Here is a 144,179-nt window from a genome sequence, read left to right as displayed (position 1 = left end):
GCCTTGTAACAAATTATATACTCCATGTATGTGGAGTCTGTGAAACATATATACAGTAGACCAAATGTAAAATTATTATTATTTTTTGCATTGCAGTGAGGTATAGATATCATGTGTCCTTAATGATATCCATAATGTGATGTAAGCACATTATCCTGATCTGTGTCTTTCTGTCTTGTAGCACATCAACTACCTCTATCGTCCATCAGCCCATTCAGTGATCATGATCTGGTTTCAGATGTGTCTTAGCATGGTGTTATGGCCCCTGGCACACGGGACCATGATGTGTTGGGAGAGTCTGTCCAAAATGTTGACAGTGATGCTGCAGCTGTAGTCTCAGATGTAGAGATCAGATTGTCTAGCCATTGAAAGGATGATGGGATAATGGATGTTGAACAGGGTGAGGCTGTTGAATGACATACCTCAGCTGAGACCACTGCTGATGGTGGCTCCTCACAACCACATGAAACAGGGTTGTCATGGTAGAGGCATGTGAGCAGATGTTGTGCATGGCCAGGTGTCAGATGGTGTCTGCATCTTGCTGCAGGGAAATGAATTGTCACAGCAACTACATCAGTCAGACATCCATGCACCTGCATGTGTCATACACTGTATGGCACACCAGCTACATGTAATGCATGAAGGACAAGAGCACACATGTGGTGAAACAATGGCTGCATTGGCCACTCAAAATGAGAGTTTGCTAGCTGTGAAGCAGTCAGTAGAGCCCTGGCCTCTATGGTATTACAGCACTGTCATAGCACCAGCATGGTTCTGTGTTCCTGACTGTGCGCAGTAGATTGCAATATGGGAGAGGCACCTGTCCATAGAGCCAGTATTGGACATTGAGTATCAGTGTCTATAGTCTAACCTGCACAGACTTCAACTGCTGGCCTATCTGCTGTGGTCCTACCAGTCACAACAAGGCCTTTAACTACCAGTCATGCTTCTACACCTCAACATGGTATTGTCACCCCATCACTTTTCTCTGTGGATCAACTAAGGCATCATGTTTCTCTACTTAGTTGGGGCAGAGTGGACCATGGTGTGAGACATCAGCAAGGTCTCCCTAGACCAGTGGTGCACACCCTTTTTGTGGGGAAGGCCACTATATAAATTCTTAATGCATCTGTGGGCCACCTCAAAACATAGTAAGTTGTTATGAGTTAACAATAGGAACAGGTGACTGGCATTTTTACTTAAAACAACAGTCATGAAATTGCCTGTTTTCTACATCAACTTTGTATTTAACTTTATTCTGGCTTGCAGCCATGACTTATTACAAACTTTTGCAGAAAGTTACTACTGTTTATAGACTACAAGTTATAAACAACAAAGAATAGTTACTTCCACAGCTAAAATTAGAAGTGTGCGCAACTGCAGTCAATTAGGTAAATAAGCATGTGCTGGAAAGTTTGCATGACTGGAGTAAAGCATAGCATGTTTTCACTTTTTTAAAAAAATGTTGGTTACTCTCTGGGGGCTGGATGGTGTTGCATCGAGGGCCAGATTTGGCCCTGGGCCAGACATTCTGCACCACTGCCCTAGACTGAGAGTGTGTCCAACAGTGTCATAAACATAGCTGGTTCATATTATTGAACTACCATTTTAATATGACATATTTTTCTGCAGCTATTAAACATTCTACATTATGTCATGTGTGGTCTCTCTTTTTCATGTTATTATATTGTAGAGATAGAAATGTGTAGCAATGATGTGTATCCATTGTTTTCCATGCAGTGCTACAACAATTTGAGTGTGTATTCATACTTGTGTCACTTGTGCCGTGAGCTGATAATCCCTGTTGTAATACATTTGCATATGTTCATGTTATGATTATGTTGGTATGTCTGATGCTCAGTGTGAACATCTACTGGGTAGTTACCATTATGTACAATCTGTGCTGCTGTGGTGGAGCAACACCTGAACATCAAAGTTCAGTTGGTGTACTCAAGTACACCTGGTTTGTTATGACTCTAATATTTGGGTCACGTGCAGCTGTGTTGCCCAGGCCTGCCATTGTGGCCACACTCTACGTTGCCTATGCCTGTGTCTTTTGCCCACTGTGTCCTCCTGCTCCTCCTCTGATACCTGTGGGATTTTCTCTTCAAACATCTGGGGTTCTTGGGGTAGTTCACCATACTTGCAGCTGGACGAAGCAATGTGCTCTAGTTAACTTGTTATGTAGCATGGTACATACCATTATCATCTGTGCTGCCTTCTCATATGTGTGTTGCAGTTCACCCCTGGATGTGTCCAGACATCTGAACCTGGCTTTCATTACACATGCTCTATGGTATTTCTGGGTGTTGCATGTGTTCTATTGTAGGCCTCCTTTCCAGCGTTGGATGGTTCTCTATACAGGCCCTTTAGCCATGGCTCAAGTGAATTACCACAGGGACCTGTTAAGGAGAATCAAAGCACATTTTGTTAGAATGGATATTGTTGTCAAGGGTATTCTTGGCTTACATCTTAGCTGCATTGCTGTACTTACCTAGCAGTAGTAGTCCCTCAGGTATTTCATCTTGCTGGAATGCAGCTGTTAGTCAACTTTCCCTCCATATGGTAGCATCATGGAAACTTCCAGGGTGTGTTGCCATGATGCTTGTTATGCTGTTTGTTATGCTGATATCTGCTACACATGTAAGCTGGCAGTTGATGGATGGCCACCCCTTTTTGTTTATGTATCAGTTTGCTTCAGGATGTACTGATGTCTTGATAGGTATGTGTGTGCAATCTATTGTGCCAAGCACTTGGGTTACAGTTGTCCATTCTACGGGGGTGGATAGAATGTTCATGCAGCTGTCCACTTTGCTGCTCATTGTTTCCAAGAATTTTGTTAGGATATGGCTGACAGCTGACTGTGACACTCCCACAGCATGCCCTATGTGTCTCTGGAATATCCCAGATCCATGTACACCCTGACTGAGACACACTTTGGTTTCAAAGGGGATGGGGTTTCCTCACAGGGTCTGCACAAATGTGTGGAGCACACATGTTGCAGACAGCCTGCACCAGTTGTCTGTCTATCCAGTACTTGTTGATTAATTGCTGGTCTGACAACTGATTTAGTTGTGGCCTTGCTCTAACTCTAGCTGGTTACCGTTACCTTCTACGGTGCATAACCATGGCCTCATTTATGGATTATATCTCTGCACCTTGTTACAGTTCATTTACTGCAGGTTGCATTTTTGTGTATTTTTTTTTTGTTCTTTTGTATGGATTTTGGTGAAATCCATAGTATTAGCTTTAATTCCTTGGGGTCCATAAAGCATATACTGAGGATTTCAGAAACAGAGTTGGAGTGGCAGTTTATCGCATTTAGGTTGTGTCGTGTGCACACAATGTGTTTTGGAATCAGACCAGCTTGCACAGAATCCCTAATTATCCTATGCTGAATAGTTAAGTGCTAGGACTACCTTCAGTGTGTCTTCTGAAATCCCTTCTGCAGCAGTGGTGAAGTCTTCCTTTGGCATGCTGTGCTGTCTGCAAATAGCTTCTGCAAACTTATGGAATCTGGACCAATATTTAAAGTGCATAGGCTGGGCTGCATCTGGTGTTTCTTTCATGAGGCAGATGATTCCCTCAGGAAATAATGAATATACGCTTATGGTAGGCAAAGTATAATTCCTACATCAGTATTCATTTGCAAAGAAGATTGGTTAGCAGCATTAACAAATGGTAAGAATTTGTTTTTAGTTTGTCATGAGCAAACCATGCAATCAAAAACTGTGTTTAGCAGAGATATTGAACATTACACGGAACAAAAAAAGACAGAAACCATTTTTTTAACAGAAGCATTTTTTATGTTTTAAAATAATTTTTACTAGAACAAAATCATAGACAATAAATATATGAATATGCAATTCAAAAGATATGCCAACTGTGCTTTAACAGCATTCTAATAAAAGAATTGTAACTGCAGGACAAATTCAATAACTAAGATGAGCAAGTTTTGTCCCAAAAGGAAAAAAAAAAAAAAAACAATTTGTCTCCCCAAAGTCCCTCTGACCCCATTATGCTATACTTTGTAACCTAGAGTTATGCCTGAATGAGAACCTGTTCACTGATAGAGATGTGAGGCCTTATATTATTTATCCAAGGAAGACCCTTTCCATAATACACAGTGACCTGTTCTAGGCTCTGAGAATCAACCCCCTTAGAAGAGACCCCCCCCACCTTTTCCAACTACACAATGGATAGTGCTTATTAAGAGTTAACCCCCCCCAGAATTATAGCCACTATCTAAGCACATGCATTCCTGTTCCCTTATTTATCCCATCTGTCCTAACACTCTGTCATATCTTGATTTAGTGATATTCAAGTACCTTCCTCAATTCCATGCAACATTAGGAAGGTTAAATAATCCGTCACTCTCCTTTATATTCTGAAGAGTTATTACATTACCTTCAAGTCCTGTAGTCCCTCCGCCAAACCTTGGTTATTCATGTCATTAACACCAAGGAGAAGGCAAGTGTGAGTTTCATCTTGCAATTCTCACAGCTTTTCCTTGTTGCAGATATACCCTACCAACAAAATTCTGGGTCTGTATCATTTGAGCAAATGCTTAATTGAGAGAATCGCTATTTGTTAAACTGAATTAAGTGAAAGCTCAATTAAATGAACCCTCGGTTAAGCGAAACGTTTCCTGGGGAAAAGAAAACAGCTGCCCACCCACCTATTGGAACAAACAAAACTAAATTCAAAACTCTGCAAAGTGGGGGGCTTCACCCCCCACACCCCACCTAATTAAATATACCAACTCCAAGATCACACTACAGTGGGAAAAGGGCAAATACCCCATGATGACCAATCATGTCATTTCCCTGGGAAAAAAATTTGCTTAACCTAGCGCTTGCTTAATTGAGCTTTCGCTTAACTCAGTTCAACAAATAGCAATTCGCTCATTTAAGCATTCGCTCAAATGATATAGACCCCAAAATTTCCAAGAGAACACTATAAACTTGTGAAATATACTGCATCCCTTTGCATATCTTGTTCTACTGAGCTAGCATCCTCTTGCATGACTAAAACTTGTGCAGGATGTTTGCATTTTCATTTGCATACCACCAGACATCAAGCATTTACTGCTATTTCTCCTGCCCTTCTGTCACTGCTTGTTCAGGATTTTCATAGGCTACTATATACATTTTAGCAAAGTGGCTACATTTCCCATAAATCACTTTTCACTTTCTACAAGAATTCCTTTGTGTAAAATTGTTACATGATTTGTACTTTGTCTATGCAGGTATGCAATGTTCTTGGAAGGTGTCTTATACTTTATACTGGACAAGACATGTATTTTATAGCTGGAACTTATAGACAAGTGTTATGCAGCTGCATAGTGCAAATTATTCAAGGTGGTTAGTAGATGACACCCCCCCCCCCAACTCCACATTGGGTGGGGTTGTCATAATGGTTAAGGTCTTCACACCTTAGATACAAGGTCCAATGTTTGATCCTAACTTCAGGCTATTTTCTGAACTTAAAGTAGTCCTTTAGGGCAGGAAGCCTTGTATGAACCTAAGAGCTAATTAGCAATATTTTATACACTGAATAGTAGCGGCATGTTGGGTGAAGGATTGTATGCATGAAGACAGACATAACAGTAATGGGATAATCAATACCATACTGCTCTATGATAGCAGCAGTGCTACGGTGGTGAATGTCAAAGGTAAGACGTAGCAGCTGTGCTTCAGTGCTGCACATGATCAATGTGATTGTCAAAGGTAAGACATAGCAGCAGTGCTACGGTGGTGTACATGATCAAAGTGATGAATGTCAAAGGTAAGACATAGCAGCAGTGCTACGGTGGTGTACACGATCAAAGTGATGAATGTCAAAGGTAAGACATAGAGCTGTGGTTGAGCAGTATGCTCTCAGACACACAAAGCAGCACTACATTGTTGCATGTACCACCCACGTGGCAAAACAAGTGTAGCATAATGACCAACGGATAAAGCAATGTAAGTATGCATAGCAAAGTGGCATCTTTACTCAACTTATAAATGAGAATGCAATATGGTAGGTACATACCTCTCAACTGTCCAAATTTTTGCAAAATGTCCAGATGTTTGCCTCATAGTTTTGGTCTGTTCCTCATAATATTTGTGGTTTTCTGGCAAATCAGTGAGAATTGAATTCACTAAATAATGAAAACATTTGAGTTTCAGGTTTTATTTCCTTCCGAAAAAGCATGGTAACACAAACCTTTTCTATACTAGCAACTTTCTAAGTTTATAAGAGTAATACTTAAAATCTGTCCCTATTTTTGGGCCTTGCCTCCTTATTATTTTTGGCTTTATCCAGATTTCTTGTGCTAAGAGGTTGAAAGGTATGGAGAACCTAAGAAAAGGGAGAACAGCGAGCAGACCAAGCCACAAAAGGGTCAGACAGTTAGCAAAGAAGGCTAAAGCTTTGCTCTATTAAAAAGATGTTTCCTGTGCCCAGAGTACAGGATTTGATTCATTCAACTGCCTGCTGTGACTCCGATCAACTCATTTAACCAGGCAGTGTTCCCATAAATTAACTTTTTACTGGAATATGCAGTGTCTCTTTGGATATTTATGCTGGAGTTTGTTGTGAACTCTTGATTTCAAGTATTGTTCTGTGCATTTATCCAGAAAATATTCATGCTGAGCTGCTGATTTAGGTTATTTAAGATTTATTACACCAACATGCTACAGACACAGTCACTGTTGTATAGTGGATTGGCACACATGTCATATACACCCTGCTGACCGGAGAGGCGCACACCTTCTATAGCACTCAGCGATGTTCAGTTGATGCTGCTCTTGTTCTGTTTGTCCACGCAGGGGCTGCCCCAGACACAATGGGCTACAGGGCACAATCGACAAGGACCAGTAGTGCAGGACTGCAGCATCAGCATTCAGAAATGAGTCACAATAATTAATTTGTGAAGCACTGAAGCACTTTATCTTTGGTAATATAATAGTAACAAGCCACTTGTTACATTTGTAGCAGCTAATTTTGGTCCTTAACTATGAGAAGACCTAATTGTTTTTTCTTCTCCACTTAGAAAATATGTTTTTTGAATGATCTTCAAATTGCAGAAAATATTTTAATTCTCAACTTCCAGTCTTTTTTCCTCTTCACTCAGCTTTGAGTTGAGGGGGAGCATCAGTTTGAGGATTAGATAACCTTCCTACAGTTCTGTCTTTACTAGTAATCCTGGATATGTAGGCCGACGTGCTACTTGTTCAGGGCAGATGTGCCTTCACTAGTGGCTGCTATGACACTGCATATTACTTTGTAGTATACTACGTCTGCTGGTGCCTGCATCAGCGCTATAGCAAGCTCATCTACCATCCATTGGTCTTCCCTGATCTGGCAGCCCTTAAGTTTAAGAGCAAAAAAAGATCTTCTGATCTTTTCTACTTTTAAGAAATTTGTAACAAGTGCCTTGCTTCATTTTTTTTCCAATATCTTTCTTTATTTTCTTTTTTCCAGTCTTATATTCTTATTTACAGAAATCAAATATAACATATTCTCCGCAATGTTGTTACAATATGGATATTATTTGAGCATGTTTGTTACATCACATGTCAAGAGAGTTACATCACATATCAAGAAAGAGGCTTGCTTCATCTTAAGTTACACCACATACAAAGCACAACAGCAAGCACTCCACTTGAAGAGATCTGCATACTATGTTCCCTTGTGTGGAAAGAATCAGCTTCACTTGTGTGAACTCCTTCTGATATGTATGCTCCCATCATAGCTCAGACACAGGAGTAAATGGAATTATATCCCCCATGTAGGTCTATTGACTATCACATTACTGGTACTTGGATCTTGCTATACAATGCCAATATCAAACTAGTCAGGCCTAAATATTTCATTGAATCTACAAAGGATCCATTTTCCAAGCTATCACCTGCTTTGTGGAACTTTCTTCATGGCTACATGCTAGAACTGCAGGATGTCTTACTTAAAAAAGACTGAAAACAGGGTGTAGTCAGTAAATTCCATTTTGTACTCACAGATACTTACTGCTGCCCCCCCCCTCCAGCCTATCTGGCATTTAAAAAAATGATCATTTCATTCAAGCTGTTGCTCCCTCCCCCCTCAACTTAACATGTGCAACATTTTCAGCTGCTTGGTCAAAAACTATTAGAGGTATTGTTTATTGATTTGCAATCCTCTCTGTAAGCAAGCTATGTACAAGTTGTTAGAGGCATTAATCTAGATAGCTATAGACATAATGTAGCTTGATAAAGCCTCAATGTACTCTTTACAGTACAAAGAGTATTCCTGGCTACACCCATGACTGAAAACAAAGGCATATGCTTCAAAGATACAGGCTAATGTCTGTAGCTTTGATGCAGTTGCACACTCTGTGACTTGTTGCATCTGTGCACTTTTGGAACCACTATGTTGCTCACCAATTGTAAAATTGTATTAATACTACATATGTGATTCTTATTGTATTTACCTCAGGGCTTTAGTCAGAACTCCATTAATTTGTACTATGTCATTGGCCCACTTGCTGTAATACTTTAAGCTGTTACATTCTTTCTGTACTGCATTGTTTATGTGTTTTGTCTGACTGGATTGCTATGTGAGTAACTACGGGTACTGCATCTGTTGTGCAAATATTGTGTCCGTGTGGCTTGCCAGTTACCCCCAGTGGTGGCTGAGGAATGTCCTGTATCAGTTCAATAGCCCAGTAAAACAAATGTAAATAAAACAGACAGATAGGTAAATAGGTAGGTAGGTAGATTAGATAGATAGATAGATAGATAGATAGATAGATAGATAGATAGATAGATAGATAGATAGATAGGATGGTGCAGTGGTAGCTTTATTGCCTCCCAGCAAGAGGTTCTGTGGTTTGATTCTCAGCTGGGGTGTCTTCTGTGTGGAGTCTGCATGTCCCCCCTGCATGTGTGTGGGTTTCCTCCAGGTGCTCTGGTTTCCTTCCACATTACAAAGACATGCATCTAGAACATTTCTCCCTGGGCCTCTGCTGAAAATTGGCTTTGTTCCAAGTCGGACTTTCCTGGTTAACAAATATTAAATAAATAAGATAAATAGATAATAAACAACAGGCAGCACTAATAATTAGCCAACAGAATTACTGGGATGTTTTCCAGGCACAGCATACTGCTTTATAATCCATATTAGGCCTTGAAAATGTTTTGCATGGCATTTGAGAAATCTCCACCAAGCACTTCTGTCAGCTCTGTGCAAGCATGGAAGAAAGGCATCAGGAGATGTTCGATCAGTAAGGTGTTGAGTTGCACAGTCCTCTGAAGTGAGTGATCTCTGAAGAAGATTGCTACTGTTGCCAAGGCTGGGAACTATGGGAGGGGTTGCAACACTTAGCCTTAGGCATGTACACATGGTTTACATACAGGATCTTTGAAGGTGGAATATGTGACACTTTTGGCAAATTATATCAGACACCCTGTGACACTCTGACACAGATAAACAATAATAATCTGTATCCCAGGAATACCAGACAGAACAAAATCCTCCTCCTCAAGGAAGAGTAAACCTATCTGGTGGACATCTATAATAAATAAACTCTATAATAAAAGGAAAAAAATCTGTCCAGGACAAAGAAGGAGCAGGTGCCTAATTGGAAGCAATCTCTCCTTAGCCTGAACAAGCAAATAAGAGCACTAGTGAAATCTTCCAAAGCAAACTTTGAATCCAAACTGGCCACATCTACTAAAGACAATCATAAGGCTTTCTTCACATATGTCTGCAATCTCAAAGGAAACACCCAGATCTGCTCAGAACTGGTGGTCAAGGATCCCACATACACAAACCCTGTAGATATAGCCAACTTGCTGGCTGACAGGTTCAGTGAAAACTTCACTCTTCTGTCTCCCCCATCAGCAAAACAGGACATCCCCAGTACCTGACCCGCTCCCCTTATCTCTAGGGAGCAAGTCATCACTGCCCTCTGAAAGGCAAAAAATACAGCCTCCATGGGACCCGATAACATCCCAGGCTGCATCCTACATGAACCCATGCAGGAACTTGCAACTCCATTAGGCAGTCTATTCAACCAAAGCCTGAATACCGTCTTTGTCCCAGATGAGTGGAGGACAACTACTGTCATTCCTCTGCACAAAGGTGGAGTGTCCACCAATCCAGGAAATCATAGACCATTCAGCCTAACTAGCCTCATCTGCAAGGCCATAGAGCGGATTATCCTGCAAGCTGGGTGCTGCCATCAGTTCCCCTAGTGATATGGACATCCTCCAAGAGGTTCTCACCCAAACAAATGGCTGGTGCAAGAAACATGGCCTCAAACTGAATGCTAAAAAATCCTTTTTGGGGGAGTATGACATCCCCACAAATTATCACATTGATAATAAGGCACTAAGCATGCAATCAGTTGTGATGGACTTCCAAAGTTGATAGCAAACTGACTTTTGAGCACCATATTGCCTCCATTGTATGGAAAGCTTTCTACATGGCCCACCTCATTGGTAAGGGTACCTCATCCAGGAACAAGCTGGTTATAACATCCCTGTATTCTTGCCTTATAAGACCGATTATTGAATACAGTGCCCCTTTCGGCATGTACCTCACAAAACACATGCAGCAGCTGGAGAGGCCACAGAGATTCCTCACCTAGAGAATCCAGGGCCTAAAACACCTACCTTACACAGACAGGCTAAAAGCCCTGTCCCTGCACTCAGTCTCCTACAGACTCCTCAGAGGCGACCTCTGTCTGGCATACAAAGAAATCTCAGGCCTCACCCTGATGGGACTGCTGCATATCCACAAGTCAAGCTCCACACAAGTAACCAACACACGAGACCTCAGCCTGGTCTGTGACATCAATAGGAATTGTTGGTGTGACAGATTTGTGTCCCAGAGACTCCCACTTTTGTGAAATAGACTTCCTTTCACAGTACTTCATTAAACTTTTTTAAGTGCAACCCAGATAACTGGCTGGGGAACAGAAAATACACCCCTGAGATTCCATCTATGTTCATAGGTTCATAGGTAGGTACTAGGCTATCAGCCCAAGGGCCTAAGTAAGTCTAGCCAACAATGTTCCTTGGCTTACGCCACCCAAGAAAGTTATTTTTATGTGCCCCTGTCAAGCAGATCCACAGAAGTTATCCCCGGGATGTATTTCCTATTTCCCATCCACTCATCAAGATTTTTCTTGAAGAGTGCTAATGAGGAACTTTACGTGACATAGATGGGTAGCTGGTTCCAGAGTATGGGAAGTCTCTGGGACAGAAATCTATTTGTCCAGCATGTCCTGTTTATTGTGGTGACAAGGTTTAGGTCCCTAGAGCATGTAGCTCAGAGGGATTAGGATTTCTTTAGGTGTAGCATGTCCAACAGCTCTGGGTTTGACATAGCTTTATATGTTATGGAGAGATCATGTCAGAGTAGGCAATATGCTACAGAGTAAAGCTGGAGTTTTTTGAAATGGTCAGTTTAGGGCATCTGTTTGAGACCAGTAATCCTCTTTGTGAGATACTTTTGTGGCCTTTCCAGCTGCTGCAGATGTCTTGTGAGGTACATTCCAAAAGGGGCGTTGTACTCTATAATGGGTCTAATGAGTGTTGAGTAGAGGGGAACAATGATCGCTTTTTTCCCTGGATGAGAACCCTTTTGTGATGAGGTGTGCCACGTACAAGGATTTCCTGACTAAAGTGGTGATGTGATTATCAAAGGAGAGACTAGTGTCCACCTGGGTCCCAAGGCCTCTTATCAGACATTTGACATTAAGTAGACTGCCACCTATGTGGTAGTTCATGGGTACAGTGGCATAGGGTGCGGACTTGTTGGAACATGGGCTAAATTCTTGGTTAGGCTTGTAAGGGCCTCAGGACCAATAGCCTAGTAACATCCTATGATCCCAATTCTAGTCACATAGAGCCAGTCCATCACTTTCCCAGGATTGTACAAATCTTGTTGTCTCTTGACAAACTGTAACATCTGTATCCTGGTCCAGAGCTTGTCCCCTGCAAAAGATAAAGTTTAAGGGAGAAGAGTGATGTTCAAGATTCACTCTTCTCCTGAATTGTTGTCTTTTTCTTTTTTTTATGCATGTCGGCACTCATTTCAAGTGTCAGCATTTCAACAGGGAACCGAGCATTCTGTGTCCCACCCAGTCTTATGATATTGTACCTCATCAGTTTGTGCCAAAGATGACAACTGTGATCCAGTACATCATCTATCATGTGCTGTACTTACATGATATCTGGTACACAGTGCAGACAGACTATATGCTGACCAGAATAGCCTGACCATGTCTGTGGGCGATATATGACCGTAACACTGCATGCATCATTATTCCATGGAATACTGTTAACTTTTAATCATATGAAGCTATAGTTGTCAACCAGATATTGTTGTTTCAACAGTGCCATTTTATACTGCACCATCACTGCTATGAAGACTCGTTCTGCTTGTGTATCTTCATGTTCCATGTCTCTATTCACTCCTGCTATTATTGTTGCTGTGGCATCTGGGACACAGCCTTCACATTCCATTGCTCTCTCTAACTATCTGTTGAAGCCATTACCCAATATGCTTGACTTGTGTTTCACCAAACTGAGAAGTCTGCAGGCTCAACAGTAAGGACCTTTCCACAGGGCCCGGGCTTTTTTCTTACCCATTTGAAAGTTTGTTTAAACAAACAGTAAGAAACTTGTATCTTCTATTTCATCACTGCTGAAAGTTCTTTCCTTCTATGTTTGTTCTATGCTTCCCAGCTCCTTCCCCCTGCTGTTTAGTCATCCCTGGAAGTCTGAGGGCTCAACAACAGACTTTTCTTCATGACAAAAGACATGGCATAATGGTTGAGTTATTTACCTTATAAGCATAAGGGACATGGTGTGATTCTGACCTTGGGTTATTGACTAGGTTTAAAATGGCACTTCAGGGTTGTTAGCCTAGTATTCACCTATGAAGTTATTCCCTCTGCACCAAGGTGGGCCATCTACAGATCCATAAGTCTCATATGCAAAGCCATAGAGAGAATTATCATGGAAATGATTAATAATGATATAGTAAACCTCCAGACACTAGACTCAACCCAATATGGTTTCATCAAGGGCAGGTCATGCCTACTAAACCTGGTGGACTTCTTTGAGAAGGTCAGCAATGGATGAGGGCAAAATGATTCACACTGCCTACCTTGACCTGGCCAAGGGCATATGACAATTCCCCACTCAGACATTATTGACAAACTCAAGAGGTTAGGTACATATCACCAACTGGCTCACAGATAGGACCAAGGAAATTAGAATTGGGGATTCCACCTGGGGCCGCTCCTTTTTGACATGTACTTCTCTGCAGTCAAGGCCAATGTCAGTCATCTCTGGTTGACTAAATTTGGAGATGATTGCAAATTAGAAGCTATAATTGAATCCAACACAAACACATATGTTCTCCAGGAAGAGCTAGCACAGACAAACAACTGCTGTTAGAGTCATGGACTAAAATTAAACCCTATGAATTGCATACTAGTATCCTTGAGGAAGTCATCCACCCCTGTTTACTATTATATTGACAAAACATCTCTTAGAGTTGACACAGAGTTGTCAGAGACTTAAGGACACACATAGACAGTAATCTAGCCTTTGATCATCACGTGTCTACAGTAGCGAGGAAATCATTCTATGTTACGCAACTTATTAACAAAGGTATGGCATCTACATCCAAGGAAGTCATTGTTCCACTGTATTCAGCATTCATCAGACCTATCCTTGAGTACAGTGTCCCTTTGGTATGTAGCTAACCAGGCATATCCAACAACTGGAATGTCCACAGAGGTTCCTCACTAAAAGAATACAGAGCATAAGTAACATGTCCAATGCAGACCATCTCAGAGCTGTATCCCTGTATTCTGTTTCCTACAGGCTGTTGAGGGGAGATCTGTGCCTGGCATACAGGGCATTGTCACAGTCCACTCTGATGGACCCCTAGCATGAAGCAAAACAAACAGCACTAGAATTACTCATTCTAAAGACTTAAACATTGCATGTCATATAAATACGACCTGCTGGAGAGACAGGTATGTATCCCATAGAATACCCCATCTATGGAACAGGCTGTTCATTCATGTGAAGCAGAGTACCTCCCTATCCCAATTCAAGTGTAATTTGGACATGAACAGGAAATTCATCCTTGGTTTGGCATCTATGGCTCTAATGGACAAAGACAGCATGTAAATGGTTCAACTCCCAGGCCCCTGCTTGTAAATGTTTCATCGCCCAAGTCCCTGCTTACACTTATCAGTCGTACCAGAATTTATCAGAGATTTGGGAAGCATGGCTAGGCTTAAAAAGGCCCTTGTGGTCATTAGCCTACTGAACACTTATGAACCTATGAACAATATTGTTTGTTGTCCCATTTAAAAGGTTGCAGACAGAGAAAATTAGGAAACTCGCCTCTGATGTTTCTTCACTGCTGAAAACTCTTTCACTGTATGCTTTTCAGGTGGTCCTCAGACCTGGTCCCTTTCTGTTTCTCAAAACCAAGTAGTCTGTGGGCTTACCAATATGAAAGTATTCTCAGCTTTGATCACAGATTTAAAAGTCTGCAGAAATGCAGACAAGGGAAACTCACCTCCTTTATCTCTTCACTGCTGAAAGTAATGTCAACTTTCGTTTGTCTGGCTGGCTGACCATTAATGATAACCCTATAATTTAAAGGGAAAAAGGTCATAGGTAAATCAGACTAATACATGACTGGCTAATAACCAGGAAGTAACCAAAGGTGAGTCAGATTCAAGCCTTCTATCCATGAGGAAAACACCTTAATTATTATGCCAATCCCCAACTCCAGGGTACTCCTTGTGCATAGATAAACACTTTTCATTTTTTTTTTAAATATTGAAAAGTGTCGAATAGTTTCTAGCTTTAGCATTTTTGACTGCAGTGTAGTCTTCTGCTTGCATTCTTCATTGTTCTCAGATTTTGACAAGTCTGTTGCTCAGTTTTTACAATTGTGCTGACTCTCCTATCTCCATTTTTATTGATTCATGGAACCTATTATCTTCTGTCATTACAGTTTTACAGGGTGTGTACTATACGTTCTGTTTTATTTGTGTCTACCCTCAGGAGTATTGCGATCAGCATTTCCTAAAGCCAAATCACAAATGAACTGAGGCCACATTGCTCAGAAACACTTTAGCCCTGGAATTCAGGAAGAATCCCACTGCAGATACTAAAAGCTGTGGCCAAATGGAGCTGTTTCTGGTACCACAGAAGATGTGATTTGGAACATACTAGCTGCAAAGAAGAAAGATCTAATTACTGGTTAATATGCATGTCTCTGAATCACGTGGTGTTGTCACTAGAACTAATCTGCACTTTCCTGTGGTAATCACCCTGGTGACCCTTATATTATATTGGCATAGGAAGCCCCGCATTCATTTTCACACACACACACACACACACACACACACACACACACACACACACACACACACACGCACACGCACACACACACACACACACACACACACACACACACACACACACACACACATGCACCACCATACTCCTTACCTGTCCCTGAATTGACAGAACATTCCTGATGCAACCTGTTATTTTTCCCCATCCCTTGAAAATCACAATTGATTACAGTCAGTCAATAATGCCAGATATCAGAGTTTCACTGTTCTTACTGTTCAAAAACTACATTGTGGTGCTTGATCTATTGCTTCATTAACTTTTTTAAGTAACTAAGAGTAATATGTTAAAAATTCACCTTGGTGGCATTTAGTGTTGTTTGGAAGTCTACAGCACAGATTTTTAGAGGTGTAGCTGGGCACTCACAAGGACATACTCCTCTCCTTCTCAACTTTACTACTACCACTATCAAACACCAGTACTGAAGGCCAGAAACTAGCAATATAAATGGGAGAAGTGGATCCCAGCACTAATTTATGCATCTAGAAAGTGCTCCAAATATCACTACCTTATGCCTAATGACTGCTGACTAAGGAAGGGGGCACCACCAGCCCCTCAGCTAAAGACCTAATCAGATCTTGGTAGCTGCAAAGCTTTTTAAAAATGTTGACTAAAAAAAGAATATTAAGTCTGATCTCCTTATTGAATTCCAATGTAAGTACAAAATATTAAGCAGAAAACCCAAAAGTATGTTTTTTTTTCTTGTCAGTGTTTTGTTGACCTCCTTGCACAGATAGGCCATGTATTCTTGCTGTTCAGAGATTCCATCAAAATTCTAGTGCATGTTTCCCTGTATACCAAAAATATATGGGAGAAATTTAAATGTGATATATTTTTTGTCAGAAAATAATGGATTTACATACTTCACTTTAATTGCAGTCTGTTACAACAAGGGATTCTGAGTATGAGTTCCATTATAATGAGGTCCTTTGCAAGGTTACTACTCCGATTTACCTTCTGGAGTTCTGACCTGGAATCCATGATATGAAATTTATTTCATAATTACTCCTTCTTGTTAAGTTACAATTGGCAGCATTTTTATTAGATCCTTATGCTGACTGTTGGTAACTATTTCTTCTTTATGTACCTGAATGAATCACTCTCCCAAACAATTTAAATACTATTAGAAGAGCCGTTTTAATCTGGGGACATCTGAGTTATACCTTTTAATCCCACAAATAACAGAACGTGATGAATTAGCTAACAGATAGACTCCACAATTGCTGAATTGCAACTTTTTTTGGTCAATAAAAGAAATATCACAATATGTGAAAAAATGCCACCGTAGGTAGTTTCAATAAACACTGGTGTGGAAAGAAACCATGACACCCAATCCCATTTCTGGGTCACTTACATGACCTAAATAATGAAAATTGTGAGAGATAAACCCAATGGAATTGGTTTGGCTGACTTCCATTCTATCAATAGCCTATGATGGATGAATGCTGTTCCATGCACTGTAAATCTTACCAGCATGTGTTCAGACAGTATGCCTTATAGCGCACTGTCCCTCTTTCTGTCTCTCTGTCTCTTCTTTAGGGATCACACTAGGGAATGGCAGAAAACATTGATTTCAAAATTTTCAGATTCCAATTCATTTAACAAATAAATAATAACTGAAGACCAGAGGCACAGAGATTCAAAATCCTGAAGTTCAGAAATGTTGAAATAGTGCTTGGTGTGTTGTCAGAAATGAATGGATGAATGGAAGGGAGGGTGAGGTCAGGAAAGTATCTATGTTTATTGTGTGTAAGCTGGGGCTTGTGTGTGTGTGTGTGTGGTGTGTGTTGTGTGTGTGTGTGGGGGATGTGTGTGTGTGTGGTGGTGTTTCCGTGTGTTTGTCTGTGTAGTGCGACCTTGGAGTTAGAATATATAAGTAGGGGGTGTGTGGAGGACACAGCCACCATATGGGGGTGCAGGGGGGCTTGCCCCCCTGCTTATATGTAGTGTAGGTCTGCGTGTTTGTGTTGTGGGTGATGGTGTGTGTATGTGTATGTGTATGGTATATGTTTAGTGTAGTGTTTGGGATTTTAAAATTTGCGCTTCTGGTCTTTTGGTATTTAGGGGTTTCAGCTATATGGTCTCGAGATTTTGAAATTCGATATTTCAAAATTTTGAGATTATGTAGTGAACCCCACTGGCAGATGAGTAGAAGTATGCTCCATGTGGTTGAGTAAATGCCTGTGCTAAGTGTTATTAAATATAGGTACAGGCACTAAAAGGAGGTTATAGGCATAATATTTTACTTAACTCTCAGATAACACAGATTGTGAATGCTAGCCCTGTTTCCAGCCAGCCAACATGCTTGGATCATTAGGGATCTTAATGATTTATCTGACTTATGCTATATGAGCAGCCCAGGCAATTAGCAGGTTTCCTTTAAATGTATTAGAAAAAACATATTCATTACTGAATCTTCTATCAGATATGGTTATTAAATGTATGAGAAAGTCATATTTAAGGAGATTCAGGGCATTTTGTCTTCTCTTTTGGTGACAAAGATACTATTTCCAGGGTCCCATGACTTGGCCATCTCTCCCCAGCTGCCATGAACACTATTCAAAGCTATCAGGGTGCACATGCTATTTTCTTCTTTACTGTTCCAATAATTACACAGATTTGGATTTAATTTAAATCTTTTGCTTCAAATTTTATAGCCAAACACCAACAGCCATTTGCTAAACAAAACAAAACAGTCCCACACTGAAAACAGACTTAGCTTGAAAAACAGTAAGTTTCAGTTTCTTTGAATCTCACATTTATTGAAAACACATAGAATCTCATTTTCATTGAAATGCATCTAGTCAGTTGCAGATTAAGTGTACCTTGTGCAGTGGGTGGTTTTCAAACCATGGGCCCTGGCACACATTTTTAGGACTATACGTAAATGCATATGTTCTTTGATCCCCCTTCCTGATTGTTTTAAATCACATTTTTTATTTAATACAGCAACATTTATTAGAATATATTTTCAATTTTTAGTTTTGAAAATTTTTTCCAGTAAGCAGTGAAACCAAATGTATGAACCAATAATGACAAAAGTATGCATTTCAGACCATTTCAACCATAAAAGGCCACTCACACTGTTGTCATCATAATCCACCAATATCCATACTCAGCCGTTATGACCACTTTATTGACTGTATACAAATCACGTCTAATTTCGTCTGCCATTACTTAATTCTCCCTTTTAATATAAAACTGTTTTTATCTACTTCTTGCTCCAACTTTTGCTTTTTTAAATTCTAACATCATTTTAACTACTTAAATCCTCCACCTGCATTTCTCTTACTCCCTAACCACTTTCTCCTTCTTTCCTCCCTGCATCCATGTTCCTTCTGCTTCCTTCTCGTATATTTTTTCCCATATCATCTTCATTTCCCCTTTTCGTTTCCTCCCTCTTTCTCCCCTGTATATTTCAAATTATACCTCTTATCCCTTTCTCTCTCTATATATGCTTAGTTATTCTATATAATGGCATAATTTGCATGCATTCCATGGTGCTCATAACTATAAATTTTTTGCACTGTTTTGTTTTGTTTTGCCTAGTTTTATGTCATGTTATTATTGTCTGTATTATAAACATGTTTAACTTTACTGTTAGTATAATGTTATATCAACTCTATTTTCTACAACTTATTGTGTATATGTTCTTCCAATTTAATTTTTTCATTTTGTAATTCTCTTCATCTTTTATGGAAACTTCTTGAAACTTTATGTACGTATTATTGTTATCTTGCAGCTTTTCTCCCTGGGACTCCACTTAAAATGGACTTTTTTGGCCCAGTGGACTTTCCTGGTAAACAAATGTCAGTAAATAAATAATTGTAATAAAAATGGCCACAGCAAAGTATTCCAATTTGCTTTACATAAATGCACACTAGTCCTACAATGATAGACTAATGAGTTTTTAACTTTATCAGCCCAGCAGGGTCAGTCATTTTTTCCCATAGATATTACACAAACCCAGCAGTTATAACTACATCGACTGCATCCTTCTCAGTTGTAACTGTGTCAAAAAATGAAATAATAATAATAATAATGATGATAATAATGATAGTGACCAAAGTCACATATTTCAAATTTGTTTCAGACAAACATACAGTAGCCCAAGTATTCCGATTTAATTTACCCCCCACACACACAGTTGCACACTGATCCCATGAAGTCAGATTAAAGACTGTTTAAAAATGATCAAATGATAAGAGCATAAGTTACTTTCATCCACAGACAGCCCCCACCCTCATCAGTAATTATAGCCACTTTGTTGACCATGTGCACCCCTTATTGTTATAAGAAATAAATCATACGGACTTTCTTGGTAGCTTTGAATGAACTACACAAAACTGTATAAAAATCATTAGCATCAGACCATATAATCCTGCCATGTGTAGCACAATTTAAATAGAAGAGTATTTATGAGACCATAAGACATATTAACCACCTGATAACATATGCTAAGTCAATATGCGCAATCTCTGTAGAAGTAAAAGTTATCTGAATAATTCCACATTAAGGAGAACTACTACTAATGCAGAGGTTGCTGCTACTAACAACTTTAGATTTCAGTGCTTCATCCACAAATACAGTTCCAGCAGCCCTTGAATAATACATTATCTATGTTGCATTAAAGAAACTGATGTGCTGGTGATATCGCTATAACATATCCTGATATACATCAGCTATGCAATTGAAAATGACTGAAAAAGTAACAAGTTCATAGTTACTAGGCATACAATCCAGGTGAGCATTAAGGAGCCTAGCCCAAATTTCCAATTGCTCCACTGCACTGTTTGATTAAGTTACTTTCCCAAGGTCTTACTATAGGTAAATGAAAGTAGAAAGATTCAAATCCTGCACCATTGCCACAGGAAGCAGCTCATTAACAAATCAGAGCTTTAGATATCTGTACTAACTGCAAGAGTAATAGGTTTTAACCAAATGTCTGATCTTGCAGAGAAGCCTGTATTACAGTCATATGCTACAATGACTTTATAATGGATGTTGAAGATCAGATGGTCCTGCTCATCACTCCAAATAATACAGGCTATATGACCTGACAAATATCAACCCGTTTGCAGTTGTTGGTGACTCTAAAGAAGGTAATGCAAAACTATATTGCTAAAATGCAACATGTTTAGACTACTAAAATGCATTATGTTTAGGCTGTATTATACAATCTAGGGCTATTAATGAATTAACTAATTATTTGTTACAATGAATGAAACAAAACAAAACAATCCAAACAATTAAAGAACATACAAATACTACAGCAGCTTTTGTTCAACAAGCTACATGTCACAAAAAGTTTGAGATATTGCATACAACATAGTATATTTTGGAGGGCTTACATGCTTGCAAAGCACCAACATGTCATTTTTAACCTCCCTATATCTTCTCTATCATCAAAAATAGCTGTCCCTTCTGACATCACTTAGTAAAGGTCTGACCTTGAATGGCTAAAATGATGTACTGTTGCAGCATACACCTTCAGAGTCCACAGAGTCAGATTGTAGAGAAATGGGGCCCTGTGCAGGATAATGAACTGGGCCCCTACCAACCATCAATACTCTTATTACTTGATTATCTCTCCTCAATTATCATAAACACTGTTCAAACCTGTCTGTGTGCATACTATTCTATTTGCTTTTACAGCTGTCACAGAGATTTGGGTTTCATTATTTCAAATTCGACAGAAAAATACTTACAGCTATTTTCTAATCAAAACAAAAAACACTGTCACTGAAAAAGACAGCATGAGAAACAATAGCAGTCTCTTCCCTTGAAATTTGCATTTAATGAAAACAAAAATAAAAAGCATAAGAAACAGTAAAGTTCTCTTCCCTTGAAACTTGCATTTAATGAAAACAATTGAAAAAAGCATAAGAAACAGTAAAGTTCTCTTCCCTTGAAACTCACATTTAATGAAAATACATCTGGCAACCAATTAAACTACAAGAGGCATGTTGGCATTCATAGTGAAGTATTAATTGATGTCTATGTGGAGGGTGTAGGAATTCAAAAGGTAAATGTGTAACACAGTTGTTAACATCCTGAGTCAGCCTAAAAGTGTCCCTTTTCAAGAGCAGCCCAGGAATACTGTCTGGTGAAGAGCCACACCCACACAGATGACAAATGAAAGCTGAGGGAATCAAACTCTGTACTACAGGAAGCAGCTCTTTAATAGCTCAGAGCCTTACTCATCTGCACTAAGTGTTAAACAAACTGCTGCAACTCAAACAACAAAACTGTGTATCTCTGTGACTGACATTAAAGGAGTCCTGGGAGGTGGTGTGGAGGCTCAAGGCTCTTGCCTCTGAGACTTAAAGTTCAGGGTTTGACTCTGAGCAAGTCACTTAACTAGACACTGCTCCCCAAGTGGGCATTTTACATACACGCACACACACCCTTCTCTATGAAACAACCAGTATGACCACTCACTTTGATTCTGATGCTGAAATAAACTAGCACTGATTCTAAATCTGCTACAAAGTCCTGCACTTCATTACTGAACAGATCTGCACTCTGATGGAGGAATGAATGAAAGAAATAATAAAATCCTGCATTTCCTAGCAAACTGAAATCTTCCATGTCTTCCTCCTACTGAAATTAGGATGTATATCATACATGCTGATGCAAAGAGTGTGCTTCTAGACTTAACATTTGTTGGACTGTATGTAGACTGTGTTACACTCAGCAGCTTCCTTCCAAAGTGCTCTTTTAACAGTATTTTGGTCATTTTGGTGTTGAGTACTTCAATTCCCATTTTTTTTGGACTTAGACTTAACATTGATGAGACAGCATTTTTAAAGCAGATGAGATTTTTTTTTTAAAGGCCAGGCCCACCAGCCAACACCATGCCCTAAGAAGCTGCTTAGGCCACCTTGTACTGGATCATATTCAGGATGTCTCTGCACCATAGATTCATGACTTGAATTAATGTGCACACATTGCTCAAGGGCAACATTTCTTCCTGGTGATATGGACCTGCCCTTATGAATACAGGCATGGTGTGTCAGTCTGCATTTGTGGTAAACTCAGTTTCTATAGTATGTACACAATCTAACAGCCATCAGAACAAGGCCTTTAAAAGGAGCATGTACTGTGGTGCATTGCAGCTCAGTATAGGGTGATGTTATGGAATAACCCATGAAAAGCTCCTCAAACTGCACTTATGCTACAATCTATAGTTCTGCTTTTTCTCCTGAATCTCACCTCACATGACCAAGATACATTGCAGACCTTCTTCCTAAAAAGATGTGAAACCCAGTGCATTACATAAGGTACCAACAGTTTGGGGGAGGAGAAAAATGGTGAAACAGAGGAGGAAAAAGACTAAGAATTTAAGTGGTTTGACTTTGGGCTTGGTGAAATGGGAAACGATGTTTCTTCCTGGTGATACCACTTGAAGATGTATGTATCTTATCTGATAGCTGTTCTAGGCTATACGAATAGATGAGATTTCCTTACCTGGCATTAAAATAGGACCTAATGTATATGTATACAGATATATCTTCTTCTTCTTTCGGCTGCTCCTATTAGGGGTCACCACAGCAGATCAACTGTTTCCATTTCTTCCTGTCCTCTGCATCTTGCTCTGTCACACCAACCACCTGCATGTCCTCTCTCACCACATCCATAAACCTTATCTTATGCCTTCCTCTTTTCCTGTTACCTGGCAGCTTCATCCTTAGCATCTTTTTCCCAATATACTATGCAGCCCTCCTCAGCACATGTCCAAATCAATGTAATCTTGCTTCTCTGGCTTTCTTTCCAAACCTTCCAACCTGGGCTGACCCTGTAATATACTTATTCCTAATCCTGTCCATCCTCGTCACACCCAGTGCAAATCTTAACATCTTCAACTCTGCCACGTCAAACTCTGACTCCTGCCTTTTTGTCAATGCCACTGTCTCCAATGCATATAACATAGCTGGTCTCACTACCCTCTTGTAGACCTTCCCTTTCACTCTTACTGGTACTCGTCTGTCACAAATCACTCCTGACACTCTTCTCCACCCACACCATCCTGCCTGTACTATCTTCTTCACCTCTCTTCACCACTCACCATTACTCTGAACTGTTGATCCCAAGTATTTAAACTCATCCACCTTCACCACCTCTACTCCCTGCATCCTCACCATTCCTCTATCCTCCCTCTCATTCATGCACATATATTCTGTCTTAGTCCTGCTGACCTTCATTCCTCTTCTCTCTAGAGCATATCTCCACCTCTCCAGGGTCTCCTCCACCTGTTCCCTACTCTCACTACAGATCATAATGTCATCTGCAAACATCATAGTGCACGGGGACTCCTGTCTGATCTCATCTGTCAACCTGTCCATCACCATTGCAAATGAGAAAGGGCTCAAATCAGATCCTTGATGTAACCTCACCTCCACCTTAAATGCATCCGTCACTCCCACTGCAGACCACTGTCACACTACCCTCGTACATATCCTGTGCCACTTTTACATTCTTCTCTGACACTCCCGACTTCCTCATACAATACCACAACTCCTCTCTAGGCACCCTGTCATATGCTTTCTCTAAATCCACAAAGACACAATGCAACTCTTTCTGACCTTCTCTGTACTTCTCCATCAACACTCTAAGGGCAAACATTGCATCTGTAGTGCTCTTTCCTGGCATGAAACCATACTGCTGATCACTAATCATCACCTCCCTTCTTAACCTAGCTTCCACTACTCTTTCCCATAACTTCATGCTGTGACTGATCAGTTTAATCCCTCTGTAGTTACTACAGCTCTGCACATCACCCTTATTCTTAAAAATCGGTACCAAAACACTTTTTCTCCATTCCTCAGCATCCTCTCACTTTCCAAGATTTCATTAAGCAATCTGGTTAAAAACTGCACTACCATTTCACCTAAACACCTCCATGCTTCCACAGGTATGTCATCTGGGCCAACAGTCTTTCAGTTCTTTATCCTCTTCACAGCTATCCTTACTTTCTCCTTGCTAATCCACTGCACTTCATGATTCACTATCCGCACATCATCTAACCTTCTCTCCCTCTCATTGTCTTCATTCATCAGCCCCTCAAAGTACTCTTTCCATCTGCTCAACACACTCTCCTCACTTGTGAGTACGTTTCCCTCATTATCCTTTATCACCCTTACCTGCTGCACATCTTTACTAGCTCGGTCCCTCTGTCTACCAATCGGTACAGGTCCTTTTCTCCCTCCTTAGTGTCCAACCTTTCATACAACTCTTCATACGCCTTATCCTTAGCCTTCGCCACCTCTCTCTTTGCCATGTGCCTCATCTTCTTATACTCTTGTCTACTTTCTTCATCTCTTTGACAATCCCACTTCTTCTTTACCAACCTCTTTCTCTGTATACTCTCCTGCACTTCTTCATTCCACCACCAGGTCTCCTTGTCCTCCTTCCTCTTTCCAGATGTCACACCAAGCACCTTTCTAGCCATCTCTCTTACTAGCTCTGCTGTAGTTACCCAGCTATTCTGTAACTCTTCACTACCACCCAGTGCCTGTCTTAACTCTTCCCTGAACATTACCTCACAATTACCCTTTTTCAATTTCCACCATTTGATCCTTGGTGCTGCTCTCACACTCATCCTTCTCTTCTTGATCACCAATATCATCCTACAAACCAACAACTTATGCTGCCTAACTACACTTTCCCCTGCCATCACTTTACAGTCTCCAATCTCCTTCAGACTGGCCCTTCTACATAAGATATAATCCACCTGTGTACATCTTCCTCCACTCTTGTATGTCACCCTATGCTCTTCCCTCTTGTTAAAATACGTATTCATCACAGCCACCTCCATCCTTTTCACAAAATCCACTGCCATCTGACCTTCTGTATTCCTTTGCTTAACACCATACCTACCCATCACTTCCTCATCCCCTCTGTTCTCTTCACCAACATGCCCATTGAAATCTGCTCCAATCATCAGTCTCTCACCCCTGGGTACAGTCATCACCACTTCATCCAATTCACTCCAAAATGTTTCTTTCTCATCCATCGCACACCCAACCCAGCCACTGGGGATGCACAAGCCAGTGCATTTCTTTGTGCCGGTCCCAAGCCCGGATAAATGGGGAAGGTTGCATCAGGAAGGGCATCCGGAGTAAAATTTTTCTAAATCATACATGCAGACAATAGTACAGATAAATACAGATTTTTATATATATATATATATATATATATATATATATATATATATATATATATATATATATATATATATATATATCTATATATACACACACACTCACACATGTCTATATACACACACACACACACACACACACACACACACACACACACACACACATATATATATATATATATATATATATATATATATATATATATATATATATATATATATATATATATATATATATATATATATATATATATATATATATATATATATATATATGTGATATATACTCTAAACAATGAGGCATCCACTTGTTGACATGCCTAATTTTGACAGAAAAAAAATAACGTCAGAATTGCAATGTGTATGCTCTGAGATTATCTTGAGCATTCAACTTTAAAACAAAATTTTTGCAGGGACAAGCCTCCCCCCCCTTAACCCTTTGCCCCCTGCTATTTATATATTCTAGCTACAATATCACTCAGTACCAGGGAAAAGAGATATCCCCCAGTTCTATTAATGGGGCAGTCTTGCACAACTGTTGACCATCTATTTTGCTGACTAAATATTACAACCTAACTAGCCAACAACTACTGTGCATAACATTCATTCATGCACACTTGGAGATCTACTTCTGGATCAATTTTACATATATTGTGAGAAATTACAGAAAAATAACATAATTCCACTAAGAAACTGGTAATGAAGCATGCGGATGATTATCTTTCTATAGCATTCACATTAGCTATATTAACAGCCAAACCTTTCATAAAATACAGACGGATGTACTCTATGGCCGTAATTGTCACTAATAAACATAATGTTATCATAAAGCACGGAACAGAAATCCCTATACCAATTTTTTACGTGAATTATAATAAAAATTTAGCTGTGTAGATATGAAAGCTTTACTGTTGCAAAACAGAAAAGGGGAATGGAAGAGTCTTGTTTCCATTACAGTAGGCCTGCTGGCTTATTCTTACAGTACTATTTGCTGTCATGCTTCTATGCAGCGCTATGAAGTACATTGAATTAGAAAAAAATTGTTATGCATATTGATTTTAATGGACTTATCAAACTGCTTCCTTCTAAACATTATTTTTTTTAATTAAAAGTACTCATAACCCAATGAGTCTGATAATGTATTTCCCATTTTTCAATCAGCTGTACAAAGGAGAATTTTTCCTGAGAAAAGTAGTTTTGTCCCAAAATGTTTAATTGTACTGAATGTATTTTGAGTGACATATATGACATACTGGACATCTATATGCTCACTTCAATGTGTTTGGTGCAAAATGATCTCTAATTGTTTCATATTAAACACAGTCAATTACATTTCTTAGTTGTAATCTGAAGTTTCTGGAAATGTAGATCACTGTGATTAGCTGTTCTCGTGACACATGCCGAGAAAATATATCTCTGAGTTTAGAAAAAAAGAAGGGGAAGCATCTTTGTACTATTCATATGAAAGTATTTGTTTTACTATTACCAATTAATTCATGCATTTCATAATTTCAGACATTAGATACATTTCCCTTCAAAATTGCATAATTGTGCAACTTATCCATTTTATGACTTTCTTTTTATGTTCCTTGCTAATGGTTTCATGAAATCTTGTGCACATTTAAGAGTCATTATCCAATAAAAAATAACTCGACACTAGGACAAAGCAAATGACTCACTATTACATAACCACTTCTAGTGAACATAAGGTAGTCTGATATCATAAACACCTTTGGAAATTATGTTGACTAAATGCACACTGAAGAGAAATATATATGAATTTAAATTGTGTAAAATTATTTTTAAATAATATAAACCACATAGTTGTTCATCTGCTTTTTAAACCTAGCTCTGTTGACTGCTATTAGAACAGAAATGTGAAGCCACATAAAATAACATGAGGATGCAGTATAACTACTATTTTTTCTCACTGGCAAAGATGAAAAATAATAGTGTGTGTGGTTGAAAAAGCTGCATTGCAAGATAAACTGAATGGAGAACATCCAGAAAAAGGGACAGCAGTAAGATAATGGATAGATCGTAGGAAAGTGCACATAATTGCAGGTTCCTGATAAGGAGCCTGTGGAAAAGCCAGTCACAGCAGAGTAGTATATGCCATATGAGGTTGGGCAATGTATACCATGCTACTGGCTAAGAGGTAGCAACTGATTCATACCTATGATCTGGAATAAAGCATTACAAAGAAAAAAGTGATGCATGCAAACCTTCAGCCAAGCTGTGTTATAACATGCGTAGAGTGGGCACACTGTGCATCAGGCATACAGGGGTCAGATCACTGCTATCTACATATGCACAGGTGGTGTAGGTCACAGAGACATGTGTCATTAATGAGCAATTGTGTGAGCTGGAGCATTTCAACATTGCTTTTTGCTTTTGTTTTGGACCTGTGGGCATGGATTCAGAGAATATGGTAGATTACCAAGAGAAGATTTGCTCTCACCATTTACAGGTGACCCCTCTCTGGGAGTGACAGAGGCATGATCCACACCATGCTGATAGGATAGAGTGCACCTCACCTTGAATGTGAGCAGTGGCCCATATGGTATGTTGAATTAGTATGAATGTCTTGCCTGCAGAGACATTAATGTTGCAAAGCACCTTCTTCTACAATGGATAATGGAGTGGAGGTGTTGGCAATAAGTGCATCTGACTGTGTCCCTCTTATTCCATGGTGGCCCTCACCACTGGAGATGGAAGTAGGCAGATCATGGAAAATTCCATGGTGTCTAGTTATACAGGGACACCTGCTTTGTGCAAACTCCCTTTGCTACATGTCCATGACATTGCACATGGCCTATGGGTTGAGGAGGTCAACACACAGAGCTGAAGCTGCCCCTACCAACTCAGCAAGGACTAGATTATGGCATTGCACGTATGCTGAATTGTGGCCACTGACACTCCTAGCACAGTTTGAAAGAACAATTCGACAGGACTACTATATATCTTATTATCAGCTATAAATTTAGGTCTATATTAGAAGACCGAAGACGCATTCTTTTGAATGGGTCTTCGTCGAACATAAAAGGCTGAAAATGCAAAATATCAAAGCAGCTGTTAAGCGAATTCTTTCCCTGGGAAAGAATTCACTTGGCCGCTTCGGTACTTTGCTGTTTTCGGCACTGTAGTGCAGTCTCGGAGTTGATATATTTAAGTAGGAGGGGGGGTGAAGCCCCCCACTTAATGTAATGTTTGAAATTGTTTTTTATTTATTTAGTTTTTGTTGGAACAGCTATTTTTTCCTTTAGAAAAAAATCGCTGTTCTGACCGACATTGTAAGTTTTCACTTACATAGGGTCAATGAATCACCATTCACTTTTTTAAGCATTCGGTGATCTAATATAGACCCATATATTTATCCATAGTTAAAAATAAGTTATTGCAATAATCAGTTATCCTTTTTCTTAATCTATTGTTTTAGGTTCAAATCAAGCTAAGAATTGAAATAGCTAGCATGCGCTAGGGTGTATACATATAAAAGCAGAATTTATTACAATATTACAAAGAACTTAATGAACAGGCATTAAAAGGGCTATACATTTTTTCATTTGAAAGTCCTTTATTGACAGAATTCTTCCACAGGTCTTTATCATCAATGAGCCCTTTAAAAATAGTCTTAAGTTTTGTGTCCTTTCTCTGGAAAATCTAGAAAACTGAAGATAATTCTTTAAAAATCCACAATGGTCCCCTTTGCAAATGTCCATTTAATAGTATGGCTTTACCTCACTGCAAATCAGTCTTCTTCTGGCTGTGTGGATGGCCGGGCACTGAATCAGTAAGATGCAATGCCACTGTCTTAATAGTGGTCCTCAGTGATACACCCTGGTGAAGCTCTTTCATGGTATCTCAATTGCTGAGTTAGCTGGTCAGCTCATATGACTGAATGTTTGAACTGCTTAGGATATTGAAATGTAAAGACTCAGTGAATCTCTCTGACTACCCAGACATAACTGGAAAAAGTCAAAACAGATCAATATCTGAATCTACAAGTCTTTCTAGTATATAACTCTTGTCAGCAGAGGGGAAGACTTATTTTTATTTATTTATTTTACATTTGTTAACCAGGAAATTCTGCCTGGACCAGGTCCATTTTCAGTGGAGGCCTGGGGAGAAAAGCTCTAGCATCAAGTTATACAAATAGAGTACATCCAGCATAATACACAAAACAGGTTACATCATGTATGCTGAGCATAGTAATAATAACAAGAAATTAATAAAAACACAACGGGTAAAAGAAGATATAGAACAAAGGTAAAAAGACATTGTCAGTTGCAGTACATCCACCATAATACACAAAACAGGTTTTATCATATATGCTGAGCATAGTAAGATAACAAGAAATTAATAAAACACTCCAGGTAAAGGAAGATACAGAACTTGGAATTTTCTTTGTTCTGTAACTGTTGTGGGATGAATCCAACTGACATTGTCACACATAATGTCCCCTGCCATAAACAAACTCTACAATAGAAGGAAGAAATTGTTGCAAAAGAGAGTAAAATCCCATGAGTGGAGGAGCTCCCTAGTCAGCCTCAGCAAGAAGATGAGAGTCCTTATAAGATCCTCCAAAGCTAGCTATGAAAACAAGATTGCCACTGATTCTAAGGACAACCATAAAGCATTCTATAGCTATGTCAAGAATCTCAATGGCAACACCCAGATCTGCTCTGAGTTACAGCACAATGGCACAAAAATTACAGAACCAACTGATATTGCCAACATCCTGGCAGATAGGTTCAGTGCTAACTTTACCCCCCTCTCACCGCCTAAAGGGCACATATCTATACAGGAAGAATGCATAGTCCCTGTAATCACAACTTCACAGGTAAAAGCAGCAATCTCTAAAGCCAAAAACACAGCATCCATGGGACCGGACAACATCCCAGGCTGCGTTTTACACGAACTTCAGAACAAACTGGCTCCCCACCTAAGCACCATATTCAGTCATAGCTTCACGTCAGGCTTTGTGCCCAAATGAATGGTGCACAGCAACAGTTATCCCACTCCACAAAGGGGCAGCCACCACTGATCCCGGGAACTATTGTCCTATTAGCCTGATGAGCCTCGTCTGCAAGGCCATGGAACGTATCATCATGAATTCATAAACAAAGACATTGGTAACCTCCAAACTCTGGACCCCACCCAGTTCGGGTTTGTGAAAGGCAGATCTTGCCTCCTGAACCTGATCGACTTCTTTGAGGCAGTCACCAAAGCCATAGATGAGGGTAAGGTGGTTCACACAGCCTATCTTGACCTCACCAAGGCTTTTGACACCATCCCCCATTCTGTAATTATAGCTAAACTTCCTAAACTAGGTATACATCCCTATGTCACAAGATGGGTTGCTAACTGGCTCACTGACGGAACCCACACTGTAAAAGTTGCAGACTCCAAATCTGACTTCAAACCAGTGACAAGTGGAGTACCACAGGGTTCTGTCCTGGGACCTCTCCTGTTTGGTATCTACTTCTCTGAAATACAGGCTAACACAGAAGGCCTCTGGCTAACGAAGTTCCCAGATGACTGCAAACTAGGAGCTATAGTCAAGTCCCCAAATGATGTGGACATCTTACAGAAGGGCCTCACTAAGATAGATGCCTGGTGTCAGAGCCATGGCCTCAAGCTCAATGCCAAAAAGTGCATTGTTATCCCCTTTGGTAAAAACTCTGTACCCATGAACTACCACATAGGTGGTAGTCTTCATAAAACCAAATGTGTGATAAGAGACCTTGGGCCCCAGGTTGACAGCAGTCTCTCCTTTGATAATCACATTGCCACAGTAGTCAGGAAATCCTTCTACATAGCACACCTCATAACAAAAGGGTTCTCATCCAGGAAAAAAGAGGTCATTGTTCCCCTCTGCTCGACACTCATTAGACCCATTATAGAGTACAACGCCCCTTTTGGAATGTACCTCACAAGACATCTGCAGCAGCTGGAAAGGCCACAGAAGTACCTCACAAAGAGAATTACTGGCCTCAAACAGATGCCCTACACTGATCATCTCAAAAAAACTCCAGCTTTACTCTGTAGCATATCGCCTACTCCGAGGTGATCTCTGCCTAACATATAAAGCTATGTGAAACCCAGAGCTGTTTGACATGCTACACCTAAAGAAATCCCAATCCCTCTGAGCTACATGCTCTAGGGACCTAAACCTTGTCACCACAATAAACAGGACTTGCTGGAGGTATAGATTCCTGTCCCAGAGACTTCCCATACTCTGGAACAAGCTACCCATCTATGTCAAGCAAAGTTCCTCATTAACACTCTTCAAGAAAAATCTTGATGAGTGGATGGGAAATAGGAAATACATCCCAGGGATCACTTCTGTGGCTCTGCTCAACAGGGGCACAGGAAATTAACTTTCTTGGGTGGGCGTAAGCCAGGGAACTTTGTTGGCTAGGCTTACTTAGGCCCTTGGGCCGATAGCCTAGTACCTACCTATGAACCTATAACTCTTTGGGACTCTGTTTTTCTTCAGTGTTTAAACCTGTGGAACAGGCATATCTTCTGTCTACATGTGATGCTCTTTTATGGAAGAGAGAGAGGAAGGGTATTTACTTTGTAAACATTAAGTTCCTCATAACATCATGTGAGCTTTATTATCTTTATGAACATCTTGAGGTCTTAATTCCACAGAGCTGGATATTGTCCAGTTTATGTACAGCTTTGAAGTCCATTCTTTGGGAGAAATGCCAGGGGGCCTGCAAGCCTTTTGGTGTGCTGAAAGGAAATATTAGGTGAGAAGATAGCCCAGAGGCCACAAAGGTAGAAAAGCAGGTCTTAAATTGCATGGCATCGTGCACTCTGCTTTTCAGTGTTTTTGTGTATACTAATACATTGAGCAGCAAGGTTAATACACAGTAGTATATGAAGTAAGAATTAATGAATGTAATATATTCACATTAACAATGGCAATATGCAAGCAATACGCAATAGTATACTCAAAGACATTAATAAAAATAGTAATACTAGAAATAATGCTAATTGTAACCATGGGTATCAATATCAGTAAAATATCTATCATTTGATCTATTGATCTATTTATATTATTTTTCTTTTTTAACCAAAGACTTTGAAGGGTTCCCATAACATTTATGGCTACTGGGACAAAGTCCACCTATTTCTTCTACTTGCTCAATGGAGGTTGTAGCAACCAGGAAGAAATGTAACACAGATGAAGACATCACTTCCTAGGTTGATCTCAGTGCATCTTCCTTTCCTTGTGTGTCTTCCTAAGTTTGTGGGGTGGTACCACAGGCATTGAAGCTATGTCCATGGAATGAGGTGGGGATGTGGACTCCACATTTATCCAACACTGACACTGTGACACCTGACCTTGCCAGGGATTGGCTGCTGCCATCATTAGAGCTAGACAGTTTTTCAACATCAGGCAGCTGTATATCCTTAGTAGAGGACCCTGATAACACTGCAGATATGAAATCACCAAAAACAAAAATCACCCACACTAAGTAAGCAATACCTGAATCACAGCGAATGAATAAATAATATCTAAAAAGTGGTATGGCAAATTAATAGGTAACATATATTATGCTGGTGACCTGTGCTATACAAGCCTAGTGTTGTTGTGAAATAAGTGGTTATGCTTGTAAAATGTACTAAAACAAACATTTATCCAGTATGGCAGATACTTGTCCATGTCTAGATATACCCACTTGGGACATCTCCGACATATATTGTGGATTCTTGGCTGAGCTCTGTGCCAAAATAAAGGACTCCACTTTGGATGATATAATTGTCCAGATCCCCATGCAGAGATGCCAAGAATACGTCTGTATCTGTTAAAGGTGGCTTGCTCAGTGGGCCACTTCCTGTTTCTCTCTACTCCTGTGGCAAGTGGGTAGCCTAACCTTTAGCAGCACTTATTTTGCTGGCCTGATGTCTCACTTGATAGTATATCCCGTTCTTGTCACCAACAACACTGATGTCATTAAACACATCCTGCCAGGCAGGTCTATATTATAACATCAAAGTCTTAAAACTTCGAATGTTATAGTGTCGAACCTTATGCACCGAATGCTGAAAATAGCAAAGCTGCAGAATATTGAATACTTTCCTAGGGAAAGTATTCGGTGGGCCGTTTCTGCAGCTTCGCTATTTCCTCGACTGTGGAGCAAAGGTTACGGACCGGGTTAAGGTAAGTGTGCGAATGAAGTTGAGTGTGCACTAGGGACCTTAGGGACCTTAGGGTTAGGGACCAGGTAAGGTGAGTGTGCAATAGGGACTTTAGGGTTAGGGAGCGGGTAAGGTGAGTGTGCGATAGGGACTTTAGGGTTAGGGAGCAGGTAAGGTGAGTGTGCAATAGTTAGGGACCTTAGGGTTAGGGTTGGGTTAAGGTAAGTGGATAGCTAGTAGTGTATATATGGTTTAGCGTAGGGTTTTGTGAAGTGTATGTGTGTGGATTATTTATTTTGGTGTGCTTGTGTTGTGTGTATGTTTGTCGGAACAGTGAATTTTTTCCTGGGAAAAAAATTCGCTATTCTGACTGTTCGATTTTATGGTCTTTCGGCCGATTGGGTTCAATATTATAAAATTTGAAGTTTTAAGACTTCGATGTTATAATATAGATCCCTGACAGGCATGGTTGTGAAAGGATAGGTCAGATTTGTCATGGCTGATTGTCTGTGTACCATAGTAATGGAGGGCTTGAAGTAAGATCTTATTGTCTATGTGAGAGAACTTGCTTTAATACTGCTTACTGCAGTGTGGCATCCTGCTTTGGAATGGGCAAAAAAGTACTGGGAGAACATCTGCAGTCCTACTTGCCATATACATACAATGATGTAAACAGTATGGTGTTTTGTGGGCAAAGTAAATGGCCTTGCTCAATATCTGTGGGGAGCATTACACAGATGTGGGCTAACCATGGTCAACTTTAAGCCTTATCTAACTCACCACCCCAAAGTAGAATTTCAATGAGAAATCCCTATTAGGGCTACATATAATGGCCTCTGACAGTATTTCACAGTTGAATACTGCACATGTACCACATACCAGTGGATAAACATATTTATACACTGTCTGTATCACAGAACACATTTGGTCATGGACATATAACATTTTGTCTAGACTACAGAAAGGTGTGGCACAAGGACATATTGGGGGAGCACATTAACAAGGCCACAAATACATCATGGAGACCAGATATGGTTTGCTAAATAATAGGAAGTGCGCCACTCCTGCTCTATAATGTGTGTGTTATGCAGGTTCAAGAACACAGTTATATGGGGACTACATGTGTGCTGTTGATGGATGCACACTGTTTACAGTTTCTCTCCCAGGCCTATCTAAACACTCAACTGCTACCCAGCATCATACACACAAAGGAGTCCTGTAAGCACATACATACCCATACTAGAGAATACTGTTTCCCTCTGAGGTACCCTTCAGCAGGTCTATCAAAGACTGCTGCCTGCATAAGCCAGGCCTCCCCGCAACAAACTGTCATGGACAGTAAGTGTACATAGCTTGTCAAGTACTGCAGTAGTTAAGAAGATATACATGCCATCAGACAACTGTAATAGTAGTAAATATTTAAAACCTCTGTGCTTTGGACTGCAACTATTTCTAGATTCTATTTATACACATAGGATCATAGGAAGTTACTAATGTAATAGCCCTAGGGCCCTTACAAGCCTAACCAAGTTCTACCCTTGTTTCCATGATCAGCACCTATTACTTCTGTCCAAGAGGGACACAGATGGAATCCCCAGGGTGAATTTATGGTTACCCATCCAATCGTTCAGACTGTGTTTGAAGAGGGCCAATGAGGTGCTCTGTTTGACATGAAGTGGGAGTCTGTTCCAAAGGTGTGGTAATCTCTGGGAGACAAAATCTGTCCCTCCAGCAGTTTCTAGTAATGTCACATACCAGGTTAATGTCTTTAGAGTGAGTAACATACTTACCATTTGACTTGTGGATATGCAGCATTTCCAATAAAGCAGGGTCAGAGGTTGCCTTATATGCAAGGCAGAGATCACCTCTGAGTAGTCTGTATGAAACAGAATAAAGTGACTAATTTCAGATGATCAACATAGGACAGATGCTGAAGACCTTGAATTTTCATGTGAGGAACCTTTGTGGTCTCTCCAATTGCTGCAGGTGGTTGGAAAGGTACATACCAAAAGGAGCATTGTATTCAATTATTGGCCTGATTGTGGAAGAGTATATGGAGGTTATAACTTCTTTTTTTCTAGAGGCAATACCCTTACTTACATACAGACCAGTAAAGGCATTTCAATTTATTGCCCTATCCTACAGAAACATGTACCCCATTATGGCACTGTAGGCAAAGTATGACAACCCTTCACACTTTCGGTATGGATGTGTCTGTAAACTACAACATAAACAAAACATTTTCCATACTTTCAGGGATATCATGTGCATATTAGTGGATAATATTTTACACTTAATTTTTCAACCAAAAGGCTTCAGTGAAAAACCTGCTCTGCAAACTTCCCACAAGCTCTGATAGATATTGCAATGCTATCTTCTGTAGAAAGCTGAGTCCCATGGTGGCCATGGAGACTTATATCATGAAATATTGAAGGTTCTAGCAGGCAGAAGTTAATGAACGCTCCTGAACTGTGACTTAAACTCAATGTGACTATAAGCAGAACCCTGATAAAAGGCTGCATTCCTGTATGCACTCATATGAGCACCTGAGAAGTGGATTGAACATGTGTGAGTGGATCAAAAACTCCTTCAGTAATGTGGGGAAAACTAGCATTGTTTTGCAAACTATAGAGGCACAAAAGAGCAAAACTGCTTTGACAGTAAGGCATTGTGCACCTAGCAGACCATTTCTCTGCCAGTGTGCACACACTAATACCATCATGTCTTGCTGTTAATTTGTGGACTAAGCAGTGCTGGCACTGCAATTGGTCATGCTAATGAGCTACCTGGTGTTGTGCATGATACGACAAAAAAATTCAACATGGATGATTGTGAGACAGGCTATCCTAAGTGACTGGAATGCTCAGCGGAGGCCCAGGGAGAAAAGCTCCACAGAAATCTAAGCAAAATACAGTAATTAGTACAATAGTATGCATATAGTAAGATGTAGAATACACATCAACTAGTTAGTCTATACAAAGAAGTATTCAATACAGTTTTCTAGTAGATACAGGTTCAAAAAGTAAAACACATGGGGCTGGAGCCAAGATGTTTAACTGTTAGCAGCAAATGTTCTGAGCTCCACAAACTCATACTAGAAAACAGGAAAATATTTATTTTTGTCAAATAATTCTTGGACAATCTTATAGAAAAACTATTAAACTATAAAATTATCAATTTTGAAGGAAATCTCTCGAAATTTTCCTGTCAAACTAAACTGAAGACTAATCAAGTTGTGTGGAAATGAATAACTCAAGGAACTCCCAACCAGACTCTACATTGAAAAAAGAAATCCATTTGATGTCTTCTACTCTTCAAGAGCTATCCCTGAAGATGGACAGATTCACTGAAAATCAGGAAAATCTTAAAGATAACTGTCAGAACAAACTGATATTTTTAAGGAAATACTTCAGCAACAACAAACAAAGTTATCAGATATTCAAACTTCTCTGAATGACATAGATAGGAGACTAAAAGAAGATGAACATCAAAGTGAATTTCTGTTACAACAGAATACTTGGCTAATAAATAAAGTTGATGATATAGAAACTAGGGAGAGAAGAACAGACATAAGGATTTTTGGTCTACCAAAGAAGTCTAAAGGAGAAGATATCATCTTATTTTTGAACTCTTGGTTAAGTGAAGTCTTAGATCTAAAGGAAGGACTATCTTATGGAATTGAAAATGCACACAGAGCTATTGGGAAAATAACATCCACTACATCTAATTCACCTCCGAGATTCATTGTAGTTAAATTCCTATCATACCATCAAGATTCCTCTTGAAGAGAGTCAAATGAGGACTCTGCCTAACCTGGACTGGGATTTTATTCCAGAGTGAAGTGTCTGATTGAGGTTCAAGTTCATTCAGATCTGATTTTGCGAGCTCGAGGATTGAGGTTTTTGGCGAGGTGCATGTCCATTATTAATTATGGCACACATCGGCCACACAACAGGCGTGCGTATGCTAGGCCAGGGGCGCTGGAGTTTGAGGTGTTTGAGGAGGCAGCATGAGCCTTTAACCGGGCAGCATATGGCATCTTTTTGAGCCCTTGATCTACTTTTTGGGGTTTTTGCAGGTGTAGGTAAGGGGTAAAAAGGGTGGCATACTCACTATGAGGATGATACAATTATGGATGAGATGAGGAATGACGATGACCTCCCTAATCTAGATTCCCCTTCATGATTAGGTGGGCTATATAAATAATATAAAATGTTTTTCTGGCCAATGCGGGTTGTGGTTGTCAAGATTGTTATCAATTCCTATCCCCTTGGGTCCACTCTTTTTCTGTACTTCCTAAATGGATTTATGTGGTGTGGTAATTTGTGGGCACTTTTTTTTTGCCAAAGGGATGACTATACACTTTTGTATTTAGCTTGAGAGGCCATGGCACTGCACCCAGTGTCTGTTTTTATTGTATCGAATTTTTTTATGCAGGTCAGGTAGGGCTGTGTGACACCCTCCCCTTGTCAATGGCCTTGGTGACTGTTTCAAAGAAATCAATCTTTATTTATGAGGTCCATGATGATCCTTTCCATAGCTTTGCAGACCGGCTGAGATTGAACAGTAGTTTTATGTTTGCCCTGATCTGAGATGTCAGGGGGGCAGCACTCTGCTGGGTTAGATATTTGCCCTTGTGAACCTGTCAGTAGGAGATGCTGGCAATCTGTGGGTTTCGTGTATTTTTTGTCATTTTTACCCAGGTTCATAAAATAACTAAAAAAAGCCTTGAAGATTATCCCAGTTTGTCCTTCTTTTTTTTTCTCTGCTGGCCTTTTAGACAATTTTGTGCCCATAGTTTTTTTTTAATACTGATCAGTGATGCCTTGCCTTCCCTTTTTTTTTTTTTTATCATTTAGCTTTAGCCTCCCTTCTATTTGCTTAGTTTTGTTTATGGCTGTCCACCCAGACAGACGCCTGCCTTTGGAGGATTGGGTCTTGGTTTTTTTGGGATCACGATGATCTTTTGGGGGGCTGAAGGATTCCACCTTCCATTTTGAGGAGTGTAAAAATTGCTATAGAGAAGTTTTTCACTGTGGTTTTCTGGGCAGGGGTGGGGTCGGGTCTGGAGCATAGAGTCCCCATGTTGGTGATGATCAGGTCCAGTATGTTTTCCCTCTTGTGGGAGTGGTAACAAGTTGTTCCATAGCATTTGAGTTTATAAATGTAATGCTCCCAGTCTATGTTTGAATATAATGGTGTTTAGAGAGACCTTCATATTTTCCAGTGTTCTCAGGAAGGTTCCTGGGTTTGGGAGGGTGGTCTGTAGCAGGCTATAAACTGGAAGGCAGTTTTACCCACTGTTAGTTGCACATGGATAGTCTCTGATGCACCAACCTGGAGGTGTGGGTATCTTTGATGAATATCGATATTTCCCTCCTGAGCCCTGAACCAGGTTTCTGTTACTGCACAGATATCGATGTTCTCCATGCGCATCTTGAGGTTTAGACTTGCATTACTTAGTTTTCTTATCCCTTGTGATACCTATGGAGGTGGGTTTGTCCAATTGTTGAAATTGATCATCTTGTCTTCATATTGTGGCATCATTCTTGAGGGGTAAGATGCTACTCAAGGTCAGGACAGGCTGCTCATTTATGGACAAAGAACTGGTGCTGAGATCTGCTTGGAGGAAAGCTCCAATAATCTAATCTATAAACAGTGTCAAATAAGATTGATAACGATTATTCCTCAAAAGTATCAGAATTAAGAAAGAAAACCTGGCCACTGGTAAAATTTCTCAAGCAAAACAAAATAAAGGCACAACTGGTCTATCCTTCCAAAATTAGAATTCACTATTACAATGACATGAAAACCTTTAATAATATCGAAGAAGCTACTGCCTTCATTAAAAACAACAACATAATTTCATTACCAGAAGAAATGGACTGGTCAAATTCTGCTACTCTGAAGAGAACCTCGGAAAAAAGTAGCTGGAATGATGTAAGGAAAAAAAAACAAAGAACTGATATCAAAACTATTTACACCATTAAATCTCTCAAAGATTTAACTAAGGTATGAATTCTCATAAGTTTTCCTTTATTTTCTCACTTTTACAGCACACTATTCTAAACAACTCATTCATGAAGTTCTTCTGTATACTTTAATGTTATATTCTTGCTATTCATAATATAATAGAAGTGGATAGGGACTACTGGATAATTGTATTATACAGTACTATTTAGGGTTATGCATTTATGGTGGTTATATATTTTATTTTTATATTTATATAAATTTTCAAATAAAAGTTTTTTTCACATAACTTAATGGTAGCTTCTCAGTTATTACGAGAAACAAGAAAACCTGCTCAAATAGCAGTGTAAAGTTCCAACAAGCCATTTGTTGTCAATCTTCATTAAATTTAACCAAGAGCGCTAAATATGCCTCCGTGCATGTTTATATGCATAAAATATAATCATATACTGTTCTTTACTATTTAGAATATTTACTTGTTTGAATCACAGCCTAACCACCTCAGCTGTTGAGTACTGACTTGTTTAGCATGGTTCCATGATAGTAACCATGGCAAGCAAACAAATCTATGTTCGCTTTTATCAAAACTTCTTTTGTTTGAATACACTGAGGTTTCACGTAATACACTGTATTATCACATTGCTTGAACCTAGTTGCTCCAACAATACAATTACACTCTTCACATACATTTAAAAGAAAAAATGTGTATGTAACATCTAGAGAATCAGCTTCCTTACTCATAAAGAGAAACAAAGAAAACGGAAAACCACCAGTGCATAGTCCTGTAAAGCGCGATTTAGATCGCACATTTAATAACAAAAAGTCCAGACGAAGCTTGTGTATTGTTATAACTGAGATTGGAATAGAGCATTGCTTACATTGTTGATGGAGGGAATACATGTGTTATAGCAAAGAGTAAACAGGTATTATAGTTTAAAAAATAAAAAAGAGGTGCATTTCTGTTAAAGCCCTTTCGCTTTGCTGTGAAGTGAAGTTGTACCTCGCGTAGTGCACAGAGATTAAGCAGTATGGGTTTATATATATAAACTGCGATGGTAAGCTGTTTGGACAGAGAATGGAAAGGCAAATGTAATTTTAAGAGTTTAAATATATTGTTTGAGTTAATTTTAAGAAAAACATCATTGTACTTGGTAGTCTACTATGGTTATGTATCTATCAGTGGTTGTCCATATGTTTGCCCAGTCATACCTTATGTTGTGTATTGTTCATTCATTCTCTTAAACTTGTTGTACTTCACAGAAAGAGTACAGTATCTCATATCGATTAGATTGACTATAAATTCGTAGTACAGTTAGTGGTGTAGATGATCATAAGCATGCATCCTTTACATATATCTATCTTGCTTGCATGATTTAGTTTATGTACTTGAAGATTGGGCACGTTTATACAGCTACAGCTTTGAATTGGTTAGAGCTGTATTTCATGGGTTGATTAATATATGATTCACATTAATACATACCTTTTTGAATGTCACTCAGGGTAGAAAGCTGAAATTACTAGATTCATTTAGTGATATTTGCAGTGACTATATAGTGACACACACATGAAGTGTGAATAATCATGATGTATGATCATTGCCATTTTATGTTTAGTTTCAGTAGACTACGTGATGTGAGAGTTCTTATGGATATTTATTTCCTCACTTTAAATATGATTTTATTGCTTTTGTGTATTGTTATCATTCTGTTTCAAAATAGCCACACTGAATTTATTGACTAATAAGTGTGATAGACACATTGGGCTATAGTTATGCCACCAATACATTGCCACCTATTACTACATCCTCGCATGAAGAAGCTAATTCAAGCCTCTGCAATGTGATGAAATAGTGGGGGTTTAATGGGAAGGTACTTAAAAAATACATATTTGTTCTTTGCTGGGATATATGTTCATGTACAAGAGAAGAAATGTATTGTACCTGATTTCAGGATATTTACTTCTACTCAGTCTGAACAAGAGAGTAATTAATTCCAACTACACTTTATTGATGCATTATAACCTTTGTCACAACACTCTCTATATTATAATTCATGTTCAGGATATTTTTGAAGAAATTAATTTTTAGTATGCAAATTCAGATACTCTCTATACTTATTACTTAATGTTTATATATAAAAGGAAAATATATGATAGAAATATAAACTTTCCTCTTAGTATATGATTTTTGTATTCATAATTAAGATTTAGATAAGTGTTTGTGATTATATGGTCATTTACAAATCAATAACAAGATTAGTTTAAAGGCTTTGTATCATAAACCACAGTGCAAGTCATTTGATGGGAGTAACAGAAATATTAAACTATTATTGAAGTAATGTTTTCATTCTAAGAAATGTATATTTCAAACTGTATATACATTACTGCTTTGGTTTAGGGTAAAAATGAATTCTCTTGTATTACTTTCAGTGAACAATGAATGAAGACACTATGCTAAAATAGAATATTTCAACATTGCTATGTAAATATGAAATGCCAAAGGATTAGTTACATTGTTTAATTCAATTGTTGAGTTTATAGTCTAAAGTTTAAGTTATTATTTGGCAATATATTCATTGATAATTATAAACAGAAATAATTATCTCATCAACTTCATTTATTAAGTAACCTTATTGTATTTTGTTTTCACTGTTTATAGAAATTTATCTGTATAATTTGAGGTTTTGGTTAATTTAAGGATATATATCAGTTTGAACTTATTTAAAATAAAATAATATACTCAAAATATACAGGGAGTCAAGCAACACTTGGTTAAAAATCTAGTTTAAATAATTTCTTTTGAATAGAAATGCTAACTTATAAATCTAAGGCAATTTGAGATTTGTTCCATCACTAAATATAAATGTTGTGCCTTTTGTCTTTTCCCGGTTAGCGGTCGCCACAGCGGAACTCTGGTCTGCTAATGATTGGCAGTAGATTTTTACATGCCGAGTTGCCAGCCCTGACGCACAACCTTCAACGAAGGTATGCCCTTTACGCATGTCTACACACAGAAGACGGTCTAGCTGAGAATCGAACAGGACAACGTCTTACTGTGAGGCGACAACGCTACCGCAGCACCACTACTGTAGTATATCACTAAATAATGAAAGGTAAATTTGCATCATAGTTAAAATTATAATGACTTTTAATACCATCAATTACTTGCGATTGCAATGAACAAGAAATAATAGTTTATTGTATTAGTTTTGATCTCTCCAAACACCTATTGTCATCTTTATAAAGATTGTATAAAATACAATATTTATTTAATCTCAAGATAAAACCTTGTTTATCTTAATTATCTGTGATGTATATGAAATAGTTTCAATAATTACACATTTCCACACTAAAATTTCTTAATATATTCTTACTTAAAAATCAAATTTATTATAAACCTTTACTATGAGTAAGACGTCTTTAGAACAATAAACTTTGGAGCTCAGACCTATATGTTTCTATCATTTCTGTTAGTAAATTATGGTTAATCTGACTGAATATTTTCATTCTGTCAGATTAGGAATGAATTTCATTCCATGTCAGTTGAAGGGTTTATTGAAAATTAATCTTTTCTTAGTTTTTTTTTCTTTTCAGGGCCTCAACTTAATTTTAACTTTTATTTTTTAATGGGATTTAATAATTTGCCATTAAAATATGCACTTTACAAGAAGGTTATACAAGATTTAAATAATATAAATGTTCATTACTATTTTATTCGAGCATCTTTATTCAATGAGCAAATAAGATGGATTTAACTTTTTTCTTTAAATGTTAATGGTTTAATCAACCCAAGGAAAATATTTAATTTACTAAAGTATTTAAAATAAAATAAAGCACAAGTAGTCTTTATGCAAGAAACTCACTTAAAAACAAATGATAGTTTTATTTGGAATCCAAATGAATACTTGATACTATCAAATTTGTCACACACTAAAAAAACTAAAGGTGTCTTAACACTATGGAAGAAAAACATTACTTCTCCCCAAATTATCTATAACTATAAAGATAAGGAAGGTCTTTTATCAATTATAATAATAACATTTAGCAACAGAATATGGACATTAGTTAATGCTTATTGGTTCCCTGGAATTGGAATAAAAACAATAAAAAAACTAGAACTTATCACTAAAAATGCTAAGGGTAGTTTAGTTATGGGAGGAGACTTTAACTGTTTATTTAGCGATTCAGAAACATCTAATAAAAGATCTTTCCGTATTACCTCTATAGGAAAAAAATTTAAGAAATGGATAGAAACCTCACAATTATGATTTATTTTATCTAAAAAAAATGACAACGCTTTAGAATTTTCTCATTGTGATTTTAGACATAACACTCAAACTAGAATTTGTAACATTTTTATATCTCAGGATCTAAAATCAAAATTATCATATTTTAAAATAACCCCATGTCATTTATCTGATCACAATGCAGTTATTTTTAATCTTCAAACAGATATTAAGAAACTGATATTTACTAAAAGAATCCTAACCTATATTACTAAACTAAATCAGTTTAAATCATGGTTAGACTAAGAAGTAAAATATTTCCTAGATATAAATTTAACCAGCAAGGTAAATATAGTAATTATTTGGGATTCTATAAAGAAAGCATATTTATACTGCAAAATCATTAGATGGTCAAACAAAGGAATGGGAGTCTGAATTATCTAACATACAAAACAAATAACAATAATTAACAATGATAATACAAAACAATTTGCCAGATAAGAAAAAAGAAATTGAATCTTTAAATAAAAAATATAACAACATCCTAACCCACAAAACTAATTTAGCTTTAGAAACGTTAAAACTAAATTCTTTCTCTGCATCTACAAATCATATGAGCAATCTAGCAATGAGAGTAAAAAGACAGTCCACTGAGAATAATATTGTAAGTGTGATTCATGAAGGCAGGAGTAATAAAAACGTTTCTGATATTAGTGATATTTTGGATGCTTTAAAATATTATTTCTCAGAACAAAATACAAATAAAGATTCTCAACATAAAACTTTAGCTTATGACGTGGACTATTCCAAATTAAAAAACCTAGAAAAAAGAAATTACTGAAAAAATAAAAGAAAGCAAAAATAACACAGCTCCAGGCATAGACAGTATTATTAATGAACTATATAAATTACTACCATCCCCTGCTATATCAGTCTTACATAAAGCTCTGAATGAATCATATTTACAAGGTATAATTCGACCTTCATGAAGGTATTCATTAATTACTCCTATAATAAAAGAAAATAAAGATTCTAAACTATGTAGTTCATATAGGCCAATTTCTCTGATTAATAACAATTATAAAATTTTAATGTCCATTTTAGTTAACAGATTTAAAAAATCACTAACATATCTCATCACTGAGGATCAAACAGGCTTTATCAATAATAGACATACTCAAGCCAATATTAAATGTATCCTAACTATCATAGATATTTTAAATAGGGATAAACAAGAAGCTCTTATAATTACTCTAGATATCAAAAAAGCATTTGATTCATTAAATTGGAGTTATCTATTTAAAATTCTTGAATCATACAAATTCCCCCTTCAGTTCATTACTTTTATAAAAAAAATATTTATAATAATAATCTAGCCTATGTAAAGTTAGGGGTATTTATGTCTGAACCTATTGAAATTACTAAAGGCACTAAACAAGGGTGTCCAATGCCCCCAATTTTATTCACACTAGCAATAGATGCTTTCTCATTGGCAATCCAATTTAATAAAAAAATTAAAGGAATTAATATATATAAACAATTTGTATCTAAGATAATGTTATTTGCAGATGATATTTTACTTACTTTAATAAACTCGGTAGAATCTCTACAAGAATTAGATTTTTTAGTTAAAAAATTTTACCATGCTTCTGGACTAAAAATGACCATTTCTAAATCTAATCACATATTACTAAATAAAAGGAAAACTAACGATACCAGTTCATCAACTATAAATGAAATAATTGGGAAACAAGTATCCTCTTTTAAATATTTAGGGATTGTATTATGTGAGAACATTGACTTAACCTTAAATACCAATTGTAATAATATTGTGAACATTTTAAAGACTCTTACAGAGAAATGGAATAAATTACACTTAAAATTTGAAGATAGACTACAATTAATTAAAATGATTTTATAAACAAAAATAAACTACATTGCATTATCTATCCCTATACTACCCAATAAAAGTATTCTAAGAGAGAGAAATAAAATACTTTTAAAATTGTTATGGCATCCAAGAAAAAAATAGAATAGCCTTATTAAACCATGTTAGACCCTGGGAGCTTGCATGAATACATTTTCCAGATTTAGAATCATATATTAAAGCTTTTAACCTGAAAACAATCTTAAATTGGATAGATCCAAAGTTTTCTTCAGCTTGGAAGTCTTTGCACCCTACTATTATTTTAAATGAAAGTAAATTATTAAAAAAATACAACTTAGTGATCATAATAAACTTTGGTATGCATTATGTATTAACTTACAGTATAATATTATTAAACTCACAAATCTAAATTATATAAACTATATCTATAACACTTTTAGAAATTTTATTAACAACAATATTGATATTAAACTATGGATTCAGCTATTATTCCCATTTAACGTTACAAAAAACCTTTTTAACAATATTAATACAGATACTCTTAATACCTGGAAAATGAAAATTTTCACGTGTTGGTTTCATTGCACAATGAATTTAGTCACCCTTGATTCACAAAATTTAATCAAAACATTTAATTTACCAAATTCAGATTGGTTAGATCTTAATAGCTTAATCCCATTTACTCAAGCTCTATGCAGAACAATAGAGAATTCTTCCTTTAAATCATTGCATAAATTTATACTTTGTATGCATGAAACATTATATAGAGAATGTAATTGGAAGAATTTAATCTCAAAACTTTACAAAATCATTATTATTTATAAAACTACTCCCAACCAGAAATTTTGGAATTTTATTACTAAATATTGTACACTGTCCCTAACTTCCAAGAATAAAACTAATTTACTACATTCCATTAAATTAACTTCTAATTTACAAGTTTGGAAGATTTTTTTCCTGGAAATTTTTGCATAAAGCTTTTTATACCCCAAATAAAATTGCCAAATTTTACAATTCTAAAGAAGTAATGTGCTGGAGATGTTCTCTGAAATGCAAGGCTGATTGGTCTCATATATTTTATGAATGCTCTTTCATTAAGAAATTTTGCAATTACATTAGAAATTTTTTACAAGCTATCTTTGCTGACTCCTTCATATTATCAAAATCTTTAATATTTTTGAATGTAAATTAATCTATTACCATGAATAACAAAAAAAATATCTTCTCTAGACAATGATGGCAGTAGCCAAAAAATGTATTACAAGAAGATGGAAATCATCCTCCACTCCAACCTTTGAAGATTTCATAATTCTACTGGAAAGAATTTTTCCTAGAAAATGGACTAAAATTCTTGGGAAAAAGTCTTATCTCTTATCAAAACAATGAATTCAGATGTACTATTATCCTATTAATCAAATTGGTAACAAGAACTTTTGCAGATTGTAAAACCTTATCTACATGTTTATATTACATTATTATTCCATTATTATTTGATCTTGAGGTCTTTGTAAATTTGTATATAGTTTATCAATGTTTGTTATTTAAAAAAATTTTTTTTCCTTTTTCTTGATGAAACTTTAATAAAAAAAGTTTGAATAAAAAAAAGTAAAACACACAAGCATTTCAGTGAGGACCACTACGAGAAAAATAAAATTAGTACTGTGTACATATTAAATAATAGTTATAATAGTTATAAACAAATGAGATTTTTTATATATGTATATATATATATATATATATATATATATATATATATATATATATATGGGTTTACCTGACACCTATGTGCTAAAACACCGACAACGAAATCACCGACACCACAAAACTGAAAGTTCAGAAACACGAAACGTCACATACCCGACAAACCACAATCCCGACACTCAATAAACAAAACAAATCCCTTGTCCAAAAAGCACACACACAACACAAGCACACCAAAAACCTTACAAGCCTACACTGAACCTTACATACACAACTATCTATGCACTAACCTTAATCCAAACCCTAACCATAAGGTCGGTCACTATCGCACACTCACCTAACCCGCTCCCTAACCCTAACTCACTTAACCCGCCCCTAACCCTACAGACCATCACTATCACACACTTACCTTACCCACACCCTGACCCTAACGTCCATCCCTATCGCACACTTATCTTTACATGTCGGTGTTCTCAGCATTGGTATTCTCAACTGTTGGTCTTCTTCGTTGTCGATCTTCCAGTGTCGGTGTTCTCGTCTGCGGCATTTTGAGATTTCGGCATTTTCAGGTAGACCCATATATATATATATATATATATATATATATATATATATATATATATATTTATTTGTTTATATATATTTTTTGGAATAGTAATAGCGCTGAGGAGAGGGAGAAAATGAGGTAAAGAGTGGACAGTGTGATGAGAGGGCTATAGATATTTTGCCATTCAGGTTTGGCGCAAATTTTGATATGTAATTTATAGTTTTTCTTTTAAGTTTGTAGGCTATCTTGAACAATAGCTTTCTGTATCAGAGGAGAATGGAAAGAGTCTCCAAGTGCAGGGTTGCATATGAGTGTTTCTTTACATAACTTTGAGTGTATTCATTATGGATCTGCCAATACATCTGCACACTGTGAGAGTGTGCCCCTATAGAGGTGTTACTATTACTTACATGAGTGCCTGGTATGTATTACAAGTGAAACTGATTGTCCATATTTTACCCAGATATACATTTCATTAATATAAGAAGTGACCTGCACTGTGGCAGTTGTCATATGAAATGCTAGGTATGACAGCTTAATGAGTTCAGATGTATTAGGAGAGTGTTGCAAAGCATTGTACTGGTGGACCTATCTTAGAGGTGTACTATTTAATTGATCCATGGCCTGACATGTGTAGCTGCATGTGGTAGCTCAACACCCTGTGTAACACAAGAGAATAATTACTTTTTTTTTGGTTGGGGTCCTAAGTGTGTGTAATGATGGAAAATGGGGAAGGGATGAGTGTGTTTATCAGCGATGGACATTTCTTGTATTATATGCATATTTTATCTTTTGTGGATAGTGAGTTTGCAGTATACCTCATTGGTATGTAGTGGAACAATATTATTTGCCTGTAGTGACTCCCTCAGAGACATCAACTCCCACGTGTTTCTATACTACATGTAGCTGTTGTTACTGGTTTCCCAATATATACCCAGCTTAGTACTCATATGTATAATTTTCATGAGTGCTGATAGACACTGTAACACTGATTGCTTGTAGGGTTCATAGACACAGTACTTGACACAGACACCATTGTTTTTTACTCAGCAATACAGATTTGCCCACATGTCCCACAACATACCTGAACACACATTCTTTGTAACGGTAGTTGTGACACTGCACACCTGCTTTCTGAGCTTATTGTACTGAATGTAGGCAATAGCTTGCAGCATCTCACTGCTTGGGTAATCTGTATATGCCTGTAATGTTACAATAGGTTATATGTCTCCCCCTCCCCTCCCTCCGTTAGTCACTATCCTGTTTTTTTTTTTTATCATTTTTTTCTTTTTTCTTTGTTGTTCTATTTCTCTCCTTTTAGGCTGACATCTTCTACAGCATTTGTCACAGTTGTGACAGTGGCACAATGCAGGTCACCAGTCCCTGTAAGTCCTAGCCTTGTCCTACATCCACTCCACCTAACTGTAGGCCAGCCCTTCCACTGGGTTTGACGAGGAGCAGGCAGGATGCTTCTCATATGGCCTTTGATGGTCACTCACTGGAGAGGAGTGTCATTATTTCTACTATTAGTAATGCCTGAGGTGTGCTATTTGTTATCCACAGGGAGCTGGTGGAGGTAGTGGTGGTGATGATTGACCAGAGCCTCCATCCTTTACTTGGAGAAAATCCTCATACAACTTGTAGAGTCACACCACTGCCTGTTTCTGTCTACACCACCTCTGGCAGTGCTCAGTAGGGAGGGAGTTCAGACCTCACCCTGGGATTAGCACAGGCACTGCAGTACAGAAGACCATGCCCATTCTATTCCCCACCTTAGTGTTTCTCCTCCTTGTGTCACCTCCCTTCCTTGTTTGTTTTCTAGTTCTCTTCATCATCATTGTTTTCCCTTTGTCTGTGCATCTATAATTCCACCATCCCCCAAGTGCACCAGCATCTCCCTGTCAGTCTTTGTCTCTGCTTTATGTTTGTGTGTTGCTGTTTGTAAACCTCACCCTCTTACCTTTGCTTGTCATACCATTAAATCCTTTCCCATCTTTCCTTCTATAATAAAAATAAAAACAAAAAAAATTGGATGCTTGTCTCAGAAAAAAATAAATATACCCTTCCATCTGCTCCCCACTCACATTCTTGTCTTCCATTTCCTTAATGTGTGTTCCTCTTCCTTCTATATCTCCCTTTCCATACATTCATATATATCTACATCTACCTATTCCAATGATCAAAATATAGATTTATAGCATTTAATGTGGTCTACAGCCTTTCCTACATGCACATAATTAGGCGCAACATGCTACTACTACACCCATTTTCTCTAAATCAGTCCTAGCCACAAGTGTGGGAACCTGCATTTCTGTATTTAACATGAAATTCTAGTTAGTAAATTGACAATTGCCTTCTGGCCACATTGCACTATGGGCAATACCTGTGAGAATGTGAGAAACTTACCACAGTTTCACTTGGCACATTTCTGAATTCCAGACAGAACATATTTTCATGCATTGCTCACCACTAAACCGTGTGATTTGAACAAAAAGAAAACTGATACTTCCTAACAATAGTATCTACACACCAGTTGTTTTGCTTTCCTTGCATTGCCATTCAAGAGCATAGTATTTTTTCTCGGTCACAGACCAGATATATTTTTTAAAAAATCCATGTGTGATTACTATGAAGATTGACTCAGTTTAATCTCTCCCAGCATACACATAACATATTTCGTGTGTATTAATAGTTGAGAGTATGTCATCTGCGGTTGTTAGTATAATTACAACAATCTGAAAATAGAAAGAAGATCAGCAAACAAAAGAAGCAAACTCCGTGATACGTGAGATATTTAGCACAATATGGGCTGTGTGTAATAACGATACTACAGTCGATAAGGAACATAAGTCATACTGCCATTACTGATGAGGAGACTTCAGTTACAGTTGTCACACACATGCTCCCCTCATCTTAGCTGTTCTTAATCACCATCTGACAAAGTTGAGAAAGTGCAATTACTGTTGCTGATGTAGCTAAGACAAAACTGTAGAATGGTGTAGTTACTGCCTGTTTGATATTAGATGTGATCTGCGAAGTATACATATTTTAGAAAAGGGCTATAGGCATTGTGTGGCACTCTGTGCATGTCTGTTATGGCCATGAAGAGTAGGATAAGAAAAATCGATAGACTGTATGATGAGTCTGTAAGAAGGAAGAGTAAAGATTTCCATATTGTTTTGTGGAATATTTTGTTTACTGAACAGCAGAAGGCATTACCAAGAAGTGATTTAGGTGGAAAGAGCGACAGAGTGATGAGTGGAACAGACAAGTAGTGAATATCTACAGGAAATCTGTTTACTGTGCTGAAAACAACAGGAAGACCCACAGTCATGCCAATTTTTCCAATTAAGGAAACCGTTTGCTGTATTTCAAATTTAATTTAATTTTTATGATAGGCTGAAATATGAATATTGTTTTGCATTTTGGGATTTGTCCAACTTTTTGCAGCTGAGATAAAACAACTCAACAAAGCTTATGACAATGCATATCAACACACAATGTCTGTAATTTCTAGGGAACAATGGGCGGTAGTCATAGTTTCATTACTCACAAATGCATAAAACTAATCTGAGAATAGTGTCGCTATAGCAATATCTAAATAAGCAAATTGAAACCAGGTAGACTTGATTTTAGAAGTGATAAGACTTTAGAGGAAACATTCTCTACACTCTTGCATATCTAAATCTGCTTAAACTGATATGAAAATGGTTTAGTTAAAAGCAGGAGTGTCCTGGCTGTTGTGGACATACTTAAAATATACAAGCTGTTGTTCCAAGTTTTGCTGCTAGCAGTTGGAGCAGAACTGCATGAGTCTTTGAAAAATTTCCACCAGAGTTTGCACTGTTCACAGTCAATGGCACTAGCCAGCAACTTATAAAACATTTGGCCAAACCTAAATTCACTCTGAAGATATCCTTATATGGATATTATGTTCTGCCTTTTTAAAGCTTGGAAAGGAGGAAGATAGGAGTGTCGGAAAACGGAGAAATCAGACAAATGAAATATAACAGAGTTGTGCTGGAATGTTTGTGAGAGGATAATTATAGATCAGAGTGTGTATTGTACCTTTAAGAGCCATTCCAGCCTATGGGCACGTGCATATAAGTACTGAGCACGTGCAAGCAGAGTTCAATTTTGAGTGAAAAGCCGGAGTGAATGCATGTATGTGTAGCAGTCGTTCATTAGTTAGTTTGCTTAGGTTTCATGTTCCAGTCATCCATCCTAATGCGTTTGTATATAATAAAGAACTTAAGCAAAAACCCAAGCCTCATTGTCTTAGTTGAATACACAAGCCGAGCAACATGGTATCAGAATGGCATCTGAAGTCAAAACCAGATAATTCCAGGTACTAAAACACATTTGAGGCCCGGGTTAACAATGACCGCCACCAGTACTGTTGGCCAACAGGGTGCTGGCAGAAATTGGGCTTCTGTTGGCCAGAGGAGGAGAAGAGGGGGAAGGCATGCCCAAAGGCAGGTAAAGGCTAGGACTGTGATAGTGAGGGTTGTAACTTTGAATGTTGGCAGTATTACTGGTATAGGGAGAGAGCTAGCTGATATGATGGACCAAAGGAAGGCTGGTATATTGTGTGTGCAAGAGACCAGATGAAAGGGGAGCAAGGCTAGGTGTATCGGAGGTGGGTGGTGTGGATGGGAGGAGAAATGGCGTAGGGGTTATCCTGAAGGAACAGTTTGCTAAGAGTGTTTTGGAGGTGAAAAGAGTGTCGGATAGAGTGATGTTTATGAAGCTGGAAATTGATGGTGCAATAATGAATGTTGTTAGTGCATATGCTCCACAAGTTGGGTGTGCGATGGATGAGAAAGAAAAATTTTGGAGTGAGTTGAATGAAGTGGTGATGGCTTTACCCAAGGGTGACAGACTGGTGATTAGAGCAGATTTCAATGGGAATGTTGGTGAAGGGAACAGAGGGGATGTGAAGTGATGGGTAGGTATGGTGTTAAGCAAAGGAATGCAGAAGGTCAGATGGTAGTGGATTTTGCGAAAAGGATGGACATGGCTGTGATGAATACATATTTTAACAAGAGGGAGGAGCATAGAGTGACATACAAGAGTGGAGGAAGATGCACACAGGTGGATTATATCTTATGTAGAAGGGCCAGTCTGAAGGAGATTGGAGACTGTAAAGTTGTGGCAGGGGAAAGTGTAGTTAGGCAGCATAAGATGGTGGTTTGTAGGATGACATTGGTGATCAAGAAGAGGAGGAGGAGTGTGAGGGCAGCACCAAGGATCAAATGGTGGAAATTGAAAAAGGGTAATTGTGAGGTGGAGTTCAGGGAAGAGTTAAGACAGGCACTGGGTAGCAGTGAAGAGTTACCGAATAGCTGGTTAACTACAGCAGAGCTAGTAAGAGAGATGGATAGAAAGGTGCTTGGTATGACATCTGGAAAGAGGAAGGAGGACAAGGAGACCTAGTGGTGGAATGAAGAAGTACAGGACAGTATACAGAGAAAGAGGATGGCGAAGAAGAAGTGGGATTGTCAGATAGATGAAGAAAGTAGACGAGTATAAGGAGATGAGGTGCATGGCAAAGAGAGAGGTGGTGAAAGCTAAGGATAAGGCGTATGAAGAGTTGTACGAAAGGTTGGACACTAAGGAGGAAGAAAAGGACCTGTACCAATTGGCTAGACAGGGGGACCGAGCTAGTAAAGATGTGCAGCAGGTAAGGGTGATAAAGGATGATGAGTAAAACGTACTCACAAGTGAGGAGAGTGTATTGAGCAGATGGAAGAGTACTTTGAGGGGCTGATGAATGAAGAGAATGAGAGGGAGAGAAGGTTGGATGATGTGCGGATAGGGAATCATGAAGTGCAGTGGATTAGCAAGGAGGAAGTAAGGATAGCTATGAAGAGGATGAAGAATGGAAAGTCTGTTGGTCCAAATGACATACCCATGGAAGCATGGAGGTGTTTAGGAGAAATGGCAGTGGAGTTTTTAACTAGATTATTTAATGAAATCTTGGAAAGTGAGAGGATGCATGAGGAATGGAGAAAATTTGTTTGGTACTGATTTTTAAGAATAAGGGTGATGTGCAGAGCTGTAGTAACTACAGAGGGATTAAATTGATCAGTCACAGCATGAATTTATTGGAAAGGGTAGTGGAAGCTAGGTTAAGAAGGGAAATGATGATTAGTAATCAGCAGTATGGTTTCATTCCAGGAAAGAGCACTACAAATGCAATGTTTGCTCTGAGAGTGTTAATGGAGAAGTACAGAGAAGGTCAGAAGGAGTTGCATTGTGTCTTTGTGGACTTAGAGAAAGCATATGACAGGGTGCCTAGAGAGGAGTTGTGGTATTGTATGAGGAACTCGGGAGTGTCAGTGAAGTATGTAAGAGTGGTACAGGATATGTACGAGGGTAGTGTGACAGCAGTGAGGTCTGCGGTGGGATGCATTTAAGGTGGAGGTGGGATTACATCAAGGATCAGCTCTGAGCCCTTTCTTATTTGCAATGGTGATGGACAGGTTGACAGACGAGATCAGGCAGGAGTCCCAGTGGACTATGATGTTTGCAGATGACATTGTGATCTGTGGTGAGAGTAGGGACCAGGTGGAGGAAACCCTGTAGAGGTGGAGATATGCTCTCGAGAGAAGAGGAATGAAGGTCAGCAGGACTAAGACAGAATATATGTGTGTGAATGAGAGGGAGGATAGAGGAATGTTGAGGATGCAGGGAGTACAGGTGGCAAAGATGGATGAGTTTAAATACTTAGGATCAACAGTTCATAGTAATGGTGAGTGTGGAAGAGAAGTGAAGAAGAGAGTACAGGCAGGATGGAGTGGGTGGAGAAGAGTGTCAGGAGTGATTTGTGACAGACGAGTACCAGTAAGAGTGAAAGGGAAGGTCTACAAGAGGGTAGTGAGACCAGATATGTTATATGGGTTAGAGACAGTGGCATTGACAAAAAGGCAGGAGTCAGAGCTTGACATGGCAGAGTTGAAAATGTTAAGATTTGTACTGGGTGTGATGAGGATGGACAGGATTAGGAATATGTATATTAGAGGGTCAGCTCAGGTTGGAAGGTTTGGAGACAAAGCCAGACAGGCAAGATTACATTGGCTTAGACATGTGCTGAGGAGGGATGAAGAGTATATTGGTAAAAAGATGCTAAGGATGAAACTGCCAGGTAACAGGAAAAGAGGAAGGCCTAAGATAAAGTTTATGGATGTGGTGAGAGAGGACATGCAGGTGGTTGGTGTGACAGAGCAAGATGCAAAGGACATGAAGAAATGGAAACAGTTGATCCACTGTGATGACCCCTAATGGGAGCAGCCAAAAGAAGAAGAAAACACATTTAAATGATTTTTTACACAATGAATATAAAATGGAGCATTCAAAATGTTCAAAACAAATTTCTAATTAAATTAAATGTTCAGAACTGTGACATATTGATAAAAGTACTCTCAGTGCTTACAAAAATGCTTAAAATAACTTCTGAATCACATAAAATGTATAAAAAGGGAAAACAACCATATTTTTTCACTATGTGCTTCTTTTTTTCATCAACTAAAGCTATTCAAAATATACGGTGTGCAAAATGTTGACAAGTGTATATGGTATTACAGTAGGTATTTCGCAAAATACAGTTATTTCAGAGATTGTTGTGCACTTGAATATTTTTCAAGTACCTGGTGTATGTTTAAAGATAACTACAAGGGGCAGGTTTATACTATTGTTTGCTGGCATAGCAGAAAGATTTTGCAAACTTGGTCCACTTGTATTTGATAATAATGTTGCAAAAGATTGGAGAGTGTTTGAGCAAGAGTATGATATTTTCATACAGGCTGCTTTATCTGACAAAGACACATGTACAAAAGCATTTATTCTGCTTAATATATCTGGTTTTGAAGCCATTGAAAGGGAGCATTCATCTCTGTATGCACCTGCTATGTTTGCAGAGTAGGGGGAAGACCACCATATCATGGTACTAGCTGAAACACGGGAAGACTCTGAGTGCTTAAAACATACATTTAGAGAAATGTGCAACCCCCAAATGAATGTTACAATGGAAAGGCACATATTTTACACAAGAGATAAAAAGCCTTGTGAAACTTTTGCCGCATATATAATCGACTTGAGAAACAAGGCAAAACTATGCAGATTTAGTGATCTGAGAGATGGGTTGATTAAAAACAGGCTTGTGTGTGGTATTAGAAATGATGCAGTGAGAAAGATTTTGCTTCAAGACAGTGATTTAAGATTAAATAATACCATAGAGATTTGTCATATATATGGGCTTACAGACAAACACAGGAATATGCTTACAAATGAGAAAAACATGCTTGCAGTGCCTACCAGTGCTAATGCTGAGAGTATGCATTACGAGGTTGAAAGATACAGGTCTAAGGGTGTGGTCACTGCAGCAAAACCAAGAGCAGCGACAGTGAAATCCATGGCACACTTAATAAAGCAGAGGGGTGGCTCAGCAAAATCTGTGACAAGCCTCACATGCAACTGTCATAATTGTGGAGGTAGCCATGAGCCCAAGTGAGAGAAGTGCTTAGCTTTTTTTCAGCAGTGCCACACATGTAAAATGTGTAATCATTTCAAAAGTCTCTGTAAATATGAAGGGGTACATTCTTTTGTTAAAAAAGAGCATTCAAAGAGAAATTGATCAACTACAAAGCTGCAACCCCTCCTTTTATGTTGATGGTGTTTCTGTGCGTGGTGAAACAGTCAATGCAGTAGATTTGTGGGCAAAGAATGAAGTATTTTGTACTGTTCGGTTTAATGGGAGATCTGTAGAGCTCAAAGTTGATACTGGTTCAAAGTGCAATGTTATGTTAGCAGATGTGTTATCTAGCATAAAAACTGATGAGAAACTTGATCTGGCAAAGTTTGTGAAGCTTGTTGCTTATGGCGGTGAAGAAATTCAAACCAGTGGCTCAGTATTGCTTTCATGTTATTGTGCTGGAAACAGCTATGATTTGCAGTTTTACATGGTCAAGAGACATGTGCAGTCATTGTTAGACCTCAAGGACAGTATGAAAATGGACCTGCTTTAATTTAATAAAGAAGTCCACCATATAAGCATGTGTAACAATGAAAATGTTGCACAAACAATTTTTTCTGACTATGCTGATATTTTTGAAGGCAAACTAGGCAAACTCCCAGTTGTGTACTCCATGAAGTTAAACAATGAGGTAAGCCCAGTCATTAGACCAGCGCGGAATGTTCCAGTAGCCTTGCAAGGCAGAGTTAAAGCTGAGTTAGACTGAATGGTGCATCTATGAGTAATTTGTCCAGTAGAAGAAGTGACTGAATGGGTATCATCCATGGTGGTAGCTCATAAGAAAAGCTCAGATGATATTAAAATATGTATTGCTCCAAGACATTTGAACAAGTCACTAAAACAACCTCATCATCCAATGTGTACAGTCTAAGAAGTTGCTGCCCTTATGCTAAATGCCACTGTTTTTTTTCTGTCTTAGATGCAAAAAGTTCTTTTTGGCAAATTTTACTTGATCAAAAGTCTTCATTGCTAAGCACTTTCAGTACACCATTTGGAAGATACAAATTTTCAGATTGCCATTTGGGATACATTCTACCAGTGTAGTCTTTCTACATGTGACAGAACAAATTTTTTTCTGGCTATTCAAGTGGTATTATAGTAGATGATATTCTTGTAGGAGGCAATGGTGAAGTCGAACATGATAGAAACCTCAGGAAAGTTCTGGAATGTTCTTATGAAGTGAATCTTAAACCAAATCCTCAGAAATGTAAATTCAGGCTACAAGAAATTACTTATGTGGGTCATTTGTTTACCAGTTCAGGCTTCCGACCAGATTCTTCCAAGCAAACTGAAATTCTTGAGATGCTAGCTCCAGACAATTTTACAGCCTTACAATGTTTTCTTGGCATGGTTAACTATTTGAGCAAGTTTATTCCAGATTTAAGTGAACTTTCAGCACTGTTAAGAGAACTTATATGCAAAGATGTAACCCAGTCCTGGTCAGCACAACACCAAAGAGCATTCGATGCCCTGAAACAGAAAATTGCCATTCCACCCACCGTAACATATTAAGATGTTCACACACCAGTAACTCTTTCTTGTGATGCTTCAGAGTTTGGTCTTGGTGCAGTCATTCCTCAAGAGGGTAGCCTAGTAACCTATGCATCCAGAACTCTTACCTAAACCAAAATCCAGTATGCTCAAATAGAAAATGAGCTTTTGGTAATTGTGTTTGCATGTTGGAAGTTCCATGATTATATTTATGGCCGACCTATTCAAATCAAAACTAACCACCAACCTTTGGTCACTATTTTGAAAAAGCCAATGCACACAGCTCCTGCGAGATTGCAACTCATGATGTTAAAATTGTAAAAGTATAATTGCCACTTGGTTTACACAAAAGGAAAACTTCTTTATCCAGGTTGCCCAGAAAAAACACTGGACAGCACAAAAATGAGAAACCTGATGTTGAAGTCATTGAAGTGAAAATTTTTCTTCCACTCATCTTGATGAGCTTAGAATTCAGACAGCTTCAGTTCCAGTTTTCCAGAAGCTCAACCACAATATCAGTTGAGAATGGCCGTCAAAACAATCTTGTTTACCAATAGATGTGCAGCAGTGTTTTCCTTACAGAGATGAGATTTTGATGGAAGATGGTATCATCATGAAAGGTCCAAAAGTGATTGTTCCAACATGCTTGCAACAAGACTATATTACAATCTTGCATTGTGGCCACCCAGGAACTGATTCTACCAAAAGAAGGGTTAGAGGAATAGTATTTTCGCCTTCTATGTCAAAAGATATGGAAAAGGAAATCTCAACTTGTTCTGTTTGTAATAGTACTAAACCACATCAACATAAAGAACCACTTCAGTTAAACCAGTTTCTTGAACTGCCTTGGACGACAGTAGCTACAGATATTTTCAAGTGGAATGGTTAACATTCAAATTTGTTCGAGACTGACCATCTTCCTAACCTAGCTTCCAGTACTGTCATTATGAAGTTGAAGAGACATTTTTCTGTCCATGGTAGTCTTCACAAAGATGTTTCTGATAATGGTGCACAGTTTACAAGTCAGCAGTTCAAAAGATTTGCTGAAATGTGGGACTTTGTTCATGTTACTAGTAGCCCTGAATACCCACAATCTCATGGCTTGGCTGGACGTGCAGTTGAAAGTGCAAAATAGCTGTTGGAAAAATCCAAATGAGATAATACTGTTGTTTTTCTTAATCTGCTTAATCTCAAAAACATTCCTTGCAACAATTTACTTGGTTTACCTGCTCTGAGACCTATGTCAAAACAAACCAGAACCACAATACCAATCAGTAAGAATTTGCTGATTCTGAGTGCTAAAAAGAACAAAGCAGTAAAAGCTTACCTCCTAAAGAAGTGTTTGCCCCAAAAGTCCTACTATGACAAAACCAGCAAGCTTCAGAATCCATTAAAAGAATGAGAGATAATGAGGATGCAGACAAAAAAAAGATTTGACTGAATAGGACTTGTGAAACATTTGTGTGAGGAACTGAGATCATGCATCATTGTGTCACAAGGAATGGAATTCAGGTGGAATCGGAAACATTTACTACCAGTGTCTGAGCCAGTGTTACACCATCTCGTCTGTAATAGATACTCTAATTCTCAGAGTGACTTGTCCAATGTTCCTTGTTCCAGAGAACATTTCATCTGTTCCTGTTCCTGGAAGTATCCCTGAAAATACTGAAGCCGAACATTCTCCAGTGACTGTCACTGTTGCTAAACCCAGTTCTGATTATTACATTACTAGGTCAGGTTGTATCTCAAGACCCAGTCCTAGATATATGGCAAAATGGACATGATTGCTATTGTTTATATATGTCTGTATAATTTGCATGCTCATCTAATTGTCATTTTCATTTATATGACAGAATGGTAAAAGTGGGAGGATGTAGATCAGCATGCGTGTTGCACCTTTAAGAGCCATTCCAGTCTATAGGCACATGCATATAAGTACTGAGCACGTGCAAGCAAGAGTGCCATTTTGAGTGAGCAGCTGGAATGAAAGCATGCATGTGTATAGCAGTCAGTCAGTTAGTTTGTTTAGTTTTTATGTTCCAATCATTCATCCTGATGTGTTTGTGTGTAATAAACAACTTAAACGAACACCCAAGCCTCATCGTCTTATTTGAATATAGAAGATGACCAACAATAATTACTATTTTTTGTGGGGACAGACATTCATTTTCCCAAATACGTATTTTATAAGGGAAGATGGGGAAAGAAGAAGAGCAGAGTATGTAGAAGAGATGGTTAGAGAAGAGGTAAGAATTTATATGACAGAAACATGTACATTGAGCTGATAAGTGGATGGGGAGACAGACATGCATATGGTAGACAGACACAGAGGGGGTGATGATGAAGGCTTTATACAAAGTACTATCCTGGTCTGGAGAGGATCAAAGATTACCCTGCCCTGATGGTTCTGTGTGAAGAGACACAGATGGTGTGGAGTCAAGACTTCTGGTGACTTGGTAGGTGGAGCCTATTGGAATATTAAATCTTGCCCCCACTGGAGAAGACATTCATGAAGGCCCCACCACCTCTCCGCCACTCTCTCAACAGCAGTATCCACCAGGCCATGAAGTGCAGATTATTGGTTCTTCAGGCTGCTGTGCGCTGAGGTGCCACAGAATCCATCTGTTATGCAAGCCTGTAGTAAAGGGAGGGAATGCTTTGCCAGTGAAAAAAATGTTACAGGCATTACTGAACTTCTGCAATGGATGTATGATCCAAGATTATTCCTTGGTGCATGCATACTGATGTGTCAATGTTTGTATTGTAACCCTTTTGTTATCTTTAGCGATGCTGATGTGTGCCTATTTCAATCACTTAATATATACCTATATATATATATATATATATATATATATATATATATATATATATATATATATATAAAAGAAGAGATTACTATAGAACTTATAGAATTCTGGCCTCCTCACCTGGAGTTCTGCCACCCACTGGGTCAGCTGGATTTCCTTCCATCTCTGCAGGTTATCATGCATAGGCCTGCATTACTGTCCAGAGTGGGTTATACTAGTCAAAGTTTGCAATTCATTCCCCATCTCTGACCACATGTCATTTTTTTCCACATCCCAATGGCTGTACTTTCCAACTTTTGCAAGTATGATGCCTGTGGAAGATGAAGGAGAACATTGGACTCGTTTTTTGGACCAGGTTAGAGCATGACCCTGAGCCTTCACACTATCCATGTTGCGTCTGCCAGGTTCAAATCAGAATAAAGAGGTAAGTATGAAACTGGGACTACTAGGATCTGAACTGTACCCACTAAGATGTGACATCATTCTATGCCCTTGTATTCACTGGGAGAAGAAAGGCAGGTACATTTCCAGACTAGCTCCACATGCACCAGCATTGTACCATTAGGTTGAGGCTTTAGGAGTTTGGATGTATATGTATGAGCACTTGCCAAAGTAGTAGTGACCCATCTATGACAGAACATGCATTTACCCATTTGTCTTAAGGTGTACTCAGCACCAAAATGCCTAATTTGCTTAAAAACTTTGTAGATCAAATAACATTTCCATCAACTTTTTTTACAGTTCATCATTTTGAAAACTACTGGTGCCACATTTATGAGAAGGTTGATAGAAAATGAAAATTAAAAAAAAAGTTTAACATGGTCATAATTAGGATAAAGTTATTGGAATTAGGCAATAATAATTTACTGTGACATCTTCAATATTGGACTCTAATTTTCTGTTAAGGTGAGAAAGTCTTGTAATAGCACTGCAGTTATATAAGCAGGTCATGCTGCTGTATAAAAAATAATATTCAGTGTCATGTTCATTACTTTAACATGTTTAAAGTTGTTTATTGCAGACTGCTTTCTGGCAATGCAAATGCTCAGAATCAAAGTGTAGGCCACCTTACTATAAGTGAAGGAATGAACAACTTAAAAATTACTTGTCATTGATTCAAAGATGCTGCCATTTTGTGAACACTGCAAATCTACAGCTCTTCATATATCCTGAGGAAAATCTAACCCTGAAGCTATACTATGAGCTATTTAACAATAATCTTTTGAAAAGATAAATCTACTCCATTCAAGTATCAGATGAGAGGTGTTTGAATCTGGGAAAATTAAAGAATTGAACAGGATTAGACCCGACTGACTGCCTCTGAAGAGAGTGTCAAACAAACGATCTATCTGAACAATAAACTTGGCCTATTTACTATCAAGCTACAGTAAAGGGCAATACTGATTTATAATGTCAAAACAAGATAAAAGTATGGAGACAACAACAACAAAAACTAAATTGTCAGAACTGCAATCACCAGAAAAAATATTTAACTTCGAAAGGAAGAAAATCATTAAACAACAGGAACTTCCCAAAGCAGGGAATAAAAATAAACCAGACCAGTTAGCGGACATGGAGGATATCAAATCTGCTTTGTTACCCATTCAAGTAGCTTTGGAAGAACTATCTAAGCAGGCACAGTCTTTTGGCATTTCATGTAGTCAAATTCTAGAAAGAATGGACAAAACTGAAGCTAGAGTATCTGAAAATGAAGATAAAATAACACTGCTGGCTAAAAAATCTGATACTCATGACCTAGACAAACATTCTATGCAAGCAAAAATCCTGGATTTGGAGGCGAGATCCAGGAGAAATAATATAATTATTAGAGGGATACCTGAGAATATTCAATACAATGATTTAATTCCATCCATTACACAAATTTTTACAATATTGTTTAATGACTCTGACACAGCTAAACAAATAATAATAGAGAGAGCTCATAGAGCTTTGAGAGAAATGCAGGCATCAAATATATCAAGACCAGTGTATGTCAAAATTCTTAATTCCCAAGATGTTAATAAAATAATAATGACTGTTAAAAAGAACGGAGGTTACATTATGTGGAACAACAATAAAGTTTCTGTGGCTCATGATTTACCTCTCCAAATAAGACAAGCTAGGCAAGCTTTATCTGCTTACTGTAAATTTCTTATTGAAAAACAGATTAAATTTCAAATGAAGTATCCTAATACACTAATGTTTACAGTCGATGGATCTAAATATTCAGTTTCTACAAAAAAAGAAGCAAAATCTACCTTTTTGAAGATATTTAAGTCCTTGCCTGCTTCAGAGAGTTAACATGGCCTTCCGTTGAGACTGCTACAGTAACAGAGGTCGGATCCGTTTTTTGCTTCAACCCGAGGCTTGTGAATCCTTTGTTTCAAGTTTTAGTCCTGCAGGCCTCTTTCTAATCTGATAAAACTTGTCTTGCATCGCTGGATCATTCGCGAATCATTTCTGAGATTTTATGGCTCCCACGAACTCTCTCTCATCACGAAGATACAGGAAATGCTTCTATTGTTGTCCTGGGGCTGGTTTTGAAGTGGCGCAACCGGAAGTCTGCTCGTTTAAAGGGTCCCTCGTCACAAACTCGAAGGCAGTTTCCCAGGCTTGGGAAACTGGAAAAACTGTGTTGAAGAACAAAAGTGTAAATTGACTATCATATTACAAGTGGTTATACTTTAAGCACATAGAAAACATCTAATTGTTTTATATAACACATTTAATTATTCAGGTATGCAATTCTATTAGGAAATGGTGTGGTTATCTAACAGTGTTGTTGAGAGCAGCAGTTATACTAGGAAACCTCACCCCAAATGCATATATATTTTTACAAATTACTCTAATTATTTAGTAGTTCTTATTTCTAGCTTTCCTGATGTAATAAATTGGAAGAATATTAATAGATGCTCAAAGAAATTTATAATTATACAGGTCTAACTTTAGTGATAATATGAAGTTCATATGCAGATAGTGAATGGTCAGGCTTGCTAACAAAATACAAAGCTGCCTTTTTTTTTTTTTTTTTTTTTTTATACATTCTGGTTAGACAGGATTGCAAAAGGAATAGTAAACAGTGCTGGGATTTTTCGAATGTACCATTAAGTAAGTTGTATAACTTCCTTTGAGAATATAGAACACATTAGTAAAGGGAGATTATATAAATTGGGGCATTTTTACTACTAAAATATTTCACTACATGCTGAAGTTTTAAAATAATTTAATGTATCATAGTCCAACACTGTTGCTGTGTAACAAGGCAGCAAATAATTAAAAGGTGAGATGCTCTAACAGTACGGGGCTTTGACTAATAATGATACCTGAATGAAAGATGTTTTCAATTGTTGGACAACTGATGTCAGAGGTTTTACTAACATTTATTGAATAATATAAGTTGAACAAGGATGTTCTAGATATAGTGGGTTTTATATCATTAAAGGCCAGTAGAACAATTTAATAATAGGCGTTTTTATAGTATATGTTGATTAGATGTATGAAGACCTATCAGTTGCTGGTATACGCCTTAATGTTCACAGAACCATCTGCAAGGTGTTGCCTTATTGGATAACCATTATTGTTAGAGTTTTGACAAGTTATCAGGTCAATATTAACTAGGTTATTAATACATACAAGATCGAATGATGGTGTGGGCATATGGGCTAGTTTAATTGAACTTTGCTGTAGAAATGGTTTATATACTATTAACTACTATACTAGGATTACTGATAAGTATGGTTGATATATTATTTAGTTGTCATTTACTTATATAACTATGATAGGTGATAAAGGGAAGTTTTAGCCCTAATTTATGTATAGATATTAGTGGTCTTAGGTTAAATCTGGAATAGGTAAACAATGTACGATCTTAGTACAACACTGACGTGGTTATTTATTTATTTTCTCTTTGTTTTTCTCTTAAGGGTTACTATACAATATAGATTGTCTACAAGCTAATTACTGTAATGTATAATATGGATTAGTGTCTCATTTTTGATTTCATGAGGTTTTAAAAACTGTCTTTTATTTATTCTTAAGATATATGTCTTATATATTACAGAAAAGTATCAGTTTTGATACTTCCAGAATGTTCTTAATGGGACACAACATATTATTATCATTCGTTAGATATTTGAATTGTTTGGAGAGGAATGACAAGAATAATATATGTTAACACTTTTTTCCTTGACATAATTTCCGAAATTGATAAAACAAGAGATGTAGATGTTCAGCAGTGTTTAATATGGAATGTATAGGTTAGGCTTTGTAGATTTAGTGGTAGTAGACATAGGTTTTTTACATGATATAGTTGTAATATATTTTAATCTAAAGAACATTTATTTAGCAATGTTATTAATCTTTATAATGTTTAACAATGTGGAAAACCTATGTATGTCCTGGTCCAGGGGTTTAGTGGGTAGGCACTGGTGTGGGACGGGATTTCAACAATGCTTCCAGAAACTATACCTTTTGAAAACATATTTGAATCTAGTATGTTTTGTCCAATGTAAACTATATTTGAATAAATTAAAGGTCGTACTATGTGGGAAATAGATTCATGGAATACGAAAGGGCTCCAGAACTTGAAAAAGAGGAAATTGTTTCTTCATTTGTTTTTGCAGGCTAGGGCATGTTTTATTTTACTTCAAGAAACTCATTTGACTAATGACCAGTGGGCAGTTATTAAGGAAAAAAAACAGATCAGAGAGGTTATAGCTTCGGAAGCTAAAACTAATAGTGTGGGGGTTGCGATAGTTATAAAAAAACAATACCAAGAAAAGATTCTAGACTCTAAAATAGATAAAGAGGGAAGATGGTGTTACGTGATTCTGTCATCTAATCTTTATGATAAACCTATTTTACTTCTTAATATATATGCACCATGTAACAATCAACACTGTTTTATAGTATCACTTTATTCTATTTTAAATCAATATAACAATTACTACATAATTATAGGAGGGGACTGGAATGCATATCAAGATCCTAAATTGGATAAATCAAGTACACATAGGTCATTTAATTCTCAAGCAGTAATAGCTTTTAAATACGTAAGCAGTCAGTCTAATACAAATAACTTTACATTTTATTCAACTTGTCACAAAATGTGGTCTAGAATAGATTTTTTCTTGATCTCAGAAAGTCTAATTACTCTAGATCCCAGGGTTTCTGTACAAGCTCGTTACTTATCAGATCATTCTAAGATTATTTTAAACTTTAATAAAGACCCCAAAAATAGCTTATCACATAGAGGGTACAACTGGACCTTAAATCCAAATTTATTAAATAAAGAAGATATAATTCAGGAAACTCAGGCTATTCTTGATCTTCTATTAGTTATTTTATCCAAACAACAACATTTACCCGATATTGAATGGGCAACAACCAAAGCACAAGTAAGAGGGATCTTTCTGCAAAAAGCTACCTATTATAAAAGAATTCAAACTAGAGATCTACAAAGACTGGAAACTAAAATCAAGTCATTAGAACAGGACATAATTAGGAAATTTAACCAGCAAACAGAAAAAGAACTATTAAAATGTCAAAAAGAGCTCTTTTTGATACAAAGTAGTAGGTTGTCGTTCCATGAACATAAATTGTTGGCAAAATATGCTAATCATATTCAAACGCCTTCAAGAGCATTAGCCAGAATCATTAATCAATCGAAAGTACCTTTTCAGATCACTGAAATACAATTCAAAAATAATAGATATACAAAATCTGAAGATATTATGAGCATTTTTGAGATGATTTATTCTCAAATCTATAGTGATCGACAGGAATCTCTCACGAATAGGACTAACAATGATTTTTTACAAAAAATTATTTTTCCAAAAATTGATGATAACTCCCAAATTGATTTAATTAAGCCAATTTCCTCTGGGGAAATAATAGATACAATTAAAAAGTTGAAATCTCATAAAGCACCAGGTCAGGATGGTTTGACCGCAGAGTTTTATAAAACTTTTTGTGATTCCTTTGGCAAAATACTTCCACATATATTTAATTATATAATTAACAATAGAATTAATGATCCTTACTTTAATGCATCCAGAACAATTCTTATACCCAAAGAAAATACTGACTTTCATAACCCGGATAATTATAGGCCTATCTTTCTTTTAAATATTGACAAGAAAATTTTGACATCTATCTTAGCTAATAGATTGAAGAAGGTAATAGACTCAATAATATCTAATGAACAGGCCGGATTTATGAATGCCAGACAAACCACTGACAATACTTTATCACTACATACATTAATTTCTTATGCCTGTCAAAAAAATATTAATGTTTATGCTCTCATTATTGATGCACAAAAAGCATTTGATAGAGTTCATTTGAAATTTTTGTTCGATGTTTTACCATACTTTAGTATACCTCAAGAATTTATTTTAACATTACAAATATTATATAATAACCCATATACAACTTTATATATCAATAAAAATCTTTCTAAAAGAATACAAATTAAGAACGGACCTCGTCAGGGCTGTCCTTTATCTCCTATATTATTTAATCTATATTTAGAACCACTATTTTTATATATTAAGCAAAATATATACCATAATGCCCCAATAATTTATGGCACTAAAATATCCATGACTACCTTTGCTGATGACCTTAACATCTACTGTACGACTTCAGTTTCAGATACTAAAAAAATACTAAAAGCAGTGGAAGACTTTGCTGAGGTATCCAACTACAAGATAAACCTTAAAAAAAACTAACGTATTTCCTTTAAAAACACCAAAACCTTTTTCTCTTTTACCACTGGTAGGACAAGTTAAATCGGAGAACAAGATAAAGTACTTGGCTGTTGTCTTTTCTACAGATAACAGAGATTTCTATGTGAATAATGTTAAGTTGCTTTGGGATCATATATTGTCCAACTTAAGAAGATGGAATAATCTGAAATTACCAACAATGGCAAAAGTCTCAATTATTAAAATGAATGTGCTACCCAGAATTTTGTACATCTTCAGAGCCACTCAAGTCTTGATCCCTAGGAAATTTTTCAAACAAATTCATACGGAATCCGCTAAATTTATATGGGAACCTAAGAAAACTAGAATATCATATGATAAACTGATGACTCCGAAAAATAAAGGAGGCCTAGATCTACCTAATTTTGAAATTTACTACTTAATAATAAATTCTAATAGAATTTTAAGAATAGCTTACTATGAGATATCTAGTAATAAATGGTCACCTAAATGGGTAGTTATGAATCATAAACACATTGTAAGTTTGAATATTAACCCGAAAGCTTTACCTTTTTTAAGCAAAGATACCCTTAAATTATTTCCTTTAATGGACCATATTAGAGTAAATATAAGTTTAATACAAAATCTTTTCCAGTCATTAAATCTCTTGCAACACATGATGATTTTTCAACCCTTTCATAAGAACCCGAATTTGAAAACAATAATCAATTAATAGATCTTAAAAAATATCCACTTATAATTAATTTAAATTTACTTAAGATGTATCCATATCTTAATCATTCAATTCATGTTATGTTGCAGGGGATGAATCTTCCTAAATCTTACTTAATAATATTGAGACAATTAAAGGATCTTTCTATAAATTACTTTAAAGACTTCAGAATGCCTGAGGAAATGTTAACTAATTGTTCAAACTTATGGTTAACTCTTAGACAAGATACCAAATTTATAACTTCTACAAGTGAACTGATAAAAGAGTTGAAATACCAAAATCAAATTCTCTTGTCAAAATATTGGAAAGATAAAATACCTTTGATAGAAGAAAATAAAATATTAAAAGCAATTAACTTAACAATAAAATCAGTTTCTCTCCAAAAATTAATATTTACACAATTGATGATACTTAATAATGCCTACTATACACGCCTTAGCCTGCATAAATTTAACTTGAAAAACTTGCACAAATGTCCATACTGTAAAGATCAAATGGCGGACCTCTTGCACATGTTCTGGAGCTGTAAATGTATATACAAACTTTGGAATTCCTTAAAAATCCAACTACAAAAGATGGGTTATCAACATTCTACACTTTCTTGGGAATTCATGATTCTACATATCCCTCCTAATAATTTAGATAGAACCCAAATGATTATACTTATAAATATTTTCTTATTAATGAAACTTTATATAGCTACAAATTGGTTGACTCCATCTCAAACTTCATGGGAAAACTTTAAAGGTTTAGCCATGAAACATATTTTAGCACATAAACGTTTAATCAAGGATAATAAAAGGAATATTAAAAAGCCGAAAGTATGGGAACAAATTTTCAACATTATATTAGCTTAATGTACCGAATTCAGCTCAACCCCAGGACATGCATACTTAATTTGAAAGTTGGTAATAACAATCCATTCTAATGATATTAGATCTTTTGACTCTCGTTATTAGATGTTACTTTCTTTTTTTTTCATTGATTTTGTTTAACGGATGGAAGCATTTATGTAAATAGTGTACATAGTTTGCAGTATGGGTGTTAGTAGCTTAATTTGGGTATTATTTGTATTTTCTTGCTGTTTTTCTTTATTGTATGAAAAATTGTTAAAATAATAAAGATTTATTATTGAAAAAAAAATACTTGTCATTCCCTTCCCCTACTGATCCAACATTGCCTCACCAGCCTACATTTCACTCTGCACATTTTTACATCTAAGACAGGTGGCCAATATATGACACGGTAAAGAACAGAAAGGAAAGAAAAAATAATAGAACAGAGGGAATCAGCAAAGCTGCCGTGTGCATAAGTAATGTTTGTTTTTTAGTTTGCCAATACTCAGTTCCTCAGTGAAATGCATGCCACAGAATTGATTGCACATATATAGGGTAGGACTGTAAAATTACTTCCAGACTTGTATTTCTAGGGAAAGATGTTGCAGCAACAGGGACAGCTGACGCAAATATTGTAGAGAGAAGGAACTGCACCTTGACACAGAGTTGAAAAAGAGCTAATGATGTGGTGGGCCATGCAAGGTCTAAAACTAGTAGTAGCACTAGTGGTCAAGCTTCCACAGTCCAACCTTTAACATTTGAAGAGGAGTACCTGCTCTTTTTAGGGGACAATGACTTTGATGCAGAGGAGGATAGTGCAGCAATCATTCAAGGTAATATGGACACAAGTACTTTCAGACACCTCCAACATCCACATATAGTCAGTGCAGAAGTTCATAGGTTTATAGGTTCATAGGTAGGTACTAGGCTATTGGCCCTAGGGCCTATACAAGCCTATCCATAATGATTCCCTGGCTATTGCTTCCCACAAATATTTACTTTCCTGGACCCCTGTCTAGCAGGGCTACTGATGTGATCCCTGAGGTGAATTTCCTATCTCCCATCCAGTCATCAAGGTTCCTCTTGAAGAGGGCCATTGAGGCACTCTGCTTGACATGAATGGGCAGCCTATTCCAAAGTATGGGGAGTATCTGGGATAGGAACCTATCCCTCCAGCATATCAGTTGTTTGCTGGCAATAGTAAGGTCAAGCTAGGTGAACTAATTAGGGTAACTATGTTCATATAACTGATAAATGCTTTCTCCATCAACATCATCTGTAGCATAACCTCTACAGAGAGGTCATGGTAAGTGTGGGCATCACACCTTTAGAGCAAAGTGATATACTTGTCACAGGTAAAATTAATCACATAAGTACATATTTTCTGACAGGCTGCACTGTGGTAAGCTGATGCAGACAACAGAATGACTGCCAGCAATGGTGCAATTACTATCATTCTCAGGATACAGCCTCAGAACAGTGGCAAACAGTCATAAGGTGTACTGGTAGGACCCGCCTCCCCCACACATAGCAGGTGGATAACTCTGTAGGCATTGAAATAGACTCATACTCAGCATAAGGAGAAAATGGCATTACAACAAGGGGAGAACCATGAAGCTCAGCACCTGTTTCTATTTTACAGTGTGATTCCCTTGATGAAGAGCCAACTTAAGGGTGCCGGCCAAAGACATCTCTCACAGAACATTCCAGAGACATGCAATGCCTTGTCTGGACAGCAGAAGGTGTATAGTGATGTAATTCAGGCCCAGGTTAGTGTCACAGGGAGTCAGGTAGAGTGCTGAAGGTTTAGGTGAGGAAATTCCCCAGTATGCAGGAACAGTGGAGGCCAAAGGCAATGCCATGATCATTAAGGTTGCAAACATGGCATTCATGACACCCTCCATCGGCAGACTAGTAAAGCTTACCAGACTGACACACATTGAGAACACAGCTGGATATGGACAAGGGAATGGCTACATGCATGGTGGATAAGTAGGCCAGACATCATGTGTATACCAAAAAAGTGCTGCAGGAATTCTCGAGGATTTCCCGAAGAAGAAGAAGGCAGGTAGTCCTAATCAGACATCCACACCAAATGCAGCATGTCTCAGTCAATGTCGTGTAGTAGAACACTATTAGGTAAATATCAGCAGGCTTTCCTGCATTCAGTAGATTGTGTAATCAGAGCATTTCAGCATCAAACTCACATGCTGGCACTTGTTCATGATCTCTGGGACCATCACCGACACTATTATTGGGAGACATTGTCTATGACACCTTCCAAATGTAAATGAAATTTTGAACATCAGTAATACAGACATATCTCACCAATAAGATGGTATGACTTCACATGTGCTCCACACGAGAAATGCCACCCTTACTTTTCATTCCTAAAACAAATGAAAGGGACAGCATACCTTGCACTTGTATCACTGATTACCAAATACTGTACAAATGATGGTGGCTAACAGCATGTGATCACATAATTTGTTTATGATATGAGGATAAATGCTGGCGGTACAGTGAAAACTGACCATGCACATCTCAGCATAGCCCACAAGTAACTGTATATGCACCAAATATTATGTTTGTAACTTCACACACTCACCTAGAGAATGTAACCACCCATCATTGTAGACTAGATGATGCTGCTTCATATGAACAGCTATCTGCCTGAGGGGATGTCATAATGCTGTCTTTGGCTGGTCACTGTCACCATCATCACTTGTATAAATGAGAAAGGGAACTACATTGCCACTGTCAGTGACTGGCTGTGGCAATTGCTAACCAGACCGATGCATGATCATATTATCTAGAATGTAGCAGGCCATAAATATTCTGCATGTCATAGCAGACTCATACGGAAATGCCTCCCTGACTCATCTAGGAAACTGAAACTGACTTTAATCAGTAGAAGCACTCACTCAATGTCTTGGAGATAGCTGTGTTAAAGTGCTCCTAAGAGGTTCTCTATCGGTAACAGACTGTTGTAATTAGACAAGATATGAGTGGGTAGCCTTTTTCACCTGGGAAACAGCAGAAAAGGGAGACATAAAAAAGGGATGCTTACTCAGTACCACAAATACTATTGTAGAAATGTAGAAATTATTATGGTTGATAACATTATAATAGTTTGCACTTACCAACTAGGTGACCATGAGGACCATGAGGAATCCTAGCATGGAAAATGGGAGGTGCCCTAAACTTGTGTGCCAAATGTGACAATCATGGACACTGCCAAGATGCATATGTTAATGATATTCCCCAAATGTATCACTCACTGTCTGGAACTTGATAGAATAATAGGACTTCCTGTTATGGAACCTCTGTCTCTGAGGCTTACATTACAGCAACAAAGGTACATTATATCACACCAAGCACCTCAGGAAAGTATGCCATTCTATAGATGGCACTCATGGTACTGGCTTGGTTTTGTGATGATAATGGGAAAGATATGACCATCCTAATGTGCCAAGGATATATCGAGGAACTACTGCAGTACCCTCAAGGCAGAAGGTTTTGAGATATCCAGTGTGTCCCAAGTTGGACTCCAAAAGGTCTCTGTGGCAAGTATAGTGACAGCTATGCATACTTTAGTATTCACAGGTGTAGGAAGGCCGCTCATTCTCCTAGTTCCTCTTTGTGGTCAATACAAGCTAGCCAAAACCCTTATAATATCCCAGTCCACTCTAATCCTATCCACTAACTCCTGTTCTGCAATATTCACGTGGGGTATTCTTTACCTATACCTTGTTTTCCTGGGTTGGTAAGCGCAGCTCAGTAAACTATGTTTCAGTGCAACTAAAACAACCAATGTAAAGCATAAAATAGGCTTGCAGCATGTTTGTGGATTGCAAAGTAAACAAAAAAAGAGTGTATTCACTTTTCATTACCCATCTGCACACGGTGCTGGTAAGCATTAAAGTACAACTATGAACTGCAAAAGACAAGAAAAGAGACTGCCTCACATAAAGAAATCACAAGATTTTTCAAACATTTCTCATTTGCATTTCACTATTTACACTTTTATCTCTTGATGTTTGTGCAACTAATGCCTCTAAATTGCTCCTTGCTTAGTGCACATACCCGCTGTGTGTAGGCATAATGACCATGAGTACGACCCCATATTTATACCCACTGTGCGTAGGCATATGACTGAGTACTACCCCATATATATATATATATATATATATATATATATATATATATATATATATATATATATATATATATATATATATATATATATATATATATATATATATATATATATATATATATATATATATATATATATATATAGAGAGAGAGAGAGAGAGATATACCCACTGTGCAAGCATAATGACTATGAGTACCACCATATATATATATATATATATATATATATATATATATATATATATATATATATATACACACTATGTGTATACATAATGACTATGAGTGCCACGACATATACATATCCACTGTGCGTATACATAATGGCTATAAGTACTACCCTATATATATATATATATATATATATATATATATGTGTATATATATATATATATATATATATATATACCCACTGTTCGTAGGCATAATGACTATGAGTACTGCCATATATATATATATATATATATATATATATATATATATATATATATATATATATATATACATATATATATATATATATATATATATATATATATATATATATATACCCACTGCATATACATAATGACTATGAGAACCACGATATATATATATATATATATATATATATATATATATATATATATATATATATATATATATATATATATATATATATATATATATATATATATATATATATATATATATATATATATATATATATATTTTTTTTTTTGTAGGTATCACCATATAAATATATACATACAACCACTGTGCATATACATAATGACTATGAGTACCACCCCATATATATATATATATATATATGTAGTGTAGGCATAATGAATATGATCACCTCTCCATACCATATCCATATCCACTATACAGAATGACTATGACTTAGCACCCCATATGTATATATATATATATATATATATATATATATATATATATATATATATATATATATATATATATATATATATATATATATATATATATATATATATATATATATGACTATATATATATATATATATATATACCCACTATGTGTAGGCATAATGACTATGAGTGTCACTCCATATACATATCCACTGTGCGTATACAGAATGACTATGATTAGCACCCCATATATGTATATATATATATATATATATATATATATATATATATATATATATATATATATATATATATATATATATATATATATATATATATATATATATATATATATATATATATATATATATATATATAAATATATACATACAACCACTGTGCATATACATAATGACTATGAGTACCACCCCATATATATATATATACCCACTATGTGTAGGCATAATGACTATGAGTGTCACTTATATATATATATATATATATATATATATATATATATATATATATATATATATATATATATATATATATATATATATATATATATATATATATATATATATATATACCCACTGTGCATAGGCATAATGACTATGAGTACCACCCCATACATATACCCACAATGCGTAGACATAATGACTTTGAGTTCCACCCTATATATATATATATATATATATATATATATATATATATATATATATATATATATATATATATATATATATATATATATATATATATATACCCACTGTGTGTAGGTACCACTACATACATATATACATTTAACGACTGTGCATATACATAATGACTATGAGTACCACCCCATTTATATACCCACTGTGCATAGGCATAAATGATTATGAGTACCACCCCATATATGTACCCACTAAGTGCATACATAATGACTATGAGTACCACCCGATATATATTTATATATATATATATATATATATATATATATATATATATATATATATATACCCACTGTTTGTAGGCATAATGACTATGAGTACCACCCCATATTTATATTCCCACTCTGTATATACATAATGACTATGAGTACCACCCCATATATATACACACTGTGCATGTGTACCACCCCATACATTACCCACTGTGCATATACATAATGCCTATGAGTACCACCCCATACATATACCCACTGTGCATATGCATAATGACTATGAGTACACTCCATTGATATATTTATATATCCACTGTGTGTAGGCAAAATGACTATGAGTACCACCCTGTAGATATATATACATATATATATATATATATATATATATATATATATATATATATATATATATATATATATATATATAGCCACTGTGCGTAGGCATAATGGCTATGAGTACCACCCCATATCCCCATATATATCCCCATTGTGTGTAGGTATATATATATATATATATATATATATATATATATATATATATATATATATATATATATACCACTATATATATATATATATATATATATATATATATATATATATATATATATATATATATATATATATATATATATATATATATATATATATATATATATATACCCACTATGCGCATACATAATGACTATGAGTACCACCCCATAGATATATCCGCTGTGTGCAAACATAATGACTATGTATACCACCCAATAAATATATATACCCACTGTGCGTAGGCATAATGTCTATGAGTACCACCTCATATATAGCAGTATTTCTTCATAGCTTGTTTGCAATAGGCTGCTAAGAAGGCATTAAAGTCTAATGTGATCCATTACTTTTAGTATCCTTAAAACAGAAACATTGCTTGAGATCTGTGCATTTCAGCAATATCAGCATATGTTTACAAAATAAGTAACATTAATTATTTTTGAATGTTGTACTATTGTAATGAATTTATATAAATTAAAAAAAGTGCTTAGCTTGTGCATTTGAGGCAGTCCTTGCTGGAATGGAATACAAATGTTGAGTTTGCCATTGCTTTTTTCCTGTGTAGTTTTTTGACTCTATTTCAACCACCTTTGCTGCTGTCTTTTGGAGTTCTCAAGTAAGTTCACAAAACAGTAGTTCATTAATAAAAGAGCAATGCAGAAATTATTCAACCTGCATAGATTCATGCATTTATGCTTATGTGTGTATGCATATAAAATGACATTATAACATGTAAAATATGAAAACACACACACACACACACACACACACACACACACACACACACACACACACACACACACACACGCAAACAGGATACCATAAGAGCATAGTTTATACACATTTAGTAAACAGCCTTATAAAGTGTAAGTTCATTGATCCCAGCACAGAAACATTTGAATAATACTTCTACTACATAAAGCCTGCTTAAAAAGAGGAGCCAAAATCTCAAGACAGTTTTGATCTCACTACAGTATCATGCCTTGCAATTTACTTGTACACCTTACAGTTTGAACTGGAAGAACAAGGCTAGATTGCTACACAAAGCAATGCTAAGTGGGAAAAAAATATTGAATATGTCACATGCATATTACATAAATCCCTGGAAAGGTCAGTTTCCATTCTCCTTTACACGATTGCATATCCCAAATTTTGCCAGTAACTGTCAGTTGCCACAGCAATAGTCATTACTCTTAGTATTTGAACAAGAACACAAAGCAACTTACGAGAAACTAAAATGAATAAACAAACAGTATTTCCTCAAATCAAATCTTATTTTCAATTGCAAAACAACTTGTCTTGATGTTACTGTTGCACAGTTTTCAGAGCACAAGCTATACATAGAGCTGACCACCGATGTTTGTTAACCTTTATCACTTCCAGCAAAATCTTACCTACACTTTCAGATCTTTTAGGGCAGCAGTCCAATGAGATTCATGTGAACTCAATTTTTTTAGTTTAAGGGTGCATGAGTCTGGGGGTCTCTCATACCTCTCAACTGTCCAGATTTTTGCCTCAGATTTTTTACTCCATTCTTCATAAAATGTGTGTTTTTCTGGCAAATCACTGAGGATTGAAGTCTTGAAATATTGACATGCATTTGTTTCAGCCTTTATAGCCTTCAGAAAATGCATGCCAACACAAATTCTGTTATTCTAGCAACTTTCTGAATTTATAATATTAATATTTAAAATCTGTCCCTATTCTTGGCCTTTGTCCCCCATTACATTAGCCTTTATCCCAGTTTCTTGCTTTGAGAGGTCGAAAGGTGCAGTTTCCTTTTGTCATATGTGAACAATTACCAGTTGCAAAATATTTTTTTGCTGTGATTGATTATATTATTGCCTCCCCAGATGCAAAAAATCATAAAGGTCACCCCTATAGGATCTACACTTAATGTCATACACACTAAAAAACAAATTAAAATATCCTCTAAATTACCACAAAAAAAAAAAAATAAAAACAAAACTCAGCATATCCATGTGTGCACATGTACAACAGATGTCAGAAAAGTAAATGCGCAATTCATCCAAATGTAAGCTGCTTCATATAAAATGTTATTTTCAAGTATATAAGCAAATAAAACAGAACTCAGCACAACTAATGCAATGCAATATTGTTCTAAGTGGCTGACTGTTAATAAAGAGACATGTAAAAGGAAATACTACAGTCTTACAATATTACAGTCCTTATTTTCAAGTGACCTAGGAGCATATATCCAAACAAATTTGCTGTCAACTTGTTAGCCATGAGAATGTCACGTTTTAATAGTTGTTAGACTATTTTGTCTTTCTTATTAGAATCTGTTAAAGTATTTCAGAATTTGACAAGACACTACTAAAACAAATTTAGATTTAAAACTGATTTTACTTTTTTCATTTAGCCATTTATCTTTAGTAGAATTTAAGCATAATAGATAGATTCGTAATATTGTGTATGGTCCAGCAAGGGGCATCATACTATACAGGTGACTTAGGATTGTTAAAAGTACAGCTCATTATGTATAGTGGTATGTTATCCTTTCTAGGATTATTCCTTTCTTCTCATTGGGGCTCTCTTTTCTTGTGTTTATCATTTTTTTGGTTTTATTCCTCATCACCTTGTCACATTCTTATAAATGTTTGCATCCACGTGTGATGCTTTCTTTGCTCTTTGCTTGAAGTCTCCTGTAACATTTCTTAATGTTCTAATGTTGCTAGTTTTCATCTTGTCCCATCAGGTCCCTGAAACCTTTTTCCAATATGTACTGATGTGTTTTTTTTTCAGTCTCTGTCATTGATTTACCAATTTATTTAGTTTAGGTTATTAATCAGGTAAGTGGACTGGTTCTGGACCCTTTTTGGCCACAGTCTGAGACATGAGGCAAATATATAACAGTTAAGACAAGAAATATTGTAAAAACTCATTTACATAATGAAGGTATACCTACTGCTAAAGCCATAACCAAAAGAGTAAAAGTATATGTATACAAATAATAATAATATATACACAATATGCAAAGTTAGTAAAAAGCAACACAGCCTCACAATTTAATAGATACTTCACTGAATCCATATTAGCCCTCACAAACAATAATTGTTCTTTCCCTACACAGACTCACATAGTACCCACACTAGATCCCAATAACTTCTCTTTCCAACCTATTTATTTATTTGCATTTGTTTACCGGGATGGTCCACTCGGCCAGAACAGCCCATTTTCAGTGGAGGCCCGGAGGTAAAAGCTCCACATCTATGAAAATACACACACTATACAGAACATATAAATGAAGACATTCAGTACATACAATTTTCTGCTTACATATGTGTGTGAAACACTTCATGCCGTAGGTGCAGTGCAGTTACAGGAATCAGTTAGAGGGTCTAGGCAGTTAAGCATTATAACCCATTTAGGTGGCGATATAATAGAGAGGCAGGCTAAATGAGTGCTGTTACAGAAATCAGTTAAAGTCAGTAGGCAATTATGCATTATAGCAAATTTAGGTAGTGGTATAATAGTGAGCTTGGCCACATGAGTACCTGATTGTCTAGACCTGGATAAATAGTAGGACTAGAGGGGAACTAAACCTGAAGGAGAGGCCGAGTAGATACAATATACATAAGGGTATAAAAGAGTGGTAGGAGGAGGAAAGAGGGAGGGTGGGAGTAACAGTGAATGGTGAAGTTAGGTTATATGATGCGTGGCGTTAGCACACATGCACAGCCATGATGAGGAGAGATGTTGTTTCAGGGATCTCTTGGAGAGAGTTACTGAGTAGGTGGATCCAAGTGTTGGGAGGGGGTTCCACATCTTAGCGATGGTAAAGGTGTAAAACATGGACCGGCTGAAAGATTAGGTTTTTCTACATTTAGAAGCAGTTGGTTGTTGGACCTGAGAGGTCTGTTTGGATGATATATAGTAAGTACAGAAGATAGAGCAGGGTACTTTGATGGCTTATATATGAGTTTGTGAGCTATGGTTAGTTGGATATAAGTAAGACAGTTAGGAAGTTCTAGCCAATTTACTTTGGGTAATGATGAGCAGTGGTGAGAACAGTAAGTTGCATTAGTTATAAACTTACCAATTTTATTGTAACATGAGTCAAGTTTGGCTTTTAGAGAGGACTGAATGTTTGTGAGGAGAGGGGCACCGTATAAAAAAGAGGGTAATAGAAAGGAAGAGGCAAGGGATAGTGTTGGATTGAGTAGATGTTTGTGTTGGTAGAGGGAGCAAAGTTTTTGATGTGTTTTTTTGACATTGGACTGCATGTGCAAGTCAAATGTAAGGTTTTCGTCTATGATGACACCTACAAGTTTTGTGCTAGGTACAATGTCAATGATAGTACCATTTAGAGATTGAATGGTGAAGTCCTCTTTTTGCAGGGGTGTGGTCTTTTTGGGGACAGAGTACATGTCCCAATAAACACCATAGTTAAATATCTCACAACGCTTAAACCTACTACACTTGCTTCTAACTATCTACCTGATGAATATCTAAAAATTGCTGCAGAAGCCATATCCTGTCCAGTAGCCATATTAATAAATCAATCCATCTCAGAACAACAAATCCCTAAAGTTTGGAAAGTATCACATATCATCCCACTACTTAAAGGTGGAAACTTGACAGAATTATCAAAGTACCAGAAAATAACTATACTATCACTATGATCAAAAATACTCGAGAGGTGCATCCATTCACAAATCTTAAACTATCTAATAACCAACAATCTTCTATCTAACACTCAGCATGGCTTCCATCCTAATCATACCAGTACCACCGCCCTTGTTAAATTTACTAACATTATTAACCACCATTATAATGCAGGCAATTTGGTTTCCTCCATCTTTCTTAATCTGTCCAAAGCTTTTGATACTGTCTCTTATTCTAAACTCTTAACTCCACTCTCAAAACTTAAATGTAGCCATTCTGCACTTACTTGGTTCCAGCAATATCAAACGGGATGGCAGCAAGCCATAAAATGGCAACACAATCTCTCTTCCACAGGGATCTATTCTGGGCCCTCTCCTTTTTATTATCTTTGCTAACAATCTTCATACTGCCACCCAGTTGCCTCTGTAGTTCAATATGCAGATGATTCCACCCTGCTTTGTGTACCCCAACATTCAAAAATTCTAAAAAGATCACCCAGCAGTAATTTAATGCTGTAGAATCTTGGCTAAACAATGTACAACTTATATTTAACTCTACCAGAACAAAACTCATGCTCTTCTGTCCAACTAGAGCTGCAGATGCCCACTCATCATTTAATATCTCATCATTAAACCATACAATTATTTCTCCAGTTTCCCAAACAAAATTAGTTGGAGTGGTCATTGGCCATAATATAAAATTCAACTTATGCGTATCAAAGACCATTAAAAAAGTTCACAAAAAAATAGGAACCATGTACAGAAATTGACACTTTCTAAATACATCTTCAAAAGCCACTATAGCAAGGACCCATCTTATCCCTACACTGCTATATGCCTCACAAGTTTTTACAGACATTAAAAATCTGAGCTAGTAAAACTCAAAACTTGCTATAATAAATTTGTAGTTTGCCACAGTAACAAATGTCAGATCCCATCATTCTATGGCTTTAAAACAACTACCTTGACTTGAACTAGCAAATCGACTTGCATATAATCAACTCACCTTTGTCCATTGAATACTAAATCAGCCAGAAAAAATACCAGTACTTCAAAATCTACTAATACACTGCTCCAATAACAGGGTATTGCTGCATTCCAGTAACAGATCCTTCCTAAATTTATCCAAATCTAACAATGCAGCTGGAGTTTCCCTTTACTCCAGCTGCATAGCCAAAACATGGAATTCTCTGCCATTAAATATCAAAACAAATGCTAACATTTCCAACTTTAAAAAAAAATTCTCAAATCACACCTATCAGAATCATGGACCTGCTCTTGCACAAACCCTTTTTAGGAAATAGATGTCTTAAGGCAGCTAAAGGAACACAACCTGTTATTTTTGTATTTGAATAGTATACCCCTACTAAGCATATGTATATTTAACTTCTGGTTCTCTACCTACAATCAGAGTACTGCTATTCTTTGTATCCTATCTAAACTATATGATTGTATCAGTGAAATGTGTAACGTGTTTTTATTTTGCACTTGTATATAAGATTAAATCAATATTTATATCTTACAGTTATTTATAAATGTGGTGCTTTTCTCCCCAGACCTCCACTGAAAAAGGACATTCTCTCCAGTTGGACTTTCCTGGTAAAAAAATATAACATAAAATAAAAATGAATAAATAAATAAGTAAAGTTGAGATCAATGTGATTAGAAGTATTATGAATACTGCAGTCTATGCTTAATGTTGTCCAGTAACAAGAACAAAGATAGACAGCATTTTTGAAATTGGTGCATTCTTTTTCTGCCATAATTAAAATCTAAGATGGTATGCTCCTGTTTATTACCTTCTGATCCTCATTTAACCCCAATAAGGACAGTTCCCATCTGTTTACTATTTTTATCTCCTGTAAGTCATTCCATTTTTCTACCACCTTATCCCTAATCTTCTCATCCCATTCTCACTACCAGAACATTATTCCCACCCCAGCTTTGTTGTAACTGCACCATTTTCCTGTCTCCTCTTCCTTTCCACACTTACATGGCATTGGAGTTTTATACCACCTGTTTAAAATGCATAACCTACTGGTGGATGAAGACTGACTGCCTGAGCTTCAGTTGCCCAAGGTTCAAGTCGTCAATGAGAGGAGTCCCCCCGTAGGAAAACACCGTTGGTGAGTTGTTCCAGATGAGATGCCCTTTTGGGGGGAATTTCCCTCTCTATGAGATGGTGTGATTGTGGGGGTTGGCGTACATAAGTTTGAGGGGGGGCTTGACCCCTGGAAAAACATTTTAAAAAGTGTTTCTTGGCAAGTTATTTATTTATTTATTTTTTGGTAAATGCAGTTCAGGGGTTCTGATCCGTGGTGCATCCATTTTTGTCCACTCATAGTGGAATCAGTTAAATTTCTCATTTGCTGCTTCCACAGATAATCCATTATTTCATCACTTCTACCATCTACCTGGACCTCTCCCAATTTCCTCTACTCTTCTTAGCCTTTTATTTCCTTTCATTTTTGCAATAGAATGTTTATTTTTAAAGTTTTTCTCTGCTTCTTTTAAATCTTTGAATCTCAAAACAGCTCTCCCCTAACCTTTCCACCTGTCCCATTTCCTTGCTGTGAGTGTACTAGTTCTGAACATATAATTTCCGTTTTTCCCCTCCTGATTCAAATCGTTATGATTTTGTTGAGTATTCTTTCCAGTGCCCTCCTCTTCTATTATTCTTCGTGTCCTCCCTTCCAGCATTCCTTCTACCACCACCCTTTGAATTTCATCCTTCCTTCTTTATCTGCACTATTTTGTCCATTTTTTTAATTTATGTTTCTCATCTCTCTCTCTCTCTTTCCCAGTTCTAATTTGTCATTTCTTCCTTTATCAGATTTCCTTTACTATTCCCTCTTCCCAGTTTAATCCTAGCCCTAGTCTCTATTTCATTTCTTTCTTTTCTTTATATCCCATTGTTTAAAGTGCAGCTATCACACAGCTTTATATTTAGAAAAAGCACAAGTTACTCCAGTTGACAAGTACACAGCATTCTACTAAACAGTAATAATCTAAGAAAATGACACCATTAAAACACATTTCATTTTTGATCAATGTCAAGGCTAAACAGATTATAATATATGACATAATTGTTTTAACATTAATGTAATAAATAATACTAATACTGATACTGATACTGATACTAATACTGATACTGATACTGATACTGATACTAATACTGATACTGATACTGATACTGATACTGATACTAATATTGATGTTGCTGTTGTTGTCTTTCGGCTTTTCCCGGTTAGGTGTCACCACAGTGGAACTCCAGTCCGCTAATGATTGGCAGTAGATTTTCATGAATGCTGAGGTGCCAGCTCGATGTTCAACCTTCAACGAAGGGAAGCCCATTATGCATGTCTTTCGAACACCCACCCAACCGCGAGGAGGACATGCAGACTCCACACAGAAGGCACTCCCCACACTCCAGCCAAGAATTGAACGGGAGAACCTCTTACTGTGAGGCAACAATGCTACCACTGCACCACCACAGAACTAATACTGATACTAATACTAATACTAATACTAATACTAATACTAATACTAATACTAATACTAATACTAATGCTAATACTAATATCAATTTGTTAAGGTAGTCTCATGGGACACTCATTCCTCTTTTGTAGAAGCAATTTGGGAATAATGTTTGGTTAAGTGACCTGCTCAAGGTCATACAGTAGGCAAATTACGGTTAAGAGAATCAGACCTCAGGAGCTATAGCTCTTATCCTTAACCCTCTGGCTCAATGTATAGAACATGCATTGGTTAGGTTGACTATAACTATAAAACAACAAAAATTACAACTTCATATGATTTCTTTGTAAATTAATAAACTATTACAAATTTATCTAATTTCAGCTCACAAATTAGTCAATGATCTATAAAATATAAGACGTACCTAAACTAGACATCTCCTTTCATTGGACTTATTCCCTATGTGACTCTTCTCTACATAGCTGTTCCTCCCGTTGTGACGTTATTTTTCATCGCTCTTCTCTGCCTTGCTCGTTGCCCTTCCTGCTCATCACTGATATGAGTTGTATGTTAGTGCATATCTCTACAGCAGGCGTGAGACTTCCCAGTCTCTTGACTTTCTTTTAGCCTGCAATCTTTTCTCCACTATTCTGATCTGCTTTCCATTTTGCACAAATCAGTTGAAGGTTAGGTGTGATTCTGTAATACATTTCTTCCCCATTAGAAGTACATACCTCTGCATGTGCCTAATTTTGTGATCAGTCAACATTCTACAAACGATTATTCACTCACTTAGTAAGTTCAACTTATTCTGCAATATGTGCATGACTTGTAGTTCTTGTTTCAGGTTTTAATATGTTTTCCTTCCATATTCTATGTATGCAACTCCAGATTTGTTGGCCTGAGTATTTGGCTTTTGGCCTGTGCTGTATTCCATTAGTATGTCTCTGCCCATGTTCACTCAAGTGCTAAACTGTACTGCTTTCTTGAAACTGCATTCAAGATCCACCTGTCTTGAAGGAATTTATTTACTCTAGGACTTTTCTTCTTTCTCTTTTACATATTTAGCCAAGAGGATATAGTCATTGCAAAAAAGATAAAACACTTGGCAATTTCCTCTCCATTGCAAGACCTTACTGACACCCGTGTGCTATCATCTTAATTACTATAAATAATAGATATTGTGAGGCAGGGTATCCCTTTCTTGTTTCCTTTCTCATGGGCATATTTCTACTAAGCTCCCTGTTGAGTTACACAACTCTCCTGGGATGTTTGTAGAATTCCTAGACCAATCAAATACATTTTCTCTTATCCAAATTTCTTTGAACATCTCCCATAAATGATATTTGAGAGTCCCAAAGGCTTTAACAATATCCCACAAATCCCAAAATTCTCATCAAGTTTCTACTGATGCTTAACCTTCCATAAAATCTGAATTCTCTCTCAGTGTCAGTTTTGGCATTAATGTTTCTATCTTAGACATTAATATTTTTGTTATTATTTTAATGGCCACATTTATTATGGAAATCAGTCTGAATGACCCAGCCTCAATTACCTCCTTATTTTCCTTAAGTTTATTTCCAGAGTCATAGCACAACAGATTCATATTTACAAGGTAAAACCAGTCCATGGACCATAATTATAGGTTCTACTTTAGAATGTCGAAAACTCAAAATGCTGATCGCCCAGATGAGCAAATAATCAGGAAGTCAATGTTGTTTTTTTTGGGATCGCAGTACAGTGAAGTTCGGAATATTTGCCCTTTCCTCATTGTAGTGTGGCCTTGGAGTAGGAATATATATTTGGCAGGGGGTGTGGGGGGCACATCCCCCCACAATAGCAATTTTGAGTTCTTGATTATTCGCTCATGTGAGCGTTCGATATTTTGATTTTTCGTTGTTCTGACATAGACCCTAATTATATTGCCACTACCCGCATTCAAAGGATGTCTCCTGCCTCCAGGAGATCAAAACAAATCAGACTTGGGATCAATTTATGGGCAGCCATCCAGTTATCAATGTTTGCCTTAAGGAAAGGGAGGGTATCACTCAGTTTTATATGTAATGGAAGACCATTGATGAGATGGAGGAGGTGGTGCCGATTAATGAATGTATCCCTCCAGCATGACTTATCTAATTGCTGATGCAAATTCAAGTCTTTAGTTCAAGTGTTTGTGAAGTAGTTTGTTTTGTGGAGGTGTAGTGGACCAAGGAGAGTCAGATTATTAACAGCAAGGAATGCCAGACTTAATCACCTTCCAACGTTTATAAGATAAAGAGTATAAGAAGAGAGCTTCAAGCCTGTCTTGATAGCTGAGAGTTTTTAGTCCAGTCATCTTTTAAGTTAGTTGCATCTGGGGTCTTTCATTTATTTATTTTATTCATCCTTTTTTACCAGGTTAGTAGCCTGTATTTAGGAAAGACCCAAAGCGGTATTTATATACTACTAGGGAAATTTCGGCTATGGCATCAGGGAGCTTTCTTTAATCTTTTTGATTCATGTCTGGGGTATTTTACACCTACCTGAACTACCACTGACAATCAGATAGGAGATCAGCTTAACATCACATCTGAAGGATGAAAGGTTATGAGGAGTACAGCACCAGTCTAATGCTGCACTTTAGTGTCAGAAATCCAGTCACCTGGAGTGTGAATAGAACTCACAGCCTTCTGGTCTTCTGTCACTAAAGAACTGTGTGTTTCCTGGTGCAGCAGTAACACTACTTTGCTGTTTTTTGGTGTTTCTAGCTGTGTGTTGTGTTTGGATTGGTACATACTAAGAAGGCATTATATTCTTTAGTTGGTCACGTCAAGAGAGAGCACAGAGGAATTATTTTGACTTGGACAAGAACATTGTTACTGATTCACTTAGAAAGATTTCCTGACTATTTTTGTGACATTATGCCCAAAGGATGGGAAGTTGTCTGCGAAGGTACCAACATCTCTGATGACTGTAGGGGCATGGACTTGGGTGCTGCCTGTACTGAAAGTTGCTGTTGAGATTTTTTTTTAGCAAAGGTGACAGTGTTACACTTCTTTGCATTTAATTTAAGTATGTTTCTAATACATCATTAACGTGCATGGTTTCACCCCTGCTGTAGTAACACATTACCAGATGCTGAGTGAATGACTACATCCAGCTTACAATTCTATTAACTATATGTCTGGGTTAGTGGCGTAGAGCTCTGAGAAGTAGATGCCAAACAGAAGTCCCAGTACTGAACCTTCAGGACTGACACTAGTCACCTTTTTCCTTTCTGAGGTGGTACCTGATGGTTTATGTATACAGTTTCTGTCAGCCAGTTTGCTATCCATCTTAGAGTGTAAGGGTCTATCTTTAGGCCTTTAAGCTTATTGACAAAACCAGCATGAAAAATACTGTCAAAGATCTTGACCAGCTCCAATAGCCTGTATGAAATGCATTGCTGCTATCTACAGTTTTCTCAAAGAAGTTTACTAAATTAAGCACAAATAATCTTTCTTTCACAAAAGTATATTGTTGTGGGAATAGAGTTGCAAGATTTGTTATACTGGAGCATATGCAGTCAGATAAAATTTGAAAATTAGGCTTGTTATGCTGATGGATCTACAGGTCAGAGGTGGGGTCATCTTTATGGAGTCAGATAATGATAACCATTTTCCATACTTCAGGAACATACCCAGTAGCTGAAAGAACAATTTTAGAAAGGTTTCAGAGAGATTGTTTGGTACTGCTTATTAAGTAACTGCGTATGCTGTCTGAGTCTGTAGGAGTGGTATTTTTAGTTTTAGAAGGTACAGTTAGGACATGTTCTACACTACTCTTGGAGGGAAGAAGGGCCTGTCATTTGTGGAACAGTTTCTGGCGTGAAGCTGTCACTAAATTTTATCTGCAAGTATATTAACAATGTATTTTGGGTTGGAGTGGTAACACAATTGTGAATGAATTCAGGGCATTTCTGTATGATATTCCTTAATCATCTGATGTAGATAAAGAAGAATTTATGATTATTGGTGACCTTGGATGCTACTTATATTTTATGTTACGCTTTGATTTTCTTATAGTAATTTTCAGATTTTTGCTGATTGTTTTGATACAGCTGTGGGAAGACAAATTATTTTAAGCTTTCATTAACCGTTATCTTTTATTACTGATCTTATTATAAGAGATGCGAGGGACTGGCAAGGCTTGACTGGTCATATGACTTAATGTTTTTGGGATATCTATGAATCTGTTAATGCTAGCATCCCACCATTTTTTAATGTTCTTCAGTATATTTGGTTCTGATCAGGGCTACTTGGTTCATGCTGTTTGCTAGACAGGAGTAAAATTCCTAAGCATAAGTGAAAGCTGGGAGCTGACAATTGTCCAAATGAATTGTGTGAGCTCCTCATAGTTTTAATAGGCTTGCCTTTTTAAACCTTTGAATTCATAAGTATTCACTGTGAGATATTTAGATGCCCAAATGGAGAAGTTTACTGATTTGTGATCAGATATGACCAGAGATTAATAAACTACAGGGATAGTAAAAGTAGGAATAATGCTAGTGAGAATGAGGCCAAAAAGATTTTGACCCCAAGTGGGCTGGTTAATGCTTTTTACAATGGAGTTAGCATTTACTGAGTCTATGAATCTATGGGCATATCCAACCTTAGTGGTAATGATGCTCCAGTTAGTAGATGGATACTAGAAATTACACATCAAAAACATATTTCTATTTATAGATCATTTTTAAGCACATTTATAAATCTTTCATGATTCTCATGGGACATGACAGTCGACCTAAAGCATAATACCGACTGATAATTCATATTGTTTAAGGTAGTTTGAACTTCAGTAAATTCTGTTTGTGAGTAACAGGGAATCTGTCTTAGACGCAATTGTGTCTCTGAGAAATCTTTATGCTACCCCCATGGTTAAAAGCGTGATTGGTGCAAACCATGGAATGAAGAAGCACTGCCTTTGCACTCAAACCAGCTATTTGGTAATGCATGCATATTTATGCACTCAAGTTGTAGCAGAACCCTGGCATCCAGCAATTTATTGTAAAGACTTCTAACATTGAGCAGAGTAACCCGGATGTGGTCTGGATTGAAACTTACTGCAAACCTTTTTGTTATGCTGGCATGTCCAAGACACTATATTGGCAGAAAGTGCTTTGGTCATATGCAGAAGCCATGCAAAAAAAATGTGTAGGCCGTTGTTGGTGATGCATTTTAGGGTGTCAGTCATCTTGTCCCAAGATGACACATATTAGATATTCCTAGAAAACACTAGCAACTTAGGTTCACAGATTCATAAGTATTTACTAGGATTTTGATCAGTGAGGCTGTTTAGAAGCCTTGCAGTGGTGGATCTACTATAAAACTAATGTAGCTTAAGCTTCAGAGCCCCTAATCCTGGATAATCCTCATTTTTTTAATGAGGGGATTTTTTAACAAAATCAGTGGAGTTTTTTAAGTGTTTGTTATTAAAATATGGCTATTTTAGTGATAGAATCATAAGCCAATGGTTTAAGTACTTAATACTGACCTTAGAAATTCTAAGTTAGAATATGCTCTAATACTCATTTTATATGGGCTCAAAAATGCCCTTGTAAAAGGTCAAATTTTAAATTTTCTTGGGGGCTTGCAGTGTCTGAACCCCCAGGTGTATGGGCTCATTGAACTCATCAGAATGTACATTTTGGCAGCTGGATCCTCGATTCCTTTGTTGGTATACAGCTTAATAGTTCTACAGCTCTGCACTTAGGCTCGAACCAATTGGAACCATAAAAAGACATCTGAATTCTCAATTAAGGCTGCACTCATCTCACTTGTGCATTTTAACACCAAAAATCAGATTTTCACCTCTTTATCCTAACGACCCCCTCTGATGACCTTCTTCTGACATTCTCTCTAGTAGAGAATGAACAAATACTTTTTTTCAGCACATTGATGTTGGGTGGTGTGATTTTCTTTTCTCCAAATTTTGTTTTCCTTCATTTTTGGTAAGTTTTTGATTATATCTTTGTTGGTGTTTAGTGTTAAGACGGATAGGTCAAGGTGTGCTTATAAGCTGGCCCATAGTTAGCTCAGAAGAATGATATTTTTATGTGCATATTTCTGCTGTTTTATTAGCCAGCAACTAGTGCTCCAGTTCCCATATTTACTGAGATATTTCTGTTTTCTATCATGAGATTTTTATATTTTGCTTATTCAGCTGAGTTTTTGGAAGTGGCAGATCTGGCCTTTGTCTCACTTATTATATTTACAGTGGTAGAATTCTTTGTAGACAGTTCAACATAAGCATTCACATGGGTCATGTCGAGGACAGTGCCTTTACAAAAGTTTACACAAGTCATTTTTCCTTCTGACATCTTCGGTCCCCCCCAGCTCCAATTATTTTGTTTTTATATAACTATTGTTTCACTTCTACAACATATTTTCTATTTAATATTAATTTTGCAGAATCTGATTGCTTTTGGGCATGTTATTGAGACAGTACTATTCAAAAAAAAAAAAAAAAAAAAATATATATATATATATATAAATATATATATATATATATATATATATATATATATATATATATGATAAGGAATAAAGCAAAATGAACTAATAACAACGTTATGGCTGTAATTGTATTTTTTAATGTATTAGTCAATGCTTTGGCCTTTAGGTATATTTTATATTTCACTGATCAATCCTTACAATACTACTGTTTATCTATATGTGTGTGATTTTATGTATATTATTACCATATTACTATTTTTACTTTTACTGTATGCACAGTATGTTATTGTTTACTGCAATAGTAATTTATGTTTGGCAATGTCATAATTTACATTCATAAAATCAAATGCAAGTTGAGCACCAATATTGTATACTTTACTTTTGAAGGGAATACTTTGTCCACATTCTGCCATAACTCTAACCCCCAATCTAACTTCACCCAGTTTATTTGTGAGCAACGCCTAACTGAAGTGTTCCCTTATATTATTACCGCACTTAAGCTGTACTTGACAATGCTTATCATGAGCTATGAAGCAGAAAGAAATTTCTCAAAGCTTTACTTTATAAATAACAAATTTCGGTCTACCATGGCTAAAGAGTGCTTAAATTCTTTATGCATATTGTCCCTAGAAAGTGACATTGCAAGGAAGCTCTCATATGACCAAACTGTATGTGAATATGTTGCTAGAAAGAACAGAAAGAGTATTTTGTAAAATATGTTTTATATAGTATGTATTCTCATATGTGTCTAAAAAAAGATTATATTAACTGTGGTCTTTAGTCTTTACTGTTTTATTTCATTATTCTATGATGCATTATTCATGTATATAATTTTCCCTAAGTTTCATCCCCCATAACTTGAAAACTATAAGACATAGTCTAGAAAAGTTTTGTTCACACCAGTGGACTTTGACATGTGAGATACTCCAGTACAGCAATTTTAATCAAAACCTGTGATGTAGTGGTTGAATTTAAAAAAAAATTGTTATGATCTGCCATGGAACTACCCCATTGAAAGAGATAACAGTGGTTACCCAGACCTTATTGCTTGAGGGAAGGGGCTCACTGTATGGCCCATTTTCAAAGACTCCACCCCACCACCCCATTCTCTGCCATTTGGGCCTTGAGGTCCTTGCAAGGGCAGCAAGGCCCTTTGGACCTTGTTGGATGTTGCCCTATTGTTGTTGATTGTGAAGGGGCCCTGTAACAGTTCAAGCTTCAGGGTCCTAAAAAATGTAGGTTCACTACTGAAGCCTTGCCATACATTCCCATGACATTTTTAGCTTTTGTATATTAAGTAGAAATAACCCAGAGACAAACATAACATTTACATGTTGCCCATTTCCATGAGGGACAAGGGTACAAAACCATAGTGAATTTGTGATTAACTATCCATTCATTCAGATTATGTTTGAATAGTGTAAGAGAAGTATATTATGCTGAGAGGAAGACGATTCCAAACAAGTGGTATACTCTGTGATATACATCTATTCTGCCAACCTTGATTGATGTTGCAGAAGAGCTTTAGATCTCTTGAGTGGGTGTTTCTGCTCCCATTATACTTGCAAATGTGCAGTAGGTCTGACAGGCGAGAGTATGTTTAGGCTGTATATGTGAGGCACAGTTCACCCTTCAGTAGTTTGTATGACACTGAGAAGAGGGACAATGTGTTAAAATGGTCTGCATAGTTTTTCTGGTTTAAGCCCTTGATTTTCTTAGTAGGAAAGCATTGTGAGCATTTCAGTTGTGTCAAATGCTTGGATAGGTATATACCAAAGGGGGAATTATACCTAATAGCTGGTATGATGAGTGCGAAATGCAGTGGAATGATCACATCCCTGGATGTAGGCACTATACCCTCAGTAAAAATCTGTGAAATGAAAATGCACTTTGCCATGGCAATCACAGATAATTATTTACATAGTTTCCCAGGTCACTAACTACTGCTGTGTTGTCAGTCTAATAGCTGCAAGGGACTTCTTGGTTGCTTCAATAATACATTTTTGGCATTCAATTTTAGTCCATGGTTTTGACAATAGCTATTGTTTTGGGAAAGGCCCTTTTGGGGGATCTTGCTATCCTCTGGGGTGTTCGTAATGAGACCATGTTTACAGACTTCTGCAAACTTAGCCAACCATAAACCCTTAACATTAGCTATGACCTCTGAGAGCTAAATGCCAAAGAGGAGTGGCCCAAAGTCTGAACCCTGTGGGTACACACCCAGTGACAGGTCTTTTAGAGGAGGTAGAGCAGCTCACTTTAATTTCCCGCGTCCTATTAGTGAACCAATTTGCTATCCAATGAGTTTCATAGGGAATATTTAACTGGCAGTGTTTATCTTTGATACTTGAGTGTGGGATGGTATTGAATGCAGTGATTTTCCTTCATCCATTGCTTCAGTAACCTTCTCCAAGAGGTCAACCAGATTAAGTATGGAAGATCTTCCGTTAACAAATCCAAACTGGCTTGGTTCCAGATTTTGTAGGTTACTTATGCTCTTATTTATTAATTCCATAATGATCCTTTCCACAGTCTAACAGATGAAGCTGGTCAGACTTATGGGTCTTTCATTTTTTTGTCCATTGATGCCCCAGCTTTGTGCAAGGGGATGGCAGCTGCTGTGTTTGAAAGCTCACATTAAATAGCTTCTGAAGGCTGTCTGATAGGTCCTCTTTCAGGCTGGCCAGTAAACAGCCTGGGTGAGATAGAAGCAGTGTTATTGGCCTTGGAGAGTGCCTTAAGGACTTCTTCATGGGAGATTTTGGGGTGGGTATAGATATAGTTATGAACTCTAGGAATGTAGGAAGAGGGAAGAGGTTGAACTTAGAACTAAGTTTATCTGCTAGTGGATTGGCTACATACTTTGGGCCTGAGTATGTGATAGCATTTATTATATGTTCTGTACAGTGCTGGGCATTGTTTTATAGTATCAAACATAGTTAAAGAAGACTTTATGGTTGTCCTTTGCATGAGTGGCACTTTTACCTAATATCTGGCTTTGGCTGATTTGACCAATATCTGGAGTTTCCTGTTAAGTTTAAGAGGAGCATTTTTGCATCTTAAAAGTTACATTTATTTTTACATGCAATGAGTTTTTTTCTTTTATTATAAAGCTTGTTCATATTTGGATCCTGCTACAGATATTTATTTTCAAATTTGACTTTGTATTTACTTCAGAGGGGGACAGATGTATCTATATGGCTGTTTAGCCAGATCATAGCTGTTTTTAACTAGATTGTTTAATGAAATCTTGGAAAGTGAGAGGATGCCTGAGGAATGGAGAAAATGTGTTTTGGTACCGATTTTTAAGAATAAGGGTGATGTGCAGAGCTGTAGTAACTACAGAGGGATTAAATTGATCAGTCACAGTATGAAGTTATGGGAAAGAGTAGTGGAAGCTAGGTTAAGAAGGGAGGTGATGATTAGTGATCAGCAGTATGGTTTCATGCCAGGAAAGAGCACTACAGATGCGATGTTTGCTCTGAGAGTGTTGATGGAGAAGTACAGAGAAGGTCAGAAGGAGTTGCATTGTGTCTTTGTGGACTTAGAGAAAGCATATGACAGGGTGCCTAGAGAAGGAGTTGTGGTATTGTATGAAGAAGTCGGGAGTGTCAGAGAAGTATGTAAGAGTGGTACAGGATATGTACGAGGGTAGTGTGACAGCGGTGAGGTCTGCAGTGGGAGTAATGGATGTGTTTAAGGTGGAGGTGGGATTACATCAAGGATCAGCTTTGCGCCCTTTCTTATTTACAATGGTGATGGACAGGTTGAAAGACGAGATCAGACAGTAGTCCCCCTGTACTTTTGATGTTTGCAGATGATATTGTAATCTGTAGTGAGAGTAGAGAACAGGTGGAGGAGACCCTGGAGAGGTGGAGATATGCTCTAGAGAGAAGAGGAATGAAGGTCAGCAGGACTAAGACAGAATATATGTGTGTGAATGAGAGGGAGGATAGAGGAAGGATGTGGATGCAGGGAGTAAAGGTAGTAAAGGTGGATGAGTTTAAATACTTGGGATCAACAGTTCAGAGTAATGGTGAGTGTGGAAGAGAGGTGAAGAAGAGAGTACAGGCAGGTGGAGTTGGTGGAGAAGAGTGTCAGGAGTGATTTATGACAGACCAGTACCAGTAAGAGTGAAAGGGAAGGTCTACAAGAGGGTAGTGAGACCAGCTATGTTATATGGGTTGTAGAAAGTGGCATTGACAAAAAAGCAGGAGTCAAGAGCTGGATGTGGCAGAGTTAAAGATGTTAAGATTTGCACTGGGTGTGATGAGGGTGGACAGGATTAGGAATAAGTATATTAGAGGGTCAGCCCAGGTTGGAAGGTTTGGAGACAAAGCCAGAGAGGCAAGATTACGTTGGTTTGGACATGTGCTGAGGAGGGATGCTGAGTATATTGGGAAAAAGATGCTAAGGATGAAGCTACCAGGTAACAGGAAAAGAGGAAGGCCTAAGATAAGGTTTATGGATGTGGTGAGAGAGGACATGCAGGTGGTTGGTGTGACAGAGCAAGATGCAGAGGACAGGAAGAAATGGAAACAGATGATCCGCTGTGGCGACCCCTAATGGGAGCAGCCAAAAGAAGAAGAAGAAGATAGCTGTAAATCAAGGAATGAATGATCCTTAACTCCTTCTCAAACCAAAAGCAAAACAGTAGCATTAATTCCAAGCTGCTTCCTAAGAAGTAGTATTAGGCCATCTGTTGCTGTGGTCAGTGCACTTGCTATCATCTTCCCTTGATACGGGATGTCGGGATGGATACACATGTTTTTTCAGCAGTGGCGGGGAGAAAAAGCTCCACAGAGGTTACATTGATATTTAGGTACAGTAAATGACTGAAAGAAACTAACAAAACATAGGCTATTTACATACAAATACATAAGAGCCATTAATTACTATTGTTGATTACTACAAATGTAACACATTAATAACATATTAGCAAGGGCGGTAGGCAGTATAAATGACATAGAGAGTTAGACAGGACATATTTCTTTATCACAGTATACAAAGTACTTATCATCTTATACAGATAGTCTGGGGTTTGAGCAGGACATAGCCAGTGTGACTTGAAGTGGAGTTTTAGACTATTTTTTGACTTAGAAGTTGCAAGCGTGATGTTATTTGGGAGAGAGTTCCATATTTTACCAGTGTAGTGGTGTTGTTGCGTCACCACCTCCACACCCTAGGTTGTTGTTTTTGTTGGTTGGGGAGTCTGTTTGCTGAGAGGAGGCAGCTTAGATTGGAGTAGGTCATCACACTTTTTTAGTGCTGGGGTATTCTCAGGTTGTTTGTGAAGAAGGGGAATTCTATCCATCCAAGCTTTTTTCAGGTTAGTACAGTGGTGTGTTCTTGTAGGGTAGGCCTGTAACGAACCTGGCAAATTATAGCATAGCAGGAGAGAGCTTGGCCAGATCAGATTTGTGGTGAGGAGAGGAGGAGAGAGGCATAGGGTAGAGAGAAGGTGTGAGTGTGCTGGGGCTGGCTGCTGGCATTGGGTAAGGGAAGGCTTTAATTCTATATTGATATATCAAATCTTGAGTTTATGTCAATGTTTACTCCTAATAGCTTTGTATAGGTGTCTGGGGAGATGATGAAGTTTTCAGTGGAGATCTATTGGTTGGGTAGAAAATGCTTTGTTTTGTTTTGGATTTAAGATCAGGAGATGGTTGGCAAGCCAGTTTCGACTTTGGTGAAGCTATGTTGGCAGGGTTTTTATAAGTATATAAAGTAACTGATGGGTTTACCATATCGATCTTAGGTAGAGGAGGAGAAGGAAGGATATTTTTTTTTTATTATTATTAAGATTAATGTTTTTTTTAAAAGAAGAGAGGGCAGTGATAGATAACCTACAGCAGGTGGGTGCAACAGAAAGCCAAGCCACACAAAAGCCCTGAAGAGGTTATCATGAAAACTGCAAGCAGATCACTCAGTGAAGTCCCATATACACTGCTCAAACATAGGCTAGCAAGAATCAGTGCTCCTCTGCTCCTTCTCTCACTAGTAGATTAGCTTTGGCATATTCGCAGAATACAGGAACACTGATGGATGCTTCTCACTTCACTTGTATGGTGAATGTGATTCATTTGTGGTCCAAGTTGACCAGGGAGGGGGTTACAACTGGGAGGGTGCAGAGCTATCCAATAATAGTGAAGACCAAGCCCAGGATTTTATCAGTCTGTGATAGAGACTGAAAGAGGTTGCAATGACAAAGTTCAGAAATCTCTAGAGCTATATGTTAGACAATGTATATGTCTCCCCATTAATGGATGGGTAGTTAATAGTCCCATAGGAGAATGGTGTTTGGCTTAATACACAGGGACATCATACTAGTTAGGTAGGCATTATAGGCTGGGGGGGTATGGATGGAGTGCAATAATTAGCCATGATGTGGTAAGGGGTTGTGTTAATGGTAAGTTGAACATGGAGAAGTTTCAGATTGTTATTTTGTCAAAGTAGTCTGGAGGTGAAGTGTTTTTTACAAATATGGTGAAAACACCCCCCTTTAGTGCCTTTACCTAGTGCAGTGGGCTTGAACATGTGGTAGGCACTGATGAGGTGCTCTCAACAGTCTTAAGCTAGTTCTTCATAACAATGCATATATCTAACTTTTCCCGGTAAGAAGTGCTTGTAGGGAGTTGAATTTTTTGTTTAGGCTCCTAGCATTGAGCAGCAATACCTTTATGTTATCAAGATTCTGTTTCGTTATATTAGAAACTTTTGAGAACTGACATTCCTTAAAAAAGACACTACGAGGCTGTACAATGTTTTAAGTCAAAATACAAAAGCCTTGGAGGGGGTCTAGGTACAGGCCATCTGTGGCAAGTTAGGGGTGTATAATATCTCCTACCAGGCTCTCTCTCACACACACACACACACACGCACACACACATATATATATATATATATATATATATATATATATATATATATCATACACACACACATATATATATATATATATATATATATATATATATATATATTATACACCCTTTGAAATTTGAAAGACACCAGCAGCTAAGCTAATTGTTGAAGTAAATAATCCTTTGTTTGTATTGCAGCATAATTCTTGGTGAAGGTAAAATAATGCTCAAGGCTAGGTGTAGACCTGACTTGGATGTATAGTTCACTTGCAGATCACTAAAGCCAATAACTCTGCTGGTGATAGCCAAATTATGGAACTCACTCCCATCATGCACCAACTTCAAAACTTTATTAAAAGCGCACCTAAAACATGCTGGCTATGCAATATCATCACCCCATCCAACTACTACCTTTCCTAACTACCTTGATGATAGCAAGCTCAGATGCTCATAAGCCTAGTACTTATTATACAGCAGGAACTTCTCATTGCTACATTTGTTAATGCCTGTTATGTACTTCACAGATAAAGATTCTAGTTGTCTACTGATGTACTATGTTCTTCATCTGTAAATATGTTGTAAGTAATTTCTATGTTAAATTGTTAATCACTATGTAATCCAATGTAACTACTGTCTGTTTATTTTACTGTGGAGCTTTTCCCCGGCCTCCGCTGAAAATGGACCGTCAACAAATTTAAATAAATAAAAATAAAAATAAAAATAAAATAATAGTTTAAGAGCTTTATCATGTCTATCTTTATACAATCCAGGGCTGCATGTCTAAAGTTATTCGCACTCATGTGTACTATGATTGAGCACCTGAGTGATGTGGAAAATCCTGTCACCTGATAGGTAAGTAACAGTGACCCTCTCTGCACAGTCTGGTGAGTGGTGCATTAGTGTGTCTCATGATGGAATCACCTATGACTAGGATGTTAGATTGTAAAGAACATGTTCTAATGAAGTCCTTGATTGTCTTGGATGAAAGTGCTTAAATTAATTGTATTTTTATTGTTTTATTAAATGTGAGTATCGATCTTTTGGTCCCTGTGCCCTGAATTTATCCAACTTGCAAATGGCAACTTTGCTGAACTCTTTCGTGCTTTGTTGTGCTTCCTCGTGATCCAGTTCTTAAGCTTTTTGTTGGTTATGTGGTTTATTTCAGCTAAGGATCCATGTTTGGTGTTTCATGTTTACTGATAACCATGTACTTCTGAAACAAACTAATACTATATGTGAGAGATGTAGCTATGTTACGGACTTGGAGGCAAGACTCTCGCATACAGTCATATCTAATGACAAACAGGTTATCAGCATCTATACATTGCTTCCCACAGTTAATAAGGGCTTGGTACATAAATCCACAAATGCGGAGGTACTCACTACTAAGCTGCCAAACCCCCAGAGGCCTCCCAAATGCTGCCTTCAGAAAACCCACACAATAAAGCAAACATCAACCATGACACATAATAAGTAACACTCTCATCAATGTCTCAACAAACAAGCCCTTAAGGCATAACATCACAAATCCAAATGTTCTGATAATAAGTGACATCACACGTCCCCCTCAAGGAGATGGTTGCAGTTAGCTGCTTGTCAGGTACCAGGATCAGTTAAGGCACTCATACACTCAAGTCACTAAACCAAAAATACCAGTATGACTCCGTTATAGTGCATGCAGGTGTAAATGACCTGAGAGCTCCTCCCTAGACTATATGAAGAGAGATATGACTGATATCTCAGATTATGTGTCTCAGGTAGGTATAAGCCTAATCTTGTACAGCATTTTGCCACCACCAAGGATAATGCCACAACACCAATGAAAAATGATTGAGTTTAACAAATGGCTTAACTTCTGGTGTCAGTCCAAGGGGAATCCAATATTTGTCAGCCTTGGAGGACATGGTCAACAGACCATGATGCTTTGCCTGAGATGATCTGCACCTATCTCTACTAGGCTGTAGGCTTTTGCATACTGGCAAAGGTATTAACCACCCCTATTTTACATTTTTTAGCAATGTCAAAATAACTGACCTCCCAATGTAATAAAATCTTGTCATGATAAAAGTATAGTTGTGTAAAATTTTACCATAACAATAAATTTCCTTCTGTTCACTGCTGCAGTATTCTTCATAGAAGGAATGTCACTCCCAGGGCAGCCCAATGTTCAGCCCCTATGAAAAAACCTAAAAAAGAGCTTGTATGCACCGTACTGCTCCCCACACAAAATGTAGGGCATAAAAGGGACATACAGATGCAACCTAGAACTGACTTGCCCTAGAAAAGGACAGTTGGCATAGGATAAAGGAGTCCATGTACATCCAGAAGGAAAAAATGCAGAATAAACAAGATGGGGGTTGGAGGGAGAAAGCCAATACTGCAACAGTGAAGAGACGACATCTACTGTTATGGTAAGATTTTATACAATAGTGCTATGTCCTTCTGTATCACTATTGCAGTATTCTTCATAGAAGGGAGAGTAAAAATGCTCAAGAAACAGAATTGGAGGTGGAAGGCTGAGAAGAGCCCTCTACAAACTCACATAAAATGGTTTCAGCAACATCTGCTCTGGCACTAGAAACCACATCCAATTTATAATGCTTAGTAAAGGTATGCGCTGAAGTCTAAGCAGCAGCTTCATGGATCAAATTGGTGTCCAACTCCTTGAAGAAGCCACCAGAAGAGGCAACAAACCTAGCGGAATGAGCTCTAACAGAAGTAGGCAGATATTTGCCATGAAAAGAATAACAAAAGGAAATGGCCTTGGATATCTAGGAGGAGATGGTTTGCTTGGAAACAGCCAAACCCAAAGACAAGGGATGAAAGGAAACAAAAAGCTTATCAGATTACCAATAGTTCTAGCTTTATCCAAATAGTACCTGAGCTGTCTGTGCAAATCCAAGTTATGCAGGACCCTCTTATTAGCAGGCTGAGGAGAAGGAAAAAAGGAAGGGAGCTGTACTGACTGATTCAGTTACAACTCATTTACTACCTTGGGCATAAAAGAAGGATTAGTATGAAAGGACACCCTGTCGCTGTGAAAAAAACAAAAAAGGAGGAATGGCCATAAGGTCCTGGAGCACAGAACCCTCCAAGCAGAAGTAAGAGCTGGCAACAAAACAGTCTTCCAGGTAGAATGTTGCAAAGAAGCAAAATCTGCAGGTTCAAAAGCAGCCTGAGTCAAATTTTCCCAAACACAATTAAGGTCCCAAGTAGAAGGAATAGGTTTTCTTGGAGGCCTAATATGCAGGATGCCTTTAAGAAATTGCTTGACCTCAAAATGGGAAGCCAAAGGAGGATTTAAGGGCAGACAAGCAGAAATGGATGACAAATGGGCCTTCACAAAAGAATAGGCCAAGCCAGACTTGTGCAACTCACACAAGTAAGAGATGATCAGAGTGATCCTTACTGAAAAAGGGTCCTGGTTACGAGCATGGTACCAGACCAAAAAACTTTTTCCTTTGGACATATAAGATTTTCTGGTTGAGGGTTTCCTTGCCTCCTGTAAAACCCTGAGCACATCCTCAGAAAAGAGGTGCCTGAAAGGGCTCAAAACCATATCATCCATAATGTCAGTTACACAGTGGACTAGTAGGGATGGAAGAGAGAACCCTTGTCCTGTGTGAAGAAATCCAACCAGTGAGGTAACTTGTGATGACTGGCCCAGTCCAGATGCATTAAGAGGGGGAGCTAGTACTGTCTTGGTCAAAAGGAAGTCACTTGCAAGATTTTTGGGAAGTCCAGCTAAATCTTCTGCAGGACTCTTGGAAGTAGAAGAACAGGATGGAAAGCATAAAGAAACATCCCCTTCCAAGGAAAGAAAAGGGCATCTGTCTTCCACAGCACATGGCATGGCACTCTGGAACAGAAGACAGGAAGCTGCCTGTCCAGAGGGGAGCTAAACAGATCAACATGTGGAATACCTAACTGATGGACAATGTCCAGAAACACATCTATGTGAAGCATCCGTGTGTAAACCTGTGTTTTGGACCTGCTTAGAGAGTCTTCTACTAGATTGTACTGCCTGAAGAGTTAACAGATAACTGAGAGCCACTTCCCAAGCCTGAAACTCCATCCTGAAGAAAATATAAGTTTTCATGCCCTCTTGCTTGTTGACATACCATATCACTGTAGTGTTGTCTGTGTACACCTTCAAGGGGCCTACAGTGAACATGGGGTGAAAAGCTTGAAAGGACAGAATCAGAGTGCTCATCTCTTTGATGCTGATATGGTCTGCTTTTTGATGGGGAAGCCAAAGACCTTGAACTTTCAGGTGACCAAGAGAAGCCCCCCATCCCACATCTGATGCATCAGTAAACAGCTCCTGAGAGAGGACTGGAGGCTGAAGTGGCCAGCCAAGGTTGAGAGCAAATTGTTGAATCCACCACTCAAATTCCTTCTCGAGACAGAGAAGGAGAGTTACTCTGAAATCCAGAGGGTGATGATCCTGTAGCTAAACTGACTTTAGATATCATTGAAGCTTTCACATATTCAGTCTGGCAAGAGGCAGCATTGGAATAGAAAAGGCCATGAATCCCAGGCCCTGAGGAAACTCCCTGACTGCCATGGCAGTCAGGGAAAGAAGAGACAGAAATAAGGCTATCAACAACAATTAAGATAGGCCAACATTTTCACAGTCTGAATCCTGTAACCCAGATACATATAATCCTTCGATGGAGTCAGGACAGACTTTTGGAAGTTGATATTAAACCTCAGACTTTAAAGAAGAGAGATGGTGAACTGCACATCCTGTAACAATTGACTGGGAAAAGGTGCCTGAAGCAATAGGCCATCTAAATAAGGAAAATCTGAATGTCTTGGAACCTGCAGAAGACAATCACAGGAGCTAGGCCTTTTGTGAATACCCTGGGGTAGCAGAGAGACCAAAGGGCAAACCAGAGAACTGAAAATGAGAGGCAGACACAAAGAAATGTAAAAACTTCCTGAAGAGATTGTGAACAGGAATATGAAGGTAAGCATGTTTCAGATTCAAGAACACCAGAAAAGCATGGGGTAATAAAAGAGGAAACAAAATTTGAAGAGTAAGCATCTGAAAATAAGGGATCTCAAGAAAGACGTTGAGTCAAGACAAATCAAAAATAGGTCTCGAAGTGCACTCCTTTTGAGAAACCAGGAATATCCTGGAATAAAACACTTTTCCCACTTGGGATGGGGGGAGAGGTTGAATATTTTCTTGGTTCAACAGAATCTGTAGAACCTCCGGGAAATGAGAAAGTTGATCTAGAGGAGGTTTAGGAATCCCTGAAAAAGGAGGGAGATAGATTTCCATACCATGAAGAAACCCTGATGGGTGATAGAAAAAAACCAAGAGTCTGAAGTGCTGAAACACCAATTCAGAAGACAAAGGGACAAAAGAATCTGGTCTGAAAGTGGTGGTGGGGTGGGGGTTTGAGTTGTCAAAGACAAGCAGGTTTATCTGATAATGGAGGCTTCTGGGCCACAGAAATCTGAGAAGCCTTAGCAGAGGGTGTCCACTTACCACCCTTCCTGCCCTTAGAGTCCTGGTGGGATTGCCTGCAAACAAAAGCAGACCTAGAAGGATAAGTCCTCTGGGACTTAGGGATAGGAGAGACAAATATATATTTAAGGTCTTGCAAGGCTTTGCCTTTCTCTTAAAGATACTTATACATGTCAGCAACAGCAATCCAAGAAGATGTGTATTATCCAAAGGAGCATCCAACAACTCGTCCTTAATGTCTTCAGGTAGAGACTGGAGATGAATTCAAGATTAATGCCTCCTGATGGACCCAAAAGCCACAGCCCTAGAAAAGGAATCAGCAACATCATAACTGCACTTAATGGTGAGCCACTTGAGAAGCAGATCCTAAAAAAAAGATGAAGCAGAGGACTTGCCTTTAGAATGAGGGATGGCAGAGATAACCTGATAAGCCTGAGCAATTAGGCCAGAGCATATCTGGACATGTGTGCCTGGTAATTAATAGCCCTAAAGGCCAAAGTAAAAGCAGTGTTAGCTTGCTTGCCAATCCTCTCCATTGCCCTACTATCTTTATTAGAAGGTGAAAGTTTGGAAGAAGGCATAAGTTTAGAAGGTTTGCAAGAAGATACTGATAGCACAACAGGATCAGTAGAAGGACATTTAAATGAAAATTGAGAATTCTCAGGAACCTTATAGAACCTATTGGGTTTCTTAGGAGCAGGAGGCTGAGAATCAAGAGACTTGGAAGCAGTAATGAAAATATCTAACAAAGCAGCCAACACAGGAGGAACTGCCAATGTTTAAGGAGTACCCACCAAAGCAACTCATATCTTCTCTGTATATCAGACACTTGAGAAGAATACCACTTAAAGAAGTCCATTATCCTAGTGATTGTGTCCTCAAAGGACAATTCCTTGAAAGGAGACTCAGTGCTAACAGATGCCTCTTCATCAGAACCATAAGCCAAAGGCAAAGGCATCCATGAAGAATAGGACAAATGCCCTTCTCCAGACACTAAATCCTCATTCAAGGAATCTGGTTCTCTAAGCCATTTAGAAATGATAGAGGTCTATGAAGAAGTGGGTACTGAAACCCCTTGAGGAAGCTTTATGGCCACTAGGGCAGAAAACATGTCCTGAGGAAACTGTTGTCATTCCCTTTGAAGTTCCATAGGATGGACTAAAACATGCTTCGGTTTTTGTCTTTTCTTAGAAGGGACATCAGCCCTAACAAATATCGGAAGTTCCAACCCTCGATGAGATTTGATAAGAAAACCTGGAAATTCCTCCCTGACCAATATCTGCAGAATCCATCTAGGACCCTCCAAGATAATCAACAGCAGTTCCCCCTTGATGTCAGGAGCAGATGCCTACAAAGCCTCAGAGGACATAAAAAAGATGGATCCATACTAGCCTCCAGCAGGGTCACAGCAGAGGAATCCAACATAGACACCGAATGACCTACAGAGCTATTACCTGCTTCTGGAGGGATGTCTGGTGGAAGCTGGACAGCTTACGAATCTGACTGAGACTTCTTGGCCTTCTTTTTACCTAGTGGAAGTAACTCAGGTTAACAGATTCTGTCATGTTACCCTGGGCTAACTGTTTAAGCCACTGGTTTTCAAGATAAATAGCCAGGGAAGACAAATGCCTTCTGAGTGTCTTAGGAACAAATGGCTTACAGATACTACAAGAGATATGGTCATCAGAAGGACCCAAACAAACAAAAAAAAACACTGTTCATGATGATCCTTACGGGGAATCTGCCTCCCACACTGATATTTTCCTTTCCTGGATGACATGAACTCTAGGTAGGAAAATAAAATACAAGACCAAGAAAAGTAAAAAAAAAAAAAACAAAACAACCCGAACTGGGCACTTATCTGGTGTTGCTAAATATTCAGTACAGTGACAAGGCATTCAGACCAACTGGCAAAAATGGCATTCAAACTAGTGGCAAAAGAAGTTCTAGGTAGTTGCATCTGTACATCCCTTTTATGCCCTACATTCTGTGTGGGGAGGATAAATGTGATGTACAGCACATACAAGGTCTTTTTTAGGCTTTTTTGTATTGGCTGAGCATCGGGCTTCCCTGGGCAGGACATCCCTTCTATGTAAAATAATGCAACAGTGATATAGATGGACATCTGAAGATATTATTGCTCAGTGCTAGGAGTCTAAACAAGAAACTGCACTCCCTAGAAACACTCCTTACCTTGGAAGATGTTGATGTCTGTGCAGTCAGTGAAACAAGGTTCAAGGCCATGGAAAACACCCTGGCCATGCTAAGATGTAATACCTTCCATATGTTTAGACCACAAACTGAATGGGAAAGATCCAAAAGGGGAGCTGTAGCCATCTTCATTAAGGATAAGTACACCTCCAGACTAATAAAACAGTATGGCAATCTTGTGCTACTCCAAGTCTAATTACCCTTAGGCAAAATTTTCTACCACATCTTTGCTAGCTATAGGTTCCACATAATGAATCAGGAAAAGTATACCTCATACCCGGACATACTAGAATCACTTACAGTGCAGCCCAGCATCTTACTCATGGATGATTTTAATTACTTTACATTGACTGGGGAACATAAACAACCACAAATGTGCTTACCAGAGGTTCTTGGACTTTCTCAATGCAAATACCCTGGAACAAATTATCAGCACAGCCACAAAGCACTCAAATATTCTGAACATAATGCTCACTAACATGGGAGAGCTTTAACATGGGAGAGCATTGCACCCCCAGTGTGATGTCATCATTGGTGAGATTGGTCACCAAGGCCATGGACATGGGAATGACTGCGCATTCTGCCTTCCTTGACCTGACCAATGCATTTGATACAATTCCACACTCTCATATTATAGACAAACTCACTCAATTGGGAATTAATCCCCACATCTCCAGGTGAGTAGCAGGACACATGCTGTCAAAGTGAGTGAATTCACTTCTAGCAAAGGGCCAGTCACTGTGGCATACCGCAGGGTTCTGTGCTGGGCTCTTTACTGTTCAGAATTTATTTCTCAGAAGTCCAGGTAAACGTGGATAGCCTGTGGCTGACCAGGTTCACTGACAACTGCAAACTGAGAGCAATCATTGAGTCCCCTAGTGATACTAATGTATTTCAGAAAGGATTAGTGCAGATTAATGATTGGTGCCAGAGCCACAAACTAAAGCTAAATGCTAAAAAAATGCATAATTATTCCCTTTCAGAAAGCTATTACCCCTGCAAATTATTATGTAGACAGCGTCTCCCTAAGAGTAAACATGGTGGTATGAGACCTGGGTACTCAGGTTGATAGCAATCTGAACTTTGACTACCATGTATCTATAGTGATGAGAAAGTTGTCCTTTGTGGCATATCTCATAAGCAAGGGCATAGCATCTAGATCTAAAGGCATCATAACTCCATTGTACTCATCCCTCATTAGACTGATTATTGAATACAATCCACCCTTTTGCATGTACCTCACCAGAAACCTGCAACAACTGGAGAGACCACAGAGGCTCCTCACCAAGAAAATACAGAGTACACAAAACATGTCCTATGTGGAAAGATTGAAAGCCCTATCACTGTATTCTGTCTCCTACAGGCTACTGAGGGGTGATCTGTGTCTGGCTTACAAGGTTTTCTCTGACCTGGCCCTGATGGAAATATTGCACATTCGCAAATCAAACCGCATGAGGGTCACTCACTCCAGGGATTTTAACCTAGCCTCAGATATGAACAAATCACGATGGAGAGACAGATTCATCTTCCCGAGATTGCCCCCTCTCTGGAACAAGCTTCCCATCCACATGAAACAAAGCCCATCCCTGACTCTCTTCAAGCGCAACCTAGCTTGATTAATGGATAAACATGGATTCATTTCTGGGGTGATGCCCATGCCCATTATGGACAGCGGGAGTCAGTATTAGGCTTATGCCCTGAAAACTTTACTCACCTAAGTATTGAAAATTGTAACTTGGGATAAATATGGATAGGCTTGTAAGGCCTCTTGGGCTATTAGCCTAATAACCACCTATGAACCTATGGACCTGTGATACTGGAAGGAAATTCCAAAATCAATTCACAGTAAGTGCAGGCAGCTTGAAAGCCATCAAGATTAAAAGCACAACAGGAGCTGAATGAGTGGGTAGCAAAAATCTTCTGCAGTCACAGCAGCAATTGTCTCATAGCACTTGTAGTTAAATAAGAATGCAGTTAAACAGGAATGCAGCTAAATAAGAACTTCTAATTCTCAGCTCATCCTTAGAATTAACTAGACCCAATTTCTTTTCCGTTACTGAATGGAAATGACATATGTTCATAATTTTCACTGCTGCAATAGCCTTTAGGCTATATGGGCTGTGTCCTGCCCAGGATACAACAACTGGCCAGCTTCAAAAAAAGATAAGGCTCCCTCCCATACCCTTATTATGACTGCTGATTGGACAGTGCTGTAAAAGGAAATCAGCAGTCAGTGAGGCATCACAGGATAAACATCCTGCTTAAAGCTTTGTTTGTGGCAGATAAGTCTCCAGTAGGGAACCCTTCCGCACATTTGTTGCCCTTAAAAATATATTGTATTTTTTATTTTGGGTTTTAAGTGGTATTTTCCCCTTCAGGAAACATGATATTCTTTATGAATATTGAAGTTTCCATTCAGGGGCTGGTATTTTTAAATCTGAACTAATTTGGGAGCTACTTACGTGAGAATTCGAACTGCTTGTCTAAGCTTTGTTACGTTTTTAGAAACTTTAGTGTCAGAAAGTGGTTTGAATGGGCAGGAGATATTAAGGGATATGTTAGTGCTTATATGCACTTCACGACAACATACCTGCCATTTTTTTTTTCTGTCAGTATGCTTTTGTGCTTGAAGTGTTTCTGACAGGAATTTAATGTTCTGCTTGCACAGTACTTTGAGAGTGGACTGTGTACTTAAGTGTAAGTATGAATGTGCTAATTGTGAACACTTTTTCACCACTTACTTGCTGATAGACTCATTCCAACAATGCTTACTGGCTTTGTGACCTCTCTTCAGGTACGGCATGTATACTCACTCTGCTCCTGCTGTTTCATCTCTTGCTGTACCTACAGAGAAAAAACAACTTACCAAAAAGTCCCGGCCAACACTATAGGTTCATTCAATAACTTAGCCAATAGTGGATGAATCTGTAGTGGCCATTTATAGTGCCTTAGACCACTCACTAACCTCTCTGCCTTCCTCTGGTGTAGGAAACCAGAAACCCAAAACAGCAGTGTGCAAATCCAAAACAAAAAGACAGCAAGGGCAGATGTAGGAATGCTATAAAGTTTCCAAATAAGTGACATGGTAATGCTTCAGAATGACTACACCATTTTTCTGCAGTCACCATTCCTCCTGCCACTATCTCTCTTTCTCTCAAACCCTGTTCCATAAACTAATTTTTGACATCCCCCTTTGGCAACAGATTATATCAGACTCTTGGGTGCTAAAAGTGGTTCATGAGGATTACATTTGGCAGTGGATACAAATATCTCCTTTTAGGGAACTTCCTCTCCACTCTCTGAACTAAACAGAGTTTTTCCTCATGTTTGCAACACTTAGCCTAGGAGTCTTAGAACTGGTGTCATTAAAGGGGTAAAAGTTTATAGTTCAGAATGTTTCTGGTACCAAAGAAAGAAAGAAAAAAGTGTTTTTGGATATCAGGTCTAGATTTTTCTTTCAAAATCTGTATGTTACCCCTCATCCCTCAAGAGAGTTTTATGGTAATATTAGATTTAGTGGATGCTTATCTTCACAATCCCATATCCACAGGCTTCAGGAAATTAATGAGAATCTCTGTGTCTGGGCCACATTACCAGTTCTCTGTATTTCCCTTTGGGTTTTCTACAGCTCCCAAGGTGTTTACATAGAGTCTAGTTCTACTCTTAGCTCATTGCAGATTGAATGACATTCATGTTTCCTTATTTAGGTGACTTATTTATTTTTGAGTCTTTTCACATATATCAAGAGTCCTTAGAATGGGTTTATTCTCTTGTGACAAATCTGGGGTTCCAATTAAATGTTCAGAAATCCTCCTTAACCCTGGAACCTGGGAGTGTGGGGGCACATGAATCTCAAACAATTTCAATTAACTGCCTAGGAGATTCAAGCCTAGTACCTTTTAGGAACCTCTTTCAGGAGGATGTGCAGCAAATACTAAAGGAGGCAATAAAACTTGCTACTAGGAAATCTTATATTGGTAAGTGGAAATGATTTTCTAGTTGGTGCCTTAACAATAACTGGGGTCCATCAGGGATTATGTACAGCTGGTCTTGAAATACTTGTATGAGTTACTGTCGTCTGGCTTTTCTTATTCCTCTACCAAGGTATATCGTGAGGCCATTTCAACATGTCTGCCCATGGGTCCTCCACTTTCTTCTTTATTCCATGAAGCAGTTTCTGAAGAGTGTTCTTCACCTGAGATCTCCTTGTAAGCAAGTCTTTTCTTCTTGAGATCTTAACTTTGTGCTGGAAAAGTTAACTATGTTTCCATTTGTACCCAGTCATCAGGCAGATTTGAAATTCATTACATGGAAAGCTGTTCTCTTTGCTCAGATATCTTCAACAAGCGTATCTGAATAGCAAGCTGTCATGGTCAGGGATAGGGTCTCATTAAAAGCAGATCTCTCATTCATTCCCAAAGTTGTATCTGAGCTTCCTTTGAATCAAGCCATCAATCTCCTGATATTTTATCCAGATCTTAAAGGGACAATCCCAGAGTCTAAAATTCTGACCAAAAGAAACATGTCCTGATACCTCCCAGTTGTCACCACCCATTTATGACATCATTATCAGCCCTACTCCCAGTTTCAATTTACTTTATGCAATCCTGTTTTCCTTCCCTCTGGTGAACACAATTAACAATATTTAGTTCCTGACAAAGCTTTCATTCCCCATCACTGGGAAACATTAAGGTTATTACATTTGTGTGTGTCTTTGTAGTGGGGATGGATAGAGAAGACTCTCAATGTTTACTTTTTATGAAAAATGTCAAAAAGGTATCTTAATTGTGCAGCTCTTTATTTCCTTTATTCATTCTGCATAGCATAACTGTGAGCAGTATGGTTAAAAGAGTACAGTTTAGCAAATTCATACTAAATATTAGTAGTCTATTGATGTATTCCCCTTACTCCATAGTGAAGCAATCTCAGAATTAGTATGTATAACTGTCACAGGTTCACATACTGCACAGCCCCCATTGAAACAGTAAGTTTTGGACTTTGCTGTTTAAAATTAATCTATTCTTGCATCACACATATGTTTTTTACAGCAGGTCAGAAAACCATTACACTTGGCTAGTATTCAGAGATAAAGGACAAAAAAACATGAAAAAAGAAGACTGCCTCTACCACTGTTAGAAACTTGCATCATTCTGGTGCTTTCTACAGAACAAGTGGCAGTCATGCATAACATCATAGCACTTAGCTAGCATTCAGAAATCTGTACAAAATAAAATATGAAATGAAAGGAGCAGAAAACTCTGCTTAGTAATGTTTTAGCTTTGCATTGCTTATTTGCTTTCCTGCAAGGTAGTAGCAAGTGAGGTGATAAAATTCCTGAAAGGCTACTTTTCTTCTCAGGATAAAAAGCACAGGTGAAACTAATGAATGCCTCAGTGGGAGCTGTTGTAAGTATAACTGCAATATGAGATGGAATTTGACTAAGAAACATGAAACATCCTGTAAACACCCCTCCCCCGACCCCTCACAGCCAATGATGAGACATGCTCAGAAAGCCAGACTAAAAATGTAAACAAAGAGCAGAATCAAAACAAAAATTCTCAGAGACTGTCCCTTTAAGAACCAGGAAGAAAGGATTCTAGATACTCTGGACATGCATAGGCAGCTCAGGTAATATCTTGACAAAGCTAAGTTCTTTAGAAAAGCACATTTCTGTTTATTTATTATGATGATACAAAGAAAGTGCAATCTGTATAAGGACAGATTGTTTCAAGATGATTGTCCTCAGCTATTTCCTTTAGTTATACCCCATGATAAATTAGTTCTAGGCAGTTACAAGGCACATTCTACAAGAGGCCTGCCTTCTATGTGGCGTATTGGGAAAGAGTGGACTCGAAGTATTCTAGAGGCAACTACATGGTCCTCTATGCATACTTCTATATAGCATTACAAACTGGATTCCTTTTCTAGGTCCAGGACAGGCTTTGCTATGACCATTTTCCAGGGGCTCCTGGATCCATATCCTTATATCCTTCCTCCTTTCAGACTGGAAAGGCTTCAACTCATGTAGCCTAAAAGTAACTGCAGCAGTGAAAATGATGAACATAGTACAGCTGTGTAAATTTTACAGTAGCTGTTTGAATTCCTCACTTCTGCAGTAGCCGGACCCACCTTCCATCCCATACTTCTCTATATAGTTAGTTGAAGGAATATAAACTTTTTGATAGTATTTCATCTTTTTGAATTTAAGGATGAGTATGCTTTTTCTCTCCTTAAGTACAAGAACATCCTGAAGAAAGCTTCACTCTTACTGATGATTTCCACAGGCCTTTCTAATCAGAAGTCAGAGTGAAGGTGTGAGGAGTAATCCAGAGATTTTTGAAGCTGGCCAGTTGTTGTGTCCTGGGCAATACATAACCCATAGGTTAACACAGTGGTTAGAAATTTGAATATCTGTTGCTATGGGTAAGTGCAACTTACACAACTGGACTTTTATTCTATCTGACTCTAACCAATAACTTTTAAAACTGCAAGAAAATTTTAAGATAAACCAAAACTTATAATAAAACAAACTATAATATAAGAAAAGCAAAAGTCAACAATAATGTCAATATCTAAACCTTAAATGGATAACTCCAATCTAAAATCCAGTGCGGTCACACACTAGCTGCAGTCTCAGAGAATCTGCATTTACTTTGCCAGTTGTTGAAACCATTTATCTTCTGTTAGTATCCAGGCATTATTTTTCTGATGGTAGGAGTCTACTCAGAGTCAGAATTTTAGACATTTGAGACATGCATAGCAAGTTCCAGAATGCTGCTCTCTGTTTCATTCTGGATTGAGTGTCTCAGGCCATTCATACCTGCTTGGGCCACTACCAGGTCATAGTCTTATTTGTTCTTTGTTATGGACTGTAGAGCCCTTGTGATATCATGCTGACACTGGGAAAACATCTGCCACCTTGTCTTTGCCCAGTCTAGTGAGACAAGAGTTCTATTGCCTGTCAACAAAGTCACCAATTACCAGGACATTACTGCTTGGCCATGCAGACTTAGTGGACATGGAACATTTGCAATCTGCAGCCCGGTATTGTGTTATCAGACTGCTGCTGAGGATCTTTAGGCCTGATTCTTGGAGACTTGGGGAATTATTTTTTACAGTCTCATTATACTAGTTTAGTGTGATCTTGTGGATGAGAGGCTGGCCTCTACTTTATAAAGATAATTTCACCTTTCAGCAGTCATGGAAGAAATGATGCAATAAAGTCTAATATGAAAGTATTACACAGCTATACTATGATGTAGCACACACATTAGGTATAACAAGAACAGTATGAGTCTTAAGATGTAGCATAAATTAAGCACGGTAAGATCCAAGGGAAGTACACAGCTATAGTCTGGTACAGCACACATTTGCAGTAGTAAGTTATGTATAATAACAAAAATGTGAAACCTGAACAGGTAATAAGAATTACGTGCAATATACCCCAGAAGAGCAGGCTCAGATGTTACCAATAGTATGACTGGAGCTTGGGTCAGATTGCAATGCAATGTATACTTCAAAACGTAATTGCTATTAAGCAAATGCAAGGAGGTTCGTCACCTACCACAAACCACACACTTCAATAAATCAATAGACTCTGTTATCACACAATGTTGTTATTAGAACTGCAAAAAAATGAATGCTTCAAAGAATCATTAGACTTGGGTGCCCCACAATGGCTGATCAGATTTGGTGACCCCACATTTGAATGCAGCCATATATGATTACTGTCAATGAGCCTAAGTACAAAGGGAATCTAGATATGAATAACTGTCCATGATGGTTATGAACTGGTCTTGAGTACCAATGAGCTTTTATAACAAAAACAGTGTGTGGAAATGACCTGTGAGTAACAATGTTTTTTTTCCTAAACAAACAGAAGCAGCAGTGTACAAGGCAGCGAAACTGAGATATGAGCAACAAGGGGTTCTTATACAGAAGCAGCAGCACACAGCTCATTGCAGCTTAGAGCCAAAGTTGAACCAACAGCAGCAAGTTTTGGCAATCATGTAAATTAGGTATGGGACCAAGATGAATGCAAGGAATGTTGAGTAACAGTTATAAAGTTCAAAACAAATCAATTAAAATCATGCAGTCCAATAGTAGTATGTAGCAAGGAAATGCATCACAGAGCAGTGTAGCAAAACAAAACAGATGTTTTTACTGTGAAGCACAGTTTAAAAGCTATATTAAAAAATGACAGCCAATCAAAGAGAAAAAAATTCTGATTAAGCCTTGAGAAAGCAGAATGCCCAGAACACCAGCACACTTGATGTCACTAGAATAAAAGCCAAATAATTGCCCCAAACAAATCACTGTTAGCATATTAATAGGAGATACACTTGCAGATGGACTTGGAAAACAAATTCTCTGATGTATTAATGACAACAAGGTCAAATCAGGTTAGATCTTAAGTTCACTAGCAGGGTGTAGCAAGGGAATGTGGCATGAATTAACATATCCTGCTCTGAAATATAATTTAAAAAGTATGCTTAAAAGTTATAGCCACTCAGCAAAAAAGACTGTAAATTAGTCCTGAAGAAAGCAGTGAGTTCCCTACTCTCACCATAAAATAAAAAGCTAAATAGTTCCCCAAATGAATACAGTTCTGGCACAATAAACATGAACAAATTATCAGTAAGAGCACTTTAAAAGTACACAAATGGAAATAGGTAAGTGAAAATCATTTACATATTTGTCTTATGGTGCCAATTTCAAGTAAACCATCTACAGAGATGGTTGGAAAGCACAAATCCAACATTCTAGGTGATTATAAATGTAGGCTGAAGGAAATGTTTGCCTGTGTGTTCGGACTTGATTCATTGGAGATGGTACTAGTTTTAACATACAGTTTATGCAACCTAGCATGAACCAGAGCCTCTTTGCACAACTGCTGACTATTTAAAGTACAATACAAACTGGGGAATACATTATATTGAGAAACATATGTCTCTAAATGCCTTTTCCATACAGTGCAGTCAGACTTGCTACTGAGTAGTGGGCAACACGAAACTAAATCACCTTATTTATAATATATACAATAAAAAGCAAAAAGCTGAGACGACCACACAGAATAATAGAAAAACACTTGAGTTTAGACACTGTAGCAAGTAATGCTCACAACTAATTCAGAAATCTTTCTCTACCACCAGAAATAAAACAGTAAACTAATTATAGCAAAATCTCTCTAATAAATTATGAAGCCCTTTACTCTACCATATTATAGACTTTCTCATGGAGGCTGATGAGAATGATTCCTCTAGGACTCAAACGTATCCACTTGTATTCTTTTCTGAAAAAGACACTACCCCCACCCAGGATTGCTAGCCCAGAGTTAGTGTCAACATCCTCCACACAACATGGAAAAGGCATGTTAAGCATGACACTCCAATAATATCCAGTGCTTTAAACATTTTCAGGTGGCTGTTAAGCACACCAACTGTCTTGATGTATTATAGAACTATTAAGTTGTCACTGTGTCCTCATTTACAGAAATAGACACAGTTCCACCAGTTGCCTCTGACATTTTTTCCTCACAAAACGGTTCATACACAAGGAAAAACAGTTCTTCAAAATGACAATTCTACATCTTTATTTGTCTCCATTTGAGGTCAGTGTCTCTCAGTCCTTGCTGAGAGCTGCCTGGGTAGAACTGCCATTCTAAGCATTCAGTTTGGAGACATGAGGGCTGCTTCTTTGCTGTTTGCAAAGTGTTGTTCTATTAACCTCAAGTGTCTGTGCTCACTCTGGCAGCTTGTGATTGAGTGTGAAGCATCTGATATGAATTCAGAGTCAAAGCTTTCTCCTGGAAAAGACTGGATTGTTTTATGTGGGTAATACCAGAGCAGGAGTTTATCTATCTTGAGTATTGTTCATGAGTGGGGGTTACTGGGGTCTACTTGATATGAGTGACATTTCACAGTGTCGAAACCCATATGACCGAGACCATATGGTCGACATTTGAAAAGTCGAACATACAAGTAGACCAAACAAATAAGAAAAAAAATAACTTTAAAGATGCTAGCTCCACCCCTCTGCACCCCTGGGCTCTGCCCCTCCCCCCGTAGCTTTAATATACCAACTCCGAGATTGCAATACAGTGCAGAAATGGAAATCTTTCCATTTCGCAATGTATGGAGATGCCGGTTCCCCATGGTCGACATTTGAAATGTCGATCATATGGTTTCAGCCATATGAATGTCGACATTGTGAAATGTCGACCATGTGAAGGGGACCCGGGTTACTGGTATATTGATCAGTGAATAGAGGCAGTGGCAATAGTACAGCAAGCAATGTAATGGACAGTGGTGATAAATTAAGAGATGAGTCAGAAGTTCATTTTTTAAAGGTCAGTCATGAACTTTGGGTAGTGATGAGGTCTCACACACACTCAGTAGATCCTGGGCTCATTTTTCATGATCCAGGGTTCAGTCTCCATGATAGAGTGAGGATCTTGACAATCTCTGGGGAGCTTAGAATTGAACCAACAGTCCTACTGATTGAGTAAAGTTACCTGAGGTGGTTTAGGCTAGTGATGATGTCCACTGAATGTCTCCTGTGAGGATTAAGGACACTGAGATGACAGCTGAGGGCAGACTGAGGACATGATGAAGGAATTTGCCTGAGAATGCCAAAATGTCTATAGGATATGTTGAGGATTGTTGTAGGAGATACAGACATCTGGCCTGCCCTCTAAAGCTTGCTATCTGCAATATTCTCCTTCACATCAGTGGCATTTATTCATATACTTTCTAATCTTCTCAAATCAGACATTTAGTTCAGGGCTTAGTCAGATCTGGAGAATACAGTGTAAGCAGGATTATTGTGGACCAATTATTTGCTGGAGTATATTCAAAAGAAATACAGTAAGTAATGCAGCAATAAGAATCTGTGACAAGTTATAATTTTAGAAATAAAGATTGCACTATTTTAATTCAACTCATTTATGCACCATCTGCATTATCATATTTGAGTTTCTGAACCAAGAAGAGGAGAATGTGTTTCTTTGTGGGCTACTGTAATTAAATAGAGGCATTTAGAGTTGTAGCAGATACTTAGGCATTTACTTAGTTTGAATAACTGACAGATATTCTAATGACTGCGCTTGCTATTTCTTATGTCATAAGTATGTTTGTATCGCATCACAAATGCTTCTCACTTTAGTAACTTTATGGATTTATCCTTGCCGCCACACAATACAATAACAATGAAATGCAGTCAAACTGTTGATGTTTTTTCTGATTGGATAACAGGAAAACAAAATAAGATATGTATTACAAAACTCAGCAGGCAGTCTGCTAAGGTCCTAGGAGTTAATGTGGGATGAGAAAATAGCAAGGATATGGGTGTATTTTCCAAGTCATCTTACCCAAGGATTTCCACATGATTTAATCCTAGCAAGGAGAAAATGCACCCTAGTCGACTCTTCCATTTTGGTACTAGGGATGCAATGAACAACAGCACTATCAGTTTGCTTCTTTTAAGGGCATCATTTGAATACTGGACAGTTGGGGAAGTTTCTGGATTGTAAGCTGAGTTTGCAGTCACCAGTACCTTTCATCATTTGTCAGGTTTACCAAACCCTCCGAACCTCTACTAGATTGAGTCCAGTTAGGGGTGAGGCCATTGAAGAGATTGACTGGTTGATATTACTGCGATGGGGGGGTGGGGTGCTAATGACCAATGTTCCTAGAGTCTCCACATATTCATCTATTACATCTGATGAGAAGGTGACCAATGAAGACATGCCTGCATATCATCCTGCCTCAGTAGTGACTCAGTTAAAGTCCTCCAATTTTCACAATTAAGGACACTGTGTCTTCAGCCTCTACTATAAATCAGACATGACAAGTATCCAGGCAAATGCCCCCCCCCCCAAGGATGGGCATGTCCAGCCTTCTCTGCCAGCATCTCAGACCTCCGAGACGCTAATCAAACCTGGGTCACCTGGGCCATATTTAGGGACTGATGCAAGATGTCTGAACTATTGCTTACTGCTTCCAGCCTCTCGAAGTTTAAAGGAAGATATCCACCCAAATCCCACCTCTAGCAACTCCAGTCCATCCTCCTTTATGAAGGATTGCTTTTCTCTTATAAAACTTTTCCAAAGTGTTTCAGAGTTTAGTTCCACACATACAGATGTTATGTGCTTTCCTCACATGTGTATTATAAGTTCCTGTTTTCAAATAAGGAAATGGAAGCTTATATGACAGTTTATCATAGGTGTGGAACTATGGAATGACAGTATGACCTACTAGTGATATTTATCTAGTTATCCTTTGGTTTGACTTCCTCAGGCATGACTAACTGAATTTCTTCCTGTGAACAGTTTGCCAAATAATTTAGCTGATATTGTTCAGGTGTCATTATCCTGGTGTCACCTGAAAAGAAGTACCTTTGGCTGGTGGATTCCCACAGATGGAACTGAGTCAGGGGAAGACCAGTTATGTTAATGATACTTCAATGGCTTATGACTGTGAAGAAGAAAGTATTAGAACTCATGCAGACTTTTCAAAGGCAACATTTTCAGCTTGCCTAAATTTCACAGGAATGTAATGCTTTACACAAATAAACTATAACTATATGAAAGCTTTGAGTTAATCTTTGAAACATGTCCAGCATGGTGTTGCCTACAACCTCTGTTCTTTCAAAGCTAGTAGTGAGTTAGACTGTCAACGCATAGTGTATTTGTTTGTCTGTTTACATTTATTTGCCTGAATAGTCTGACTGGGTCAGCAAAAGCAAGACCCTTTTCAGTGGTGGCACAGGGAGAAAAGCAAGCTCTATACATCAACATGAAAAAGCAAAGTACACAAAAGAGAAAATAAAAAGTTCCAATAATGTTCCCAGTAGGATAAGATAATACAGAGTAAGCTTTATTAAACATCATCAGAATCAGGAGCTAACCCTACACATTTACAACTTTGTTGATATTTTTTCACAATTACATACACAAAGCAGATTCATAGTAGACTTGATTTTAAACATCAGTCACATTCACATACAGTTGCCTTGCAGCATCATAGCAGAACAGGGATAGCATTTGCAAAGCAGTACGAGAATAAATGTGAGTAGAAGAGCGTTCTCAGGTAATAGCCACATCAATTGTGATGAGAGGAGGTAAGGAGAGAAGGCGAGGTCTAGACGAATTAGAGTGAGTCGATTTGGAAAGAGAAAAAGAGAAAGAAGGTAAAGTGGAGTAGGAAAGACTAAGGAAAGAACAGACAGCAAGATAGCAGAGCTAGGGAGGAGGGAAAGGGAGTTGAATAAAGTATTCAGGAGGCATTCTGAGTGTGAACTATTAATAAGAGTAAAGAAAGGGAAAAAGGGAATCAGAATGATGAAAGACCTACCATAAGTTAAATATAATAGTTTTATTAAATATCACTTGAGTAAGGACATAGTACGGGAGGAAAAGCTATTATATTATATTATATTATATTATATTATATTATATTATATTATATTATATATTACATTACATTACATTATATTATATTATATTATATTATATTATATTATATTATATTATATTATATATTACATTATATTATATTATATTATATTATATTATATTATATTATATTATATTATATTATATTATATTATATTATATTGTTACAACTCATCAAGGAAGCTATGTTAAGCTCTTCCAGAAAAAAAAAAATCTCAGTTAATTTTTTATTATTTTTGTAACTTACTTACTAATTTTGGATCTCCTGAACATAGAATTTTTTTAGAAAAATGCATTCAGTGCTGTACTTGAGTACCTGACACAGTAAGCTAGATTGATGACATTCTTCATTTTGGGTTATGAGCTTAGCACAGTATGGAGAAAAAGTACAGCTGTGCAATTAAATTAACTATAACATTAGATATTTAAATGATCACTGCTTCAGTAGCCTTAGCTATCTAGGTTATAACATGCTAGGTAAATAACAGCTAGTCAGCTTCCAAAGCTTTAGGGCACCTTCCACTCACTCAATCAGTCAGCTTCAGTTGAGCTGACCAAGAAGTCAGGTTTGGGCACCAAGACCTTCAAAGCTCTCATGCCAATTCACAGAGGGAAGCTAAAGCTCTGACAAAGACAATGCTAAGAAACTATGTTAAAAGACCACAACATGGCATAAAAAGCATACAAAGCTAAGGAGAATGGAGTGATGGAGTGGCTACTGCAGCAATGATCATTCAAACAACTATTGGTATGGTACATTCAGTTACACAACTGTACTTTGTTCATCATGTGATCATTGCTGAAGTAGCCTTAGCTGTATGGGTAGCTCAGATTGCCTGAAAGGAGGAAGGATAAGGGTCCAGAAGTCCATGGAGAACTGGTCCTAGCAAAGGCTGTCCTGGAGAAGGAATGTAGTTTATAGTATGTGATAACATGTGAAGGCTGCCAGCCAACTAGATACAATTTTGTAATAATTCTAGGTCATGGTAAATATTAATATGATCCACAGGCTTGTTTCACAAATGTAAGAAAACTGTTATGTGCTGAGCTTCAAAAATGTAACCACCACACACCCTGCTGGGAAAACATCAGAAATGTATATAAACTCTATGCATATATAATGTATGTTTTCATGGTAGAAAACTGGGACATACAGAGTTAACTTGCGAATTCTAAGAAAATAAGCTAATAAAAAAAGTTTACAACTGTGTGTTATCTCAAGCTAACAGACAGGATGTCTGGGCTATGAGCTTCTTTCTATTGTCTTAGGACAGAGATAATTACTAGGTTTCACGTGTAAAGTGTCTTTTATTGCTGTGACTTCCTGGCAGATGCAGATCACAAAGAAATGTTAAATTGTAAGTTCTGTGAGCCTGGGAAACTTAAGCAGAAGTGACAAGAATGATGTAATCTGAAATGGCTCAGCAGTAATGTGTATTATCAATTTAAGAACTATCTCAAGAGAAAGAGATTGCATTTTGTATTTGTCTTCAGGCCTGTTAACAGCTCACCAGCAATTACTTGCTTTGTAAGTAGTATTTAGATCTTAGTATTTCTCTTAGAGATAGATAGAAATAGCAAGATTACTCTAGCTGTTTTCTATATTTATGTCAGACTGTCCTACAATGTTGTTTTAAAGTATTTCCTATGATTTCTGAACTCTCTAGTGTCACTGTGTTGAATTAATGAGTATTGTCTTGTGTTTTTATTATTTATTATTAAATATTTTTAAACCCTTTAACTGTGGCTGTTTTATATAGAGATAATTTAAGCTCTTAGAGTACTTGAATGTATTTGGTGATACTGCACAAGCCACTCCACTAGCCTTGATGTTTATCACACTTACCATTTGGATAATAATAACATTGCACAGTAGAATTGCACACCCTTTGGAAGGGCCTTATAGTAGCTTATAAGGGTGGTTGGTGGCAGGTGGTACTACCGTATAGTCTGGGCAGAAGGGAGCATAGCTGGAAAACCTGTGCCAGCCTTCCCCAGGAGTGTCTGTGTCTTTGTATATAACTCAAATCTCAAAGTGTGTGTGTGTGTGTGTGTGTGTGTGTGTGTGTGCATGTGTGTGTGTGTGTGTGTGTGTGTGTGTGTGTGTGTGTGTGTGTCAGCTACTTGGGCAGGGACATGAAGCACTGGTTGGACAGAGAAGCTGCTGGAGGTTTTGGCTTGACCACTCGACTGAGATCTGAACCCTATAGCTGTGCCAGTGGGGAGTCTTATTGGGGATCTGGAGAGAAAGGGAGAAAGCAGACCCAGACTGACTGTGATCTCTGTGTGCTCTTTAGGGAAATTGTACTTTACTGTGTGTGTACTTGTTATCCTCCCAATGCTGTTGCCCCTCACTGGTGCTAGTGGTGAGGATTGAGGCTCCTTGATTACTGTGCCAATACACTGGCATCACATAGTGCTTTGTAAAAGTGTGTGCACAGAGTGGCAAGGTACTGCTTCTAGAATGCTTTTAGAGTTTAACCCTTTCCAAAATGCCACAGATAAAGCCAAGGTCATGCTAGAATAAGCCTTAACCCTGCCTGGAATTGTATTGTTGTTGTGGGTATAACAGAAGATCATAGCATGAAATAACCATTTGGAACTAGTCTGCTTTGACACAGGTTGCCTTTTTTTCTTACCTTCACCAGGAATGATCAGAGTTCCTGTTCCTAATGGTTTTTTTTATTGTCAAGGTAGTACCTGAGTTGTCTGTGGACATAAATACATCCTTTCCCCTCATTTTTAGATTTTGAAAAGAAGACAAGGAGGTAAAACTTGGATGCTACTTTAGGCATAAAAGAAGGATTAGTTTTTAAAGAAACCCTGTCTTTCTGGAAAATAAGATAGGTTTAACCCACCATTACAGCTTGCAACTTAGATTGTCTCCTTGCAAAGGTTATAGCAATTCAGAATGATGTGCTAGTTCTTCAAATGGAGCAATAGTTAATTTTTCTAACACAAAATTAAGACCCCAGTCTATGAGGCTTTGTATGCAACATCCCTTTCAAAATCATTTTGCCACAAGTCTGCATTGAATAAAGGGGATCCTTAGGCAAACGTGCTTAAATAGCTGACAAATAAACCTTGACTCAATAGTAAGATGGGCCAGAGGATAGTAACTCACTCAAACAATTTAGAACCTGAAAAATACTATCCCTGAGTGGATGCTGAATCATTTCTTGGTACTAGCTATAAAACCTTTTCCATTTGCTAATATATGATTGTCTAGTAGCAGGTGTTTCTTGCTCCTTTAATACTTGTTGCACATCATCAGGAAAAAGGGGCCTAGAAGATATAAAAAATCTATGAAACAGGCAGTCAGTTGTAGTTGTTTGGAATTTTGTGTGGGTACATCTAGTCTCTAAGGAAGCTCGTGGTAATTGTCTCCTGGCCATTTCCAAAGAAAGGAGAACCACAGTTGCCTGGGCCAGAAGGGAGTCACCACATAGATCTTTGGGAAATCCTCCTGAATCTTCAGAATTACCCTGGATATCAGTGGAAATGGTGAAAAGCATAAATGAGCATTCCTATCCACTGAAAAGAAGAAGCATCTGTCTTCCAGGTTTTCTTTCACAGAGTCCTGGAACAGAATATTGTCAACTGATTTTTTGTGAGTTGAAGCAGACAGATGTATTTGAGGTGTTTATCACAGTTAGAGCAATTCCTGGAGGACCCCTTGATTCAGTTTCCATTTGTGAGGGTCTGTCCTGGTCCTGCACAGCTTGTCTGCTACACAGTTTTGCTCTGATGGGAAGCTATATCCCAGGCTGCAACAGCTAGCCTGCACATAGGGTCAGATCTGGTTCTGATTTGCTTGTTTGCGTGCTAAATCATTGAAGTGTTGTCTGTAAATACTCAAAGAGGTCCTAGAGTACCACAGATGACTGAGAGAGTTGACAGCATTTATAAGAACTAACACCTCTTTTATGTTAATGTGTCTTTTTTCTGTTCCAAAGACTTTGCACTTTATCCCTATATACACTGCTCCCCCAAGCAAAGTCTGAGGAATCTGTTGTGACCAACTATGCTGGAGGTAAGAAGGAAAATCGAAGGCCATGATTATGAAACACTTGGTGTATCCACCAACAAAGTCTCCCTTTTACACCCTCTAAGTTTGTAGTGGAAATGTCAAGGGATGTTGCTGTTTGGACAATATAGATCTGAAGTAACAGTGGATTTTCCTGAAGACGACTCTTGTAAGAGGTATCATAAGAATCAAAGATGCCATGAGACCCAGTATCCTTAGGAATTCCCTTGATGAGACAATAGTCTGAGAGGAAAAACTAAGAAACAGATCTAGATACAGATCTCAGTTTCTTTGTAGAAGTAAAGCTATTTGAACTGAGGTGTCCCAGAGAAAACCTAGGAAAATGGTACTGTGGGAAGGAGTCAGACAAACCTGTAAGTCCTTTTGGAATCCAAGTCTGTGTTGGAGACCTCTTACCCAAGTGAGAGATTCCTGGCACTGAAAAAGACTCTGCAAAGATAAGCAAGTCATCTAAATAAAGAAATGTGTGAAAAAAACTGCAGTCTGCAGTGAGCTATCACAGGAGCTAGACACTGTGGGTAATGCAGAGAGCTGATAATTAAGGAATATGGTGTCATAAATCTTTTTAAATCTTAGATTACAAGAAAATTCAGATGTGGATAAAGGGGTACTAAGTTGTAAAGTGACAACATTTTGAACTTGGAAACTATCATAAACAGGTTGAGAAAGGAAATATGCAGAACCGGTTTCCAAAACTCTTCTTTATTTGGCACCAGAAGCATTCTTGCACAAATACCTTCTTTTAGCTGAGGAGGAGAGACAGCTTTTATCCCTCCCTGGGAAAGCATACACTGAATGACAGGGGAAAAAGAACAATTTGGTTTGGATGGTGTGGGGGCTCCTTGAAAAGGAGGGGAAGACTCCTGCTTCCATCTGTTACCTTGATGTTTTTACTTTCAGAACCTATCTGTTTGAAACTACCTGTTACCAGAGCGAGAAATGGAGGTTTAGAAATTCTGAAAAGATTAAGGGACTGCTTGGGTGAGGGTGGGTGGTTGGATGAGTCCTTCATATAGTCACTCATACATGTTGAACTGTCTTTTGTTCTGGAGAGTGGACTGATTTATTTTTGGAGCAACCTTGCCATTGTTTTTCAGATGTTTGCTTACCAGCAGCTTGCTAGATCTGTTTATTTCATTTTTAAAAAGGGTGTAGAGAGAGCATTGCATTTTTGGTAACCTGGACAAGGAGGACTGAACATTCTGAGACATCCTTTAAATTAAGTTACCCCTCTCATCAAACTTTCAAAGGACTTCTGCAGCAGATAAAAAAAACATGGTCATTATCCAATGTAAAATTTAAATTTTAATTTTTTACATATTTTGGGAGATTTTGAGAATGCAAAAAGGCAAACCTCCTCATAAGAGTTCCAGTGGCAGCAGCCCTGAAAATAATATCAGCAAAATCATAAGCACATTTCAAACAGTGGGTAGCCACTTGAGACACAGAAACAACCAAATTACACAAAGCAGATTTCTCCTCAGAAGAGGAAACACATGCCAGAATATTCTTCATATTCTCCAAAGAGGCAAGCATAAACTTTAATGTATGAGTTTTACGGCTGAGAATCCCTAAAACAAGTGCTGCAGTAGAATACATTTCCCCATATCTATCAAAAGTCTTCTCATCCTTGTCAGAGAGAGAGGGGTTAGTATTAACCAAATGTTTAACAGAAGTTGGGTTTACTAAAGCAACAGATGCTGGGTCAGATCCCAGATGTAGGTATACAAACTTGAAATATTGAGAAACCTTATATTTGCTTTCTTAGGGTCTGTATGTTGCCTGTCTGGCAAATTACAGGCTATGACAAAAACATCCTTCAGAGCTGAAAGAACAGGTGAAATTGGGGTAGCTTCTGGAAATTCCTCTTGTAAAAAAAATCATAATATTTTCTTAGAGACTGCAAATAATCATAATTTTCCCACTGAAACAACAGACTTATTCTGGAAATAATTTCAGAGAAAGAGATTCTTTCATTGGGGGCTGGCTAAAGGTGTACTTTTTGTAGAATTTGAATTAGAAACCCTGGGAAACCCGGGAAAAACAAAACATAACTTCTTCTTTCACAGTCATTTTAGGATTCAAAATATCTTAAGAAAAGGAAGAATCTATTTTTCTTTTATCAAAAGCAGTCCTATTGAAAAAGGTAAAAAGTTTGAATTAAACCCAGAGTTAATTCCAAAAAAAATCACTCCTGTCCAGAGTAACTGACAGCACTTTATTCCTGCCTTTGAAAGTAAAGTGGATTTTTTTTTTCTGAAGGGAGATTATCTTCTCAGTGCTGGAACAGCATTAGCTTAATATTGATTCTCAAAAGCCTGCCAGAAGAGCATTGTTTAGTCTCAGGAAGGCTCAGTATGTTTGGCCCCCCCATGCCTGACTTTTTTGTCAGTTCAGCTCAAGCTTACTAATAGTTTAGGCTCATGGAAGGTGCCATGAAACTTTGCATGCTGTCCAACTGTCATATCCTTAAGATTTGAGTCATATAGCTAAATACTGAATATTATTGGTTAAATGCTCATCTACACACTCTTACAATTCTATCTCTATTTGAGTCCTAGAAAATGTTTATTTATATTTCACATCTGTTTACTGGGGAGGTCCAACTGGGCTAGTAGCCCATTTTCAGTGGAGACCTGGGGAGAAAAGCTCCACATTTGGACAATAAAATGCAACAATAAACAAATAACAGAAAGGTACAGCTTTTAAATAAACAACATGTGACAGGTACAGAAATTACAATTGTACTAAATCAGCAAAAAAGACATCAGTTTACATAGATAGTTGCTAGCAAAGACAATAGTAGGCTCGTATAATAATTAGATTACAGAAGTCAAAGATCATTCTTACTGAATAAAATTTCTAAACATCAATAAGAAAATGAAATCAAGAAAAATAAGAAAAAGGATAGTACTGATTACATTTTCATTTCAAGTGTGTCACGTACTATGCAGAGTAACAGATTTCTGAAAGTTTTAATGAATTTCTAAATCAAAATGCTGAATATTGTGTGATATCTTCTCTCTTTACCCCATACCTGATGTCTTCAAGGCACTGGTTATTGAATTACATTGATTCATTAATACCTTTCATATATTTTTATCCCAATAAAAACAATTGTAGCCAGGAACTACAGAGCTATTCTTAACAGACTTCAAATATGCATTGTGAAACATATGTATTACTTTTTATATCCCGCTCAGATAAACCTTTTGCACATTTGCAAAAAACAGCGTAAGAGCTACTAGACCTAAAAACCTACATTTTGCTTGCAACACAAATAGGACATGTTGGAGCGACAGATATGTTTCTCATAGAATCTGGCTTCTCAGAAACAGGCTCAACATCCATGTGAAATAAAGTCCCTCCTAAACCTATTTAAGCATAATTTGGACCATTGCTATTGGATGGGAAATTCACCCCATGCCTGGCACCCACATCTCTGATGGACAGAGGCAGTCAGTAAACCATGTTGTAATCATCACCCCTATATAAACATCTAGAATATATAACCTGTGGGACACATTTGGCTTGCATGGCTAGGCTTATAAAGACCCTAGTGGTTATTAGTCTAGTATACATCTATGACCCTATAAATTCACACCAGGTACTTCTGTCTGGCTCAGATTCTGCAGTTTGCATCTTTTTGATCTCATGACATTTCTATATTGGTACATAAAGTCATAAATGAAAGACTGAACATTCCAGGTTACTGGAGTCTTAATAGTTTTAAGTGGTATTATGCATACTTAATTATGGACCAGATTCCAAAGGAAACTGGCAGACAGCACAGCACATAAATGGAAGGTTTCAGTGCATGAATGGCGGAGGCAACGCCAGAATATATATTTAAAGAATTCATAGGAATTATTTATTCAATGTAGGATAATTCTAGAATTTGAGCATGATTACCAGATTCCAAAACACAGCGAGTGTACCCAATGTACTTTAAATGCTACAAAGTAATTCAATGACGACATTATGAAAGCATTCAGCATTGACCTCATTTATTAATTTATCAGTATGAGAGAAAGCTCTTTCTGTCAGAATCCTGAGGAATCCACATCATTTCCAAAAAAAAAAAAAAAAAAAAAAAAATGAGACCCTTATGTAATAAATTACATCTGGCTGGGGTACTGCTAGCCATAGAGAAAGACCTGGCAATGCGTTCTAGAAGGCAGCCAGCTAGACACTGAGACAGGCTACATCTATGCCAGCTATCTGATCAAGAAAGAATTAACAGGTACTGATTAGAAAGAGAGCAGGTGCAGGCTGTATGTAACATGTGTGCCTCACACATATATGCACATACCTTGAGAGGTAACCCAATACCTGTCAAAACCAAAGTAGGGCCTAGCCTGAATGTATTAGAATTATGGACATTTCAGCAACATATGATAGATGCAGTAGGAGTGCTGCAGACAGCTGCCAGTTACATCCTCTCCCAATTACTGACAGCGATGTGCAACAATGTGAAGGAGCACTTCCACTTTTCAGCCACAGTGACAGAGCACAGGAATTTCATAGACCATTTCTACATCACTTCCAACTTCCCCCATGTACTAGCTACAATACACTGTGATCACATTCCTATCAAAATCCCAGCTATACCTGAAGCAGAAATTTACATAAATAGAAAGGGATGGCCATCACTTATTTGCCAGGTGGTATGGACACAGCTGATAGCTTCATAAAAAACATAATGGTTACACAACCTGTGAGTGTACATGATGCTGCTATATGGTGAGAAAGTGGTCTGATGCCTTCCTTGCAAAATGATGAAATTCCAGAGGGACTACTTGGTAAGTATAGGAACATAACTATGCTGTAAACAGAATCCAAACCTGTTAACGGTATGCAGGATGTCAACATATGTGTCATCTCTTTCCCACAAATAGGTGATTGCAGTTATCCACTAGACAGCAATTATTCATTTAACAGCAAAACATAACAGCTTCTCAGTGGCAAGTGTGGGTGATCTAGCCTAAGAACCCCAGATGTTTGAGGATGCCATCCCACAGCTGTCAGAAGAGGATCAGAAAGACACAGAGTGGAGAAAAAATCATAATGGGGGATGGAAGGTGCAGACACATGTCCCAGCTCAGGCAACACTCACCTCTGAGTCATGCCTGGCTACAGGTATATAAGTACACAGAGTAAATATTGATGTTCAAGTTTCCCCTAAACAGCAGTGTGTTTTACAACTAATAGAAATGACCCAGCAGCTATACAAAGTGAACATCATACATAACCTAATCTTAATGTATAGCACTATGAACACATATAAAACACTGAGATGAAACAGCAGTACAGGAAGACTGTCTGTAAGGTACATCGCCAAAGAGGAACACAGAGGCACTTGTATCCAATGTAGGAGGTGTGCACAACAGAGGTAGTCATTTGGATAGGTAGGATTTCATTATACAGAGTAATACCATCGAACATTACCCATCCAACGGAACACTCACAAGAAAGCAAGATCCATGACATGTATGGAAATGCATCTGCATATACGGGTTACCGTCAGTACATCGAACGGCCACAACATTAACATCCACAGCATCGACACCGCATAACATCAACACCCGCAGAGCCAATGTTCCCCACACAGTAAGGAACTATTTGGCCATCACCGTGAACTTTGCCTCGTACCCCCGTGGAAGTGCGTTCTCGCAGTTGTAATATTAAGTAAGGGGAGTGTGGGGGCAAAGCTCCCCACATCTGTGTGTTTGTTTAACTGGTAGATTAGGAGTTCTGGATGGTCAAACAGTTCCTTACCATGTGGGGAACATCAGCTCTCCAGGTGTCGATGTTATGCAGTGTCGATGCTGTGGATGTCAATGTTGTGGCCATTCGATGTACTGATGGTAACCCGCATATACATATACAAAAATACTGGACATATAATAACAGTGCTGCCTCACCTACACATGTTATTGTTGCAGTGTGGGTTTTTTCCATTTAATATATGTGCAGACATGTAGAGCAGCAATAACAATGACCACACAGTATATCTGCAACATACATCCATATTACTGATACAGCAATATGTGCATATATACATCTTTGTGCAGATTCAGTCAGACATGGGAAAGCACACTTGGGGAATGCAAGTAATCACGGTGAATAAAAATGGAAAAGTTACTCAGAAAGGCATTTAGTTCTGGTGTTAGGTATGTGCACGACCATAATAAAATGCCACATGTGACACAGGCATGTATACATGGACATAGCTGTGAATGTGTGAATGGCAGACAGGAAGGCAGACTGTAAGGAAAATAGCAATCCTATCTGTTTACTAACAAAGTTGCAAACATGAAAGCATGACTTCACATAGTGCATTATTGTTGTCAATATCATCACTAACAGAAGTCAATGTCAATCATGTAATACATATGCGTATATACAAATAACTCTATCCACCTATATCATAAAAAAGAAAACACTGTGTCATCAGACATGTTAATAACCACAGATACATTACTGTCTCAATGGTCAGCACAGTGCTGATCATTGTCACAGGATATGAATGACACAACAGGACACACATTGGATCAAATGTCAGTGTTACACTAATGCATTCTAGGGTGCCTAGGAGGATAGCTCACACTATGTTTCTGGCTGCCCCTGCCACATCCAGAAACACTCGGCTCATGGTGCTCATCAAAAAAACTGAATGTGGTGATACTCACAGGTGTAGTGTAGGATGTAACGTGACTGCAACGTGATCATGTGGACATGCCAGCAGGGCTCACAGGGGAGGGCTATCAACAGATGTGTGTGTGTGTGTGTGTGTGTGTGTGTGTGTGCGTGTGTGTGTGTGTGTGTGTGTGTGTGTGTGTGTGTGTGTGTGTGTGTGTGTGTGTATACATGCTGCAGTAGAGACACTGACATCTGAGGATCAAGTGTAGGAAAAATTAGAGGGGGGTTGGCCTCTGCCCACTGTGCTTAGTACATTTAGGGTATGCAATACCAGGTTAGTACTAAGGCACTCCTCTAATACAATTGTAACAGGATTTTCAATGGAGCATGCAGTAGACAACACACTGTCATACTGTGCAGCCAATGCAGCCGTGATATTATCATGTCTGCACTCCTGACCTTCATGTAATACATGCGACTGATGTGTTACGCAATCAGTTGCACGAGCAAGAGCAAGGTCAGCTCCATGATGTCACTGAGAACATTCATTCACCTGTAATAGTCGACAGACATCCTCTGACACACACATCCATGCACAGCAGCAACACTCCCATGTGTCCTATGACAAGCAGTACTTCTCATTGATGGGGAAGAGTCACCCCCATCACCTGGCTCTGCATGGGAAAATGGCTCATGGAAATTATCATGTCTGGCAGCTGCCATTACCATGTCATTAGAATATCCAGCCACATTGTCCTTGATATCTGAGGCTACAGATATAAGTGCTGCACCAGCAAGTTAACACCAAGTTAATGTTAGACCACCTTCTGTAGTATTCCTGGACCTGTCATAACAGAGCACTTAATTAGCAGCATGGAGGTTCACGTCCAAGACACATTGAAGACAGGCCTCACGTGATCGATTGTGACCACTGTCAACATTGATCATGTTAGTTCAGTCCAGCCCTCATTTCTCCAGGTTGTGACACAAATGGATCAGGATCCATGCAGTTGACCCATTTTGGGCCAGACAATAAACCCAAATCTGTGGCATGTGTGCCATGAGCTGTGCTATCATAGTTATCCACATCACATCCGAACTCGAGATCAGTGGGCAGGCTACTTGAGGATTGGCTCAAGAAGAGACAGATGACACAGGTTAATTACATGCATAAACAATGGAGGATGCAGCTTAGTAACTCTAAATGGGCCAAATATATGACTACAGTGTTAATGGGGATATGGACTTACCAGAAAAACATGTCTGGGAGAGTTTCCTGGACCCTATAATACAAAGAGATTTCATGTATGCTACATATCACACACAGTTGAAAATTGGAAATAAATAAAATAGTAAAACATAACTGAAATGTCTTGGTTTTACCCCACCTCTTTAGGGGAGATTTGAACTGAAACTGTTATGGGGAAACATAAACAACACATTATCAGTAAGCAAAAAAGGCCAACATGACACTTTCCAGCAGAGATATAACACACACAATAAAACAATTGGCAGAGGCTGCTGTGAGTGTTGCTGTTACCCTGGGCAGGTGAGGGAGAATACAGTAGTCAGGAGGTGCTCAGATGTGATCATTAATACTGAAATGTAATAACATTTGGAATGTCTTACCATGAATGTCTTCCCTGTTTGCGGCGCATACTGTCAGTGGTAACATAGATCCTGTAGGATGATAAGGCACGCTAACATCAATCTGTGGGAATGCTCTATAGTCACATGACTGCAGGCAAAGGCACATGACAGCTAGAGCAGAAGCTAACAGGATATGGAGACACATATGACAAATAATGAAGATGTCGTCCAGATGTTCCTGAGTATGGAAAAAAAGCATCACAAATAACATTCATCACTGTTGTGCTCAACTTTGCTGTACCCTATAAACAAGGTGATTAATCATACCTGGTCTGTCTGTAGATGCATCTTCATGGATCACATCTTGTGATGATGTACCTGTAATAGACAATGGCATAAAAAAATCAACATATGAGCATAATCCAATGTCATGATAGGTGGCAGAGGCTGAGACAGCAATGGATCACAATAAGTATATATGGAGACACTTATGTGACATGGGGTGATGCTGTACTGATATTGATGGACCTATGCAAATGGACATGTTGCTTGTAGTCTTAGGTATGTATTGCATTTTTAAAACAATATACAATGATACTTACATAGGGAATTCACATTCTGTGTGACCACATTCACTATGCAATTGTGCTGCTGAACAAACTAATATGATAAGACATGAATAATTTGTGCATTCATTTAAAGTCTGAGGTAGTGTATATACTGCAATGGTTTTAAGGTTATGACTTCCATGTACATCCAGGAACACAAGCTTCAATATCTCCACCAGGTGTACACTGATCATGGCTGGTGGTATGATGTGATGCTAGGAAAATTGTGATATCATCTTAGGGGAGTTATTTATTTATTTAGCATTTGTTTACCAGGAAAGTCTGACTGGGACAGAGCCCATTTTCAGCAGAGACCTGGGGAGAAACGTATAGACACATGTCTTTGGAATGTGGAGCACCCAAAGGAATCCCACATGAATGCAGGGAGGACATGCAGACTCCACACAGAAGGCACCCTAGCCGAGAAGTGAATCAGAGAACCTCTTGCTGTGAGGCAACAACCCTAACCATTACACCACTGTCCTGCCAAGTTAATAGCAAGTTAAGGGTGGACCACCTCCTGTGGTATTCCTGGACCCTCATATTGGAGCACTTCATTAGCAGCATGAAGAATCATGTCCAAGTAACATCGATGACAGGCCTCACGTGATCAATTGTGACCACTGTCAGCACTGATCATGTTAGTTCAGCCCAGCCCTCATATCTCCATGCAGTATTTCCCATTCTTCCAAGTAGGCTTTGGCCATGCTTTCACCAAACCTCAATTATAATGTCTTTCTTGCAGAGCATAACATTTTTGCCCCTAGTTCAGTTTGACATCTGGAAGACAGTGTTATATGCACATGTTGTACATTTTATGGAGGCTGACAATTGACTTAATAATGTTATACAGATTAGTCATGTTACTTGCTCTGCTCCCCTTACCGATGTAAGTTATGCAAAATAATCTTTTATCATGTATATCAGTGTTATGTATGTAAGAACATAATGGATATGAAAACAATGTCTAATTATGTGCGGCATGTAAGGACATTGTCACGTAATAATCCATTCCATTATCCATATAGGCCATATGTGGGATCTGAATCCATTGCAGAGCACATCACGACAACTAATGTACAGCCACACAACCCTTTCAGCACACACTCATTACTTTACATATCATCCCAGTACACAGTGAACAGGCAAAGCCATTCTCACATTCTCTGTAACAGAATGAATGTACTAATAGCTACTGCTATTGCACTGAGCATCAGAGTGTATCTGTAAGCTATACATTAAACTCACAATTTACAGCAAACCTCAGAAATTGCTCTCCATGAGCATTACACAGAGAGTAAAGGTTATTCACAATAAAGTAAGAATACCTGTTCATTCTGGCTACATCTATAATGTATGCATTACTAAGCATCAGAGAGTAGCCATAAACTATTCAATAAACACACAACTTACAAAAGTCCTCAGACTTTGTCATTCTCCTTAAGCATACCAGACATGATCAAGGAGAACCAGACTTTACAGTCGATATAATTGCATGCCGTTTTCATTCACCTTTCACAGGTTCTGTTGCTTTTAGCCAAATATCTGTATGCAAGCTTATTGTTCAACCCTACAAACATTAATTATGTCACTTGTATGTTTAAAGTTGTTTGAAAAAATGTGAAAATGATATCTATATAAATTAATATCATAAAAACAACAATTAATGTCTATTTACCTGTACTAGACAGAGGACAAATATTAATGCAGTTGAGTTTGCCATTGTGTAAGCTTTACAATTAAATCTTTTAAAACCTTGGACATAACATGGTTTTGGAATTATTGAAGCAATATGAATAAGCAGTATTTGACGCCTAGAGGCGTCAGTAGAGTTAGCTGCAGATGCACCTGGAGGCATCACTCGGATGTAATGAGTCAAGCCCTTTATCTTCTTGGCAAGTATAGAGTACATCTTCCCTAAATATATAGAGCACCCATGTTTCACTGACACCTATAGCGTGTAGGCCTTGGATGACTATGTATTTCTCCGTTATCCATAATGGTTTGACAAGAATTGCACTAGCACTGAATGACCCCCTCCCCTACATAAATGAAATAGTGAAAACAGTGATGTACATTTTTTTTGTCTAGCTGTCTCTGTCAAGTACATACACAAGTTATATTGCACTGCTTGAAAATGTGAACTCTGCAATGCTACAGGTTTTGTTTAGTGCTGCAACTAGTGTTATGGCATTCAGTCAGGATTGCATTGTGTTCTATTTCAAATGCACAGCACATGTTAACAGTTGGCCTTTTACTTATACATTACTGATCCCTGTCTGCATAGTCATACATTTCTGTTATTTAAGCTACATAACTCCATGTAATCATAGCCAAGATGGATTAGCCAAGCAGGTAGGTTTTAGGGTTAGAGTGCAAACTTAGATGAGAGTTATAGTTTCAAATCTGTCTTCCTCCAGTTTGTAGACATTACTTCTCATGTGTGAAATGTTGACAGTGGTACAGCAATGCTTAAATGTAAACTGGTATGTCATGTTAAGGCAATCAAACATGTGATACTCAGTGTTTTTTCAATACTAAACAGTATATAATCAACTAAGAGAATCCTTTAGTGTGAGTAAAAAGTTTTATTTTTCCTTTTTGCATGTGATGAGGACAGAGCAAGGAACTCAGCCCTGTGCATCAAACGGATGCACAGGCTGACAGAACAGCAGAGAGAGGTATGTGTTCTAACTGTAAGCATTAATTTTCCCAGAAGCAATCATAACATTAATAAAAAGCGACTTTTGCTTGTAGAATCAGGCTTACTAATATTAAAGAAAGACTACCCATAATACATCTGACAGGTAACTGCAATAATCATTGATTTAATGTGAATAACATTACAGATGTAATGCAAAATTCCACTTTTAAGATATAAGCAAGGCATGTTTGAGAAAATAATCATATTAAGTTTTAAGCACAACCTAAATAACAGACATATCTGTGTAACTGTCATAGTCCTTGAGGTTGGATTGTTTCACATATAAGTTATTTGCTTTTGAGAAGTGGCTGATTATAAACTGATATGCCTGGCAGTGGTGCTTATTGACTTATGTTGTGCACAGCATGCCTGTTCTACTGCTGGAGGCCTGTCTGCAAAATATCCCAACTAGCAAACCAAAACAAAGAGTAACAAGGTCACACAGAAGAAAGCAATCAGTAAAAACTACAAGAAAAATCTAGCTAAGCTTGAATTTCCACTGTGTAATTCCTTAAACCTCTTGTATTAGAGACACATGGGTATATGCAAATGACCCTTAAGAACATCAGGGATATTTTGCAGACACCCTAACTGTAATGGACATCAGCTGGGTATAACAGCCCTGTGTTTCTAATGGTCAGCCAAACAGTCCACTTGTGCTATGCTGATGATGCCATAACAAGGCCGAAACATGCATATCCACAGCTAATGGGGGTTTAGCTTTACTGTATTGAATTTGCCCATTAAATGACTTGAAAAGAAAAAAAATCACGGGCATTCAGAATCACCATATAGCTGAAACACCTGATATGCTTAAGGGTCATTTGCATACGTCCCATGTGCCTCTAATGCAAGCAGTTTAAGGAATCACACAATGAAAATTCAACCTTGGCTAGATTTTTCTTGTAGTTTTTACTGATTTATTTAGCTTGTGTAAACATATTTGTGTATTACACAGTCACATGATTGGTTTGCTCCAGTACTTCTGTTTGATATTGAGTTTGTTTGTTTGCTGTTTCACATGCATGATTGGAGGTTCCAGTCTATCTTCTGCTTGTCTTCTCCTGCATTTCTTTGGCTGGATTTGCTTATCCATGCTGTAGCTTAACTTGTACTTGCACTGTTGACAGACTGTATTGGATTCAATACCCACTGTGCACGACAATCAACATTTATATTATTACAGCCCACTACTGCCGACAGTCGTGCTGCTTCAGGTTTGACTAGTAACAACACACACTAGTCATAGGTGACTCTATAGTCAGGCACACTGATGTCCTACTCACCAGGCTAAACAAGGAGAAAGTTACTGTCAGCTGCCTGTCAGGTGCCAGGATCCGCCACATAACACACGCACTCAGGTCACTCCACAACAAGTACAAATACGACTCTGTCATTGTCCATGTTGGTGTGAATGACCTGAGATGTACCTCCCTGGACTACATGAAAAGAGACATGGGGGAGCTCTTGGATCTTGTAGTCCAGGCAGTTATGACCCTAGGCCTGAGTAGCATTCTGCCATCACCCAGAATGATACCACAGTACAAGGACAAAATGATTGACTTCAACAATTGGCTAAGCTTCTGATGTCATTCTAAGGGTAGAGAGGAACAATGTCTGCCTGGGGCGGCATGGTTGATAGACCATGATGCTTTGCCAGAGATGACCTGCACCTGTCGCCTTTGGGATTCTGGATACTAGCTAAGGCTCTTCCCACCCCTATAGTGCCTTTTTAGGCAAGGTTCAAATGCTAAATTTACCACCGTAACAGGTACAAACAAGCAAACTCTGAGGGTAATTCTGCTCAATGCTAGAAGTCTAAACTTCAAAATGCACTCACTCGAGGCACTCCTTAACTCATTAGAGCTGAATGCATCTCCAGGCATTTTTGCAGTTACTGCCTACTGTGCCTCTAGGTGTCAAATATTGCTTGCTCATATTTTCATTAATAATTCCAGAACCATGCTGCATACAGGGTATAGGAATAGTTTATCTTGAAACATACATGATGACAGACACAATTGTAGTGATATGTGACCTCTGTCAATGAGTATTTGTTAGAAATGTAAGGTGATAACTTTATTTTTTAAAGGCTTAAGACACACTCACTAGGAGTTAAAGGTACACACTTGAAAGAGCTATATTGGAGGGAATGACTTAAAATGGAGAACATCGACATCTGTGCAGTGACAGAGACCTGGTTCAAGGCTCCAGAGAGCACTCCTGCATTACCAGGCTATAATTCATACCACACATTTCAGCCACCAAACCTCTACCGAAGCACTAAAGGCGGAGGTGTGTCCATATTCATTAAGGATATCTACATCTCTAGGCTAATTGCTCAACATAATGCATCCGAAATTATCCAAGTGCAACTAACACTGGGCAAGACTGAAATCCAGGTTGTAGCGTGTTACATATCTCCCACCATGCCCCAGGATTCCCACTCTTGATTTCTTAAGATACTGGAGAATATTAAGGTACAACTCAATACCTTAATTATGGGCAATTTCAACTACCCCACCATCAACTGGGATAACTACTCATGTACCAACTCATTCGCTCAACATTTTCTGGAATTCATAAATTCCAATGCCTTGGATCAGCTTGCCCACATCCCCACCAGGGGCAGCAATATCCTGGACCTGGTCATTACCAATATGGGAAACCGGTGTTCCACACCAGAGGTCAACTCCTCGCTGGTCATATCTGACCACAAGCTAATCACCCTAGACATACATATCCCACCCCCACCCCACATTAAGGAAACCACCCTCAAAAACTACTCCTAAGCCAAATTCATGCTTCTTAAGACAGAAGTGACAAACTATATGACACCCATGCAGACAGAAAATAGAGGTACGACTGCTGAATCTTGCACAAATGCACTGTATAAGCACATACACAAGTGCATGTATTGTGCCATCCCAAACAGAACCAAGGTGCTATCCTCCAAAAAAAGGAAGCCAATCTGGTGGTCTCCTGCCATAAACAAACTCTACAACAGAAGGAGGAAGCTATTTCAAAAAAGAATAAAATCCCAAGATTGGAGGAACTCCCTGGTCAGCCTCAGCAAGAACTGAGATCCCTCATAAAATCCACCAAAGCCAGTTATGAAAATAAAATCACCACTCATTCCAAACACAACCATAAAGCACTCTACAGCTTTGTCAAGAATCTCAATGGCAACACTCAGATCTGCTCTGAACTACAGCACAATGGCGCTAAATATATAGAACCAACCAATATTGCCAACATTCTGGCAGATAGGTTCAGTGCTAACATTACCCCCCTCTCACCCTCCAAAGAGCCCATCTTAATACTGGAAGAATGCAAAGCCCCTGTAATCATGGATGAACAAGTAAAGACCATACTCCAAAGCCAAGAACACAGCATCCATGGGACCAAACAATATCCCAGGCTGCATACTGCACAAACTACAGAACGAACTGGCACCCCATCTAAGTACCATGTTCAATCATAGCCTCACCTCAGGCTGTGTGCCTACTGAATGGTGCACAGTGACAGTTATCCCACTCCACAAAGGGGGTGCCACCATGGACCCTGGAAACTACCACCCCATTAGCCTGATGAGCCTGGTCTGCAAGGCCATGGAATGTATCATCTTGGAGCTTATAAACAAAGACATAGGTAACCTCCAAACCATGGACCCCACTCAGTTTGGGTTTGTAAAAGGTAGATTATGTCTACTAAACCTGGTTGACTTCTTTGAAGCAGTAATTAGAGCCATAGATGAGGACAAGGTAGTGCACACAGCCTATCTTGACCTTGCCAAGGCTTTCGATACCATCCCCCACTCTGGAATTATAGATAAACTCACTAAACTAGGTAGAAATCCCTATGTCACAAGGTGGGTGGCCAACTGGCTCACTGACAGGCCAGACACAGTAAAAGTAGCCGACTCTAAGTCCGATTTCAGACCAGTGACGAGTAGAGTGCCACAAGGTTCGGTCCTGGGTCTTCTCCTGTTCGGCATCTACTTTTCTGAAGTGCAGGCCAATACAGAAGGTCTTTAGCTAACAAAGTTCGCAGATGACTGCAAACTGGGAGCCACAATAGAATAAACATTCTACAAAAGGGCCTCACAGAGACAGATGCTTGGTGTTAAAGTCATGGCCTCAAGCTCAATGCCAAGAAGTGCATTGTCATCCCCTTTGGGAGAAACTCGGTACCCATGAACTACCACATAGGCAGTAGCTCACTAAACACTGAAAGTGTGATAAGAGACCTTGGGACACAGGTAGACAATAGTCTCTCCTTTGGTAACCACGTCGCCACAGTAGTCAGGAAATCCTTCTGCATGCCACACCTCATCATAAAAGGGTTCTCCTCTAGAAAAAAGGAGGTCATTGTTCCTCTCTACTCATCCCTCATCAGACTCATTATAGAGTATAATGCCCCATTTGGCATGTATCTCACAAGACACCTACAACAATTGGAAAGGCCACAGAAATACCTCACTAAGAGGATTACCAGCCTCAAACAGATGCCATATGCAGACCATCTAAAAAACTCCAACTCTACTCCATCGCATATCACCTACTCAGAGGCGATCTCTGCCTAACATACAAAGCTATGTCAAACCCAGAGCTGTTGGACATGCTACAGTTAAAGAAATCCCAATCCCTCTGAGCTACATGCCCTAGGGACCTAAACCTTGTCACTACAATAAACAGAACATGCTGGAGGGATAGATTCCTGTCCCAGAGACTTCCCATCTCTGGAACAAACTACCCATTCATGTCAAGCAAAGCTCCTCATTGACCCTCTTTAAGAAAAATCTTGATGACTGGATGTGAAATAGAAAATTCACCCCGGGGAACAGGGGCACAGGAAAATAATTTACTTGGATGGCGAAAGCCAAGGAACCTTTTTGGCTATGCTTATATCGGCCCCAGGGCCGATAGCCTAGTTCCTACCTATGAACCTATGAACAACAATAACCCTCAAAAGTTCTGGGCTGAGGTTAATAAAATAGTTCTGCCAAGTAATTCAGCTACTCCCACTCCAACATCAACCAGCAATTCTGATAATACACTGACCCAGTTCAATAAATACTTTACTATCTAAGCAAATTCTCAGAACATCTCCAACACTGTCCCTTTCACACCCAAGCACAGCATCAACTTCCAAAATAGCACTAACCACTTTACATTTTACCAAGTGTCTGCTCATACCATAAAAAAAAATTACTTAAAAAACTCAAACCAACCACACTTGCCACATATAGCCTCCCAGCTGAATTTCTGCAAATTGCAGCAGAAGCAATAGCACATGAAGTAGCCATACTCATACACAGATCAGTATCACAGAACCTGGTACCTGTTATTTGGAAAATCTCCCACATTCTACCTTTACACAAGGGAGGTAATTCCACTGAACTTGCTAATAATCATCCAATTGCCATCCTGCCATCCTTATCTAAAATCCTAGAGAGTCATACATATGCAATTCATGGACTACCTTCACACACATAAACTATTATCAGGCACTCAACACAGTTTTCGCCCCTCTCACACTACCACAGCCCTAATGTCCTTTACTAACACAGTGAACCACTATAGAAATAACGGACAATTTGTATCTGCCATATTTTTGGACTTGTCCAAAGCCTTTTGTCGCTCATCTAGTCAGGATGTTATAGATGAGACTTTGTGGGTTCTGTTCAAGCAGCTTTATTATGTACAAACATATCAGGATTGAGGCTTAATAACTTTAACTTAGGTAAACTTATACACAAACTAGCTGTTACACTCATACATGCTCACTCTCTGGCTGCACTCTCAAAATGGCGCTGAATTAGAATGTGCCTGCTATTTATATGCACATTGAGTCCTTGAAATGCTTCTTAAAGATGCAGCACATACACTCTATTCTACATCCTCCCTCTTTGAGAAATAGGTTATGTAATATTGACAGTATCAGTTGACATGCAATCAATACAAATAACTCTTTTCCAAGCAATTATACAGAACTAGATACACATATATACAGTCAAGTCCAGGTCGCTGTGTATGTCACACTAGGTCTGGAAATATGACCAAAATGTGTGACATAAAATTTAGAATCAGGTTTAGCAACTGGGACTGCCTCTGCTGAATTTTCAACCTTAGGAACGTCAGGAACATCATCAGGAATGGAAGTAGAAGTTAAGACACGCTCTGCAATAGGAACATTGTCTGGATTGCTCTAAGATCTAGAGTCCGTATCACAGGAAAAATGCTGCAGTATCGATTATGGTGCAGGAAGAAGATGTCTACGATTTCTCCTGTACTCCACACCCTCAGATTCTATGAAGTAGAATCTCAGCTCGCTATATATACCTGTTACTTGACCAATCCAGTCAAAACCTTTCACCGTTTGTATCCTTGCTGTTTCTCCTTCTTTCAGTGGATGGAGAAATCTGCTCAATTTATCATAGCTAGACTTCTGGAAAGAATGCTTCCTGAATAATTGGGCTGTAATAGTTCTGCTGTTTTTAGCTTTAGGCCTCAACAAACTGGATCTAATAGGAGATGCTGTTCTGGTTTGCCTGGATAAAAGTCTCTGAGCAGGTGAGCCAAGTATATCGTCACGGGGTATGTTTCTGAGACTGAGTAAATCCAAAAAGACATTGGTATTCTCACACTTTGACCTTTCAAGTAATTGCTTTGCCCTCTGTACTGCATGTTCAGCTAGTCCATTTAACTGTGGATATTCTGGACTGCTAGTAACATGTACAAAGTCCCATTCTCTTGTAAATTTCTGAAACAACTGACTAGTAAATTGAGTACCATTGTCAGAAATAACTTTGTGTGGACTACCATGGACTGAGAAATGACGTTTCATCTTAGTGATAACAGCAGTGGGCATTAGGTTAGGTAGTAAATCGATCTCAAAACAGTTTGAATAAGAGTCTACCAATACTAAGTAATGTTGATTGTTCCACTTGAATATATCAGTGGCTACTGTTGGCCAAGGGAGTTCAGGAACTTGAATTATCTAAAGTGGTTCTCTTTGCAAATGTGGTTTAGTATTATTGCATACTGAAAAAGAAGAAAGTACTTTATCAATGTCTTTTACTAGAGAAGGCCAAAATACTACTTTTCTTGCCCTTCTTTTTGTAGATTTGGAACCAGAGTGACCAGTGACCATGATGCTAAATATGGATATATTTATGTTGCAAGGAAGCAGGAACAACAATTCTTGGACCTTTGAAAATAATGCCATCTTCCATTAACATCTCATCTCTGTAAGGAAAATAAGTTTGCACTTCAGATGGTACACTAGATTGCTTTGACAGTCATCCAAAATTAATGTAGTGGTTGAGCTTTTGCAAATTGGATCAGTCTTTGTAAGATCTCTCAGCTCACCAAGCCTCATGGTAGAAAAATTATGCACTTCCATTACGTAAAGTCAAATTTTTCTGTGTCAAACTGTTCTGTTGTACTTCTGAGTGATTTGGATATGGTATCAGCCAGATAAATACGTTTGCCTTTTTTATAGACCATTTTGAAGTTGTACTTTTGCAATCTGAGCATCATCCTTTATAATCTTGCTGGAGTTAAATGCATGGGTGTCTTTTGAATAGTAACTAGAGGTTGGTGGTCAGTTTCAATCTGAATAGCTCAATTATAGATATAGTCACGAACCTTTGAACATGCGAATACTATTGCCAAAAGTTCTTTCTCAATCTGAGCATATTGCATTTCAGTTTGGGTAAGGGTTCTAGATGCAGAGACTACTGGTTTGCCTTCTTGAAGTGTAACTGTGCCAAGACCAAATTTTGAAGCATCACAAGAGTTACTGGTTTATTAACATCATAGCATCTTAATGTAGGTGGGGGTGGCAATTTTTCGCTTAAGGTCTTCAAATCCTCTCTAGTGCTGTTCCAATCAAAACCATGCAACATTTTTGTGCATCAGCTCTCTCAAAGGTGCTGTCATCTCACTGAAGTCTGGTATACTTGCCTAAATAGTTGACCATGCCAAGAAAATGCTGTAGAGCTTGAACATTGTCAGGTGCTGGCATCTTAAGAATAGCTGCTTGCTTGGATAGGTCTGGTCTCAAGCCAGTACTGGTAAATAAATGACCTACATATGTAACTTCTGGTAGTCTGAATTTATACTTTAGAGGACCGAACTTTAAGTTCACTTCACATGCTCTTTCTAGAACTTTCTTAAGGTTTCTGTCATGCTCTGCTTCACCATTGCCTCCAACCAATAAGTCATCTACTATTATGGCACAAGTATAACCTGAAAAAATTGCTCCATTGCACGCAGAAAGTCTTCATTTGCAGAATGTATTTCAAATGGCATCCTTAGGAATCTGTATCTGCCAAGCAGGGTACTGAAAGTAGTCAGTAATGAGGATTTGCGATCAAGCATTACTTGCCAAAATGAACTTTTTGCATCCAAGACAGAAAAAACAGTGGCATTTGGCTTTAGGGCTCTGACTTCATTGATGCTACACATTGGATGATGCAGTTCCTTTAATGCTTTGTTCAAATCTCTTGGATCAATACATATTCTGATTTCATCTGAGCCTTTCTTGTGGGCTGCTACCATGGACGACACCCATTCATTTGGTTCTGTAACTAGACAAATTACACCTTTCTTCACCATTTTATCCAGGTGAGCTTTAACTTTATCCTGCATAGCTATCAGAACTTTTCCTGCTGGTCTGATCACTGGACTGACCTTTGGGTCTAACTTCATAGAATACACAACTGTAAGTTTGCCCAACTTGTCATCGAAAGCATCAGCATACTCTGGAAAAATGGCTTCAGAAAAATCAGAATTAGGATATGTGCTTATATGATGAACTTCTTTGGTAAAAAAAAAAAAGCAGATTCATTCTTAAACTGTGTCTGAGACCCAGTAATGACTGCACTGTTTTTTGGACTATATAGAATAACAAGCTTTAACAGTTGCTAGCTAAATAACACAAAAACAGTACTGAGCCTTCGCTCTGAATTCCTTCACCTCCATAAGCAACAAGCTTTGCACTACTAGCCACACTGAGTTGTTCACCAGCTCTCACTTTAGCAAATGTGTCTGCTGACATAACATGACACTTTGAACCAGTGTCTACTTTGAGCTCGGTGGATGTGGTCCACACAGCCTATCTGGACCTTACCAATCCTTCGACACCATCCCCCAGTCTGGAATCATAGATAAACTTACTAAGCTGGGCATAAATCCCTACATCACTCAATGGGTTGCCAACTGGCTTACTAACAGAACCCACACTGTAAAAGTAGCCGACTCCAAATCCAGCTCCAGACAAGTGACAAGTGGAGTACCTCAGGCTTCAGTCCTGGAACCGCTTTTGTTTGGCATCTACTTCTCTGAAGTACAGGCCAACACTAAGGGACTCTGGCTAACAAAGTTCACAGATGACTGCAAACTGGGAGCCATTATTGAATCCCCAAATGATGGGGATATTCTACAAAAGGGCTTTACAGAATCAGATCCTTGGTGCCAGAGCCATGGGCTCAAGCTCAATGCAAAGAAGTGTATAGTTATCCCCTTTGGGAAAAAACATGTACCCATGAATTTTTATTTTATTTTATTTTTTTTTATTTTATTTTACATTTGTTAACTGGGTTAGTCTGACTGAGCTTTTGGCTCATTTTTAGCAGAGACCCAGGGAGAAAAGCTCCTCAGGAAAAAAAAATTAAGTAACATAGTAGCAACAATCAGCTTTATGATCTTTCAAGCAGAGACCTGGAGAGAAAAAGCTCTGCAGGCAATGCAATTATACAGAGTATTAACAATTGGCAGACGATTATGAGATTTGTTGCAAACAAGGTTTAAGAATTAGCAGAAGAATATGAAACTAGTTACAATATCATTTAAGCTGCTTAGACCAAAATGAGTTAATAGTTAGGAAAGGATTATGAAACAGTTGCTTATTTTAAGTGCTTAGGATCTAGTTGTTTAGGAGTTTGGAACAAGAAAGGAAAGTAAGAATGGCTAGTAGGAGATGTAGGGGAAATAGAGTATAGGAGACAGACTAGGTCAAGTAGGTTATTTTGAGACTGAAAAAATTAAGATTGGTTGGAGATGGAGGAAGGGAAGAGGTAGAAGAGGCAGGGGAATAATGTTAGAGATACAATGAGTGAGGTGGTGAAATAGGTGGAAAGATGGTGGTTTCAGGGTGGTTAACTACAGTGGCAAGACCACTTTGATTTTTAGGTATTTCCTTGTGGCTAATTTGAAACTTTTGCTATGCTGGAGGGACTTTATTTCCAAGGGGAGTTGGTTCCAGGATGTAGCTGGGTTATAGTTATAGAGAAGGCAGCCTATTTTGGTTTTGGGTTTGTAGATGTCTAATA

The sequence above is a fragment of the Protopterus annectens genome, chromosome 6.part0, assembly GCF_019279795.1.
Source record: "Protopterus annectens isolate FY-2018-M chromosome 6.part0, PAN1.0, whole genome shotgun sequence".
Taxonomy (NCBI): domain Eukaryota; kingdom Metazoa; phylum Chordata; order Ceratodontiformes; family Protopteridae; genus Protopterus; species Protopterus annectens.
The sequence above is the reverse complement of the archived record's forward strand: the minus strand, read 5'-3'. Positions refer to the sequence as shown.